Source organism: Coregonus clupeaformis, unplaced genomic scaffold, assembly GCF_020615455.1.
Source record: "Coregonus clupeaformis isolate EN_2021a unplaced genomic scaffold, ASM2061545v1 scaf0282, whole genome shotgun sequence".
NCBI classification, from domain to species: Eukaryota; Metazoa; Chordata; class Actinopteri; order Salmoniformes; family Salmonidae; genus Coregonus; species Coregonus clupeaformis.
Window position 1 is genome coordinate 105,767 of NW_025533737.1, and position 120,768 is coordinate 226,534.

The 120,768-nt window shown below is 42.8% G+C and overlaps 6 protein-coding genes across 10 annotated transcripts; 3 read left to right on the top strand and 3 right to left on the bottom strand.

The window, feature by feature from the left end:
- Nucleotides 1-2,790: 2,790 nt before the first annotated feature.
- Nucleotides 2,791-55,907, top strand: LOC123484358 (disintegrin and metalloproteinase domain-containing protein 11-like). 4 transcript variants are annotated; one of them, XM_045214597.1, is made up of 26 exons: nt 2,791-3,195; nt 3,675-3,871; nt 17,158-17,234; nt 17,820-17,886; nt 21,853-21,935; nt 22,068-22,131; nt 24,918-24,984; nt 25,568-25,704; nt 27,301-27,375; nt 29,198-29,269; nt 29,897-30,063; nt 30,522-30,606; nt 30,810-30,900; nt 31,138-31,289; nt 31,436-31,507; nt 32,065-32,157; nt 32,412-32,492; nt 32,821-32,871; nt 33,052-33,115; nt 41,126-41,231; nt 41,394-41,513; nt 46,160-46,331; nt 46,697-46,811; nt 50,185-50,275; nt 50,937-50,954; nt 51,831-55,907. In XM_045214597.1, exons 1-26 carry the CDS (start codon nt 3,138-3,140, stop codon nt 51,844-51,846), a joined length of 2,391 nt encoding a protein of 796 aa, XP_045070532.1. In that variant the 5' UTR covers nt 2,791-3,137; the 3' UTR covers nt 51,847-55,907. The 4 variants fall into 4 exon arrangements, with proteins under 4 accessions (XP_045070532.1, XP_045070533.1, XP_045070531.1 ...); XM_045214598.1 differs by lacking the exon at nt 50,185-50,275; XM_045214596.1 differs by lacking the exon at nt 51,831-55,907 and having other exon boundaries at nt 50,937-51,083.
- LOC123484362 (endoplasmic reticulum protein SC65-like) lies at nt 55,894-64,010 on the bottom strand. The gene is made up of 7 exons (XM_045214602.1): nt 63,399-64,010; nt 60,383-60,532; nt 59,969-60,146; nt 57,565-57,693; nt 57,270-57,415; nt 56,343-56,426; nt 55,894-56,086 (listed from the first exon to the last, which is right to left on the bottom strand). The coding sequence occupies exons 1-7, from the start codon at nt 63,870-63,872 to the stop codon at nt 55,952-55,954; spliced, it is 1,296 nt and encodes a 431-aa protein (XP_045070537.1). The 5' UTR covers nt 63,873-64,010; the 3' UTR covers nt 55,894-55,951.
- Nucleotides 64,011-66,183: 2,173 nt separating this feature from the next.
- Nucleotides 66,184-79,647, top strand: LOC123484361 (peptidyl-prolyl cis-trans isomerase FKBP10-like). Its single transcript, XM_045214601.1, has 10 exons — nt 66,184-66,637; nt 67,232-67,377; nt 67,867-68,056; nt 70,810-70,955; nt 73,657-73,846; nt 74,236-74,381; nt 74,967-75,156; nt 75,405-75,547; nt 78,270-78,433; nt 78,876-79,647. The coding sequence occupies exons 1-10, from the start codon at nt 66,447-66,449 to the stop codon at nt 79,059-79,061; spliced, it is 1,692 nt and encodes a 563-aa protein (XP_045070536.1). The 5' UTR covers nt 66,184-66,446; the 3' UTR covers nt 79,062-79,647.
- A 92-nt stretch (nt 79,648-79,739) lies between these two features.
- On the bottom strand, nt 79,740-98,409 carry LOC123484363 (7-methylguanosine phosphate-specific 5'-nucleotidase-like). 2 transcript variants are annotated; one of them, XM_045214604.1, is made up of 10 exons: nt 98,195-98,409; nt 96,875-96,949; nt 93,527-93,625; nt 86,616-86,685; nt 86,329-86,375; nt 86,093-86,178; nt 85,795-85,884; nt 82,678-82,840; nt 81,957-82,157; nt 79,740-81,287 (listed from the first exon to the last, which is right to left on the bottom strand). In XM_045214604.1, exons 1-10 carry the CDS (start codon nt 98,201-98,203, stop codon nt 81,240-81,242), a joined length of 888 nt encoding a protein of 295 aa, XP_045070539.1. In that variant the 5' UTR covers nt 98,204-98,409; the 3' UTR covers nt 79,740-81,239. The 2 variants fall into 2 exon arrangements, with proteins under 2 accessions (XP_045070539.1, XP_045070538.1); XM_045214603.1 differs by having other exon boundaries at nt 79,740-81,471.
- LOC123484360 (kelch-like protein 10) lies at nt 97,912-102,033 on the top strand. The gene is made up of 6 exons (XM_045214600.1): nt 97,912-97,999; nt 98,724-99,028; nt 99,396-99,885; nt 100,118-100,726; nt 100,907-101,056; nt 101,573-102,033. Exons 2-6 carry the CDS (start codon nt 98,748-98,750, stop codon nt 101,945-101,947), a joined length of 1,905 nt encoding a protein of 634 aa, XP_045070535.1. The 5' UTR covers nt 97,912-97,999; nt 98,724-98,747; the 3' UTR covers nt 101,948-102,033.
- Nucleotides 102,034-102,136: 103 nt separating this feature from the next.
- LOC123484359 (kelch-like protein 11) lies at nt 102,137-107,477 on the bottom strand. Its single transcript, XM_045214599.1, has 2 exons — nt 106,866-107,477; nt 102,137-106,329 (listed from the first exon to the last, which is right to left on the bottom strand). Exons 1-2 carry the CDS (start codon nt 107,414-107,416, stop codon nt 104,745-104,747), a joined length of 2,136 nt encoding a protein of 711 aa, XP_045070534.1. The 5' UTR covers nt 107,417-107,477; the 3' UTR covers nt 102,137-104,744.
- Nucleotides 107,478-120,768: the final 13,291 nt, after the last annotated feature.

Genomic DNA, 120,768 nt, shown 5'->3' on the forward strand with positions numbered 1-120,768 from the left:
TGTATCAACATATCATTAGAGACGGTATTGTGAAAATCCATATCGGTATACCTGGAAATACTATCACCCAGCCCCACTTTAGCTCAATGGGCTTACACAGTCTTGTGTGCAGGAGACAAGGATTCTAACCCAGTCACACACAATAAGTACACTTCATGATCGAGAGGGTTACAACATATCATGTGATTGACTGTGCTTCCTAAGCGCAATATTAATTGATAAAGTAGACTATATACAGTGGGGAGAACAAGTATTTGATACACTGCCGATTTTGCAGGTTTTCCTACTTACAAAGCATGTAGAGGTCTGTAATTTTTATCATAGGTACACTTCAACTGTGAGAGACGGAATCTAAAACAAAAATCCAGAAAATCACATTGTATGATTTTTAAGTAATTAATTTGCATTTTATTGCATGACATAAGTATTTGATCACCTACCAACCAGTAAGAATTCCGGCCCTCACAGACCTGTTCGTTTTTCTTTAAGAAGCCCTCCTGTTCTCCACTCATTACCTGTATTAACTGCACCTGTTTGAACTAGTTACCTGTATAAAAGACACCTTTCCACACACTCAATCAATCAGACTCCAACCTCTCCACAATGGCCAAGACCAGAGAGCTGTGTAAGGACATCAGGGATACAATTGTAGACCTGCACAAGGCTGGGATGGGCTACAGGACAATAGGCAAGCAGCTTGGTGAGAAGGCAACAACTGTTGGCGCAATTATTAGAAAATTGAAGAAGTTCAAGATGACGGTCAATCACCCTCGGTCTGGGGATCCATGCAAGATCTCACCTCGTGGGGCATCAATGATCATGAGGAAGGTGAGGGATCAGCCCAGAACTACACGGCAGGACCTGGTCAATGACCTGAAGAGAGCTGGGACCACAGTCTCAAAGGAAACCATTAGTAACACACTACATTGTCATGGATTAAAATCCTGCAGCGCACGCAAGGTCCCCCCTGCTCAAGCCAGCGCATGTCCAGGCCCCTCTGAAGTTTGCCAATGACCATCTGGATGATTCAGAGGAGGAATGGGAGAAGGTCATGTGGTCTGAGACAAAAATAGAGTTTTTTGGTCTAAACTCCACTCGCCGTGTTTGGAGGAAGAAGAAGGATGAGTACAACCCCAAGAACACCATCCCAACCGTGAAGCATGGAGGTGGAAACATCATTATTTGGGGATGCTTTTCTGCAAAGTGGACAGGACGACTGCACCGTATTGAGGGGAGGATGGATGGGGCCATGTATCACGAGATCTTGGCCAACAACCTCCTTCCCTCAGTAAGAGCATTGAAGATGGGTTGTGGCTGGGTCTTCCAGCATGACAACGACCCGAAACACACAGCCAGGGCAACTAAGGAGTGGCTCCATAAGAAGCATCTCAAGGTCCTGGAGTGGCCTAGCCAGTCTCCAGACCTGAACCCAATAGAAAATCTTTGGAGGGAGCTGAAAGTCCGTATTGCCCAGCGACAGCCCCGAAACCTGAAGGATCTGGAGAAGGTCTGTATGGAAGAGTGGGCTAAAATCCCTGCTGCAGTGTGTGCAAACCTGGTCAAGACCTACAGGAAACGTATGATCTCTGTAATTGCATACAAAGTTTTCTGTACCAAATATTAAGTTATGCTTTTCTGATGTATCAAATACTTATGTCATGCAATAAAATGCAAATTAATAACTTAAAAATCATACAATGTGATTTTCTGGATTTTTGTTTTAGATTCCGTCTCTCACAGTTGAAGGCTACTACCTATGATACAAATTACAGACCTCTACATGCTTTGTAAGTAGGAAAACCTGCAAAATCGGAAGTGTATCAAATACTTGTTCTCCCCACTGTAAATGAGTTTCTAGTATTGTGCTCTATCTATTGCAGGTATTTATGCTGACTGGGTTTGTAGGGCAAATGAGAAGGACTCTGGGGAGACGGATCTAAGTGCTGAGAGTAGACTCAGCTTGGTGAAGGGCAGCGATGGGTCGGTCGATGCATCCTTTTTAGCTCACCACTATGTCAACCCCTCATACAGTTGACGCAGACAAATCTGATACCTAACCTTCTTGTCTAATTCCATTATTAGGATGAAGAATGTTTAAATGTGTGTCGGGGTGAACACTTTACTGCATTGATGTGAATTTCCATTTATTTCGAAAATGAGTTAATCTTATCAGATTTTTATAGCTGGATTGTTTTGAGAGAGGTGGGGTTGGGGTAAGTATGCTAACTGCAAATAGGGTTGAGGCCATCGTTTTTTTTTGGTACACTATGATAGTATGTTGTAGGGATATGTGTATGTACCTCAGCCTCTCATCTGGCTATGCTGCCACTGTTACCATGTCTTGTCTGCCCACACAGGTATCCCTATATGCAATTTAGGGGTCTGTCCCATTTCAGCACCAGGCCGCTGTTCAATGCTACCCGGTCTCTATGGGGCTCGAAACATTTCCACACCACGCCTGCTGTCCATAAGTGCTGCCCAGTGTCTATGGAGCTCGGACCATTTCAGCACATGGCGCTGTCCGCCAATGCATAGATCGGGTGTCAAACTGCACTCACACCTATATGACTTTCCTTACTACTATGATACTTAAGGTGTGCTGGATACAGCTGCCTGACATTAATGTTGGCACTGAATCTACAGTTTGCGTTTTCCGAAAAAGAGACCGCTGCCACCTGACAGGAATGCGCAAATGTAGGCTAGATGAGGGAGGGAGCACTGAGTCCCACGTGTTCTAGTCAAAGCGGATTCGACGCCCCTCGCTTGCAATCGCTCCAGTTCAATGTTTCCAGCAACTCCGAGCCAAGGAAGACTGATCACATTTAACAGCGCAGCGTCACTCCCAATAGGTACCTGTATTAGCCTATAGTCTACCCCGGCTTTGCCAGTCGTGATACACATTTTATCCATAATTTATGACGTTTTTTCTAGCCTTTTATTGGAGGATGAATAACATTGTCAGAATATATTTTTCTAGATAGAGAACCCGTTCTTGGTCGAGATGTGGGTACATCGTTAAAGGGGTCCCCCGCGGCTCTCTGTAATTGTCACCTGCAGTTGATCCACCAATAGTTTTTTTTGTTTTTGTTTATTCAACGGTGTTGCTCCATGCAAATCCCGGGGACTATGTGAGCATCATGCTGGCGGTGCGATGCCTGGTGTTCGCTGCAGTGAGTGCGCGGTTTGCCGTGACAGGTAAGAGACTGGGGGGGGTTAAAGCCGCGCTTTCTTCCCGCAAATGTAACCCTTCCCGTTATACTTAGGCCTATAACTTTCCCTTCATTATTAACGGGTTATTTTGAGCTATTCCGAGCTATTTAAGTCCCATTTTGCAGCTTCTCCCTGTCATGAGAGCGACGCGGTTCGATTTGCTTCATCAACAATTACCCCGGTATCGCGCGCCTGCCGCCTTAGAGATGGAGTCCGAGCTGTGCTCCAAGGTTCTGTAGTGGCAGCCTACGCAGTAAATCACGTTCATGGGAGACTGCAGCAGGCATCCACAACACCACCATCACAATAGTCCATCCCGGCGATAACAGCGTGCCAATCGCTGGTTGTCGCCCGCTGTCCGTGCACTGACATTTCATCATTCACGATAACAAAAGCCCTATTGATTGATCACCCTGCCTCTCGTCCCCTTTCTCTGGCTGCCTGCCTTATCTGCCCGGTTGAAGGCTGGAGCAGCTCGGTGAGCGATAGAGAAGCAGGAGAGACGTGGGAATGGCAGCCCGCGGAGGAGCAGGGGGGCCGGGGACCTGCTGTGGAGGAAGTCACTCAGCCCAAGCGGCTCCTGCAACAGATCGACACGGAGGGAGAGCTGGTTCACCGCCATCTGGACACTCGAGTCAAGAACTACACCGAGGGAGCACAGGTGAGTCCCGTATTTTGCCTCCAGGTGACACAAGAGAACACAATTTCCCTGTTTTTTTTTTTCTCCAGTCATTATCAATATCTGCACAGACAGGTAGGCTACAGAACTAGCAATGGCAAGCTACTTCCAATCAGGCCTAATGGACATTACTGAAAGCTGGTCCCCTGTAGCTCAGTTGGTAGAGTATGGCGCTTGCAACGCCAGGGTTGTGGGTTCGTTTCCCACGGGGGGCCAGTATGAAAATGTATGCACTCACTAACTGTAAGTCGCTCTGGATAAGAGCGTCTGCTAAATGACTAAAATGTAATGTGGTCACTGTCAGATCCAGCTTGTTGGGTGCTTAAATGTCCCATTAATCTCCTGTGTCCCTGTTTTGACTACACATTAAGAAAAAATATATTGGACATATGAGATGTGAGTGTTCCTGCCCACTCTCCACCAAATCCCACTAATGTAGCTGAAGGTCAACTCTTCTTTAAATTCATAGAAAAAGCAATTATCTCTATAGCCTCACCACCTGTAAAATCCCAAATTAACCCCTTAGGTACAGCTTTATGGCCTAGCTTTACAACCTATTTATGACGCCATTTGGGATGAATAGGGATGGGTGATTCTCATAAAACCAGTTTTAACCATTGCAGTAGCAAATGGAGTTAGAAAATCATGATGCATCTGCAACAATGAACTATAATTCTGAAGACTAAGATGCCTAGTTTGTGGCACAATGTCTTATTTTAAATAATTTGTACATTTTCTCCAGAATGTTTTTCTTTTTCACCCCAAATGCTCATTATCGAAATGCGTCCAGATTGAATTCTCGGGTCATTTCATACAATTTTACTTTAGAAAAACCTAATTTATTTGAGTGAAACACAAAATATGTTAATGTTGTTTGTCCAGAAATCATAAAAATGGTATACTAGTTGCAGTTTACATTAACGTGATAATATTTATTACGTAAAGACAGTGTCTGTGGACATGTTTCTCATTATCGTAACACTTTTTCAAGTTGATGTAAAAACTCCCCCCAAAAATGTAATAAAGTTGTATTCCCCCATGATGCATCATCTAGAGGAGTAGTCCTTAGATGAGCTCAAGTTCATTTCATTTCTTCACTTATATGCCTTCAGAATGAGGATCTTATTCTCAAACACCCCCTTTACGACACTTGACCTTCTCCTTACCGAAATGACTAAAAAGCTCAAATTGGGAATAACTACGGGAACCATTACCTTACCAACATGGAGGCGTGAATGGGCTTTAGTGATGTGGTCAATTGTTTGCTGACTCATAATGGCTGTCTCCTATTACTTGCAGATTGAACTAAGGGCCTCTCATTACCGAAACACACATTTCTCATTACCGCATAATCTTTAGGTCCGTTTCAGTAATGGGAACCTTAATTTCGTTAATGGTAATAAGATAATTCTAATGTATAGTCAATGGGTGTGCTGTGCTGGTAACTAATTATTTACTAGGACCACTGCTTACACCTATTGTATAGATATTTTGTAAAACATCAGTAGGGGTTGTCAAGAAATATGTTTGTATAAACCCCATTTAATTTATTTAAAGCCACAATCTGGAGTTTGTGTTTCAGCAAAGAGCAACCCCGCCACGTAAAGGAGGATATCCCCCATTTTGACACGTGTACCTGTTTTAGCACTTACCTATACTGTTGTTTGACAGTTTTTGGTCCATATCCCACATATTTAGATACTTTATAGGCATATCATGTTATACCATTTGCCCATACGATCCCATTAAATGTAGAAATACATCTCAAATACCTTAGAATCACACATATCCACGTCCTAATGCACCAATATTGGTGGTAAAGACCTTGGAGAAATTACTTTTTCTAAAAAAGTTGCTTTTGACATTTCAAAATGCATGCATGTAATTACAGTACTTATGCAAAAAAAAAAAAGGGGGGGGTGTTTTAGTCAATTGCATTAAGATCAGTGATTTTAGTATTATGCAAGTCATTTGGGATTAACAAATGACACAATTTGATGTATTAGGTTACTGAATCTCTAATAGGCCTCAGTGCAAACTATGCAACATTCATTACAGAAACATGGATTCTCATCTCCGAAACCTGCTTATTACCATAATGCACCAATATTTAGGAAACATTTGGAAATATAAAATGTATACTTCAGTAATTTTGGCTTAATCTTTTGTTATTTTATCCAAGTATGTGTACATAAATAACATGTACAGTGCATTCGGAAAGTATTCAGATCCCTTCACTTTTCCACAATTTTTTATTTTTTTTAATCCTCAGCAATACTACACACTACCCCATAATGTCAAAGCAAAAACAGGTAGTAAAATATTTTTGCAAATGTATTTTTTAAAAAAACGGAAATACCTTATTTACATAAGTATTCAGACCCTTTGCTTTGAGACTCGAAATTGAGCTCAGGTGCATCCTGTTTCCATTGGTCATCCTTGAGATGTTTCTACAATTTGATTGGAGTCCACCTGTGGTAAATTCAATTGATAGGACATGATTTGGAAAGGCACACACCTGTCTATATAAGGTCCCACCGTTGACAGTGCATGTCAGAGCAAAAATCAAGCCATGAGGTCAAAGGAATTGTCCGTAGAGCTCCGAGACAGGATTGCGTCGAGGCACAGATCTGGGGAAGGGTGCCAAAAAATGTCTGCAGCATTGAAGGTCTCCAAGAACACAGTGACCTCCATCATTCTTAAATGGAAGACGTTTGGAACCACCAAGACTCCATCATCTCTGCAGCACTCCACCAATTAGGCCTTTATGGTAGAGTGGCCAGACGGAAGCCACTCTTCAGTAAAAGGCACATGACAGCCCGCTTGGAGTTTGCCAAAAGGCACCTAAAGTACTCTCAGACCATGAGAAACAAGATTCTCTGGTCTGATGAAACCAAGATTGAATCTTTGGCCTGAATGCCAAGCGTCACATCCGGAGGAAACCTGGCACCATCCCTAAGGTGAAGCATGGTGGTGGCAGAATCATGCTGTGGGGATGTTTTTCAGCAGCAGGGACTGGGAGACTAGTCAGGATCGAGGGAAAGATTTAACGGAGCAAAAGTACAGAGAGATCCTTGATGAAAACCTGCTCCAGAGCGCTCAGGACCTCCGACTGGGGCGAAGGTTCACCTTCCAACAAGACAACGACCCTAAGCACACAGCCAAGACAACGCAGGAGTGGCTTTGGGACAAGTCTCTGAATGTCCTTGAGTGGCCCAGCCAGAGCCTGGACTTGAACCCGATCTAACATCTCTGGAGAGACCTGAAAACAGCTGTGCAGCGACACTCCCCATCCAACCTAACAGAGCTTGAGAGGATCTGCAGAGAAAATGGGATAAACTCCCCAAATACAGGTGTGCCAAGCTTGTAGCGTCATACCCAAGAAGACTCGAGGCAGTAATCGCTGCCAAAGATGCTTCAACAAAGTACTGAGTAAAGGGTCTGAATACTTATGTAAATGTGATATTTCCGTTTTTTAGTTTTTATACATTTGCAAAAAATAAATAAACTGCTTTGTCATTATGGGGTATTGTGTGTAGATTGATGAGGGAAAAAATCTATTTCATCCATTTTAGAGTAAGGGTGTAACGTAACAATGTGGAAAAAGTCAAGGGGTTTGTATACTTTCTGAATGCACTGTACAGTTGAAGTCGGAAGTTTACACACACTTAGGTTGGAGTCATTAACTTGTTTTTCAACCACTCCACACATTTCTTGTTAACAAACTATGGTTTTGGCAAGTCAGTTAGTACATCTACTTTGTGCATGACACAAGTAATTTTTCCAACAATTGTTTACAGACCGATTATTTCACTTATAATTCACTGTATCACAATTCCAGTGGGTCAGAAGTTTACATACACTAAGTTGACTGTGCCTTTAAACTGCTTGGAAAATTCCAGAAAATGATGTCATGGCTTTAGAAGCTTCTGATAGGCTAATTGACATCATTTGAGTCAATTGGAGGTGTACCTGTGGATGTATTTCAAGGCCTACCTTCAAACTCAGTGCCTCTTTGCTTGACATCATGGGAAAATCAAAAGAAATCAGCCAAGACTTCAGAAAAAAAGTTGTAGACCTCCATAAGTGTGGTTCATCCTTGGGAGCAATTTCCAAACGCCTAAAAGTAGCACGTTCATCTGTACAAACAATAGTACGCAAGTATAAACACCATGGGACCACACAGCCGTCATACCGCTCAGGAAGGAGACGCCTTCTATCTCCTGGAGATGAACGTACTTTGGTGCGAAAAGTGCAAATCAAACCCAGAACAACAGCAAAGGACCTTGTGAAGATGCTGGAGGAAACGGGTACAAAAGTATCTATATCCACAGTAAAACAAGTCCTATATCGACATAACCTGAAAGGCCGTTCAGCAAGGAACAAGCCACTGCTCCAAAACCGCCATTAAAAAAGCCACACTACGGTTTGCAACTGCACATGGGGACAAAGATTTTACTTTTTGGAGAAATGTCCTCCGGTCTGATGAAACAAAAATAGAACTGTTTGGCCATAATGACCATCGTTATGTTTGGAGGAAAAAGGGGAAGGCTTGCAAGCCGAAGAACACCATCCCAACCGTGAAGCACGAGGGTGGCAGCATCATGCTGTGGGGGTGCTTTGCTGCAGGAGGGATTGGTGCACTTAACAAAATAGATGGCATCATGAGGAAGGAAAATTATGTGGATATATTGAAGCAACATCTCAAGACATCAGTCAGGAAGTTAAAGCTTGGTCGCAAATGGGTCTTCCAAATGGACAATGATCCCAAGCATACTTCCAAAGTTGTGGCAAAAGGGCTTAAGGACAACAAAGTCAAGGTATTGGAGTCGCCATCACAAAGCCCTGACCTCAATCCTATAGAAAATGTGTGGGCAGAACTGAAAAGGCGTGTGCGAGCAAGGAGGCCTAGAAACCTAACTCAGTTACACCAGCTCTGTCAGGAGGAATGGGACAAAATTCACCCAACTTATTGTGGGAAGCTTGTGGAAGGCTACCCAAAACATTTGACCCAAGTTAAACAATTTTAAAGACAATGCTACCAAATACTAATTAAGTGTATGTAAACTTCTGACCCACTGGGAATGTGAAGAAATAAATAAAAGCTGAAATAAATAATTCTCTCTATTATTATTCTGACATTTCACATTCTTAAAATAAAGTGGTGATCCTAACTGACCTAAGACAGGGAATTTTTACTAGGATTAAATGTCAGGAATTATGAAAAACTGAGTTTAAATGTATTTGGCTAAGGTGTATGTAAACCTCTGACTTCAACTGTATAAATTACCAAATTTAATTTTAAATATTTGTTTTCAGTGTTATGTTTAACTCAGGCCTTTTCATTAGGTGAGCAATGTACATTTTTTTTTATTAGAAATTGATTTGTTTATCATTTTTTGGGACTTCGAAAACTGTTGCGGTATTGAGAATTTTTGCATTGGTAGTTGTAGAAATTGTGGTAAAATGCATAATATCTGATCAATAAACATAACAATAATTATGAAATAGATAATTGCATATCCTAGTCTTAGTGGTCCAAGAAGAATTATGGTGGGAAATGTTTTTTTGTGTGGTTTTGTTCTTGTTCCTTTTTTTGTCAAGTGTCAGTTTCTTTAGAATCACCCCCGGGAACTAGGTGCCATTTGGGATGCAGAACATATGCGGCGCTGCAGTGGAGATAAAGCCTCTTAATAGTTCAATATTTTCAGCAGTAGAATGCAGGCATTGTTCTGCTGACTTCCAGTGTGTGCTGAAATGTCATATAGGGTAGGTTATCTACAGTTATGGAGAGAATAAATGTTGCTTTAAAGAAGGGAGCAATGTTTTTGACAATGTGGCTTCCTCTTAAATGCAAAATTGAGAAAATATGATATATAATAAATGAAAGATGTTTCAGAGAACAATTGTTTTCTTCTTCTCTAAATGAAATGAAATGAGATGAAATAATCACATTTCTATGCTAACTTGGTCTTGGACCTCCTTCATTAGTCAATGCCAGGCAGAATAATTCTCTCATCAATGATTAAAATCCCATTTGGTGTAGAAGAGGGAGATGAAATGGACAGATTATCTTATAGGAGGAAAGATGGTAGTATAATAGTGTGTCACAGGGCTGGACCACGACTGATGAGACTCGTATTAATAGTTTAACCTGGCCCCAGATCTGCTTGTGCTGTGTAGTTGGCAAGATGGCACAAACAGATCTGGGACCAGGCTATTCGGCTACTATATAGAATAGCTAGTAAAGAAGCCACTCTAGGTGGAGACTTGTGTCTTGTGTGACATAATGCTAGTCAGGCTAGCCTTTAATGCCACTTGAGGTGTATAATAATAATAAGCCAATTCAAGGTCAATGGCTTGATATGGTATTGTCAGGTGTTCCCATCTTTATGTCTTGGATGGGTACAAAGTACAATATGCTTTTAACGTTACTCTGTGCTTTGGTTGGTAGATCTGGGTCTGTTGCCATTTGAAAGCTTGATTTGATGTTTCTCACCCCTGGTTTAAACCGAGGGAGGTGGCATAGTACCCCTTTCGATGCCCCAAAAAGTGATTTTTTCAGAAGTTCTGACCATGAGTCGTCACTGGCCAGGCCTTCATTGTAAATAATAATTTGTTCTTAATTGACTCATATGGTTAAATAAAGCTTAAAATGTATATATAATTGCCCATAATTGTGCCCCGACTGAATTTCAACACTGACTAGAACTGAGCTGACATTGACCCTAACTGCCCCAGCCTGCTTGGTCAAAAGGTCATAGCTGTAGTCATGACCTCTCATGAAAGGAAATTAGATTACCTTTTGGGTAATTTCAGTGTCAATCATTCGAATTCTAGTCAGTTTTGGACATCGAAAGCTAGTACCCCTGTCCACACACTCTTTCCATGGTGCTGATTCATCAGACCCCCGATACCCCATGGCAGCCACCCGTGGAGCTCCCTCCCTCTCCTGCCTGTCCGCCTGCGCCCCTATCACCTTTCTACACCTCCACCTGGTCTCTCCCATTACCCGCGCTATCAATACCATCTGCCAATCACTCAGCGAGGCCGGGCGATTGACCGTTTGAGGCAACCTTGAGTGCCCTCCGCCACCGGCTGTGTAACCCAGACGACCTTCCTGAAACTCTGCCTTTCGAGTGTTTCTGTGTGAGGCCCGCTTTTACCTCAGTCAAATTGCTGATCTACAATCCCTTCCCCCCCCCTTTCCATTTAATCATTTTCAATATTATCTTGTAGGCAAAACTGATCCTAGATCAGCACTCCCTACTAAAACTATTTTATAATTCTGCTCACCAAGGCCTTTAAGAGCAGGGCTGGATAAAGTATGCACACCCTGTAGCTGGTACAGTATTTGGAATAACTTATGCCCATTCCCTAGAAGTTAATGTAAAATAGGAATGATAATTGGGTAACATGCTAAATGTCTTTTTAAATCTCCTCCTACCGTTTCATTCCTTACCCAGATAAAAAGCAACTGTATTTTTAAAATTGTACAGAGTGGAGTAGGGGCCTGAGGGCACACACTTATTCGTGTGTTGTGAAATCTGTTATGAATGTATTGTAATGTTTTTAATAATAAATACAAATACAGAGAAGACTGTTAAGGTCAGATATAGTACAACCAAACGACTCGCTGGAGTTGTTAGACAGAAAGTCTTTGTCAGCACCTCTACAGCCGTTAAGATTCAGGTTGCAAGGCTCTCGAATCAGTGGACTGTCACACACTGGTTTGAGATACAGCCTGTCTTAATAAGGCTGTCTAGGTTTGGCAGTGCTCCACCGCCGCTGTAAATCAAACGTATTTCTAATGCCTCGTATTTCTAACGCCTTCCACCAGGCAGGCACACACACACTCAAACACACTCACTAGCAGCAGCCTCCCGCACAGTAGGTCCTTAGCCCCGGCCACCGTGGTGGAGAAAGGGGCTAACTGCTAGACCAAGGCTCGCCAACAGGTCGGTCGATTTATGACAGTTTGTGGTGGAACACTTAAATTGCATGTACTTTCAGAATTGCCAAACAATTCTGAAAGTACATGCAATTTTCAAGTGTTCCACCACAAACTGTCATAAATTGCACAAGTATCAGACACTGCAAGCTCCCAAGCTACTACCTGATCAACGCAACATTGACAGTATCCCACCCCTAGTAAGCCACTATTTGCTTAAAAACACAATATCTGCCAGTTCATTTCCAGCAATATTGCCCCTGTCTGTCTGTGTTTTGTGCGCGTTTGTCTATCACTCCGTGTGTAGCCAGCCAGTTGATGTGATAACGGTCTTGTGGGTTGACAGAAATACTTTCCCCAAAACCTTGTCAATTAAATGTTAACTGCAAAGTAGGCTTGCCTGTCAGAAGTACATCATGAGTATCATTTGAATCTATTATGAGTTATTTGCAAACTTTGCCATGAAATGAGCAGTAGCAGTACAGAACCATCTCTAGACCCGCACATAAGATTGCACATTCCTCACTCGCTAGATGCGCGATTAAAGGGCCAGATGCGCAATTGAAGGGGAATTACACTCAAAAATGTGTTATTGTTTTTGTTTTGGAAGAAAACTAAGGTCTTCTGATGTAATTTAAACAATGACATGGACTCAGAACATTCAATGTCGTTGTTTCTCTATCAACAATTGTAATTTTGAGAGTGAAAAAATAATACTTCTAAAACCAGGAAAATAACTAAGGAAACATAATTGGGGAAAATATAAAACATAATTTGGGAGAAAAAAATCACAGATTTTATATGGCACCACTTAGTTGTTTATTAACCATTATTTTACCAGGTATATTGACAGAAAACAGTGCACTACTTTCTCTTGTACACTAATGACCCAGGAAAGGGTTGCAGGGGAGATGAGAAGAATGTGCCTATTTGAGTAGCTCGCGACATGTTTCATTTTATAAAGTAGCTCTCATGCTAGAAAAGGTTGGAGACCCCTGTGCTAGACAGTGGTAATGGGGATTGATAGGTAAAGCCTTCCGCACCTCTCTGATTCAGAGGGGTTGGGTTAAATGCGGAAGACACATTTCAGTTGATTGCGTTCAGTTGTACAACTGACTAGGTATCCCCCTTTCCCTTTACCTGGAACGGGGTTGGGAGTTGGGACATCGATCTTTATCTGACGGTGTTATTGTGGCTTTGATGGTACTCTCATTCATTTATTCCTTTTTATTTTTTGCTATCCGTCTGTCTTTCTCACTGTTTTGCTCTCTTTCTTTCTCTTTCTTTCTTTCGTGCTCTCTCGCTCTCTCTCAACCCTCCACAGAGGTAAATTTTTGCGAAAAAAAAACGATAAGGTATTGAATAATTTATTTAAGACAATTAATGACTTGTTGCATGACAGATTCTGCATCTTGTCATGTAATGGAATGTGAATGAGTGATGATTATTGAGAAACTATTCACACCCCTTGACCTTTTCTACATTTTGTTGTTACAGACGGAATTTAAAATGGATAAAATTGTTATTTCTTGTCACTGGCCTACACATAATGTGAAAGTGGAATTATGTTTTTCGAAATGTTTACAAATTAATTAAAAATGAAAAGATGAAATGTCTTGAGTCAATAAGTATTCAACACCTTGTTATGGCAAGCCTAAATAAAAAAAATCTGCTTAAGTCGCATAATAAGTTGCATGGACGACTCTGTGTGCAATAATAGAGTTTAACATGATTTTTGAATGATTACCTCATCTCGGTACCCCACACATACAATTATCTGTAAGGTCCCTCAGTCGAGCAGTGAATTTCAAACACAGATTCATCCACAAAGACCAGGGATGTTTTCCAATGCCTCGCAAATAAGGGTAAAAATAAGAAAAGCAGACATTGAATATCTCTTTGAGCATGTTGAAGTTATTAACTACACTTTGGATGGTGTATCAATACACCCAGTCACTACAAAGATACAGGCGTCCTTCCTAACTCAGTTGCCGGAGAGGAAGGAAACCGCTCAGGGATTTCACCATGAGGCCAATGGTGACTTTAAAACAGTTACAGAGTTTAATGGCTGTCATAGGAGGAAACTGAGGATGGATCAACATTGTAGTTACTCCACAATACTAACCTAATTGACAGAGTGAAAAGAAGGAAGCCTGTATAGAATACAAATATTCCAAAACATGCATTCTGTTTGCAATAAGGCACTAAAGTAATACTGCAAAAAAATGTGGCGAAGCAGTTCACTTTTTGTCCTGAATACAAAGTGTTATGTTTGAAGCAAATCCAATACAGCACATTGCTGAGTACCACTCTCCATATATTCAAGCATAGTGGTGGCTGCATCATGTTGTGGGAATGCTTGTAATCGTTAAAGACTGGGGAGTTTTTCAGGTAAAAAAAAACAACTGAATGGAGTTGAGCACAGGCAAAATCCTAGAGGAAAACCTGGTTCAGTCTGCTTTCCACCAGACACTGGGAGATGAATTCCCCGTTCAGCAGTACAATAACCTTAAACACAAGGCCAAATCTACACTGGAGTTGCTGACCAAGAAGACAGTGAATGTTCCTGAGTGGCTGAGTTACAGTTTTGACTCAAATCTGGTTGAAAATCTATGGCAAGACCTGAAAAATGGTTGTCTAGCAATGAAAAACAACCAATTTGACAGAGCTTGAAGAGTGTTTTTAAGAGAAATGGGAAAATTTTGCACAATCCAGGTGTGGAAAGCTTTTAGACTTACCCTGATAGACTCACAGCTGTAATCGCTGCCAAAGGTGATTCTAACATGCATTGACTCAGGAAGTTGAATATTTATGTAATCAAGATATATTAGTGTTATTTTTCCATGTATTTTTTTAAAACACATTTTTGCATTACAGTATTTTGTGTAGATTGTTGACAAAAAAATTAACCCCACTTTGTAACACAGCAAAATGTGGAAAAAGTCAAGGGGTGTGAATACTTTCTGAAGGCACTGTACCTTTTTAATAACCTTGGCCAGCCTTGCCTCAGTCCTGTCCTTACACCCTAAGTGTACCTGTATTTTCTCCAGTGGTGTAAAGTACTTAAGTAAAAATACTTTAAAGTACTACTTAAGTAGTTGTTTTGTGTATCTGTACTTTACTTTACTATGTACAGTGGGGGAAAAAAGTATTTAGTCAGCCACCAATTGTGCAAGTTCTCCCACTTAAAAAGATGAGAGAGGCCTGTAATTTTCATCATAGGTACACGTCAACTATGACAGACAAATTGAGAAAAAAAATCCAGAAAATCACATTGTAGGATTTTTTATGAATTTATTTGCAAATGATGGTGGAAAATAAGTATTTGGTCACCTACAAACAAGCAAGATTTCTGGCTCTCACAGACCTGTAAATTCTTCTTTAAGAGGCTACTCTGTCCTCCACTCGTTCCCTGTATCAATAGCACCTGTTTGAACTTGTTATCAGTATAAAAGACACCTGTCCACAATCTCAAACAGTCACACTCCAAACTCCACTATGGCCAAGACCAAAGAGCTGTCAAAGGACACCAGAAACAAAATTGTAGACCTGCACCAGGCTGGGAAGACTGAATCTGCAATAGGTAAGCAGCTTGGTTTGAAGAAATCAACTGTGGGAGCAATTATTAGGAAATGGAAGACATACAAGACCACTGATAATCTCCCTCGATCTGGGGCTCCACGCAAGATCTCACCCCGTGGGGTCAAAATGATCACAAGAACGGTGAGCAAAAATCCCAGAACCACACGGGGGGCACCTAGTGAATGACCTGCAGAGAGCTGGGACCAAAGTAACAAAGCCTACCATCAGTAACACACTACGCCGCCAGGGACTCAAATCCTGCAGTGCCAGACGTGTCCCCCTGCTTAAGCCAGTACATGTCCAGGCCCGTCTGAAGTTTGCTAGAGTGCATTTGGATGATCCAGAAGAGGATTGGGAGAATGTCATATGGTCAGATGAAACCAAAATATAACTTTTTGGTAAAAACTCAACTCGTCGTGTTTGGAGGACAAAGAATGCTGAGTTGCATCCAAAGAACACCATACCTACTGTGAAGCATGGGGTTGGAAACATCATGCTTTGGGGCTGTTTTTTCTGCAAAGGGACCAGGACGACTGATCCGTGTAAAGGAAAGAATGAATGGGGCCATGTATCGTGAGATTTTGAGTGAAAACCTCCTTCCATCAGCAAGGGCATTGAAGATGAAACGTGGCTGGGTCTTTCAGCATGACAATGATCCCAAACACACCGCCGGGGCAACGAAGGAGTGGCTTCGTAAGAAGCATTTCAAGGTCCTGGAGTGGCCTAGCCAGTCTCCAGATCTCAACCCCATAGAAAATCTTTGGAGGGAGTTGAAAGTCTGTGTTGCCCAGCGACAGCCCCAAAACATCACTGCTCTAGAGGAGATCTGCATGGAGGAATGGGCCAAAATACCAGCAACAGTGTGTGAAAACCTTGTGAAGACTTACAGAAAACGTTTGACCTGTGTCATTGCCAATAAAGGGTATATAACAAAGTATTGAGAAACTTTTGTTATTGACCAAATACTTATTTTCCACCATAATTTGCAAATAAATTCATTAAAAATCCTACAATGTGATAATCTGGAGAAAAAAAAATCTCATTTTGTCTGTCATAGTTGACGTGTACCTATGATGAAAATTACAGGCCTCTCTCATCTTTTTAAGTGGGAGAACTTGCACAATTGGTGGCTGACTAAATACTTTTTTTCCCCACTGTATGTGTTTGCCAACTTTTACTTTTACTTCAGTACATTCCTAAAGAAAATAATGTACTTTTTACTCCATACATTTTCCCTGACACCCAAAAGTACTCATTACATTTTGACTAGAAAATGGTCCAATTGACGCACTTATCAAGAGAACATCCCTGGTAATCTCTACTGTCTCTGATCTGGCGGAATCACTAAACACAAATGCTTCGCTTGTAAATTATGTCTGAGTTGGAGTGTGCCCCTGGCTATCCGTAATAAAAATAACTAAAAATAATGGTGCCGTCTGGTTTGTATATTTGAGCAATTCCATTTACTTTTGATACTTAAGTATATTTAAAACCAAATACTTTTAGACTTTTACTCAAGTAGTATTTTACTGGGTGACTTTCACTTTTACTTGAGTCATTTTCTATTAAGATATATTTTACTGAAGTATGACAATTGAGTACTTTTTCCACCACTGATTTTCTCTCTCTTGTGCTCTCATTTTCTCTCTCTCTCTCTCACTCACCCACACACACTCACACACACACAGTCTCTATCTCCCTCTCTAACTTTTCTCCCTCCCTCTCTCTCTCTCAGCCTGTCCATCTAGCCCAGAGCAGTTTCCTGGTGGAGGCCTTTGGCAAATCTTTCATCCTGGACTTGGAGCTGAACCAGTGAGTTGACACACTGCTCTGCCCATCACCAGCATTCTATACAATACAGGGTTGTGTTCAATTGAGCTTTCTATTCAGGACATTTTTATTCAATTCATGAATAAAAAATGGCCCAATGTTGCCTATGTGGATTCTGTTGAATTTTAATTTACTTCCGAAATTGGCTGAATTAAAAAACGGAATTTACCCCAACCCTGATACAATTCATCAAGGGTTTCTTCACTAGAATGGAATGTCTAAAACATTGTAGATGATGGTAACAATTTGATGCTCGTAGACTAAAGTTAAATCACAACATATACTTGCATTCTCCTCCTCCTCCTCACCAACACATTGGACACATTATTCTAATGGGTTTTGTTTATGTAGCACTCTTCGCTAGCTCTCAAAGCATTTTACATGGCATAGAGGTAGCTGGCCCCATCCATCCACCACCACTTTTCTACTCAATGCCTCCATCAATCCAATTTGGATTTGTATGGTGCTTTTCACAAATGTGTTTTGTATGCGATTGTCTCTTGTAATGATTATGCCTGAATGGGAAATGTCATTGCTCGCTCTCGCCCTCTCTCTCTTTTTCCCCAGCAATCTCCTGTCTTCGGATTATGTGGAGCGGCACTTTGACGACAAAGGGAGACCGTCTCAGAATATGGTGAACTTGTTTTCATCCATCCGTCAATCCATTCACTAGGGTATAGATATGAAGGTTGGCTCATGAGTGTCTAGTATGATCATCAAACGCAACACCTAAAGCATTCAAAGATGACTTTATAGTGGCTTTTAAAGTATGCTGTAACACACCATAACAAAGATGAAGATGCAGTAATATTGATGTGCTGCTCATTGGCAAGCACTTTAGACATTCTTCACACTGATGGTCATTATAATGCTGTATGATCCTTGAGTAAAAAGTGACCAGAAATGATGAAGCACTATGACGCTGTACATTATAAGTGATTATGATGATACTTATAATGCATTAGGAGTATTGGTATATGGAATGATGAGCCTATACGAGTCTTTATGTGCGTCTATAACTATGCTTATACTGTGTCATTACTCCAGTATGTGTGTGTCAGAGGACTTCTTCTTTGGAGGACTGAGAGGTGTCTTGTTCCTGCAGGCATGAATAGCCAGTACTGCGGTGCGGAAGTTTAATGAAATTGGAGAGATGCAATTACGCCGGTCGTTTTGCAAGGTCAACGTCTAACCCCTTTTTAAGGTGCCCTAGACGGACTTAACCGAAAACTATTCACGGCTAGATAGTGCAAGGTCATGTACTTGTTTAGTTCTTATTTGATCTAATCTTAATTTAGTCTCTCTATTTGTCTTGTCGTTTTGTCCTTGAGTGTGATGGTAAATAAAAACAGTTTGAGAAACACTTGAGTAGCTTTCTGCCATCTTGGAATTGGCACTTTCCTCTCCTATTTTGGCCACCTCTCTCCCTTAGCTGAGACCTGGTAGCAGTACTTGATAGGGCTGTAACAAAACAGGGCTGTTTTACTCTAGTTTGTCAGTACCAATTAGCATCCTTCATTCTCATTGGCTGTGTCCTTGGATAAGTGGGGCATCTCATTCAACTCCCTCCTTAATGGGGTGTCTTCTCCTCTCATCTGTTCATTAGCAAATAAGTGGTTCTGCAAAATCAGCAGTGCTGCTGAGTTGCCCATTCAGATATTAGCTACATTTCCACACTTTTTGATCGCGCAATGGCAAGCGCAGCCCAGGCGCTAGAACAAGAGGAGTGCCAGGGGTCACTTTTAAAATCTGCTGGGTGTAAATGAGTGAGTGTGTTTCTATTGAGTGTGTCCTCCGCAGTGTCCCTCTCCCCCCAGGGTGCCAGACTGCGACTATTTGACTTGGCTGTGAGAGTAAACATTTGAATTGGTCGTATTGGTGTGAGCTGCACCTTCTACATGGTCACCTCACTCAAACCATCCATTTTTGGGGCTGCTAAAACCATGATTGGTCAAACAGTAAAGTGCATTATCCTCATGATTCCTGTATTGTAAGTGTCTGCCCTGCCGCTGTGCCTGTTTCGGTGGGCCTGCTGATGTGATTAGCGAGCCACTCTCCTCTCCGGGAGAAAGAAATGCGATCTGATTGGATAACATTTCAAAATGCAATTGCATTTTACCTACAAACAATACCATGTTTGTAGGTATAATATTTATTTCTCAATATTGAGCTCAGTAGCAACTATTTTACAAACAAGATATATGATATGGCTTTGAGATACATTTACATTTTTGATTAGGACATTACATTTACTGTTAGATTTATACATGGATACTAGCAGCGATCTGGCTAATGTGTTTTGAGTTTCCACTTCCTCAAGTGGTGAATTAGTCCCAAATGAATTAGCCTATGATAATAGTGTACAAGAAAATATAAATAACAATCTGAAGACCTATTCCGACAGTAAAATATATCAATGGCCTATTTGTCAACCCAAAATTCATGACAATCACTGGATTAGGTTGCACATCAAAATATTAAATCATATTGAAATATGCATTCCTGCATGTTAGATGAAACCACTTATTTCTTGACTAGCATCTCAGTAGTCTATTATACTTGAATGACCCCCCCTCCATCCTGCCTCTCCTCTGAAAGTGTGTGTGTGTGTGTGTGTGTGTGTGTGTGGATGTGTCTGGCCTCTCCTCCTCTGAAAGGACACTCAATCCACCTCCTTCGCTAATGGCCACAGCAGTGTGAGAGCCAATCTGATTTCCTCCACTTACCCTTGTAATCCTGCCCTTTATTTATTTATCTATTTATTTATCTATTTATTTATCTCAGTCCCGTGCTAAGTGCTCTGACTGGGCTTCCTCCCTAATTGGTGTGAATGGCCCCATTGTCTCACCCACTAAAGACACAGGAGAAATTAAGCTAACGCCAAGCTAGAGTTTATTATGGCAACTCATTCTAAACCACTACAGTTGACTAATGAAGAGAGCCAAGTTTCATTATGGTTAGCTCATGCTAAACCGCTACAGGAGAGGAATGAAGCTAAGCTAACATTCATTATGGCTAGCTCATGGTAAACCGCTACCAAATATACTTTTAACTAAGCCAAGATGGGACAAATGGGCTTTTTACAATGGAAACCACAGAAGGACAGTTCTCAGGACAAGGAAGGACATGGGCAGAGCCAAGCAAGAGCTTACGCGACCCAATTGGCGCATTTTATCATGTATTTGCTCCTTTCTGTTAGTGAACGCCTACTCTCTGAAGTGCACATGTGCAAGCCAAGAACTCTAACTGCCATTGCACTCCTTCTAAACAAAGCCTCTTTTTTTTTTTTTTTTTTTTACTTTGGCAATGGGTAAAGTCTACAAAACTTAGTGCACTCTGTTCGTAACAGATTTTAGTTTTGGGAACAGAAAACTATATTGAAATTGAATGTTTTATCTATGATAAAATTAGCAGAATGTCGGCCCAGTTTAATCTTGCTCCATCTTCGCCCTCTGCCTACTCACACTGAACTTAATCTCATCACCATATTTGGTGGTGAGTGGAAGCCCCCACTGGATGCTTCAGGTTTTTACTCCATGTGACATTTGCATTTTAGTCATTTAGCAGACGCTCTTATCCAGAGCAACTTACAGTAGTGAGTTCATAAATTGTCATACTTTTTTCATTACCTGTCTGTGTTTCCCCTTTTATCTTTGCCGCTACAGTCGAGAAATGAAGCTAAGGTTCATTATGGCTAGCTCGCATGCTAAACCGCTACAGTAGAGAAATGAAGCTAAGGTTCATTATGGCTAGCTCGCATGCTAAACCGTTACAGGAGAGGAATGAAGCTACGGTTCATTATGGCTAGCTCGCATGCTAAACCGCTACAGGAGAGAAATGAAGCTAAGCTACACTAAGGGTCATTATGGCTAGCTCATACAAAATCTTGCCTTCATTCTGGAAAAAGAACTGGACGGGTGAAAGCATGTTGCTGGAAAGGAATCGGTCATGTTGCTTTAGTCTGGCTTGGGTTTTCAGACCAGTGCAGATAAAGGAAAGCGCAGAGGAGAGGGGGCCACTGTAGTCTATTGATATTCAGCCTTGGTCTGTCTGGTTGGTTGGATACAGGTTGGAGTAAGGTTTGACCAAGCGGGAAAAAAACACTAGCCCCAGGTTGTTGCTTGAACGGTGTAAACAGTTATAGTCTGCTCCACTTGAACGCAGCTTTTCTTCTGTTGTTTAGCGTGCGAGACGACAGTGGGCTCAGATGACAGTGGTGCATAACTTATTGGTGTTCATTACACTGACTGACTGAGTGACACACAGACACTGATGTTTTCCTATTCTAATACACACACACATCTGATTCTCACCCACACCTGTCTGGTGATGAAATATAGTCTCTGCTGTCTATTCTTCACGCATCAGTACCCACTGTAGGTGTGGGTTCTCTCCTCTGATTTATAGTAGTTACTGATATAGCTTTGTTGACCAAGCAGCTCATTTAGACCCACTCCTGGGGGGTGTTGCTTCACACTTAATCAGTGGTGTTGATTGCATTTTCGTCTTTGGTTAGCTGACTCTATTTCATCGACTCGTGCCTTCCTTTGTTTAACTTGGGAGGGCAAAGTAGATTTTAATGCTGTGTGTGTGTTTACAGGGAGGGGAACACTGTTACTACCATGGGTGGCTGAGGGGGGTACCAGGCTCGTGGGTAGCTCTCTCTACCTGCCATGGATTACGGTGAGTCAAGGCTATGCCCACCCTCTGCCCATTCCATGCCCACTGTTTTTCTCTATCTGCAAACCCTACCAGTGTTCCCATTTGCTACTACTAACTCTACTAGCCTCACTCTTGTTTTCTATCTCTCTCTAGTGGGATGTTTTCCGATGGGAACTTTTCCTATGGGATTGAGCCTGTTCTCAATACCAGTGATGAGGTGAGTATGAATAAGGGAAGAGGATGGAGGGGTGGATACCCTTAGAAGAAAAATGGGGAGTTGCTGGTGGATTTTGTCTCTAAAGTGGCTCCAACATACTGCTCAGTAGAGACCGTCTGTTCCTCCTCTCTTTCCCTCTTTATCTCTCCCTCTCTCACTCACTGGCAGTACAGACAGTGTTACTCCATCTGTGTGTTGCAGTATGAAAAGTATTGAGTTGAAACACAGTCCCATGGTGTAGAGTGTGGAGTGTTAGTGTGAGAGACAGAACTAACTACCAATTCTAAGGCTGGAATTCAAGAAAACGCACCATAGCAATGTTTGTGCAGTGTCTTCCTTTACAAACTACAGCCTGCACGCACTTCTTATTGTGAAATCTGGAAGCATATAGTTAGTCTGGAAGTGCTAGTAGGCTTTTAAACTACCCAAAAAACATTCTGATTTTGTTTGACCATGGAAAAATGAGCTACTGTGTAAAAGTGAATAACGGAATGTGGGCTTGATGGAAATGACAGCTGAATCTATTCTTCCTCTTTTTCTGATTTTTCTTTCTTCCCATATATCTCCAAGACCATTCAGTGCTAAATCGTTGGAAGTCTTTGAAGCTATCACTTTAACCTTTGTCCCATCTGTCTCCTCCTCCTGTCCAGGGTGAACTATAACCCCCTGTTTGCCATCCAAGCCAAAGCCATTTTATATTTACATGTAAAGTTTCTGGTCCCAGCCATACATTAGAAAGCCCACAGAGGACGCAATCCTTGATGTCTGTAGACAAATAAGTAATACACTTGGCTCTAACATGATTATGCACTCTGTGTATAGTTCATCCCAGAGCCATATATTTAGATCAAACGTGAGTAGTGGGGAAAATACGTTCTCTCCCAGCCTTGGATGTTAGGGGAAGCAGCACCAGTATAGGATGCAGGATATAGGATGATATAATATGTAAACCAAAGTGATATTATGCATATTATGGCTATGTCCCATACTCCGCTACTTTGTGGACCTCTCCTTTTGAGAGATCAGTTTGGGCTGCAAAACAGAAAAGAGTTTGGAAGAAAAGGAGAGGAAAAGTGAGGGGTAGGATAGAAGAGGCGGAAGGCTATTCCATTAGGACGACGGGTAATTGAGGTACAGTACACAGCTCCATTACATGGACTGGAACGATAGATCGATGTGACCTCTCCCCCACCCTCTGGTTCTCCCTCCTGAATATCGGATGGCCTCCCTTCCCCTCCCCTTTTCCCCAGATGGGTCATTTTCATAAAGTATTTAGCTCCTCTGCTCAAGTTAGACTCTCCATGCAGCCCTCAAATGCTCGATGATGCCATCCTGAAAGCAATGGATCAATTATGCATTATGGCGCTTTGCTCTTTTTATTACTCATACACTACATGACCAAAAGTATGCTGCTCGTCGAACATCTCATTCCAAAATCATGGGCATTAATATGGAGTTGGTCCCCCCTCTGCTGCTCTATCAGCCTCCACTCTTTTCTGGAAGGCTTTCCACTTGATGTTGGAACATTGCTGCGGGGACTTGCTTCCCTACAGCCACGAGCATTAGTGAGGTCGGGCACTGATGTTAGGCAATTAGGCCTGGCTCGCAGTCGGCGTTCCAAGTCATCCCAAAGGTGTTCAATGGGGTTGAGGTCAGGGCTCTGTGCAGGCCAGTCAAGTTCTTCCACACCGATCTCGACAAACCATTTCTGTATGGACCTCACTTTGTGCACGGGGGCGTTGTCATGCTGAAACAAGGAAGGGCCTTCCCTAAACTGTTGCCACCAAGTCGGAAGTACAGAATGGTCTAGAATGTCATTTTATGCTGTAGTGTTAAGATTTCCCTTCACTGGAACTAAGGGGCCCGAACCATGAAAATCAGCCCCAGAACATTATTCCTCCTCCACCAGACTTTACAGTTGGCACTATGCATTGGGGCAGGTAGTGTTCTCCTGGTATCCGCCAAACCCAGATTTGTCTGTCGTACTGCCAGATGGTGAAGCGTGAGAGAATGCGTTTTCACTGCTCCAGAGTCTAATGGCGGCGAGCTTTACACCAATCCAACTGACACTTGGCATTGCGCATGGTGATCTTAAGCTTGTGTCTGGCTGCTCGGCCATGGGAAACCCATTTCATGAAGCTCCCGATGAACAGTTCTTGTTCTGAAGTTGCTTCCAGATGCAGTTTGGAACTCGGTAGTGAGTGTTGTAACCAAGGATAGACGATTTTTACTCTTCAGCACTCGGTGGTCCCGTTCTGTGAGCTTGTGAGCTTGTGTGGCCTGTTTTTGCTCCTAGATGTTTCCACTTCACAATAACAGCACTTACAGTTGACCAGGGCAGCTCTAGCAGGGCAGAAAATTGACGAACTGACTTGTTGGAAAGGTGGCATCCTATGACGGTGCCACGTTGAAAGACACTGAGCTCTACAGTACGGGCCATTCTACTGCCAACGTTTGTCTATGGAGATTGCATGGCTGTGTGCTCGATTTTATACACCTGTCAGCAACGGGTGTGGCTGAAATAGCCGAATCCACTCATTTGAAGGGGTGTCCATATATTTTTGTGTATATTAGAGAACATATTGCCGTCTTGCACAGGGGGAAAAAGATGATCAGTCAATAACAGTGATAGCACTTAATCATTGCCAACCAATATATCATAAGAATGGAGGGTACTAACTTTTTCTGTATTTACAACTGTCTTAACCAACATCCACCAATCCCACAATATAAATATTGCATTGTCATTGGTTCTAACGCTGTTGTGGCTCTGTGTACTGCTGTAGGAGCAGAACGATCACGTGGTGTATCGAATGCCTGACCTGGACCTGCTACTGTCACTGCAATGTCCAGGTAAAGCCTTTAACTAACCCATCTCTCCTCTGTGTCTGTCATCCCCTACCTTTGGCTATGTCTTTTTGGGGTGCATCTCAATAGTCTAAATTGGAGTCTTGTCCTCGCCTCCTCCTTTCCTCTTGTCTCCAGTCCTACAGCCTTAAAATACTCTGTTTTTTCCATCTGTGTTCATTTTTGCTCTTCCATAAGCACCGCTGCTTCAGTCACCTTTCCTCTCGACAGGGACATAGTACATGCCCATCCTTTCACTCTCTCTCTCTCTCTCGCTCTCTCTCTCCTTCTCTCTCTCTCCCTGTCTCCTGCTTTCTGGCTGCCCTCCTTGTCCTCTCCTTGGTTTTCATATGGCCTCCCCCCACCACACCACCCCTCCACACTGTCTGCAGGATATTGATTTCCTCTGTGGATCATTTGACAAAAATGGACATGGCTTCATTGACAGAAGGGACTGATGAGTGTGCACTGCTCATATCACCTCTTCGCTCTCCTACCCTGTTCTCTCTCCTCTCATCCTCTTCACTCTCCCCTTCCGCACTCCTACCCATTTGCCCCCTCCCTTCCTCCTTTTCCCCCTCCTTCACAGGTTGCTCATTGAACAGCAGTGACACTGAAGGGAACTCTGAAAATGACACTGACCCTGCTGGTGATGATGATGGTATCTTGTCAGAGCCGGAGGAGCCAATCTTCACAGAGGAAGGGTTGAGACGTACAAAGAGACAGGTGAGGACCTGATGTCCTGATAAGCTGGCACACACACATTAATGCAGGCATACACACTCATGCACCTGCGAACACATATACACATACACCTGTAAACACCCACTGTTGCCGCACACATAGCTACAGTTGCAGCACACTGTTGCCAAATGCACACTGCTTGCAGAGACGCTAACAAAAACTGAGAACAAACCAATAATGTAACACGATACAATGACACAACACAATCAATGTTTTACAATGTAACACATTTAATCTCACACGTAACACAATCAATTTATAATCGTGATGTGCTCACAAATATCCCTTACATATTGGCTGTTGTGTAGTAAGAGTAGAATGCCCAAGTAACCAGAGCCAGCCACCGTTATATCACTTTCAGACACATAGCGATTTAATAGCAGATGAATCGAGGCTGAAATCAAAGTTTTGGTGCCCTTCTCAAGGACAAGAACCTGGGCTATAGAGTTTCATCTGCAGTAGCTGCGGTAGATTCCAATATGGTTAGTAGGTATGTGTCCTCAATGGGGGTGAATAAGGCTGCATGTGAAATGGCACCTTATTCCCTATATAGTGCACTACTTTTGACCAGGGCCCGGTTTCCGAAAAGCATCTTAAGGCTAAGTTCATCTTTTGAACCTTCGTAGGCGCATCGTTAAATCTCCGAGCTATTTCCCAAGACCATCGTTGTTAACGTTGAACTTGAAAACACTAAGTGCGTCGTTAGATGCTGTTTTGCCATCGTGTCACTTTACACACAGAAGATCTCCGCTAAACATAGTATCACATGGATAATCAGTCTCTCTGTAACCGTCGACAACGTGGTCCTCTGTAGCTCAACTGGTAGAGCACGGCGCTTGAAACGCCAAGGTAGTGGGTTCGAGCCCCGGGACCACCCATACACAAAAATGTATGCATGCATGACTGTAAGTCGCTTTGAATAAAAGCGTCTGCTAAATGGCAAATTATTATTATTATTATTATTATTAACTTCAGAACAAAGTTGACTACAAATACAGAGTTGCCAATATCTTTGCAGTTGATACAAATAAGTGACATAAAAATATGCTTCAAATGAAAACCGAGATGACTGCATTAAAATATAAATTTGTTAGGCTATCGGCCTATATCAATCAAATTAAAATACATTTTATGTTCAATAAATTGAGTTCTATTTAGCTACGTGTAGGCTACTGTCTGTAATGTGTCTCAATATAGTTCATGATGTGTAGTCTAACATGTGCGCAATGATTTTCCAAATTGTTGGTAATATCTCTCTAGAAACTGATCCGTCGTCAGTGTTGTGAAATAATTATAATGTTAAGGTAAATTTTGAATGGAGAAAGCTGATCCAAGAGCAGTGCTCCCTTTCTTTCGATCCTATCAGTATCGACAAATGCTCCAACGACGCACTTAGAGACCGTTTTGGGAAATGCATGTTACATCTTCTGCGTTTGTAGGAAAACTGCATCGTTAAAACACTCATGCCTAAATTCCATCGCTATTGGGAAACCGGGCCTCAGGGCCCATAGGGTGAATAGGGTGCCATTGCAGATGTACCAGGCTGAAGTGAAGCAGCGCTCTCTCGCCCCCCAACAGGTCAGACGCGGACAACGCACGGTCCAGACCGAGACCAAGTACATCGAGCTGATGGTGGTGAACGATCACGACCTGGTACGTTCAAGTCGATATAGTGCCTTCAGAAAGTATTCACACCTCTTGACTTTTTCCACATTTTGTTGTATTACAGCCTGAATTTAAAATTGATTAAATTGGGATTGTGTTTCACTGACCTACAAATAATACAGATAATAATAAGATCAGGAGTAGAAATGTGCTAATCAAGTCACAAAACTTGCATAGACTCACTTGTGTGAAATAATAGTGTTTAACAGTGAATGACTACCTCATCTCTGTACCCCACACATACAATTATCTGTAAGGTCCCTCAGTCGAGCAGTGAATTTCAAACACAGATTCAACCACAAAGACAAGGGAGGTTTTCCAGTGCCTCGCAAAGAAGGGCACCTATTGATAGATGGGTAAAAACAAAAGCTGACATTAAATATAATTTTGAGCATGGTGAAGTTATTAATTACACTTTGGATGGTGTATCAATACACCCAGTCACTACAAAGATACAGGTGTCCTTTCTAACTCAGTTGCCGGAGAGGAAGGAAACCGCTCAGGGATTTCACCATGAGGCCAATGGTGATTTTAAAACAGTTAGAGTTTAATGGCTGTGATGGGAGAAAACTGAGGATGGATCAACATTGTAGTTACTCCACAATACTAGCCTAAATGACATAGTGAAAAGAAGGAAGCCTGTACAAAATAAGGCACAAAAGTAATACCGCAAAGAAAATTACAAAGCAATTCACTTTTTGGCCTGAATAAAAAGTGTTATGGTTTAGGCAAATCCAATAAAACGCATTACTGAGTACCACTCTCCATATTTTTAAGCATAGTGGGGGCTGCATCATGTTATGGGATGCTTGTAATTGTTAAGGACTGGGGCGTTTTTCAGGATAAAAAAATTAACGGAATGGAGCTAAGCACAGGCAAAATCCTAGAGGAAAACCTGGTTCAGTCTGCTTTTCACCAGACACTGGGGAGATTAATTCACATTTCAGCAGGACAACAAAACTAAAACACAAGGCCAAATCTACACTGGAGTTGCTTACAAAGAAGACATTGAACGTTTCTGAGTGGCTGAGTTACAGTTTTGACTAAAATCTGCTTGAAAATCTATGGCAAGACCTGAAAATGCTTGTCTAGCAATGATCAACAACCAATTTGACAGAGCTTGAAGAATTTTGAAAATAATAATGAGCAAACGTTGCACAATCCAGGTGTGGAAAGCTCTTAGAGACTGACCCTGAAAGACTCACAGCTGTAATTGCTGCCAAGGGTGATTCTAACATGTATTCACCCGGGGTGTTTTATTTTCCATACATTTATACAAATGTTAGAATATTTCTTCCACTTTGACATTAGAGTATTGTGTGTGTATATCGTTGACAAAAAAATGACAATTAAATCAATTTTAATCCCACTTTGTAACACAACAAAATGTGGAAAAGGTCAAGGGGGATGTGAATACTTTCTGAAGGCACTGTACATCATTCTATTTGATTGCAAATGGAAAACCAAATCGAATGGCCACAACTTACTTGATTCATGTTGTCAGAGAGTGCATTGACATGCCCTACATCAGTGATCCTCAAACCTGCTCCTGGAGAGCAGCAGTACTGCAGGTTTTTGGTTTTGGTCATCACACGTGATTCAACTAATGATGAGCTGAATCGGGTGTTTCAACGTTGAGCAAGAACCTGTAACAGCTATCCATGAGCAGGAATAAGGATCACTGTCCTACGTAACCTAATATTATGGTTTCGGTTGTTTATTTATTGTAATTGGTCAATATGGCTATCTCTGTTTCTCTCCTCCCCTCCCACCCTCTGCTCTTGGTCCTTTCCTCTGCTGTGTGCTGTAGTTTGTGCAGCTGCGTCGGTCGTCGTCGCAGACGAGGAACTTTGCCAAAGCGGTCGTCAATATGGCAGACGCGGTGAGAGCCATCTACCTCTACAGACACACGCAGACATACGCACTAGAGGTTGACATTACCTTAGGCTCGTGCGGATCCTGCGGGACTCCCTCAGTAACGGGAATGAAATCCTAATGTCAAGTTCGTGGCAGGATCAACAGTCCTCACAGGAACGGGCAGTACAGGAATAATTTTAAACATACTTTTCAGGGTTATAGAATTGTTGCGGGATCGTGACAGTACAGGGAAAAAAATGTCACTCCCGTGTCAACCGCTAACACACATACATTCCATATCCACTTTGGATTTTTTATGTTTACTCTGAGATGTTACTGTCAGTATTGATAATCAGGTTTATATCAGTTGTGCTTATCATCTAGCTATTATACATCAAAATCAGTTAAAATTGTGTACTTGAGAAATTTCTTTCAAATGAACTACAGTTCATTACATCATAGTGTTAGGGAAATATATCCTGTATAGTAATCTCTGGTGGCAGCCTTAACATTTAAATGTTGACCAAAACCGAGTAGCTGATTTAGTTCTGGGTGACAAGATGACATGTATAGTTGTTCCAGCAATGGTTTACTTAGTTGCTCATTGTCATCGACTTAGTTGCTCATTGTCATCGTGACTCTTTGACCTCAGATCTACAAGGAGCAGCTCAACACGCGGATAGTGCTGGTTGCCATGGAGACGTGGTCATCCCAGAACATGGTGTCCGTGGGCGATGACCCTTTGCTGACCCTGAGGGACTTTATGAAGTACAGGAAGGAGAGCATCAAGGAGCACAGCGATGCCACACACCTCTTCTCGTGGGTTCTCCCCTCATAACACTTGAAACCATACAGACACAATATAATACACACAATAGTCATATTGCCGGAATGCCTATGTCTATTCTGTACTTCTATTTTATTCGGTGCTTGATACTGCCTGACGTAAGTGGACAGGGGGAAAGTCAATAGGGACTGTTATAAGCATGTTATTACACCTGTGTTAGTACACGTGGCATGTACACCTATACAGTATCCCTGCACATTGTAAATATGGTATTGGAACTGACCCTGTATATAGCTTCTTACTTTCTCGTGTTCTTCTTATTTTTATTTATTGTGTGTTTTTGTTCTACCTTATGTTATTTTTAGTACTACATTGCTATTGATTACTGCATTGTTGGGTTTAGAGCTGGCAAGAAAGGCATTTCACTGTACTTGTGCACGCTACATTAAAACTTGATGATAGCTCCTGTTATCCCCTGTGTGTCCTGTAGGGGGAGGACCTTCCAGAGCAGCCGCAGTGGCACAGCCTACATCGGGGGTATCTGTTCCCTAACGCGGGGAGGAGGTGTCAACGAGGTAATGCCTTTTGTTTTGACAGTCATTTTACAGTCATTGACTCTCCCAACTCCACAAAAGAACGAAGGTGGGGTGCCTATAGGGTAGGGGTATTCCAATTCGGAGTACAAGACTTCTGAGGCGTAGCCAAGTGAAAACCTGTTTGGAAGTACCTAAATACAATGCGTGTGTGTGTTTTTTCACTTGTCTTGTGTGTGTTTTAGTACGGAAACGTGGGTCCCATGGCCATCACCTTGTGTCAGAGCCTGGGGCAGAACATTGGCATGATGTGGAACAAGGAGCACCCCACGGCTGGTAAGACCTACGTCCATCCACCTCAACAACTTCTGTACACACTGTCACAGAAAATAGGACGCAAGCTCAACCTGCCGCAATGTAAACAGCGTAGCAGCTTCTTTTCAAATTCAATCAAATGTTATTTATAAAGCCCTTTTTACATCAACAGTTGTCACAAAGTGTTTTACAGTAAGTAAGACGACCCTGGTCTTGTCCCCCGTCATGTGACATGTCCTTGACTCTGTGGCCCTATAGGGGACTGCAGGTGTCCCGACCCATGGCTGGGCTGCATCATGGAGGACACCGGCTACTATCTTCCTAGGAAGTTCTCTCGCTGCAGTGTGGATGAGTACCTTCGCTTTCTCCAGCAGGGTGGGGGCAGCTGCCTCTTCAATAAGCCCAGCAATGTGAGCTCTGGCTGGGGTTGGTGGAAATGGTGCAGGGAAGGTGGTGATGGAGGAAGTTACATTCTGAGAATGCCAGAAAACATTAAAACAAGACATTGTTTTTGGTTCCTGTGTTGACTCCTGTCCCCCTGTTGTGTTCCCTATAGCTGCTGGACTCTCCAGAGTGTGGCAATGGCTTTGTGGAGGTGGGGGAGGAGTGTGACTGTGGATCCCATGTGGTGAGTCCTACAGTAAAACCCTGAAGGGCTTCTGCATGCTTCGGTTCAGCTGGTGCCTAGCCCGAAACAAACGAGTGTGCTCGCATACTCCCTTAAAAGACCTTCGCTTGAAAAATTTGAAAAAAGCGGCAATAGTACTGTTTGTCCATTTTGAGACGCCGTAGCCAGTATACACTTCCTCAATATAGAATTAATCTAAGATAACTCGAGAAATCTGTCATTCATTTTGTTGTTCATCTAACTAAGATGTTTGGTGCAGTATATCTCAAGTGAAAAAATTTGCATGAGAACAAGTCGTCTATCGTAGAATGACAACAAACACTTCATTAAAGAATCCTTACTGTTCCTTACTGAATTTCTGCTACCGAAATTCGTCTTGACTCGAGAAAAAAATGTGTGCACAAACAGCCGGAAAACAAAAAACGAACAAAAACGTCACAAAATGTCATCATAATATATGCACAAACTTTTCCGAACTGTTTCGGATGGGAAGCATGAAGACGCCTCTGCATTTAGTATTCTGTGTGTGGTTACAAGAATGTGTCACATGGTTGCAGGAGTGTGCACGGAGTGGAGGAGCCTGCTGTAAGAAGTGCACCCTGACCCACAATGCCATGTGCAGCAATGGCCTCTGCTGTGGAGATTGCAGGGTGAGTACCACTTCATCTCAAATACACTAACACTACACTGTTACATGGGTACACCACTAGGATGACTGTCTTATTAACTTCTTGCAACTAGACATTTTCCATTATTTAACTTTAACTGATATCAGCCACAGATTGATTGGCATTTCTGACTGAAGTTTTACATTATTATATACAATTGTAGTTTTCATGTATAATTACAGTTACCTATAGAATAAAATTGGTGCTGTGAAAATTGTGATTACTGTGTGTGACAGTACGAGCTCAGGGGGGTGACGTGTCGCGAAGTGACCAACGACTGTGACGTCCCGGAGACGTGTCCCGGAGACTCCAGCCAGGTGAGACGGCTAATTCGCTAAGTCGGTGTTCATGGTATCCTCATTTTGTACACTACTATTTTACTCGCAGTGCAATGCCAACGTGAATATACTGTATAACTCCTACACACTGCTTGGTTGCAAAGTTTCACTTTTAGTTTTTGCAAAACCCCTAAAAAGTAACCCCTCTTAGTGTGCAAACTTTGGTTCTTACTAGATGTGCAAATATATCCTTTTCAAACTCTCTGCTGGGATGTAGCCTACCATACTTTGACTATGTATGTGTGCATTGTACAATTGAATATGTCAACTATGCTAATTTATACACTCTGTTGTTCCCCTTCTGCAGTGTCCTCATAATGTCCACAAACTGGATGGCTACATGTGTGATGCTGGCCAGGTAACTGAATCCAACATAATGGCTTTTATGACCTAATTTTTGTCTGGATCTGTCTCTCTGTTTTGTAGATATACAAATAATACTGTACCTCTAATACATATAATACTGTCTTGCACTATCTCTTTCCTTCTCTCTCTCTATCTCTCCTCTCTTGTCTATCTCTCTCTCGCTCTCTCCCAGGGTCGTTGTTTCGGAGGTCGTTGTAAGACCAGAGATGGACAGTGCAGGAGTCTCTGGGGCCACAGTGAGTAATAACAAAGATTATCTATATACTGACAATATACTGGACTGACTGCTCTAACAATGGCAATGACCTGAATATGATCGGAGAGGTTGAGGGTAGAGGAAGTTCAGGAGTAAAAACAAACAAAATATAATTATTGTAAAATTGACTGTGTCCATAAAATGTATATAGTTTGTATAAGCTGGAAGTAGAGGCCTAAGCGTTGTTGTTCACTAGTTTACTCCAATTAGGGAAGGGGTGGTGGGGTTGGAAGATAATAAATGGGAAAACATTTTTAAAAAGTGTATGTGTGTGTGTGTGTGTGTGTGTGTGTGTGTGTGTATGTGTGTGTGTGTGTGTGTGTGTGTGTGTGTGTGTGTGTGTGTGTATATATACAGTGGGGAGAATAAGTATTTGATAACCTGCCGATTTTGCAGGTTTTCCTACTTACAAAGCATGTAGAGGTCTGTAATTTTTATCCTAGGTACACTTCAACTGTGAGAGACGGAATCTAAAACAAAAATCCAGAAAATCACATTGTATGATTTTTAAGTAATTAATTTGCATTTTATTGCATGACATAAGTATTTGATCACCTACCAACCAGTAAGAATTCCGGCTCTCACAGACCTGTTAGTTTTTCTTTAAGAAGCCCTCCTGTTCTCCACTCATTACCTGTATTAACTGCACCTGTTTGAACTCGTTACCTGTATAAAAGACACCTGTCCACACACTCAATCAAACAGACTCCAACCTCTCCACAATGGCCAAGACCAGAGAGCTGTGTAAGGACATCAGGGATAAAATTGTAGACCTGCACAAGGCTGGGATGGGCTACAGGACAATAGGCAAGCAGCTTGGTGAGAAGGCAACAACTGTTGGCGCAATTATTAGAAAATGGAAGAAGTTCAAGATGACGGTTAATCACCCTCGGTCTGGGGCTCCATGCAAGATCTCACCTCGTGGGGCATCAATGATCATGAGGAAGGTGAGGGATCAGCCCAGAACTACACGACAGGACCTGGTCAATGACCTGAAGAGAGCTGGGACCACAGTCTCAAAGAAAACCATTAGTAACACACTACGCCGTCATGGATTAAAATCCTGCAGCGCACGCAAGGTCCCCCTGCTCAAGCCAGCGCATGTCCAGGCCTGTCTGAAGTTTGCCAATGACCATCTGGATGATCCAGAGGAGGAATGGGAGAAGGTAATGTGGTCTGATGAGACAAAAATAGAGCTTTTTAGTCTAAACTCCACTCGCCGTGTTTGGAGGAAGAAGAAGGATGAGTACAACCCCAAGAACACCATCCCAACCGTGAAGCATGGACGTGGAAACATCATTCTTTGGGGATGCTTTTCTGCAAAGGGGACAGGACGACTGTACCGTATTGAGGGGAGGATGGATGGGGCCATGTATCGCGAGATCTTGGCCAACAACCTCCTTCCCTCAGTAAGAGCATTGAAGATGGGTCGTGGCTGGGTCTTTCAGCATGACAACGACCCGAAACACACAGCCAGGGCAACTAAGGAGTGGCTCCGTAAGAAGCATCTCAAGGTCCTGGAGTGGCCTAGCCAGTCTCCAGACCTGAACCCAATAGAACATCTTTGGAGGGAGCTGAAAGTCCGGATTGCCCAGCGACAGCCCCAAAACCTGAAGGATCTGGAGAAGGTCTGTATGGAGGAGTGGGCCAAAATCCCTGCTGCAGTGTGTGCAAACCTGGTCAAGACCTACAGGAAACGTATGATCTCTGTAATTGCAAACAAAGGTTTCTGTACCAAATATTAAGTTCTGCTTTTCTGATGTATCAAATACTTATGTCATGCAATAAAATGCAAATTAATAACTTAAAAATCATACAATGTGATTTTCTGGATTTTTGTTTTAGATTCCGTCTCTCACAGTTGAAGTGTACCTATGATAAAAATTACAGACCTCTACATGCTTTGTAAGTAGGAAAACCTGCAAAATCGGCAGTGTATCAAATACTTGTTCTCCCCACTATATGTATATGTGTATATATATTTGCGAGGAAAAAAAAACATATGGGGGATTGGAAGTGATGCAGACAATTACATTGTCTCCGTGCTGCTGTGCTGTTTGTTGCTACTTGGCTACCTGCCAAACTATTCACGTTTTACTTTTAATAAACGTTTAATCAATCTCTGTGTTCAACAAATTTACCAACTTTTTAGTTTTGTCCTCACTCATCTTTTTTCGTTAAACTTTTTCACCCCGGACGTTTTATCCCGAGACAGAAGAGTCATTTTCCTGTGCGTTTTAGCTGCCAATTTTACTTTATTTTCCTTTTTTCCATCGCAACTTTTTTCCCTTATTCAACTTTTTCACTCCGGACGCTTTATCTGGACATGGTTCGTCAACATCTTCAACAGCCGAAGCTAAGTAGTAACATTAACATGATGTCTTCTAATTGCAGTCGCTGTACTCATAATATACAGGAGAACGATCGCCTTACGGCGAGAATAGCTGTGCTACAAGCCCAGCTTCAGACGCAATCGTTAGGCAAGGGTAATTTCAGTGTAGGAAAGGAAGAAACAGCGTCTGTGCCACCAGTAAGTACAGACAGTAACGTTAGTATAAATCCCCCGCACAGTCCCCGCAGCCGGACAACTTTCTCATGGCTTCTGGAGGAAATACTGTTGGAATGCTCAACCGGTGTCGCTCATTCAGCCGACAGAAACCTTCAACCGGTTTTCCCCATTATGTAGCGAGTCGGAGTCTGAGTCTGAGTCTTCTCTTGTCTCTACTCCTCCCGTTACGGGGTCTGAGACGCCGAAGGCTCCCACCATTAGCTCTGACAAATTGAAAACCCTAGTCATTGGCGACTCCATTACCCGCAGTATTAGACTTAAAACGAATCACCCAGCGATCATACACTGTTTACCAGGGGGCAGGGCTACCGACGTTAAGGCTAATCTAAAGATGGTGCTGGCTAAAGCTAAAACTGGCGAGTGTAGAGAGTATAGAGATATTGTTATCCACGTCGGCACCAACGATGTTAGGATGAAACAGTCAGAGGTCACCAAGTGCAACATAGCTTCAGCGTGTAAATCAGCTAGAAAGATGTGTCGGCATCGAGTAATTGTCTCTGGCCCCCTCCCAGTTAGGGGAAGTGACGAGCTCTACAGCAGAGTCTCAGCACTCAATCGCTGGTTGAAAACTGTTTTCTGCCCCTCCCAAAAGATAACATTTGTGGATAATTGGCCCTCTTTCTGGGACTCACCCACAAACAGGACCAAGCCTGACCTGCTGAGGAGTGACGGACTCCATCCTAGCTGGAGGGGTGCTCTCCTCTTATCTACCAACATAGATAGGGCTCTAACTCCTCTAGCCCCACAGTGAAATAGGGTGCAGGCCAGGCAGCAGGCTGTTAGCCAACCTGCCAGCTTAGTGGAGTCTGCCAATAGCATAGTCAGTGTAGTCAGCTCAGCCATACCCATTGAGACTGTGTCTGTGCCTCGACCTAGGTTGGGCAAAACTAAACATGGCGGTGTTCACCCTAGCAATCTTATTAGGATAAAGACCTCCTCCATTCCTGCCATTATTGAAAGAGATCGTGATACCTCACATCTCAAAATAGGGTTACTTAATGTTAGATCCCTCACTTCAAAGGCAGTCATAGTCAATGAACTAATCACTGATCATAATCTTGATGTGATTGGCCTGACTGAAACATGGCTTAAGCCTGATGAATTTGCTGTGTTAAATGAGGCCTCACCTCCTGGTTACACTAGTGACCATATTCCCGTGCATCCCGCAAAGGCGGAGGTGTTGCTAACATTTACGATAGCAAATTTCAATTTACAAAAAAAAATGGCGTTTTCATCTTTTGAGCTTCTAGTCATGAAATCTATGCAGCCTACTCAATCACTTTTTATAGCTACTGTTTACAGGCCTCCTGGGCCATATACAGCGTTCCTCTCTGAGTTTCCTGAATTCCTATCAGACCTTGTAGTCATAGCAGATCATATTCTAATTTTTGGTGATTTTAATATTCACATGGAGAAGTCCACAGACCCACTCCAAAAGTCTTTCGGAGCCATCATCGACTCAGTGGGTTTTGTCCAACATGTCTCTGGACCTACTCACTGCCACAGTCATACTCTGGACCTAGTTTTGTCCCATGGAATAAATGTTGTAGATCTTAATGTTTTTCCACAAAATCCTGGACTATCGGACCACCATTTTATTACGTTTGCAATCGCAACAAATAATCTGCTCAGACCCCAACCAAGGAGCATCAAAAGTCGTGCTATAAATTCTCAGACAACACAAAAATTCCTTGATGCCCTTCCAGACTCCTTCTGCCTACCCAAGGACGTCAGAGGACAAAAATCAGTTAACCACTTAACTGAGGAACTCAATTTAACCTTGCGCAATACCCTAGATGCAGTTGCACCCTAAAAACGAAAAACATTTGTCATAAGAAACTAGCTCCCTGGTATACAGAAAATACCCGAGCTTTGAAGCAAGCTTCCAGGAAATTGGAACGGAAATGGCGCCACACCAAACTGGAAGTCTTCCGACTAGCTTGGAAAGACAGTACCGTGCAGTACCGAAGAGCCCTCACTGCTGCTCGATCATCCTACTTTTCCAACTTAATCGAGGAAAATAAGAATAATCCAAAATTTCTTTTTGATACTGTTGCAAAGCTAACTAAAAAGCAGCATTCCCCAAGAGAGGATGGCTTTCACTTCAGCAGTAATAAATTCATGAACTTCTTTGAGGAAAAGATCATGACCATTAGAAAGCAAATTACGGACTCCTCTTTGAATCTGCGTATTCCTCCAGGGCTTAGCTGTCCTGGATCTGCACAGCTCTGCGAGGGCCTGGGATCGGGAGAGACACTTAAGTGTTTTAGTACTATATCTCTTGACACAATGATGAAAATAATCATGGCCTCTAAACCTTCAAGCTGCATACTGGATCCTATTCCTACTAAACTGCTGAAGGAGCTGCTTCCTGTGCTTGGCCCTCCTATGTTGAACATAATAAACAGCTCTCTATCCACCGGATGTGTACCAAACTCACTAAAAGTGGCAGTGATAAAGCCTCTCTTGAAAAAGCCAAACCTTGACCCGGAAAATATAAAAAACTATCGGCCTATATCGAATCTTCCATTCCTCTCAAAAATTTTAGAAAAAGCTGTTGCGCAGCAACTCACTGCCTTTCTGAAGACAAACAATGTGTACGAAATGCTTCAGTCTGGTTTTAGACCCCATCATAGCACTGAGACTGCACTTGTGAAGGTGGTAAATGACCTTTTAATGGCGTCAGACCGAGGCTCTGCATCTGTCCTCGTGCTACTAGACCTTAGTGCTGCCTTTGACACCATCGATCACCACATTCTTTTGGAGAGACTGGAAACCCAAATTGGTCTACACGGACAAGTTCTGGCCTGGTTTAGATCTTACCTGTCGGAAAGATATCAGTTTGTCTCTGTGAATGGTCTGTCCTCCGACAAATCAACTGTACATTTCGGTGTTCCTCAAGGTTCCGTTTTAGGACCACTATTGTTTTCACTATATATTTTACCTCTTGGGGATGTTATTCGAAAACATAATGTTAACTTTCACTGCTATGCGGATGACACACAGCTGTACATTTCAATGAAACATGGTGAAGCCCCAAAATTGCCCTCGCTAGAAGCCTGTGTTTCAGACATAAGGAAGTGGATGGCTGAAAACTTTTTACTTTTAAACTCGGACAAAACAGAGATGCTTGTTCTAGGTCCCAAGAAACAAAGAGATCTTCTGTTAAATCTGACAATTCATCTTGATGGTTGTAAAGTCGTCTCAAATAAAACTGTGAAGTACCTCGGCGTTACTCTTGACCCTGATCTCTCTTTTGACGAACATATCAAGACTGTTTCAAGGACAGCTTTTTTCCATCTACGTAACATTGCAAAAATCAGAAATTTTCTGTCCAAAAATGATGCAGAAAAATTTATCCATGCATTTGTTACTTCTAGGTTAGACTACTGCAATGCTCTATTTTCCGGCTACCCGGATAAAGCACTAAATAAACTTCAGTTAGTGCTAAATACGGCTGCTAGAATCCTGACTAGAACCAAGAAATTTGATCATATTACTCCAGTGCTAGCTTCCCTACACTGGCTTCCTGTTAAGGCAAGGGCTGATTTCAAGGTTTTACTGTTAACCTATAAAGCGTTACATGGGCTTGCTCCTACCTATCTTTCCGAGTTGGTCCTGCCGTACATACCAATACGTACGCTACGGTCACAAGACGCAGGCCTCCTAATTGTCCCTAGAATTTCTAAGCAAACAGCGGGAGGCAGGGCTTTCTCCTATAGATCTCCATTTTTATGGAACAGTCTGCCTACCCATGTGAGAGACGCAGACTCGGTCTCAACCTTTAAGTCTTTACTGAAGACTTATCTCTTCAGTAGGTCATATGATTGAGTGTAGTCTGGCCCAGGAGTGTGAAGGTGAACGGAAAGGCTCTGGAGCAACGAACAGCCCTTGCTGTCTCTGCCGGGCCGGTTCCCCTCTCCACTGGGGTTCTCTGCCTCTAACCCTGTTGCAGGGGCTGAGTCACTGGCTTGCTGGTGCTCTTTCATGCCGTCCCTGGGAGGGGTGCGTCACTTGAGTGGGTTGAGTTACTGACGTGATCTTCCTGTCTGGGTTGGCGCCCCCCTTGGTTTGTGCTGTGGTGGAGACCTCTGTGGGCTATACTCGGCCTTGTCTCAGGATTGTAAGTTGGTGGTTGAGGATATCCCTCTAGTGGTGCGGGGGCTGTGCTTTGGCAGAGTGGGTGGGGTTATATCCTTCCTGTTTGGCCCTGTCCGGGGGTTTCTTCGGATGGGGCCACAGTGTCTCCGGACCGCTCCTGTCTCAGCCTCCAGTATTTATGCTGCAGTAGTTTATGTGTCGGGGGGCTGGGGTTAGTTGGTTATACCTGGAGTACTTCTCCTGTCTTATCCAGTGTCCTGTGTGAATTTAAGTATGCTCTCTCTAATTCTCTCGTTCTCTCTTTCTCTCTGAGAACCTGAGCCCCTAGGACCATACGTCAGGACTACCGGGCATGATGACACCTTGCTGTCCCCAGTCCGCCTGGCCTTGCTGCTATTCCAGTTTCAACTGTTCTGCCTGCGGTTACGAAACCCCTACCTGTCCCAGACCTGCTGTTTTCAACTCTTAATGATCGGCTATGAAAAGCCAACTGAGAGACCTGAGCCCTAGGACCATACGTCGGGACTACCGGCCGTGGTGACTCCTTGCTGTCCCCAGTCCGCCTGGCCTTGCTGCTATTCCAGTTTCAACTGTTCTGCCTGCGGTTATGGAACCCCTACCTGTCCCAGACCTGCTGTTTTCAACTCTTAATGATCGGCTATGAAAAGCCAACTGAGATTTATTCCTGATTATTATTTGACCATGCTTGTCACTTATGAACATTTTTGAACATCTTGGCATGGTTCTGTTATAATCTTCACCCGGCACAGCCAGAAGAGGACTGGCCACCCCTCATAGCCTGGTTCCTCTCTAGGTTTCTTCCTAGGTTTTCGCCTTTCTAGGGAGTTCTTCCTAGCCACCGTGCTTCTACACCTGCATTACTAGCTGTTTGGGGTTTTAGGCTGGGTTTCTGTACAGCACTTTGAGATATTAGCTGATGTAAGAAGGGCTATATAAAATAAAATTGATTGATTGATTGATGGAAGTTACAATCTATTTGCAATATTAAAGATGATCTACCCCCTAAAAAAAAACTAAAAACAAAAACAATGGCAATGACCTCCATACAGAAAATCTCCACTTGGTCTGCTTTTCTACTTTTAATGGATATGTCAGGAATTGCATGGCAGTGCAATTTATACTGTAATTTATACTGTAGGTCCTGAAATACCAGCAGTTGTCATATTATAATTCACACCACACATTTATGATGATGATGCCATGACATTGCTATCAGTTAAGTACTGCAATAAAGTATAGTGAAGTGAAATAACATGGTGCTGCAAAATGTGTGTGTGTGTGCTTTTGCATGTGTTTCAGACTCAGCCGACCGTTTCTGCTATGAGAAGCTGAACGCCGAGGGCACAGAGAAGGGCAACTGTGGCCGTGACACCAGTGGCCAGGGCTGGGTGCAGTGCAACAAGCAGTGAGTGACCACAAACCTCCTTTAAACCTCACACTTTCTTATGTACACAGTGTACCTCACTCTCAAGCACACGCCATGTTTGACACATTGTCCTGGGCAGAAACGTCTCTCTCCCCTCTCTTTCTCTCCCTCCCCCTCTATCTTCTTTTCTCCCCCTCTCAGGGATGTGCTCTGTGGGTTCCTGCTGTGTACTAACATGTCTGCTAAGCCGAGGTTTGGAGATTTGCAGGGGGACCTCACCAGCCTAACCATCTACCACCAGAACAGATACCTGGACTGCCGGTGAGACAGAAAAAGAGAGAGAAAGAAAAAGAGAGCGAGTGAAAGTGAGAATGGAGGAGAGCGAGAACGAGTGTGAGTGACAGAGGAATGAGGATGAGGTGAACGTGAGAAGGAGAGAAGAGGAAGTTTGAAAGAGCAATAAAGGAGAGGAAAAGAGTGAGGTCAACTGATCCTGTAATGAAGGACAGGCTGAGGGTTAAACAGACACCTCGCTATCTGCCACAGTGATCAAATAGGTTTGATGGACTGTTGTTTGAGTAACCTTACCGTGTGTGTGCGCATGTGTGCTTAAACATTTTACAGTCCTGCAACAGTAATGAGTTCTTGCAGTTGTGTTAAATACAAAACTTAATTCACATGATTGCTTGCAAAGTCATTTTTATAATTTCAAAATGCCCTAGTTTTAATGTTTTTGAAGTATAATTATATGATATATTAATATTCTTAAAGAATAATATGATGCCAGTACTTGATTTGGGCCGGAGCTGTCCGGAGCGCCGTACCAGCACGTCTAATTTTGGGGGAATTATGCACCAGCTCCTCTATAAAACAAAGTAGCCTATTGTCGGCCCAGATTCAAAAAAGGTTGATCAAAGCGGAATGAAGGCGGGATCTGCATTGAATAGCAATGGTGTGTGTGTGTGCATTCATTTCCTGATTCCTGATTCGCCGCTCGTCTGTCAATCTGTGCGTGACAGTGGACTGTTTGAGATGCGCAGATTGAAAATGCCCCAGCCTGAATGCACATGGAGGGTTTCTAAGGTCATGAAAAGTCATGGAAATTAGTTTAATAATTTTTGTTAATGTAATTCATGAATGCACACTTTTTACAATATTTGTAAACACTTAAAAGTCTACATAGCAGTCATCATTGGAATGACTTTTCAGTGCCTGTGTGTGCCAGTGCGAGTGGGCCGTTGCTGGAAGAGAGGGAGCGCGACATTTCAGCAGCAGGTATAAAATAATGACAGACAATAGACTAACAGTTATATAGCTAACTAACTAACTAACCATTAATGTGGTTGTCGCCTTTCCACCGGCACTGTAGTAGGTAGCCTAAATAAATCTGCACCGTTGGGAAGGTGGGATTCCCCTCTATTTGTATTTATTATGGATCCCCATGAGCTACTCTTCCTGGGGTCCAGCAAAATTAAGGCAGTTATACATTTAAAAAACGTTACAATACATTCATAACTGATTTCACAACATATTAAGTGTGTGTCCTCAGGCCTCTACTCTACTACCACATATCTATAACACAAACTCCATGTGTGTATAGTGCGTATGTTATCTTGTCTTTGTATGCATGTGTCTATGTTTGTGTTGCTTCACAGTCCCCGCTGTTCCATAAGGTGGATTTTTATGTTTTTTAAATCTAATTTTACTGCTGGCATGAGTTACTTAATGTGGAATAGTTCCATGTAGTCATGGCTCTATGTCTGTTCTTGACTTGGGGACTGTAAAGAGACCTCTGGTGGCATGTCTTGTGGGGTATGCATGGGTGTCCGAGCTGTGTGCCAGTAGTTTAAACAGACAGCTCGGTGCATTCAACATGTCAATACCTCTCACAAATACAAGTAGTGATGAAGTCAATCTCTTCTCCACTTTGAGCCAGGAGAGATTGAGATGCATATTATTGTTAGCCCTCTGTGTACATCCAAGGGCCAGCCGTGCTGCCCTGTTCTGAGCCAATTGCAATTTTCCTAAGTCCCTCTTTGTGGCACCTGACCACACGTCTGAACAGTAGTCCAGGTGCGACATAACTAGGGCCTGTAGGACCTGCCTTGTTGATAGTGCTGTTAAGAATGCAGAGCAGTGCTTTATTATAGACAGACTTCTCCCCATCCTAGCTACTGTTGTATCAATATGTTTTGACCATGACAGTTTACAATCCAGGGTTACTCCAATAAATTTAGTCTCCTCAACTTGCTCAATTTCCACATTATTCATTACAAGATTTAGTTGAGGTTTAGGGTTTAGTAAATTATTTGTCCCAAATACAATGCTTTTCGTTTTTGAAATATTTAGGACTAACTTATTCCTTTCCACCCATTCTGAAACTAAGTGCAGCTCTTTGTTAAGTGTTGCTGTCATTTCAGTTGCTGTGGTAGCTGATGTGTATAGTGTTGAGTTATCCGCATACATAGACACACTGGCTTTACTCAAAGCCAGTGGCATGTCGTTAGTAAAGATTTAAAAAAGTAAGGGGCCTAGACAGCTGCCCTGGGGAATTCCTGATTCTACCTGGATTTTGTTGGCAAGGCTTCCATTAAAGAACACCCTCTGTGTTCTGTTAGACAGGTAACTCTTTATCCACAATATAGCAGGGGGTGGGTGTAAAGCCATAACACATACGTTTTCCAGCAACAGGCTATGATCGATGATGTCAAAAGCTGCACTGAAGTCTAACAAAACAGCCCCCACAATATTTTTATCATCAATTTCACTCAGCCAATCATCAGTCAGTAGTGTCAGTGCTGTGCTTGTTGAATGTCCTTCCCTGTAAGCGTGCTGAAGGTCTGTTGTCAATTTGTTTACTGTAAAATAGCATTTCATCTGGTCAAACTCAATTTTTACTAAGGGTTGGTAACAGGCTGATTGGTTGGCTATTTGAGCCAGTTAATGGGGCTTTACTATTCTTAGGTAGGGGAATAACTTTTGCTTCCCTCCAGGCCTAAGGGCACACACTTTCTAGTATCCTTAAATTGAAGATATGGCAAATAGGCGTGGCAATATCGTCCGCTATTATCCTCAGTAATTTTCCATCCAAGTTGTCAGACCCCGGTGGCTTGTCATTGTTGATCAACAATAATACTTTTTCACCTCTTCCACACTTACTTTACGGAATTCAAAATTACAATGTTTGTCTTTCGTCATTTGGTCAGATATACTTGGATGTGTAGTGTCAGCGTTTGTTGCTGGCATGTCATGCATAAGTTTGCTAATATTGCCAATGAAAAAATCATTAAAGTAGTTGGCAATATCAGTGGGTTTTGTGATGAATGAGCCATCAGATTCAATGAATGATAGAGCGCAGTTTGCCTTTTTGCCCAACATTTCATTTAAGGTGCTCCAAAGCTTTTTACTATAAATCTTTGTCATTTATCTTTGTTTCATAGTGTAGTTTCTTCTTCTTTTATTCAGTTTAGTCACATGATTTCTCAATTTGCAGTACGTTTGCCAATCGGTTGTACAGCCAGACCTATTTGCCATCTCTTTTGCCTCATCCCTCTCAACCATACAATTGTTCAATTCTTCATCAATCTCTGGGATTTAACAGTTTTTACAGAACATTTTCTTAATGGGTGCATGCTTATTAGTAACTGGGATAAGCAATTTCATGTGTCAAGTGCAGCGTCTGGTTTCTCGTCATTACACACCACAGACCAACAAAAATTATTCATATCAACAACATAGGAATCACTACAAAACTTATTGTATGACCTATTATGCACAATATTAGGGCCAGCCTTTGGAATGTTGGTTTTCGTAGATATGGCTACTTTATTGTGATCGCTACATCCGATGGATTTGGATACTGCTTTCAAACAAATTTCTGCAGCATTAGTAAAGATATGATCAATATATTTGATGATTTCATTCCTGTACTGTTTGTAACTACCCTGGTAGGTTGATTGATAACCTGAACCAGGTTGCAGGCACTAGTTACAGTTTTTGAAGCTTTCTCTTGAGTGGGCAGCCTGATGAAAGCCAGTCAATATTTAAATCACCCAGAAAGTATACCTCTATTGATATCACATATATTATCAAGCATTTCACACGTTATCCAGATACTGACTGTTCGCAGTAGGCATCAATGTAATTGCGACAACGTTACAAATATTCTAAGAATAGCCTAATTGACAAATAACTTGCTGTGCATGGATCTCCCCTGAAACATGAATATTTGAGCCTTATATATAAACATATCTAGTTAAATAGCCTATCTTGCTTTGAAGTAGCCTACCTTAGCCATTTGATTTCCGGATTCATTAAATGAGGGAATAATTTTATAAAGACAGAAGGATTTGGTTGTAATGTTGCAATATTTTATATCAAGGGTGGCAACCATCCTCCATGATAGCTACTGGCTTTTGTTCAAGCCCTGGTCTAACCACATTGTAGCCTTAACATCGCTGCTCAACAGGACCTTGGTAAGCGGACTTGGGTGTTTCAGGGCTGGATCAAAAGCCAAGCCTGCACACCCAGGAGCTCTCCAGATGGAGGGTTGACCACATGTTGACAACATGTGACTAACAGTGCAGTTCTACTTTTTGGGGGTTTATGTGCCTTGATCACTGGCACAACGGCAGGAGATGGTAGGCCTACATGGGATCAGCCACGCAGCCTGCCTGTATCAATAATGCTTACCTTTTCATGTAGACTATAATAATAGTCATGAAAATTTGGTTAAAAGTCATGGAGAACTCATGGAAAAGGTGTATTAACCCTTAACAGTGAATAATCAGAGGTCTCTATAGCATAATGTCATTTGTGAATTTCGGTGACATAGTCTAATGGACCGACTTGGAAAAAGACAGCCCCTACACTTCTTTTATCCCAAGTCAAGCACTGGACATACCAATATGATGAGCGTTGTTCAGTTAGTGGCCCATTTCTAACCACCTGGTCCTGTGTTGGTTCAGTGGTGGCCACGCGGTGCTGGAGGATGGCTCAGACCTGGGCTATGTGGAAGACGGGACGCCCTGCGGTCCCAACATGATGTGCCTGGACCGCCGCTGCCTACCCGTCCCCACTTTCAACCTCAGCACCTGCCCCGGATCCAGCCCTGGATCACGCATCTGCTCCCACCATGGGGTGAGATGGCCCGCCATGTTGTGGCATCGCTTGGGGAGGTTTGGATTAACAATGTGTTGATCTGGGTCGTATTCAGCAGGCACCAAACAAAATAAAATAAAATAGAAGGACTGTCTGTACTTTAAACATTTTGCTATGGTGTGCCTTACTGAACACACAAACCTGAATTCAGAGTATTTTTTTATATTTTTTTACTAATATAGGCTCTTGTTCATGATATGTATTCCTTAACTGTTATGATAATGCTATACATGTTAATTCACACAATTTAATGAATTGATTGTTGATGAATTCATGTTCTTGTGGTTTTGAATGCTATTAGTTTGTGTTGTTCATTTTTATCGACCCCCCCCCCATCTTCCCAGACCTGCAGTAACGAGGTGAGGTGTATTTGTGACCCGGACTACACTGGGAAAGACTGCAGCGTCTATGACCCCATCCCTGACCCCACCCCTCCAGAGGGCCCTGAGAAATATAAGGGTTCGTACCTTGCCGCTCCCCACCTTATTACACTATCTCTAGTACAATGTCTCAAAACATCCCTGGGAGTGTCTCAATGTCCATGAGAAGGTGGAGATTATTATTATGTTTTATTTTATTATCAATGTATTGCTTTAATAGATCTGAAAAATCAGCACCTGTTGCTTTCATGATTACTGAAGAATACACACGCACAAACATTTAATATTTTGAAGGAATGATGTTTAATAATAACAGCTTACCAATGCAAATGAATAGCGACTGTTCTATTATTCTACTGCAGGCCTCTGTGAAAGTTTTCAATTTGGATAACATGGAGAACTACCTTGAGAAGTGCTGGAAAATGAGCACAAACACTGGCAAACTCATGCAGAAGTCACTTTATGAAACACACAAGCAAAATTGGTGCAGTACAGTGGGAAGGACAGTAGATACAATTTTGGAATGAACATGTTTTGTTTATTGGCCAATTCTAGAAGCTTTTGGGATCAAGACATTGTTTCCTTCTCTAACTGAGGCAATTGAAAAAAATAGCACATCATTTGAAAAGAGAGGAGCAATTAAATAAAGAAATCAAATGACATTGAGAGTGGATTTTTTTTAGCAAGACTGGAACTTTTCAATTCCACTTTCAACAAATGAAACAAGAAGCATGATAGACGAGGCAGTAAAATCAGAACTGAACATTTACTATGGGCCAATCCTTTTCGACAAACTTGTCAAACAATGTCTTCCATACATACCCATTTGATCAGACATTTTGATGTATAATTTAGATAGAAAAACAATCATGTGCAATTAAAAAATATATGTAATGTTGTTAAAAAATATATAGAGAGAGAGTAGATAAATTTATAGTTGGACTCAAGTACCTATACATTGGACACAAAATAGATATTTGTGACAAACATTTTATAAAAATTGCTGAGAGGAAAATCTAATGTAATGAACCACGAGGAATGGAATATAAAGCAAAACAATCCTCTGCAATCTGAAACAAACATTTCAAAAGTCCCCTTTGCTGGGTGGAGATTATTTATGCAGAAATTAAGTAATACGGGATTACGTGCCACACTTACCACTGCCTCAATGATACATAGGTTTTTATTTGTATTAGAGTGCTTTAGCTGATGAAGACAGCTATCGTGTAGTCTCAACCCAGTGCTCATATGTAAGGTCACTAGTCTGTATATGATCATGATATAAATATTGATTTAAAACTCCTGAAATGGACAGGATGCTTACCAAACCTGCTATCCAGCTGGCCAGTTAGCTCATATCCTTCAGCACACGGAAAATAAAACAAAAATCATCCGAATTGCAAACTAACTTTAACTGGTTTTAAAAGTCAATCTATACACAAATATTGATATACAGTGTCTTCAGAAAGTATTCATACCCCTTGACCTATTTCACATTTTGTTGTATTACAGCCTGAATTCAAAAGTAATTAAATTGTTTTGTTTTTCTCACCTATCAACACACAGTACCCCATAATGACAAAGTGAAAACATGATAGAAATGTTAGCAAATGTATTGAAAATTTAATTCAGAAATATCTCATTTACATACAGTAAGTATTCACACCCCTGAGTCAATACTTTGTAGAAGCACCTTTGGCAGCCATTACAGCTATGAGTCTTTCTGGGTAAGTCTCTAAGAGCTTTCCACACCTGGATTGTGCAACATTTGCCCATTTTATTATTTTCAAAATTCTTCAAGCTCTGCCAAATTGGTTATTGATCATTGCTAGACAACCGTTTTCAGGTCTTGCCATAGATTTTCAAGTAGATTTAAGTCAAAACTGTAACTCAGACACTCAGGAACATTCACTGTCTTCTTGGTAAACAACTCCAGTGTAGATTTGGCCTTGTGTTTTAGGTTATTGTCCTGCTGAAAGGTGAATTCATTTCCCAGTGTCTGGTGTAAAACAGACTGAACCAGGTTTTCCTCTAGGATTTTGCCTCTGCTAAACTCCATTCAGTTTATTTTTCATCCTGAAAAACTCCCCAGTCCTTAACAATTACAAGCATACCAATAACATGATGCAGCCACCACTATACTTGAAAATATGGAGAGTGGTACTCAGTAATGTGTTGTATAGGATTTGCCCTAAACATAACACTTTGTATTCAGGACAAAAATAGAATTGCTTTGCTACATTTGTTGCAGTATTACTTTAGTGCCTTGTTGCAAACAGGATGCATGTTTTGGAATATTTTTATTCTGTACAGGCTTCCTTCTTTTCACTGTCATTTAGAATAGTATTGCGGAGTAACTACAATGTTGTTGATTCATCCTCAGTTTTTTCCTATCACAGCCATTAAACCTTAACTGTTTTAAAGTTACTATTGGCCTCATTGTGAAATCCCTGAGCGGTTTCCTTCCTCTCCGGCTTCCGGCAACTGAGTTAGGAAGCACGCCTGTATCTTGGTTATGACTGGGTGTATTGATAGACCATCCAAAGTGTAATGAATAACTTCACCATGCTCAAAGGGATATTCAATGTCTGTTCTTTTTGTGTTGTTTTGCCCATCTACCAATAGGTGCCCTTTGTGAGGCATTGGAAAACATCCCTGGTCTTTGTGGTTGAATCTGTTTGAAATTCACTGCTCGGCTGAGGGACATTACAGATAATTGTATGTTTGGGGTACAAAGATGAGGTAGTCATTATAAATCATGTTAAACACTATTATTGCACACAGTGAGTCCATACAACCTATTATGTGACTTGTTAAGCACATTTCTACTCCTGAACATATTCAGGCTTGGCATAACAAAGGGGTTGAATACTTATTGACTCAAGACATTTCAGCTTTTCATTTTTTATTAATTTGTAAAAAAAATTAAAAACATAATTCCACTTTCACGTTATGGGGTATTGTGTGTAGATCAGTGGCACAGAATCTCAATTTAATCCATTTTAAATGTAGGCTGTAACACAACAAAATGTGGAAAAAGTCAAGGGGTGTGAATACTTTGAAGGCACTGTAAAACTGCTAAATACTCCTGTGTTTATAATGGATAAAAAGCATCACCGTTCAATTTGTGTGTTTGCAGAGATAAATTCCTCAACTCGAAACAGTATCTCGAAACAGTATCAGTTATTTCCTTGTAGTCTGATCCTGAGACATGTAACCCCAATTAACCCTTCTAAGCACGAAAGACAGAATGGGTTTAACAGGCAGAAGTGTCATGTTCTCTTGTCCTTCTCTTTCTCCCGTCATCTAACATCTCCTCACCCTTCTCTCCAACTGTTCAAAAGGTGTACAGTGTTTCTTCTGGTTCTCTGACGTCTGTTGGGTGGTCTTGTTTTTTGCTCTCCCCTCTTTTAACCCACCCTTCACCCCCATTTCCCCCTACCTCTACACAGGTCCCAGTGGCACCAATATCATCATAGGCTCCATCGCAGGGGCAATTCTGTTGGCAGCTATAGTCCTAGGGGGAACAGGATGGGGATTTAAGTAAGAGTTCTATCTGGAATTCCTCTGAGTGTTTATATTCCTGTGTGCTTCTAACAGCGAACACGCATTCCCGCAAGGGCCTATCGAATGCTGATTTTAACCCAACATGCTCACGCATGCTACTGTATAGGTGCCTGCTATTACACCTACATTATATACCCATAGAAATGAATGTACATCAAAGGTCTCAATGCATATGCTTCACTCACTTCTCAATTCCTGCACACACTGTAGGTGGACACTGGATGCTTACTTTACCCTGACCTCTGACCCACATGGCATCCAAGACCCACATGGCTGTCTTGGATGCTTTCTTATTGCTTTCTCAATTTATGTGTGTGCTATGCTTATGCAATTGTATGCTATACAGTGACATGCTTTTAAGCTATGCTAGCATACTATGCTATGCAAGTGATTTCCCAAATGGTAGGTTGTGGCAGTCCATACTGTTGTCATAGAATCCTGATTCTATGCCTGTCTGTCCTTGCGCTAAGTTTCTAGCACAGCAGGCACTGCATGTGTCCATATCACTATAATATAACCCATACCCAAAAGGTACATTTTTTGACTCCAATTCTCTCTCTCTCCCTCTCCCTCTCCCTCTCTCTCTCTCTCTCTCTCTCTCCCTCCTCACACTTTTGCTACATTGCCATGGATACAGGAACATCCGAAGAGGAAGGTATGACCCCGCCCAACAGGCTATGGTCTGATGGGAACTCATCCCAAATTAACCCCCATGTTTCATTCACCCTAGTCCCCAATCCTATAGTCCCTCATCCATATAGGCACCTATCCTGCTATCTCTATCCTAACCCACTTCAATTAGGCTAGTCCCAGTGTTTCTAGTCTCTTCTCCAAGTACCCAAATCCTGGGTGCTCATTTGTAAAGTTTGCTTAATTTTTATATTACACTTCAATATAAAATGTACTTTCTATGTCCTAGTACCTATCCACGCCAGTTAAATCCCATTTCACATCCCATGTATACCCTAATTTCTTACATATGTATGCTATATAATACCACTATCTCACTGTGCTCCTCCCAATGGACTTCACTGCCATTCATATGGACAGATTCCCAGATACAGATTAAGCCTAGTCCTGGACTAAAATGCACTTTCAATGGTGGTTTTTTAAATCTAGGACTAGGCTTAATCTGGGTCTGGCAAACCGGTCTATAGTGTTTAGCTGCTATCTGTTTAGGTGGTTTCCATTTTGCGTCCCACAGCCACATTTCACACTGTAGTGTCAGCCCACACTGGCTCTGTAAGGTTGACTTTGATTGGCTGTCCTGGATACCCAATCAGATGAGGCAAATAAAAGCTGAATAAGTATTTTGAAGTGAGAGTGTCGGCTGTCAATAGTACATCGCATAAATATTTAAAAACATTAAGCCAATGGATAGCCTGGTAGTAACCCTTTGGGCAGTGGGCTCTCTGTCTTTGACACAGTGTATAGGCCTACTTACACTGTGATGTATTCTGTTTCTTTTAACTTCTCACTCTTCTTCTTTCCTTCTCCCTCGCTTTCTCTTCCTCTCCTCTTTTCTTTCTAGATCTGGAGGGGGATGAAACATCTGTCCATTTGCTGTCCTGTCTTCCTTGCACGGTGTCCTATCCACTTTGAGGAGAAATATCAAAGATGTCTTCCATTCTCTTAAACTACAACTCTCACAATTCTCCCTGTCACGGTTCCTTTCCTTTTCATTTTCTGTATTTCCTGTCAATCTTCCATCCACAGACGTCTCACCTTTTGCCTTTGGTAGGTTTAACCTGAAATACATTCCCTGAAACCCTGTCAGACAATGACCACCCATTGTCACATAGAACATACATTTGTGTTTTGTCACTATGTTGTGTGTGGCATATCTTCAATGTAACAGTTACTATTTCATAATCGGCCTTCCGATACCATCCTAAGTTTGTCCCCATTGACTTGCCATAGCTTTGTTTTTCTATAATAACGTTTGAGGATGTTAGAAACTTGACCAAGCTGACCAGGACATGTATACTCTCCATACAAGTGCTTTTCCTGAAGTTATATCAGTTTGACTTACTCTTTCCTGCCATTTAGTCTTTTCTACTGGACGATGACATCTTTAAAAAAGATTGTCTGTGACGAGGGAAGAAGGATGAATCTGATACTGATATCTATGTAGGGTTGCTAGTGAGCTTCTATCACTAGTTGCAATGTACTAGTGGGGTAGTTCCAAAATCTGACAATAAATACCATACATCCTACAACAACCATGTAGTAGGCTGTATGGTAAAAAATTAAATAAAAAAACATAACATATATGGGACCCAGCGGGCAAAGCTGGTTGAACTTATGGCATTACAACCTGAACAGACATGTTGACAGTTTTTCCCGCTGTGTTGGTCATACAATACGTCTGGTCTCCAAAGACAGTTATCGTAGCTCTTTGGGTAGTGATAGTGAACTGCAAGCAGCAAATGGAAAAAAATGTTTTTTTTCTCCATTAGAAATTAGGGCATGGTTGGTTAATTGTGTACTCCGCTTAGCTAGGCATTTATATTAACATTCCATAATAACATAGAAGAAGAAGAAGAATTTATATTAATCTATTGTGCTGCTCTTCAGTATCGATCAGTAATCTAGCGTTAATCAATTATCCAACATAATATGCATAAACAAATGAATGTATAGCTCAACCTTGTGAGTGGGTGAATGCTTGTCGCATCTCCGTGTCGACATCAAGAGTACATTTGTGCGGAGATGGCTACCTAGCTAGATAAAATAGACTATTGCACAGACACATTCAGATGTCAAATGTGTATTGTACTGTATATTATGTAATCCATATAGAGATTGAGTGTGAATACAGTTATGCTGAATATGGGTGCTTTAGTACATAATATATATTCTAGGCGCTCACATGTTTTCGACAGCTGGGACATAGTTGTAGCTGCTCAAATGAAAGCACAAGTTTGTGAGTGTGGACTCAAACCTTTCCTCTTTTTCTGTATCCTGCATCCATGGGAGATTCTGTATAAGCAAGAAGTTTAGACATTTGAACTTCATTACTATGGTATTTGTATTTACATTGACAGACTGTAAGTATTTAATTGAATAGAAATTGAACGAGAAAGTCAAATCAAGGAGCCCTTTGATTAAAGGGATAGTGCACTCAATTTGAGTGAAATTTGCCTTTACCTAGAATCTGTTGACTACTTTCAAGGGGAGATGAGCTTGAATAAGAAAAACTGTGGTAGCTTGTGTGTGCCGCTGTCTCACTCCTTCCTCTCAGTACCTATGAAAGAGGATTGTTGTAGGTTCAGAGTGTATTCTTCGTGTCACGGAACACAGACCTGCCACTCCATTAAAGGGACAGATAATTTTTTAAGTTACACTGCCAGCCTAAAGTAGAATCAAGTAAACTTGAACTCTATTTAATCTGTATTTCTGTGTATTCAAAAATGTTAGTCAAGAATGGACATTTCAGGAAGCTTACCACCACAGTCTACATACTCTTGTTGTTCACCTCCTCAAAGGATATCGCAAACAATTGTAAGCTTTTAGACTTAGAATGTAAATATTTCTGGTGTATAAAACAATTCGTATGACCTTAACATTTTTGAATACCATGGCCTGTTGGTATTCTTGTGGAGGTGTCTCTGTCGTATTGTTATTGTATAGTTGCCATTGACTAATGTTGGGGAGTTCGCTGAATGAAAATGAAGCCTGAGCCTGTTCTCAGGATCTTCCTCTTGCCTTTAGTTATTTTATATGTTTAATGTAGGCTGTTTGTTCAAACTCTGGGTTGCTTAATAGGCTACCGTGTCTTTTGGCCACTATACCTGGCCAATTTGGGATTTTTTAATGTAGATATTTTACATTCCAAGGGTAAGATGACAAAATAGCCTTTAAAAGTTGAACCTGGACAACTTACCATGCCACTGTCGATGAAAACACCTACCGGGAACAGACTACATCTTAATATCTATCATCCTGTCTGAAAGAGTAACTGTAGACATGACTGGTTCTGTCATCATTTGTTGCTGGCCTTTAGTGTGCTTTGTACATCCTGACACAGCTTCCCTAAGATCTGCCTTGGAGGCCAGTGAACCTTTTCTCAGTCCAACAGGATACTCAGAGTGCTCTTTACAGGGTTTAATGCTCTTTTTGTAGAAATAAGAGAATGCCGGTTGATATTAAAGTTATCCCTATGTAAGATTCCTAATAGTTACACCAAGCCTCCAGGTTAAGTCTGGCTTTACAGTTAAAATGATACAGTATGTGGTCGAGCCAATGGGTAATTGGGAAATTGTGATATAATGACGTATGTCATTAAATAGGCTTGCCAGTTCAAATATACTGCCACATATTTTGCCCTGTTCCTATTCAGGGAACTTGTTCACACTAGTGTTTCTTGGTAACCGTACATCCCTAAAAGTGTGTTATGTGTAAACAGGATAGGGATATAGAAAATAAATTATGAATGCTGGAATTTTTTTGATTTTATTTCTGTTTTCCCTTTACACTGACACAAAATTACCCTTTTTCTCAGGCTACTATCCGTTATGCTGTTAGATAGAGTAGCTATGTAGATTTAGCAGAGCTTTGTCTAAACTATATTATGGAAGTGATCAAATATGATGATTTGTTTGTTGTTTTGGGACCATTAATACACTGAGCACTGTGTTATCGGAAATTCTTGAATTTAGTAGACCGTTTAGGAGTAGACCCCACCAAAAAATTGGGAGTTGACCAAAAGACTGCTTTGGGTTTGACCAAAAGACTGCTTTGGGGTTAATTCAAAGGTAGTTTCGGGGTTGACCAAAAACCTGTTTCAGGGTTGACCAGAAATGTGTGAACAATATCCTTGTTAGCACAACATTTTAAGCGAAAATACTTGCTGTCCTTCTAGTGGAGACAGATTAATACAGGCGATTGGTTGACATTAATGAAGAGATAATAGCCAAATGGCCCTCTGTCATCCAAATGTTTGATCTCTTTAGTCTAATTTCTGGTTTTGAATTTGACCCCCACACAGTCTTGGCAGTCTTACCAACCCTCCTGAGTAGAGCACTTAACAGCCTTTGTATGAGTGGAATAGCATCGACTGTACATATAAACATAATCTATGTGTATGTACAAATCCATTTGTATTTGTACATAGGCATTAATTTGACTTGTATAATATATGCAGAGGTATACATAAAACCATTTATATTGGACTGACCTATCAAATACCAGTGTACTTTGATAACCTGCAGTATCTTTAAATAGCAGACTTGAAACCCAACAGTGCAAATTTGTACATTTTGTGTATAATCAGCTTAACTGTGCATTGCTTCCTGACCTAGTGTTTCCAGGTTACGTATTGCATGTAAATTATATAGAATAATGTCGCTTTGAGGTTATTTACTTTTGGTTTACTGTTTAGGACTTGAGTTCGACTTATCCTTTTTTTCATGTGTGTTGTGTGCAAATTCTGGAGCTTTTATTTTTTTTAAACCTCCCTGCAACTGTATATTTGAATCATAGTTCTGGAACAGATATCGATTATTGACTTCATATATTTTTAAAGACCTAATAGGAGCAGGTGATAACATTTAACTTATTCAATGATGAGAAAATGGGGAAGAGAAATAAAATTGAAGTGTGAAAACATTGTCTTTCTTTTTTATTCAACATTTAGTCAAGAACAAATCCTTAGGAGTCACCAACGTCCCCTTTAGCTTTGGGCTGTGACCATCTAGCCAGGATTGACTCCTGATAGTCTCCAAGCCCTTCAAACTCAACATCAGGGGAGTCCTCCATGGCAACTTCCTCTAGACCCAAAAAGTCCTGTAAAACAAGGTCCACACACAACCGATACTGTGAGTTAAGGTATGTGTCTATGTTTGTGTTATCAATCGTAAGGTTATATACAACCTTTTTAAAGGGGAATTCAAATGCCCTGTTGTGCCTGCAACCCTACGACTCAGTGCAAGACATTTAAAGAAGAGATAATCTTATTATGTTATAGCGTTATAGGCACAATATGAAATTATGATTTCCCATTGAAGTTCCCCTTTAATTACCTTAAACTGCATTATCCTACCTCATCATCAGACTGCAAGTAGTTCTCTGCAAATGCCAGCATCTGTTTTAGCAAGGTGGTATGGTTGTAGTACCTCAATGCTTCCTGTTGAAATGGAGCCAAATCATTCTTTCATGTTCACTTTGGACACAATCTGCAAGCCGAGTTTTACCTTTCCATAAAGCTTGTTAGCCTCAATTTCTTGCATTTTTCAATGAATCACTGCCCCCCCAAAAAACTCAAGCATAACAATTACGAATTTGAAGTATCTACAGACTGAATTACTTCACATCTTTGTGATTTGGTATTTTCCACATAATGCCTGAGTCGAGGCAAACAGTGTTTATGATCTTATGTACAGAGTGGAGGCCTGCGCTAAGCATTTGCATTCCTAGTTCACCATGGTGATTTCGGACAGAGCAGGGGATTGTCCAAGTCTGGGATTCCCATTACAGGGCTGTGCTAGGTCGGAGACAGAAGCGGAAGGCCTAATTCCAAATAAATCCCTAGCTGCCTATGTATTTCCTTCCTGTCTCTGAAGTTACTAGTCCAATTCCATTTCTCCCCAAAGTGTGCACTCATTTACTCCCACGTTTGGTTTTGGGGAAGCCTAGGAGCGCTACAGGTTGTAACAAAACAAGCGCAAAATCCTACCAAATCCCATAGTTGAGAAGGCTGGATTAGTGAAAGCAGTTTAATAGAAAGCACCTTGCTTTCACTTATCCAAATATATACGGATCAGTAACTACCTCAATGAAGGCTAGCAGGAAGGATGCATTGGCTATCTATTTCAATTGGTCTTTCTGTGATTCCTCGCAATCTATCTCCTCGCCTCCCATTCAGCCATATTGGAGTAGGTCCTTCGTCCCTCCCTTCAGACTTTAAAGAAAGCGGTGAGTTGAGAGGATGTGAGGAATATCGAAAAGATGAATAGAGCCATTCTCTCACCACTCTGGGTGTGAAGCTGTGGTCATCCAGGCCCCACTGCTCTCTGTAAGACTGGTAGTATAACATGTTCTGCCTCATGACCTTGTCCTCAGGGTCAAAGAGCACGTAGCTGGACGCACAGGGGACCGCACTGCGGGCATCATTTACTGTATTGAGAGGAGAAGAACAACTTGTCCTTTATTTGGCCATATTTGGACTCCCTTCGTTTAGTCCTGATACATAGGATTGACATTATTGTTAATCAAAGTAAGATAGTGGATAATATATACATTATGTGACTATGGTTGGTACTTACACTTATAATAAGCAAATTGCAGGTAGTGGTACATAGTGGCCACGAATTTCTCCACAAAGTAGCCACCAACATTTGGCATTAGGTTTTCCTCACACTTCACCTCGCATCTCAGTGCATCAACATAGGCATCTGTGAAAGAAAGAAGCAAAATTAGTTCGATTTAGTCCTAATAGTCATTCAAAATCATGGTACATAACTAATTCAACCAGAATTGAGCCTACTCCTGGGTTTATATAATCTGGGTCTGTTTAGCCAGCCCTGAGTGCCAAATATAAGCAACCTTTGACTGTGACTGACCCTGGCCTCCCTGAGGGACCACCATCTCTGGCACCTTAATTTAAAACCACTCTCACATTCATAGACAGAGCTATGGATGCAAGGACTGACCATCCATGATATAAAAAGTATAGTTTTAACCATGGTTTGAGGCTATACAGTGTTTGTTTGCAATTACATTGTATACAAACAATGGAGCATTACAGGCTTATATGTTGGATTATGATGTGGTACGACAATAACCTCATGAGACATTTAGAAGATATACTCTTCAAGAATCAATAGGTATATATCATTAATTTAAAAGTCTAAAAATCAATGTAGCAATTGCAGATTGCCCCTTTTTAAAGAGCTTTTCTTCCATTTCCAGATTCTAAGATTGGAACTTTGTTTGGCCCAGACTTTGTTTTGGAAATACAGTGAGGGACAAAAGTATTTGATCCCTTGCTGATTTTGTACGTTTGCCCACTGACAAAGACATAATCAGTCTATAATTTTAATGGTACGTTTATTTGAACAGTGAGAGACAGAATAACAACAACAAAATCCAGAAGAATGCATGTCAAAAATGTTATAAATTGATTTGCATTTTAATGAGGGAAATAAGTATTTGACCCCTCTGCAAAACATGACTTAATACTTGGTTGCAAAACCCTTGTTGGCAATCACAGAGGTCAGACGTTTCTTGTAGTTGGCCACCAGGTTTGCACACATCTCAGGAGGGATTTTGTTCCACTCCTCTTTGCAGATCTTCTCCAAGTCATTAAGGTTTCGAGCCTGACGTTTGGCAACTCGAACCTTCAACTCCCTCCACAGATTTTCTATGGGATTAAGGTCTGGAGACTGGCTAGGCCACTCCAGGACCTTAATGTGCTTCTTCTTGAGCCACTCCTTTGTTGCCTTTGCCGTGTGTTTTGGGTCATTGTCATGCTGGAATACCCACCCACGACCCATTTTCAATGCCCTGGCTGAGGGAAGGAGGTTCTCACCCAAGATTTGACGGTACATGGCCCCGTCCATCGTCCCTTTGATGCGGTGAAGTTGTCCTGTCCCCTTAGCAGAAAAACACATGTTTCCACCTCCATGTTTGACGGTGGGGATGGTGTTGTTGGGGTCATAGGCAGCATTCCTCCTCCTCCAAACACGGCGAGTTGAGTTGATGCCAAAGAGCTCAATTATGGTCTCATCTGACCACAACACTTTCACCCAGTTCTCCTCTGAATCATTCAGATGTTTATTGGCAAACTTCAGAAGGGCCTGTATATGTGCTTTCTTGAGCAGGGGGACCTTGTGGGCGCTGCAGGATTTCAGTCCTTCACGGCATAGTGTGTTACCAATTGTTTTCTTGGTGACTATGGTCCCAGCTGCCTTGAGATCATTGACAAGATCCTCCCGTGTAGTTCTGGGCTGATTCCTCATGATCATTGCAACTCCACGAGGTGAGATCTTGAATGGAGCCCCAGGCCAAGGGAGATTGACAGTTATTTTGTGTTTCTTCCATTTGCGAATAATCGCACCAACTGTTGTCACCTTCTCACCAAGCTGCTTGGCGATGGTCTTGTAGCCCATTCCAGCCTTGTGTAGGTCTACAATCTTGTCCCTGACATCCTTGGAGAGCTCTTTGGTCTTGGCCATGATGGAGAGTTTGGAATCTGATTGATTGCTTCTGTGGACAGGTGTCTTTTATACAGGTAACAAACTGAGATTAGGAGCACTCCCTTTAAGAGTGTGCTCCTAATCTCAGCTTGTTACCTGTATAAAAGACACCTGGGAGCTAGAAATCTTTCTGATTGAGAGGGGGTCAAATACTTATTTCCCTCATTAAAATGCAAATCAATTTATAACATTTTTTACATGCGTTTTTCTGGATTTTTTTGTTGTTATTCTGTCTCTCACTGTTCAAATAAACCTACCATTAAAATTATGGACTGATCATTTCTTTGTCAGTGGGCAAACGTACAAAATCAGCAGGGGATCAAATACTTTTTACCCTCACTGTAGAACACTCAGCCTGTCTTTTTTTTACAAATCAAACATGAATATTGCACATTCTTCTTCTAAGGAACCCTGGTTTTACCTGGGTCTGCCTTCAGTGTATTTGGGTCTTAGTGAGGCAGAAGTAGCCTACCTGCCAGTGTGGGGTACAGGTCTTTAGTTTGGGGGAGGTCGGCGTCGCAGGCCCCCTGGCACATGGCCTGACACAGGCTGTAGTGCTGGAGGTACTGGCTGAGGGTCTGCTCCATGTGACTGATACTGCTGCTGAAGTCTCCCGAGTTGAACAAGGTGACCGCTTTCAGGAAGCTAACCTGGGGGTGACAGGGTAGTGTGGATGTCAGGGTTGGGGGTCAGTTTCATTTCATTTTAGTTAATTCAGGAAGTAAACTGAAATGTGGAATTACATGAATTGATACCAACCCCTGATGACAGAGTACTGTGAATATTAGTTAACCTGTGGTGACAGGGTATTGTGGATTGATATTAGGTTGGAGTCAGATTGTAGTGAATTTTTGTAGTACGTTTTCCACCTATCCTTTATGCTCACCTCATAGGGACGTTCCTCGTGGTCAATGAGATGGCCCTCCAAGTCAAACTCTATTTTGTGTTGGTTCATGTGCTGTGTCATGACAGGGTCCTCTGGGTTTCTCTGTAGATAGGTGTGGGCCGACGCCAGTGCTTTCTGCAGGTCATCCATCTGGGAGAAACACAACACAGGCTAAGCAGTGAGGCAGGTGGTAAGGCCCTGTTGGAATACTCTTAAAATGCATCCTTCCTTCAAGTTATCACTGATCTGACATAAGACAATTGGTGATAGCAATGCTGTAGATTAGAAAGCTTGCTAACATCAATCCAGTCATGTCAGATCAATGATTACTTCAAGGGAGGGAGGAAAAATACATTTTTAAGAGTATTCCAACAGCAGAGGGACAGATACTGCATGTAGACAGGGGAATCTCAATTGTCCAAAGCGGTTTCCTCTCTTTGTATCTTTTCCATGATTGGAACTGATGTGATGTGTGGCAGGACTTTGGGCTACTTTGAGCTGTCTAGTACTTTCAAGATCTGTGATGGGTTTGCTTTAGACCAGTGGTCACCAACCTTTTCTGAGTCGAGATCACTTTTGCAGTCAAAAAGCAAGCCGAGATCTACCGCTCAGATTTGTTTTTAAACATGACTTAAAAAATTTACATTAACCTAATAAAAACAGTTCTGTAGGAATGAGGTTTGTGCAGTAGAGTTTCCGAGTTGGATGATTGTTCAAAGCGATTTTCCCCAGTCGGATCTCGTTTTTTCCCCAAGTTCCCAGTTGTCTTGAACGCTTGGAAGTCGAAGTCTGAGATTGCCAAGTTCCCAGTTGTTTTGAACATGTCATTAGTCTCAGCTGAGAGAGGGAGAGAGCATCAGAGGGTCTGCCTCTCACGGTCCCTGCTCTCTCCTTCCTTTTCTCTGGTGAGACTGACCAGAGAGAGGGAAACTCGGGTCGCACCGCATATGCCCCGGGCACAAATTAATGTTGTTCCTATGACCAGAGAAAGTTAAATACACCTCGATATAAAATAGACATGACAAGCTGCTAATAATAATCCAAACACAGGGCTATTGATACACATGGCTACTCATTCAATGCAGCTGCAGCGAGAGTGGAAGTAGAGAGAAGCGCGTTTCATGTCTTGTAATAGTGTTGAATAAAAAGAGTTGACAGTGCTGAATAAAACTTGGACATGAACTCACTCATAAAACCAGCAGCTCTTTGCTGTTTTCTTTGACAGATCTCTGGTCAGGGTTTTAAAAGTTATGAAATCTCATGTAGGCTAGTAGGCTATCAAACTTTGCTGGGGCCGTGGAAGCTGTAAATAGCGCACCGTGATTTGAGCTATCCGATTCGCCAGCACAGTAGGCACACTGGATTTAGCAACATATCTCGTGGTCTCCGGGTAGGCGGAGTTTGAACCATTTCATTTGTCTGAAGATACAAAATGGAAACGCATTGCTTACCCGGTGCGCAAGGCTTCTGAATCAAGTGCACCTACCGTCAACAGCACAACACAAAAAAGGGAGCGCAAGCATTTATGCCTTTATCGTTGGCTTTTCTACAGAAATGTTTGGTGATTGACTAAGAATGACTCGAAGGCCCGGTTGGCGACCACTGCTTTAGACTTTTGATATGGCACCAGGGATGGTTTATCTCTGAAATATCACAACTTTGAGGGCAAACTGATAATATTCCTTATTTATTCATATATCTTTCCTGCAATTATTGGTGGTTAACAGAACGGGCCCTATTTTCTGCTTGCGGTAAGCAGGCGCAAGTGTCAAACGCACGTTAGTTTGCAATTTCGCCATGTAAAGTCCCCTGTAGCTCAGTTGGTAGAGCATGGCGCTTGCAACGCCAGGTTTGTGGGTTCGTTTCCCACGGGGGGGCAGTATGAAAATGTATGCACTCACTAACTGTAAGTCGCTCTGGATAAGAGCGTCTGCTAAATGACTAAAATGTAAATGTGAAAACTGGCGCATTGGCATTTTCCACCCTTTATGCCAGGTTCGGCAATTTTACCTGCCTAGCATCAGCTCGCTTGCGCTGAGGTGGGGGTGGAAATATTTTAGGTGTGAAGTTAAAAACGTGCGCCAATATGCGAATTTCAGTCAGCCAACAAGGGATATTTAAGACCGACCAAAAACTGGTCTTAGCGGTAAATCAATTTGTTATGGCATTTATTTTGTCAACAAATGCATCTTCCACTTTCCTCTGTTGGACCTAACTGTCAAATTGCGGGAATTCCGATTGCTGTCTGTGGTGCTATATCCACTTGTAGCCTATGTTTGTTTGTTTACCTCTCATGTGGCAAAGTCACTACTGACCATATCAACACTGATGGTAGGCTATAGCTATATACTGGATGCCAACCGCGGTTAAACCTCATCGAAGAGGAAAATAGCTATATACTGTATATTTGGGAGGAGTAACTGTGAGTGGACATTCCCCCCTTCTCTTTATATTCGATATTTTTCCAGCTCCTGTGAAAAGTTTGGATGTGCTTAAAACCATAGTAGTCTACGTTGTCTAAGGCCTAATATAATATGCCCACGGGGAGTAATTATGGTGCCTGTAACTGTATGTAGAAATAGCCTATTTAAAACGAGTTGTTTCGTTTTATTAGAATTTATTTGAGTTATTCACTGTGTTATCAATAGTGAATTTTATCTTGCTTATTAACAACTTTTGGCATTTCCTTGGCTCAGACACAATTCATTTTACAGTAGGCCTTGATCAGTATTAATGCTATGTTAACAATATATTTCCAGATTAAAGCCATGCAATTACTGTTCAAAAACATATTCAGCAAATATGGGATAGGCCTACATTTTTATGTTGTTTCTGTACACTATTTAACAAATAAGGCTATAATGGACTAGTAGGAGTTGATGACAATGCAACACATAAAATACCATATATACAAGCGAACAAATTTTTTGCCATGGGGCACATTCTGATTGGCCAGTGAGGGGTCAAGCCTCAACACACCTTCACCCTGTATTTCTGAGCCCAAAATGTGACTTACCTGGACATGAGCAAAGTACATGTAACGGTAGGGCGACCTATTCTCGAAATCATCCATAACCTCTTTTCTGGGGTAAGGGAGCGAGAGCGCGGGGAAGTGCGTCCTGCACTTTTTCAGGCATGATGCTCGCATCAACACCCGCCAGAAGATCTGCATATCCCCGGTGCCGCTGGCCATGACAGGCTCCGGTAACTGTACATGACTGTCATTACAGTTTAGTATGCAGTATGTCACGCTGTCTTTCAGAAGCCGATGCAGGCGTAAACTTAATTCAATGAATTTGATACAGTCCGTCCAATTTTCTGCAGCATAACTGTCCAAGGCTTGTCCATACGCAGACTCGATTGGCATGAGCTCCTCTTGTGGGAAATTTCTAAAGTTGTAGTTGTCATACTGCGCGACCACTACAGTGGCAATAAAACACAAAGAGATTGAAAACAGAGTTCCTATTACGCGTTGGAGATTGGCGACCATGATAAGTGCATTTATCCAAATTGCGCAATTGTCTCCTCTCTGTCCAATAAAACGGGATTGTGTTTTTCCATTTACTTTCAGGGAGAGGTGGGCTGGCAAACCGCTTAGGGGTCTTGGTGAATTCACGAGTTGGACAGTTGTAGCCCGCGGTATCGGATTTCTAGCGTCATAACGCCCAGCTGTCATATCGGAACATGTTTAGTTGTTAATTTAAAACTCTTTCCACGTGCTTAAAAATCCATGTAGCCTAGTTTACAATTCCATTGGCTGAATGTGAACAAGGGTCTCTTCAGGCTACTGGGCCACTGGAGGTCATTTAGGCTGAGATCAGCTTGTTGGGTGACAGCAGATGGATTAAATAGGACGTATGCCTATCTGTTTAGGATATTTATCAATGTAATTCAACTCAGTCTATCCCTAAGCATAACATTGACTCTACCAAGAGGTCTGGATTTTCATGGTACAGGAGGTAGTGCACTTGCCCTGAATCACTGCAATGGTGGCAGCAGTGGGATAACCCTATAGGAAAAGTCTATATGGACACTCCTGACCTGAAAAACTATACAGTACCAGTCAAAAGTTTGGACACACCTACTCATTCAAGGGGTTTTCTTTATTTTTTACAATTTCTACATTGTAGAATAATACTGAAGACATCAAAACTATGAAATAACACATATGGAATCATGTAGTAACCAAAAAAGTGTTAAATAAATCAAAATATATTTTAGATTCTTCAAAGTAGCCACCCTTTGCCTTGATGACAGCTTTGCACACACGTGGCATTCTCTCAACCAGCTTCATGAGGAATGCTTTTCCAACAGCCTTGAAGGAGTTCCCACATATGCTGAGCACTTGTTGGCTGCTTTTCCTTCACTCTGCGGTCCAACTCATCCCAAACCATCTCAATTGGGTTGAGGTCGGGTGATTGTGGAGGCCAGGTCATCTGATGCAGCACTCCATCACTCTCCTTCTTGGTCAAATAGCCCTTACACAGCCTGGAGGTGTGTTTTGGGTCATTGTCCTGTTGAAAAACAAATGATAGTCCCACTAAGCGCAAACCAGATGGAATGGCGTATCGCTGCAGAATGCTGTGGTAGCCATGCTTGATAAGTGTGCCTTGAATTCTGAATAAGTCATAGACAATGTCACCAGCAAAGCACCCCACACCATCACACCTCCTCCTCCATGCTTCACGTTGGTACCACACATGTGGAGATCATCCGTTCACCTACTCTGCATCTCACAAAGACACAGCGGTTGGAACAAAAAATCTCCAATTCGGACTCATCCAAAGGACAGATTTCCACCGGTCTAATGTCCATTTCTCGTGTTTCTTGGCCCAAGCAAGTGTCTTCTTCTTATTGTTGTCCTTTAGTAATGGTTTCTTTGCAGCAATCGACCATGAAGGCCTGATTCACGCAGTCTCCTCTGAACAGTTGATGTTGATGTGTCTGTTACTTGAACTCTGTGAAGCATTTATTTGGGCTGCAATCTGAGGTGCAGTTAACTCTAATTAACTTTCTGCAGCAGAGGTAACTCTGGGTTTTCCTTTCCTGTGGCGGTCCTCATGAGAGCCAGTTTCATCATAGCACTTGATGGTTTTTGCGACTGCACTTGAAGAAACTTTCAAAGTTCTTGAAATGTTCAGGATTGACTGACCTTCATGTCTTAAAGTAATGTACTGTCATTTCTCTTTGCTTATTTAAGCTGTTCTTGCCATAATATGGACTTGGTCTTTTACCAAATAGGGCTATCTTCTGTATTCCACCCCACAAATTAACAAGGCACACCTGTTAATTGAAATGCATTCCAGGTGACTACCTCATGAAGCTGGTTGAGCGAATGCCAAGAGTGTGCAAAGTTGTCATCAAGGCAAAGGGTGGCTACTTTGAAGAATCTCAAATATAACATATATTTTGATTTGTTTAACACTTTTTTGGTTACTACATGATTCCATATGTGTTATTTCATAGTTTTTATGTTTTCGATATTATTCTACAATGTAGAAAATAGTAATAATAAAGAAAAACCCTTGAATGAGTAGGTGTCCAAACTTTTGACTGGTACTGTATATAATTTCAGAATTGGTTAAAATTAGGTAGAACATTTGATTTTGGTTATTCGTTTTACTAGTCAGGAGTGTCGTTACAGCCTCTCCCTAGCCAATAACTTTAAAACGACACTATGCCTCGAGCCACATGCTCTGACAATGCTCATTGCACATTAGTTTGGCGTTGATTGTTTGAATAGGAGGGACCTAGGGCCACTCACAGTGAAGCCAGTCATAGAACGGCCGCTGCTCCTCTACGCGCTGAGGCTGGGCAAACCCACTGCAAACTGGAGACTGTCCACGTTTACAACATTCCTTGCCAAGAGGGAGAGAAGCCCCCCGCCCGCCTCTTCTTCGGGAAAAGTGCCGTGCAACTCCGTACACAGGGTTTAGTGTAGTGTAGAAACAAGTGAATGAGTGAGTGTTTCAAGACTGATAAAGGCCTATACATTACTTATAGAAATAGTTGAATACTTCATCAAGTTAAAATCCGTTTTTTTCAGGATTCATTCTTATTTATAATGTTTGCAAGCTGTCTTTTACTTTTACTGCTGAAGACGTGGTCGTACGTTGGATGCAATCCCACGATTGGAGATGTAGTCGTGGACAGATATTCGATACCAAAACTTTGTCCCAGAGAAGTTAAAAGTGGGGATTATGTTCGTTATCACTACAATGTGACATTCCAAGATGGAAAAACATTTGATTCGAGGTAAGATACAAATAATAATAATCTTTGTCAAGATTTTGAAGCACTCTGAATAAAATGTGTTGAGGTCCGTTATTTCGTGTCTTTGTCTCTTTTTGTTGATGTAGCCTTTCTTTTGCAAAAATTAGTAACATACCGTGGGCTATTATAATCATCTGTACGCTAGTATATTCTGCAGTCCTGACAAAAGTTCCAGAAGTGCGTTCGTTACATTGTAGCCATCTATCCTAAAATAAAGACAATTATGTTATCATGTATCTGGCTATTATGTATCGGACATATTATTTATATAATAAAGCAAAGGAATTATATGCAAAACATGGAAATTATTTGACTGCAGCTTGTCTATCGTATAGCATAGTTAGCCTACAGGTTTTGCAGAATGGAATGCAATCACGGCCATCTTTTGAAATTGTTACAAACTATAAGCAGTTTAATAAACTAAGGTATTCATTCGCGAAAGGAATAACAATTATTTGAATGCATGAACTTCTATACAAATGAATGCCAAGGAAAATCCTATTGCCCTATTCTTTCTGCATAGGCCTACTATTTTCTGTCTAACTCTGTCATCCTTTCATGTCCTGGCCTGCTCAGCTATGAGAGAGGAGCTGCGTCGGTAGGACAGACAGGCCAGGGCCGGCTCATCGCTGGCATCGACAAAGGGATCCTGGGCATGTGCGTCAACGAGAAGAGAAAAGTCACCGTGCCCCCACACCTTGCCTATGGCAGCCTTGGAGCAGGTAGTCTACACCGAGTCATATCGTTTACTTTACCGTGTAATGTCTTTAAATCAACATAATGAGAGCTAAAATGGCCACCACAGTGGAATTAGGTGATTTCTATTTTACAAAGTTGGTATAATGCATTATGATGCAGTCATAATGCATTGAAATACTTGCCATAAGTGTTTATGAACTGCTTATAATGCCTTAGTATTGTCTTATAATGAACTTGAGTTATTAGCCACTGTATTGCCATATAGGAAAATGAATATGTTGATTTAACATTATAGGGCCTTATAAATGGTTATAACAAGAACAAGTAATGTTACAATATATTCACTGGTAGGCAACTACAGCACCCTCAGATTGAGGCATCATCAAAAAAATAAAAAAAATAAGTCAATAGACATACAAAACATATGTATACATCCAAAAGGCGTAGAAACGTTTTAATCTAATTGTCTATTTGAATGTACTACTGTACATTTACTACTTATCCACTGTCAGGTGATGTGGTCCCTCCTGACAGCACTCTGGTGTTTGACCTGATGCTATTGGACATGTGGAACAAGGCTGACCTGGTCGTGACTGAAACCGTCAGCAGTCCCCAGGACTGCAAACGCTCTGTGAAGCGCACAGACTTTGTGCGATACCATTTCAATGGTACCCTTCTGGACGGGACCCCCTTCGACTCCAGGTGAGTCCACTCCTGGACAGGGAGTGAAAGAGTGAGGGTCAGGGTGGACAGAAATGGTAAGGGTCCCAGTATTAGTGTGGGCTGAATTTCGACCCATAGGATTTATTTTATGAATAAATACATTGTGAAATCAGGGTGACATCTTATTTAAAGGGTACAGACATAAAGACATCATAACTCATCCATAAGCCATACATAACACATGTCAACAACCACAAGTTGACATAGGATGTCTTATGTAGACCGACATAATTGCAATGTACAGTGCCTTCAGAAAGTATTCACACCCCTTGACTTGTTACAACCTGAATTTAAAATGGATTAAATTTAGATTTGTTTGTCACTGGCCTACACACAATACCCCATAATGTCAGTGGAATTATGTTTTTCATTATTTTTTTAAACAAATTAATAAAACATGAAGTGCGAAATGTCTTGAGTCAATAAGTATTCAACCCTTTTGTTATGGCAAGCCTAAATAAGTTCAGGAGTGAACATTTGCTTAACGAGTCACATAATAAGTTGCATGGACTCACTCTGTGTGCAATAATAGTGTTTAACATGATTTTTGAATGACTACCTTATCTCTGTACCACACACATACAATTATCTGTAAGGTCCCTCAGTCGAGCAGTGAATTTCAAACACAGATTCAACCACAAATACCAGGGATGTTTTCCAATGCCTCGCAAAGAAGGGCACCTATTGGTAGATGGGTAGAAAAAAAATCTGACATTGAATATCCCATTGAGCATGGTGAAGTTATTAATTCACATTTGGATGGTGTATCAATACACCCAGTCACTACAAAGATACAGGCGTCCTTCCTAACTCAGTTGCCGGAGAGGAAGGAAACCGCTCAGGGGTTTCACCATAAAGGCCAATGGTGACTTTAAAACAGTTAGAGTTTAGTGGCTGTGATAGGAGAAAACTGAGGATGGATCAACAACATTGTAGTTACTCCACAATACTAACCTAATTGACAGAGTGAAAAGAAGGAAGCCTGTAGGAAAAAATAATATTACAAACCTTGGAAAAATCCTAGAGAAAAAAATCTTTAGGTTATAGTATTGTGGTGGCAGCATCATGTTATGGGTATGCTTGTCATCAGCAGGTACTAGGGAGTTAGTCAGGATCAAAATAAATATGAGAGCAAAGTCCAGGAAAAAAAGTTAGAGGAAAATCCTCCTCAGTCTTCTGGAAACCTAACCCTGGGATAGAGTTTTCTTTTCATCAAGACAATTACACACATTTTTATGCCAAAGACACACCAGATTGGCTTTCCAAGAGATGTTGAGTGTTCCTTAGTGGTCTAGTCTCAGTCCTGACTTAAATTTGCTTGAAAATCAGAGACAAGGTTTGAATATTGCTGTCCATCAATGATTCCCAACCAAATTGAATGAGCTTGATCAATTTTGACAAAATCAATTGATACATGTTGCCCCTAAGAGTTGTGCAAAGTTGGTAGAATCCTATTCCAAATAATTCACAGCTGTAATGGCAGCCAAAGGTGCTTCCACCAAGTATTAACTATGGGGCGTGGAGACTTATCCAATTATGATATTTAAGTTTTATCATTTTTTTCTTAATTTTGAAAATGTTCTATAACTGTCTCACTTTGAAAATGTGGAGTAGGTTGTGTAGATCTGTATTGGGAAAAAATAATGTAATCCTTTTTTTAGATGTAATTATAAGGCAGCAAAATGTGGAAAAAAGTTCAAGGGGGTGTAGACTTTCTATGTTGGCATAAACATCCTATGTCAACTTGAAGTTGTTGACGTTTGATACTGTGACATAATGAAAACACCAACTTGTGGTTGTTATGTCCTTATGTCGATACCTACATTTGGCCACTGTTGTAGCCTACTGAAACTCATAAAACTAAATCGCTATGCTGAAACTAACCAGTGTGGCATCATCTGACAACAAACGACTAAATTACTAACAATGATTTGCTGCTACTTGTAGCTGTGATTTATTTCACGTCATGACGTTGCCTGGAAACCCGATATTAAATTGCATGGAATTCTTCGTCGGGCAGAAATGAGCGTTTGAATCTGGAAGGTTTCCTCTCACAACCTCTACAAGCCAGAATGTTGAATAAAATGATATTTGAACGTACTTTACCGGTTGTCCGTGCGGTTGGTCCTTTTAGCGGTAGGAATGTGAGACAATATATCCACAGGAAAGTATAATTACATAAACTTTTCAAAGCGGTGGTGGTGCGTTCAGATTTTTACCACCTGAAGCATGCGCATAAAATAAAAATACATGCACGAGACACATGCATACTTGCGGAGCTCATGCACATGTTTACATGGTTCTGCGCATGCTTAAAGTGAAATAAATCTGAACTCACTACCAGCGCTTTGACAAGTTTATGTAATTATACTTTCCTGTGGATATATTGTCTCAGATTACTAGCACCAAAATAACCAACCGCGCGGACAACCGGTAAAGTACTTTATTAAACATTCTTGCTTGTAGAGGTCGTGAGAGAAAACGTTCCTGATTCAAACACTCATTTCTGGCAATTTAGAATTATATGCAATTCAACGTCAGGTTTCCAGGCTAATAATGAAGATTAATGTTTCCGAATATCACACACACACACAACCCTGAAGTCAACTGAACTCCCGTCCAAATAACAGTCCTCTCTGTGTGTGTGTGTGTTTGTACCGTGTTATCCAGGTGTGTGTTAAGAGGGGGAGGATGTGTGTATTTGACTTTGCGCTTGTATGAGCCCCACGTAGCTACAACAAGGGGCAGACTCACGACAGCCTGGTGGGGGAGGGCTGGCTGATCAAAGGCATGGACGAGGGCCTACTGGGCATGTGCGTGGGGGAGACCAGAAACATAATTATTCCACCCTTCCTGGCCTATGGAGAGAAAGGATCTGGTGAGTACAAGAATAGAAGGAGGGGATACAGTTATACTAGAGAGGTGGGAGTGGGGTGGGATTATTCATGTTTTCTTTTTACCCGGGTCGTATTCATTAGGCAACTAACTGAAGAAAGAGGGAGGGTCTGAAACAGGGAGGGACTACCTGGACTTGTCCAATAAGAAATGCTCGTTTTAGTTTGCCGTTGCAAACCGTTTTACTACGGTGTGTCTGATGAATATAAAGTAAGTAGTCTTGCAGTAGCCTTGGCTTGTGCGAGCCGGAACACCTCATAGGAGCAGGAGCCTATTTCTTGTTTCTGCAGGGTGAGGCAGCTTGATGTATAGTACACCCCCTGGACAGGACGCTAGTCTATCACAGGTCCAATTTTCACAGTCTTTCGTATGACTCGGCCGATTGAACGCCAACCTTCCAATCTCAGGGCGGACACTAACCACAAGGCCACAAATGAATATGACCCTGGTTAAATTTACCACCTGTTTTTCTAAACTGGTAAGAAATAATTAAAAAAATGGATTGTGTTGAAGGGTTTAATTGATTCCTCTATCTGTTTTAATCAGCATTGACATCTCTCTACCTATAGGTCCACATAAATAGTCTGAAAAACAGTCTGTAAACAGCAGTCAGACTCAGTGATCCCTCCATGTGTGTACTGTATGTCGTATTTGACACCTGTTTGATTGATCTGGTTGGTTTATTGAATAACACCCAGTCTATATGTATCAAAGTCCAGACAGACTGCTTCTATGTAAGCAATGTTGGAATGCATTTATGCCGCATTTCCACTGAAGATTTACCCCAGTGTTTTACCCAGGGCCTTGCCTTAGCTTGGAGCCAAGGCAAGGCCCTGGGTACTTTTCAGCTGTCATTTACATAACAATGGCTAACTGTGAACTTTAACACCTTCTCACAAAGCAACAGACTTGAATGATACAGAGGTTGTTGATTATGCTCACCACAAATCTTGAAAAATGTTTTAAAAAAGGATAATCTTTGTAAATTATATCATACATAGTCTTTAATGTCACACTCCTTTTTAAAATACTATACCTTTTTTTCCTTTTCTTTCTTTATATTCCAAAAACCAAAAACAAACTTATATATACAGTACGAACGACAACTTACAGACACATACAATGCCTACATCTCATCAGCCCAGGCACGCCGGCTCACACCCCAATCCCTAATGCCTGCATTGTTTGCCACTTGGTCTTAAATTGTACCAATTTGTTTTTCTCAGTCGCCCATTCTATTTCAATAATTAAATAATTAATCATTAGATTTTTCCATTGTGCCAATGATGTAATATTGATTGACTTCCAAGTTTTTAGTATCATTTTTTTCCCAAATGAGTGATGAGAAAAGAATAATCCAGCCCATTGGGTATCTCACTACACCCCCATATGTCATGTCTTGAAAAATGTAGACAGATGGATTAAAAGTATGTTTATATTGTAATACTATTGACAGCCAACTTTCTAGCTCCACCCACAACTTCCGAATGTTATAACATTCCCCAAAAAGCATGGATTATTGAGTCATTATTAGTTTTACATTTGAGACATGACTCTGCTGTTGTGCTGTAGAATTTGTGAATTTTGTCTCTTGTATAATACATTCTATACATTAGTTTATACTGGATTAAGCGTACATTTTCGTTAACTGTAATTTTGTTAGTTATACTCCAACTTTCCCTCCATCTTATGCCAACATCAGTTCTTTTTAAATCTTGGTTCCAATAGTTTATATTTGTTTCTAAAAGATTGTCAGTTGGATATGCTCTCTGTAGGTTTGTTTCCTATCATATGAACAAGGTTACTCTGATGTCCAAAAGATTTCAAATCGAAATTTCATGATATATAACTTTTAAGTTGCATGTATTTGAAACTATCTACATCGGTCAGTCCAAAATTACTTTTTAATTCTGTCATGGAAATAAATGTATTTCCTGTTACCAAGTCATTACGGTTTCCATGCCTTTAGTTTTCCATGTGGGCCAATTTATCGATGAATTCTGAAGAGCTAACCAAGGATTATTCCATAAGGCTTCTAGGGAGTGATATTGGTTTTTGTAAAATATGTTTCATTTTCTTCCATATCGTTATAGTGTTCTTAACTATACATTTGTTAATGTTAGTGTCACACTCCTGATGGAAACACAAAAACACTAGAGCTCACATTAACATAAAACACTGGTGACACCCTGGTGTGGGGGTAAGTCTAATTGGAAAAGTACCATTACCATATTTATTTATTTTATTTATTTTATTTCACCTTTATTTAACCAGGTAAACCAGTTGAGAACAAGTTCTCATTTACAACTGCGACCTGGCCAAGATAAAGCAAAGCAGTGCGATAAAAAACAACAACACAGAGTTACATATGGGGTAAAACAAAACAAAGTCAAAAATACAACAGAAATACATATAATATACAGTGTGCAAATTTAGCAAGTTATGGAGGTAAGGCAATAAAATAGGCTATAGTGCAAAATAATTACAATTAGTATTAACACTGGAATGATAGATGTGCAAGAGATGATGTGCAAATATGCGCATGTTCAGTGCTGTTTCATTGTTTGGTGTTTACAGCCTTCAATCAGCATTGATTCCTCTGCCCACGGATTGATTTAGACGATCAGACAGACATACTGTTACTCTGTACAGCCTTTTTGACTGACTGCTTCTATCTCTTTCAGGTAAAGAGATCCCGTCCCAGGCCACCCTGGTGTTTAATGTCCTCCTGGCTGACCTACACAACCCCAAGGATGACATCACCGTGGAGAACCAGGTGATGCCCGAGTCATGCGTGCGCAAGTCTGTAGCCGGGGACTACATGCGTTACCACTACAACGGAACCTTCCTCAATGGGGTCACCTTTGACACCAGGTGAGCAATTTAATTTTACCTTTATTTAACTAGGCAAGTCAGTTAAGAACAAATTCTAATTTACAATGACGGCCTACACCGGCCAAACCCAGACGACGCTGGGCCAATTGTGCGCCGCCCTATGGGACTCCCAATCACGGCCGGTTGTGATACAGCCTGGAATCGAACCAGGGGGTCTGTAGTGACGCCTCAAGCACTGAGATGCAGTGCCTTAGACCGCTGCGCCACTCGGGAGCCCAGCATGTCCAGTTGTCATGCGCTGCGTCTCAGTAGTCTAAAATGGCATAATGTAAGACTGAAAATACTTATTTAATGATGACTGTTCTTTTAAGCATATGTTGACAACGTCTGTCATTGCTTGTCATATTGAATCCCTCCTCTCCCTACAGCTACCGGCGGAACAACACATACAACACCTACATTGGGATGGGCTACGTGATCTCTGGCATGGACAAGGGCCTGCAGGGGGTGTGCATCGGGGAGAGAAGGAGGGTCACCCTGCCCCCCCACATGGCCTATGGAGAGCAGGGAGCAGGTGTGGCTTAGTCCAGGGCAGTTTGAGGGGCATCTTTTATTGGTAGTTACAGTAGATTAGTTAGGTAGTTAGCTTTTATGGTAGTTAGTGGTCAGGGTTGTAAGCATCTCAAATATGATAATTGTTATTTCCTGGTTGAAAATACAATCTACACAGGACCTTCTAATCACCAGGTTTGCATGGGCGGGAGTTTCGGCTTGCCTGATGACATCATTGCTTGAGAAATAGTTTATTGCTAAAAAGCAGTTTCTGTCCATTTTAATGGAAACTATTACCGTAAGGTACTTCATTGTAACCCAGAAATTATTTGATATTGATATAGAAATGGCTACATTGGGCCTTTAAATCCAATTTGTGTGGGAAGACACCTTAAATGTAGGATTTATTATGTATAATTATGAAGTCCATACCTGTGTGAAATATGTATAAATATGATTAATTTGGTCTAAAATGTAACAGATAGCCCAATAGCTAGCTATAATTTAGGCACAACATTATATATAAAATTATACAATACATTATTCTACAGTGTGGTTTGTATTACTGACTGAGGCCCAGTTTGACCTCTCCGTCTTGCCGTAACAGGGAAGGATATCCCAGGCTCGGCCGTGCTGGTCTTCGACATCCATGTCATCGACTTCCACAACCCCAAGGACACTGTGGAGGTCCATGTGACCCACAAGCCTGAGGTGTGTAACTTGACGAGCGATGTGGACGATCTAATCCACTACCACTACAACTGCTCTCTGCTGGACGGCACCCGACTCTTCTCCTCGTGAGTACATTGACCAGGGTCGTGTTCATTAGGCACCAATAGGAAGAAAACAGATTTGAAACCCTCATGTGGATCCTTTTGTATTGACGGTCTAATTAATTTGTGGTGTACTTCATTTTGATTATATCTTATCTCTAAAACGGCCGTCGTTGAAAAGGAAATACAGATTGAAGACAATGCAGTTGACAGACATGCTCCATATGTCGTTTTGACGCTCCCTTACCTGTTCGTATGTCCCTTGTGCTCAGGAGTGACTACGACAACCTGCAGGACACGGTGCTGGGGGCGGACAAAGTGATTGACGGTCTGGACGAGAGTCTGAGGGGCATGTGTGTGGGTGAGAGGAGGACTGTCATCATCCCCCCCCACCTGGGCCACGGAGAGAAAGGGGGTGAGAAAGACATTCACCATCAGGGGAGGACAGGGCCACAATACAATACAAACAATACGCTTCCCTCAACTAAGAATGCACCAGTGGGAGTATAATAGTGCAATCACATACCGATCATCCCCATATTATATAGTACATGCAATATTATGTAAATTCATACAAGAAAATCACAGTGGTGTAGACCTGGGCCAAATATATTCAAATACTTGGGCCGCTCTTGATTTGGTTTGCCTGGTATAATGGAACCAATTTAATTGTCCCAAAAAGTGCAAACGCCAAGCTAAATCAAGTGCATGATTTGGCATGGGCCCTCAGATCCTCAAAAAGTTCTACAGCTGCACCATTGAGAGCATCTTGACTGGCTGCATCACCGCTTGGTATGGCAATGGATTGGCATCCGACAGCAAAGGCGCTACAGAGCGTAGTGAGTACGGCCCAGTACTTCACTGGGGCCGAGCTCCCTGCCATCCAGGACCTCTATACCAGGCGGTGTTCAGAGGAAGGACATAAAAATGGTCAAAGACTCCAGCTCCCAAGTCATAGACTGATCTCTCTGCTGCCGCACTGCAATCGGTACCGATGCACCAAGTCTGGAACCAACAGGATCCTTAACAGCTTCTACCCCCAAGCCATAAGACTGCTAAATAGTTAACCAAATAGCTACCCGCTTAGTCACTTTACCCCTACCTATACCTACATACAGTGGGGAAAAAAGTATTTAGTCAGCCACCAATTGTGCAAGTTCTCCCACTTAAAAAGATGAGAGGCCTGTAATTTTCATCATAGGTACACGTCAACTATGGATTTTTAACTAAGGATTTTTAACGAATTTATTTGCAAATTATGGTGGAAAATAAGTATTTGGTCAATAACAAAAGTTTCTCAATACTTTGTTATATACCCTTTGTTGGCAATGACACAGGTCAAACGTTTTCTGTAAGTCTTCACAAGGTTTTCACACACTGTTGCTGGTATTTTGGCCCATTCCTCCATGCAGATCTCCTCTAGAGCAGTGATGTTTTGGGGCTGTCGCTGGGCAACACGGACTTTCAACTCCCCTCCAAATATTTTCTATGGGGTTGAGATCTGGAGACTGGCTAGGCCACTCCAGGACCTTGAAATGCTTCTTACGAAGCCACTCCTTCGTTGCCCGGGCGGTGTGTTTGGGATCATTGTCATGCTGAAAGACCCAGCCACATTTCATCTTCAATGCCCTTGCTGATGGAAGGAGGTTTTCACTCAAAATCTCACGATACATGGCCCCATTCATTCTTTCCTTTACATGGATCAGTCGTCCTGGTCCCTTTGCAGAAAAACAGCCCCAAAGCATGATGTTTCCACCCCCATGCTTCATAGTAGGTGTGGTGTTCTTTGGATGCAACTCAGCATTCTTTGTCCTCCAAACACGACGAGTTGAGTTTTTACCAAAAAGTTCTATTTTGGTTTCATCTGACCATATGACATTCTCCCAATCCTCTTCTGGATCATCCAAATGCACTCTAGCAAACTTCAGACGGGCCTGGACATGTACTGGCTTAAGCAGGGGGACACGTCTGGCACTGCAGGATTTGAGTCCCTGGCGGCGTAGTGTGTTACTGATGGTAGGCTTTGTTACTTTGGTCCCAGCTCTCTGCAGGTCATTCACTAGGTCCCCCCGTGTGGTTCTGGGATTTGTGATCATTTTGACCCCACGGGGTGAGATCTTGCGTGGAGCCCCAGATCGAGGGAGATTATCAGTGGTCTTGTATGTCTTCCATTTCCTAATAATTGCTCCCACAGTTGATTTCTTCAAACCAAGCTGCTTACCTATTGCAGATTCAGTCTTCCCAGCCTGGGGAAGGTCTACAATTTGGTTTCTGGTGTCCTTTGACAGCTCTTTGGTCTTGGCCATAGTGGAGTTTGGAGTGTGACTGTTTGAGGTTGTGGACAGGTGTCTTTTATACTGATAACAAGTTCAAACAGGTGCCATTAATACAGGTAACGAGTGGAGGACAGAGGAGCCTCTTAAAGAAGAAGTTACAGGTCTGTGAGAGCCAGAAATCTTGCTTGTTTGTAGGTGACCAAATACTTATTTTCCACCATCATTTGCAAATAAATTCATAAAAAATCCTACAATGTGATTTTCTGGATTTTTTCCCCTCAATTTGTCTGTCATAGTTGACGTGTACCTATGATGAAAATTACAGGCCTCTCTCATCTTTTTAAGTGGGAGAACTTGCACAATTGGTGGCTGACTAAATACTTTTTTCCTCCACTGTATCTACCTCAATTACCTCCTACCCCAGCACATCAACTTGGTACTGGTACCCTGTGTATACAGCCAAGTTATAGTTACTCATTGTGTTATTTTTTCTCTCTCTGCATTGTTGGGAAGGGCACGTAAGCATTTCACTATTAGTCTACACCTGGGTTCCATGTGTTTGATACCGTTCCATTTCAATTATTTTAAAGTGACACCAGTCTGCACTAGTGAGACTCATGCATAAAGGCGTTTCAGGTTCAGGTCATACTTTACTGTAGTCCCACTTATGCATGTATTCATAAAGACTTTATAACAGCTGCATTGACGTTAGAACTGAAAGATGTTATGTTTTATGTAGCTGTTATAAAGACTAAGAATGCATACTTAAGAGGGGGCTACAGTAAAGTATTACCCAGGGACACATACCGTACCAGTGTTGCTCTTTCACACTCACTCAATGTCTCTCTTCCTCTCCTCCAGCCACTGGTGTGCCAGGCAGTGCAGTGCTTCACTTTGAACTGGAGCTGATGGACCTGCAGAAAGGAGTGCCGGAGGGCTACCTGTTTGTGTGGGTGGAGGACGCCCCGCTGGAGCTCTTCCAGGCCCTGGACATAAACCAGAACGGAGAGGTGCCCATAGAGGAGGTATGCTCTCTACCGCACAGCTGGAATAGACTAGTAGAAAATAGATGGATCAAACCAGTTTGGCTAATATTGATGGGAGTTATAAAGTACCGTCTACTCCATTGAAGTGCAATAGAGTTTTCCAGTCCCAGTTCAATGACATTCGTTTTATAGCTCTTGATAACGGCATACGCTGGTTTAGTGCACGCCTGCACGGTGTCACACTTGTCCCAAGTAGTTGCATTAATTAGGAGTTGACTGTACACGAACACCCATCCTTTTGAAGATTACAATGTTTGATTGGGATCTCATATGCTATTTAGCGACCTATTTAGTCAAACAAACTGCTTCTGCAAACATGTTCGTATAAAACAACGGTCAAACTGTCATTTGTCACGATTCACACTAAACATGGCTGTAACTCCTCTTCACACCTCTCTCTTTTCTCTCTATATTCATCCAGTTTGGAGAGTTCATCATGCTGCAGGTGGCGGAGGGTAAAGGTCGTATGAAGCCAGGGATGGACCCTGACGAGATCATTGCTGACATGTTCAGGAACCAGGACCGCAACAAGGATGGGGTCATCGTCGCTGAGGAGCTCAAATTGAAGGTGGAGGAGGACAAAGAGAGAATGCACGAGGAGTTGTGATGAGGAGTGCACACACATTGGTTGTGTTCGAGAATATACATTTTGTGCAGTAATTGGTCACTGACTGAGCAAACTGACTGATCTACAAATAATCATGAGTAGTTATTTAGGACAAAGTCATTTGTAGATCAGTCCCCTCGCACACACACTAGTTCCAATCATCCGCCGTCGCCCCGAAGTGTGCACTTGTTCACTTGTCCTCGTGGATTTATAATATAAAGCATTGGATTGGAGTGAACAAGTGCACATTTCGGTGACAAGGGTAGATCTACTCGAATATTCTCGAGAATCGGACCACAGCCTCTCTCTCTCAGGGACGGACCACACACACCTAAACATATTCCAAGAGAGACCTTTTTTTATACAGTGAAATGTTGTTTTATTCAGTGATACCTTAACAGGTGCCATACATTTTAGATGGTGGGTAAATAAGTCTTACAAGAGTAATAGTTCTGTGTTGCATGATTTGGTCATGTTTGATAAAGTGCTAAAAAAATTATTGCGTTGACAAATCGACCTACCAAACCAGCACCTTATGTTCCTGATCTGATGTTTACACCAATAAAACATTTTTTTGAAAAAGAAACATTTTTTTTTTTTTTGCAGGATGTGATAATGACCGTTTGTCAGAGACTAATCAAATGTTAAACTGCATGCAGGGATACCTTTGAAAATGTCCGCTAGGTGGCAGTATTGGAAAGTATTTAAAATGTGGATTCAAAAAGACAGGAAATCACAAAATAACACATTACAAATACTTGTTTTGTTCACAACTGTCTTCACCTGTCATTGGGTCTTGATTTGAGATAGTACGTTGTTAATGCAAAAGACAAGTGTTCTCAATTACTTACCTGGCAAAACATTTATACAATTGAAATGTGAATAACAGTTCAAAAGCACTATTCTTCAATATTGTTTTAGGATGCCGGGATTAAATAGACATCCAGTTTAAAAGTATCTACCTAGACAGGAAACCAATTCCTCTGTAAAAAAAGATGTGCAAAATAGTAGTTAAAGGGACATTTCACCCAAATGTCATAATTTGTTCATCTCAAGTTAACATTTGCATGCACATTACATTTGGGTGAACTATCCCTTTAATTGTCAAGGAAAGCTTTTTATAGCAGCATAAGCATTTGCCACTGAAAATGTTCTACTGAACTCCGTATGAACTCCCACAGGGTGACTCGGTGAGGTAACCATTTCTTCTGTTACAGTACTTGTTCAACCAAATAAATATATAGCAGCATAAGCATTTGCCACTGAAAATGTTCTACTGAACTCCGTATGAACTCCCACAGGGTGACTCGGTGAGGTAACCATTTCTTCTGTTACAGTACTTGTTCAACCAAATAAATACATTAAATACTACATTTGGTCAAATGTGCATAGGGCAGCATCCACACTTAACACGCACAAAATAATTGCCCCTCACAAATTGGAGGATGGATATCGATACACACAAATCAATACATTTAGATTAAGACTAGTTTCATACACACACTATCACTGACCAACTCTCTCACACGTAAAAATACTTATTGGGCGATACAGCAGCTTAGACGGTGGATGATCATTACACAGCCCTGCGCCTTTGAAAATAAAATGACTAACTTCATAACATTCTCAGATAACCGCACTTAGTCTGTTATGCACCTTTTTAAAGGCAATCTTTGCGGAGACCGCATTCACCGTAAATGCTGCATATGTCGGCTCAATCGGAAATTACCTTTAAAAGGCGCATAGCCGACAAAGCGCGATCAGAATACTGGCCTTTAACTTAAAGTTACAAAATCAACCATTCTCCAAATGGAAGGAGCTGGATTCTCTTACGTACTAAACCCAACAGCGTGTTTCTCACTCTCCATGATGAACAACAGCGGGGTGAGCTTCCCGCCATTGCAGACACTGCTTGTCCTTAGAGAGTAGAGACACTATAGAAACATACAGTAAATAGGTACAAACATTAGGTTAACAGAATCAAGGGGCTTCAGTGGATGGGATTTGCAGCACCAACCCCACACATGAAACAAGGTGGTTTAATTTAAAATACTATCCCTTTGAGGTGTTGAATTGGTTCGGAGGTGCCTGAGGATTATTGTGGTGCTATAATAATTGTGGTGCATGCAGCTCTGTCAAGGTCAACAAAGGGTCAACTTCCTCCCTTTGTGATGGCGGTCACCAGTCGGCCATCATGGCGGTTGATTGGCTGGTGATTCCTGATGCCTGTGTAAACAAGAAGTGACCTAGGTTAAAACTTTTGGCCCGTGATTCGTTGCGTCCTCGCGGCAGTTCACTTAGCCGGCGCAGTGGTGATGTAGTTGAGGATGGCGTTGGGGACGTCCATGCTTTCGTCCTTGACCAGGACGATGTCGTATGAGTTGACGTAAGACTCTTTCCTCTCCTCCACCTGACCAAACGGAACAGCAGCCAGGCCCAGTCAGTACATTTTTACATTATAGTCTTATCCAGAGCGACTTACAGGAGCAATTAGGGTTAAGTGCCTTGCTCAAGGGCACATCGACAGATTTTTCATCTAGTCGGTTTAGGAATTCAAACCAGCGACCTTTCGTTTACTGGCCCAATGCTCTTAACCGCTAGGCTACCTGCCGCCCTAATATCCAGCTAAAACAGTGTTTCAACACCTTACATACACGGTTAGGAATACTGGTGAGCAGCACTAACAGATTGAAGGAATATTTCATGAAGTTTAGTGCAAGTAAGTGTACTTCTGGCTTTTAAGTGGGTGTGAGGGTAATGTACAATTATCGGAAGTCAACTGTATGTCCTTTCAAAGTTCCTATACAAAACGGACTCCCTTTCCTTTAAATCTTCACCACTTCCAGGTTTGCAAAAGGCAATATAAAGACAAATACAGCACCCCTCAACACCCACCTGGTCATTGAGGAAGCCTATGGTGAGGGTGTGCTGAGTGTGGACCACCCCGTCGGCCATGGTGAGGTCTCCAAGAGAGTCCCCTAGCAGCAGCACGTTGGGCCGCTCCTGGAGCTCCCTGAAGTGGGCCGCGTGGAGCAGAGCGCCCTCTCGCTTGTTGAACGTGTGGATCAACTGGCCTTTGAATGCCCGCAGTACACCCTGCAGGAAGTGATCAGGTGAAAGTGGTCAGGTAAACAAAACCAAAGTGTGGATTGCTGTATGTCCCTGTCCATAGACTGCTATCAGGACACCAATATGTAATTTTATAATGTGAGGGAACTATCACTTTCGCAGTTCCATAGGCATTAGGCCAGTGTTTCCCAAAATCGGTCCTGGGGACCCCAAGGGTTGCACATTTTGACATTTCAAACCAGTCTAATTATGTGTAGTATGATGTGTGCCTAATGCAGCGTTTCCCAAACTTGGTCCTGGGGACCCCAAGGGGGGGAACGTTTTGGATGTTGCCCTAGCACTACACAGCTGATTCAAATAATCAAAGCTTGACAAGTTCATTATTTGAATCAGCTGTGTAGTACTAGGGCAACATCCAAAACGTTCCCCCCCTTGGGGTCCCCAGGACCAAGTTTGGGAAACGCTGCATTAGGCACACATCATACTACACATAATTAGACTGGTTTGAAATGTCAAAATTAACCAAACAGTAAAGGAAGAAACGTACGCTCTGGTCAAAGTCCATGTAGTTGGAGATGACGTGGATGTTGGGGTGGAAGACGTGGTTCTGTCTGATCACTTCCTCCAGGATGTCCCCCAAGCCGGCCGAGAAGATCAACAGAGGAACCTGCTGCTCCTGCAGCCTATCAAAGAACACCTTGTAGCCCTCCCTACAGAGACAGGGAGGGGGAAATATCATCAACATTGCTAATTCTCCTCTTCATCAGTATCCCTCTTTCTATTCTTATCGTCCTGTAACCAATAAAGATAATCCGTTTCCACTAGCATTTCTAGTAGCACTACAAATGCTAACATAGAGATGTTGGATCCAGCTAAATAACCAGCTAATTGACTTAAATCAATCAACACCACATTTTAGTCATTTAGCAGACGCTCTTTTCCAGAGCGACTTACAGTTAGTGAGTGCATACATTTTCATACTGGTCCCCCGTGGGAATCGAACCCACAACCCTGGCGTTGCAAGCGCCATGCTCTACCAACTGAGCTACACGGGACTACACCACCCTAGGCGAATGGAATATAAGGTTAAAGAGCCACTGAACACACTGATTTGCACGTGTGTTTTTCTGTTGCTCATTAGAAAAACTAGATTTCAGTCTTGTAAAGTGGCTTGCGAAAGTACAGTGGCATGCGAAAGTATTGCCATTTTTCCTATTTTGTTGCCTTACAACCTGGAATTCAAATGGATTTTTTGGGGGGTTTGTATCATTTGATTTTACACAACATGCCTACCACTTTGAAGACAAAAAAAACGAAAACTTGAGCGTGCATATCTATTCACCCCCCTCATCTGACCAGAGTACCTTCTTCCATATGTTTGGGGAGTCTCCCACATGCCTTTTGGTGAACACCAAACGTGTTTGCTTATTTTGTTCTTTAAGCAAAGGCTTTTTTATGGCCACTCTTCCATAAAGTCAGCTCTGTGGAGTGTACGGCTTAAAGTGGTCTAATGGACAGATACTCCAATCTCCGCTGTGGAGCTTTGCAGCTCCTTCAGGGTTATCTTTGGTCTCTTTGTTGCCTCTCTGATTAATGCCCTCCTTGCCTGGTCCGTGAGTTTTGGTGGGCGGCCCTCTCTTGGCAGGTTTGTTGTGGTGCCATATTCTTTCCATTTTTTTATAATGGATTTAATGGTGCTCCGTGGGATGTTCAAACTTTCTGATATTTTTTTATAACCCAACCCTGATCTGTACTTCTCCCCAACTTTGTCCCTGACCTGTTTGGAGAGCTCCTTGGTCTTCATGGTGCCGCTTGCTTGGTGGTGCCCCTTGCTTAGTGGTGTTGCAGACTCTGGGGCCTTTCAGATCAGGTGTATATATACTGAGATCATGTGTCACTTAGATTGCACACAGGTGGACTTCTGAAGGTAATAGGTTGCACCAGATCTTATTTAGGGGCTTCATAGCAAAGGGGGTGAATACATATGCACGCACCACTTTTCCGTTATTTATTTTAGAGAATTTTTTGAAACAAGTTATTTTTTCATTTCACTATTTTGTGTATGTCCATTACATGAAATCCAAATAAAAATCCATTTAAATTACAGGTTGTAATGCAACAAAATAGGAAAAACGCCAAGGGGGATGAATACTTTTGCAAGGCACTGTAGGTGTCTTTCCTGACCGATTCCGTGTTTGGTTAATGATGTTTGTCCCCCATGAGACACTGTTGACGGGGCAGCATATTTCACTTCCTCAAAATCCCCAGAATGAATCTAAGATGACTCAAGAAATCTGTAATTAGTTTTGAAATTTTTCATGCAGATGTTTAAGTTTTTTTTTGTTGCACTATTTTACAACTAAATAACGTGTTTGGTGCAGTATTTCTCAAGTAAAAATTCAGTGCAGCTTTTGACATTATCGATCATAGTCTGCTGCTGGAAAAACGTATGTGTTGTGGATCAAGAGTTACCTGTCTAACAGAACACAGAGGGTGTTCTTTAATGGAAGCCTCTCCAACATGAGTCAGGCATTCCCCAGGGCAGCTGTCTAGGCCCCTTACTTTTTTTCAATCTTTACTAATGACCTGCCACTGGCTCTGAGTCAGCTACCACAGCAAGTGAAATCAATGCAACACTTAAGAGCTACAGTGAGTTTCAGAATGGGCGGCAGGAAATAAGTTAGTCCTAAATATTTCAAAAACTAAAAGCATTGTATTTGGGACAAATCATTCACTAAACCCTAAACCTCAACTAAATCTTGTAACGAATAATGTTGAAATTGAGCAAGTTCAGGAGACTAAACTGCTTGGAGTAACCCTGGATTGTAAAGTGTCATGGTCAAAACACATTGATGCAACAGTAGCTAAGATGGAGTGAGGTCTGTCGATAATGAAGCGCTGCTCTGCCTTCTTAACAACGCTATCAACAAGGCAGCTCCTACAAGGCCCTAGTTTTGTCGCACCTGGACTACTGTCCAGTCGTGTGGTCTGGTGCCACAAAGAGGGATTCAGGAAAATTTCTAAGATTTTGGTGAGTTACAGTTCATATAAGGAAATCAGTCAATTGAAATAAATAAATTAGGTCCTAATCTATAGATTTCACGACTGGGCAGGGGCGCAGCCATGGGTGGGCCTGGGAGGGCATAGGCCCACCCACTTTGGAGCCAGGCCCACCCACTGGGAGCCAGGCCCAGCCAATCAGAATGAGTTTTTCCTCACTAAAGGGCTTTATTACAGACAGAAATACTCCTCAGCAATCCCCCCTTAAATGTACACAGAGAACTAACATTAATAATATGCATGTCAATCTCTCCTGGCTCAAAGTAGAGGAGAGATTGACTTCATCACTACTTGTATTTGTGAGCGGCATACCCCACAAGACATGCCACCTGTGGTCTCGTCACAGTCCCAAAGTCCAGAACAGACTATGGGAGGCGCACAGTACTACATGGAACTCTATTCCACATCAAGTAACTTATGCAAGCAGTAAAATTAGATTTAAAAAACAGATAAAAATACACTTTATGGAACAGCGGGGACTGTGAAGAGACACACGCAGGCACACGCATACACACATCATAACATACGCACTATACACACATGTACACATGGATTTTGTGTTGTAGATATGTGGTAGTAGAGTAGAGTCCTACAGTGATCTGACCTGAGCATGGCACTGGACTGCTTCACTGCCTGAGCCAGCAGGTCCCTCCTGATCTTCTGTTGGATCAGTAGCTCATGGACACTGGTCCACCTGCAATGAAAAGCCCAGGACACTGCGTTAGTGTGCCACTTAAACGACCACTTAGCGAACTAACATACACATAAAAAATGGAAATTAGATTCAACTGTACTGTAGACATCTCTCTGTTATTAAAAATGAACACTTTTTAGCATGAAAGCAGAAAAAGAGGCTGAATATGTTTAGGTGTAGTGCGAGGTGGATTCTGTCAGCCACTCACCACTCCACCATGTGAGGAAGCTTCTCCTCGACGGTGCGAGTTGCATCGATCTCAATGGGGTAGTAGGTATTCAACAACTCCCTAATCTACATAGAAGGGAATAAACGTGTGAGAGACACAACATACACACAACATAATATCTCAATAGAGAATGTACTTAATGCTTTTTCCTACTGTCTCATCAGAGGAACACAGAACTTTCTCTAGTCCTCTCCTGGTTGTGTGATTGTACTCACCATTTTCTTAGAGGCGTCATTGATGAGCAAGTCGTTATCCAGGATATCTTAAACGGCGGAAAGAAAATGATGAGGGACAATATCTCTTGCACTTCAAAATAACTACTTTCGCAATCGCTTGTTATAATGATCCAGGGTAGTGTTCATTACGTCACACAACAGAAAACGTTTTTTAAGGAAAAATGAAAATGAGTTTCTTATTAGACAAATCCAGGGCTGTCTGTTTTCTTCCCTTGGTGCCTAATGAACACGACCCAAGTCTTGGTGATGGGGACCTGTGTACTCACTGTGAGTGGTGGGGCACCTCTTCCCGTTGTGGGCAAATCTGCTGAGGGTCATGTCAAAGTCCGAGATCACCTGTAGAGACCAGGCATTGCTAAGAAGAGAGCTCTTTCCACTCATACACATCACATTAACTGAATTATTATTATTATAGATCAGCTTTAATATTGCAGATAGATTGTGGGTTCTATCAATTGAATTGTTTGCTAAATGTATAATCCCCCTTATTTTATTCATACCCCCCACCCTACCATCCCTCCCCTGATTGGAGTAAACTAACGGACAACAATACTTCTACTGCTACTTACAGCTATTTTCACATGTGCTGGATTTTCTCCCACAGCAGCCAATCCACTATTCATTAACCCATATTTCCCAGTATAATGCCATTTTGCTATTTCCTTTTGCAATACATCCCTCAATTTTACTATGATGTCTTACGAGGGTCCTGAACCTCACTATTTGTAACATTTCTACTGATGTTGCCCTAAAAAAATATACTTTACCCAAGAGTATAATGATATTTCCCATTGACTGATCGTGGTTTTTCAGATCCCCTATCAATACAGTTTCCAGGTCCATCTGAACTCTGATATTATGACATAACCATTCCTGGACCTGATTCCTTAAGCGAACGACCGAAGGACAATACCAGAAAATATGCTCTATTGATTCCTTTTCCTTGTGGCAGAGTCTGCACTAGGCTGACTGTTAAATGCCCCATATATTGAGCATTCTTTGTGTAGCAAGAATTGTATATAATAGCTTAAATTGAAACTAATTGATTGATGTGTCAATTGTTGTTTTATATATCAGTTGCCATGGTATTGGGACATCAAAGACCTGTTCCCAACTGACTTGAATGTTATACAGTATTGCTGTCAAACCTTTTGACTTTAAGTGGAATTGATAATTTTTTTTATTTAGACTAATCATTTTAAGCCATTTATGATTTTTAATGGGTGGCAAACAGACTAATTATTTAGTTTCTTCTTTAAGTAATTGTCTCTTCCAATTTTGTGTCAGAGCCGCTATGAGTTGGTTATAATTTTGTATTGAGCATACACCTCCATACACTGTTGTTAGTTGCTTGTGTGACATAACTTTACCGTCCTTGTTTACAATATCCTTCATAAATATTATATCCTTCTTGGAATTTTGTGCCTTTTTTTTCTCTTTCTGTCAGTGCATTGGAGTTTAGCCATTTACAGTGCCTTCGGAAAGTATTTAGACCCCTTGACCTTTTCCACATTTTGTTACGTTACAGCCTTATTCTAAAATTGATTAAATCAAAACATTTTCTCAGCAATCTACACAATACCCCATAATGACAAAGCGAAAACAGGTTTTTGCAAATGTATTAAAAATAAAAAAACAGATACCTTATTTACATAAGTATTCAGACCCTTTGCTATGAGACTCTAAATTGAGCTCAGGTGCATCCTGTTTCCATTGATCATCCTTGAGATGTTTCTACAACTTGATTGGAGTCCACCTGTGGTAAATTCAATTGATTGGACATGATTTGGAAAGGCACACACCTGTCTATATAAGGTCCCACATTTGACAGTGCATGTCAGAGCAAAAACCAAGCCATGAGGTCGAAGGAATTGTCCGTAGAGACCCCGAGACAGGATTGTGTCGACGCACAAAGGGTACCAAAAAATTGCTTCAGCATTGAAGGTCCCCCAAGAACACAATGGCCTCCATCATTCTTAAATGGAAGAAGATTGTAACCACCAAGACTCTTCCTAGAGCTGGCCGCCCGGCCAAACTGAGCAGTCGGGGGAGAAGGGCCTTGGTCAGGGAGGTGACCAAGAACCCGATGGTCACTCTGACAGAGCTCGGAGAACCTTCCAGAAGGACAACCATCTCTGCAGCACTCCACCAATCAGGCCTTTATGGTAGAGTGGCCAGACGGAAGCCACTCCTCAGTAAAAGGCACATGACAGCCCGCTTGGAGTTTGCCGAAAGGCACCTGGACTCTCAGACCATGAGAAACAAGATTATCTGGTCTGATTAAATCAAGATTGAACTCTTTGGCCTGAATGCCAAGCATCACGTCTGGAGGAAACCTGGCACCATCCCTACGGTGAAGAATGGTGGTGGCAGCATCATGCTGTGGGGATGTTTGTCAGCGCCTGGACTGGGAGACTAGTCAGGATCGAGGGAAAGATGAACAGAGCAAAGTACAGAGAGATCCTTGATGAAAACCTGCTCCAGAGTGCTCAGGACCTCAGACTGGGGCGAAGGTTCACCTTCTAACTGGACAACGACCCTAAGCACACAGCCAAGACAACGCAGGAGTGGCTTCAGGACAAGTCTCTGAATGTCCTTGAGTGGCCCAGCCAGATGCCGGACTTGAACTGGATCAAACATCTCTGGAGAGACCTGAAAAAAGCTGTGCAGCGACGCTCCCCATCCAACCTGACAGAGCTTGAGAGGATCTGCAGAGAATGGGAGAAACTCCCCAAATACAGGTGTGCCAAGCTTGTAGCGTCATACCAAAGAAGATTGTAATCGCTGTCAAAGGCGCTTCAACAAAGTACTGAGTAAAGGGTCATTTACTTATGTAATTGTGATATTTCCGTTTTCTTTTTTCATAAATTAGCAAAAATGTATAAAAACCTGTTTTTGCTTTGTCATTATGGGGTATTGTGTGTAGTCTGATGAGGGATAAAAAACTAAACAATTTAATCAGTTTTAGAATAACGCTGTAACCTAACAAAATTTGGAAAAAGTCAAGGGGTCTGAATATTTCCTAAGGCCCTGTAATATGCTGTAAAATTAGATCTGCCTTTTCCATTGTCAATCCACCGAATCCACCTTTTTAATCTGCAAAAAGGCAGACACCACTCTTAAACATAGGATGGGCCCCAGTTTGGATTTAGATAACATTTCAGTACAATGAACGCTTTAAGAGAGAGGTTTAATGCCTTAATATTTAATAGTTTTAACCCTCCAAACTCGTGTTTGTTATATAAATATGCTTGTTTAACTGGTTTGCCATTCCAAAAAAATTCCCGCATGATTTGAAAAACGATTCTCCTGGAGTCGGTAGAGACATGAATAAATATGTAAACTGCGATTTCACTAGAGAATTAATCAGGGTAATGTTCCCGTAAATGGATAGGCGTTTCCCTCTCCATAGCTTCAAGATTCTATCTATTTTGCTAAGTTTTCTATCAAAGTTAAGTTGCAAGATCGCTCAACTTTTCTGGGATATGTACATCAAGCACATCGACTTCACCATCCGCCCATGGCAATTCTATCTTTTAGAGACGCAATCCATTAATAGTACACTATCATAGTTGGGTTTTAGTCTAGAGAAACTGGAGAAATTATCCAGGTCCTCAATGAGGCCCTTTCAATGTTGAAGATTGAGGACTCAAGAATTTGAATCATCGGGCGTACATTGATACTTTTGTCTCTAATCCATACATTTTTACCACTTAATGTTATCATTAGATATGATTTTTAAAGATAACCGTTCAATGGCCATAAAAAATTGGTATGGCGACAGAGGGCAACCTTATTTTACACCTCTTGACAATTCAAAGTTCTCAGAGAAGTAACCGTTATTTCTTATTTTACATAAAGGATCGTTGTACTTGACTTTTACCCATCTTATGAGAGATTCTCCAAAGTTGATCAAATCCAGGCACTTATAAACAGATTCTAGACGTAGTGTATAAAATGCTTTCTCAAAATCTGCTATAAATATTATACCTGCATTCTAATAGTTTTCCATTATTTCTAGTAGGTATCAAATGTTGTCTCCCATATATCTTCCTTTTAAGAATCCCGTCTGATCGTGATGAATAATGTCCTGTAGGACCTTTCTTATTCTATGAGCAATTTAAATGGTGAGGAGGCCTCCATTTTTTTTTTTTTAAGAGACTGGGTCTTTGTATTGCCCCCCTGGCTCCTGCTTCAGCAGTCGAGAGATCAGTCTCTCTTTTTGTGTGTCCGACAGTTTGTCATTTATAGTGGGGAGAACAAGTATTTGATACACTGCCGATTTTGCAGGTTTTCCTATTTACAAAGCATGTAGAGGTCTGTAATTTTTATTACAGACCTCTACATGAATTTCTACATAACACCTTTTGAATTCTTTAGCCCGTGACAGAAATAGATTTGACCATCTCACTCTTTTTCCCAGGCCACTTCGTCAGAATATATTGAATGAGTTTCCTGTAATCAATACATCTGGTCATCATTTTCCTTTAACTATGTAAAAACTGCTCTTATTTTCCTATTATCAGCTAAACCATTGGAATTATAGCTAGCTATCCTCAATTCACCAATTACCATGATGGGTTATATTTTAGATACTTACCACTATCCTAGCCACCATTTTGAGGTACTTATCCATACCTACCAGTAGCACCAGAATCCACGAAGCTGTACCATGATAGATGCCCTGCTAAACATACTGTAGTTACAACTGGCTCTAAGGAGACCTCCAGTTGTCCTCCAATTTCCCTCCCGCAAAAAAACGCCCCCCTTCCCAGGTAGGGTTCTCGTCCCTGTGACTGGCAGACCACCCCCGTACACATGGATCCTAGGGCCCTTGAGAGATGGGACCAATGTTCCCTCTAATTTTGGGGCACTGAGCAAATTTGAGGTCTTGTGAGCGGAAACTTGAACGTTGTGAGAATTTTGTGCAACTTCCGGCGCGCCTTTACAGTGAACACTGAGGCTGTACCCTTACAGTTTTAGACAGTAGCCAATAGACTATTGTGGCTATTTGAGCATAATGTAGGCCTACCAACAAAACCAATGGAGCAAATCCCATAACATTTTCACATGGAAATAGCTTTTGATTTCTATGATATATCCTACAGTAGCCTATATGTGGTGTTCAATGCAGGCCTGCATTACATGAGACTTTTAAAGACGTTTTTACAATAGGAAGGGCTTGAAATTAATTAATGACTTTTTAGTTGGTCTGTAACACCATGGGCCAAATAGGTGACTGTTCATGTAGGAAGCAATAACTCCCCATTGCTGGCCTATAAGTGGGCTAATAACTCGCTAACTAGCAATGAATATCAACAAATGTGTGCACCCATGGCTCTGCACCCTGAACTGATCTGAAAAGCGCATTCACTCATGGGTGATTGATTATCCGCCTACATTAATTCCTTCCCACAATTGATGATTAATATGCGTAATATTGTAGGCACTTCCTATGAAGGATTGTTATCTTTAACAAGGACTGGCAGGAAAAAAAAAATCAACATTTAGGCACGCAGATATTATTTATTTTATATTACAGCTTGTGATTCCATCCTACATGTATATGGTCCCTAACATCATTACGCTATAGCAACGGCTATAGCACACGCCCCACCCACCTTTCCCCTTCCCACACACACACACACACACACACACACACACACACACACACACACACACACACACACACACACACACACACACACACACAGTTGTTCAGGAGAGCTTCAAGTTCCTCGGTGTCCACATCACTAAGGAACTATCATGGTCCACACACATCAACACAGTCGCAAAGAGGGCACGACAATGCCTCTTCCCCCTCAGGAGGCTGAAAAGATTTGTCATGGGCCCTCAGATCCTCAAAAAGTTCTACAGCTGCACCATTGAGAGCATCTTGACTGGCTGCATCACCACTTAGTATGGCAACTGTTTGGCATTCCACCACAAGTCGCTACAGAGGGTAGTACGTATGACCCAGTACATCACTGGGGCCGAGCTCCCTGCCATCCAGGACCTCTATACCAGGCGGTGTCAGAGGAAGGCCCTAAAAATTGTTAAAGACTCCAGCCACACAAGTCATAAACTGTTCTCTCTGCTACGGCACGGCAAGCGGTACCGATGCACCAAGTCTGGAACCAACAGGACCCTGAACAGCTTCTAACCCCCAAGCTATAAGACTGCTAAATAGTTAGTTAAATAGTTATTGAATAGCTACCTGGAATATCTGCATTGACCCTTTTTGCAACTCTTTTTAAATAAAATAAATAAATATGCCATTTAGCAGACGCTTTTATCCAAAGCGACTTACAGTCATGCGTGCATACATTTTTGTGTATGGGTGGTCCCGGGGATCGAACCCACTACCTTGGCGTTACAAGCGCCGTGCTCTACCAGCTGAGCTACAGAGTAGCTACAGAGCTACTTTTGACTCATCACATACGCTGCTGTTACTGTTTATTATCTATCCCGTTTCTTGGTCACTTTATCCCTACCTATATGTACATATCTACCTCAATTACCTCCTACCCCAGCACATCAACTTGGTACTGGTACCCTGTGTATATAGCCAAGTTATCATTACTCATGTGTACTTATTCCTTGTTATTATTTGTCTATTTTTTTTACTCTCTTTTTTTCTCTCTGCATTGTTGGGAGGGCTCGTAAGTAAGCATTTCACATTTAATCTACACCTGTTGTTTACGAAGCATGTGACCATTTTTTTTATTTGAACAGCTGTTCCATCCCCGAGCCCAGCTCAAAGAGTAGACTTGCAATGTAAATGTGTATATTGTTGTAGAGGTTAGACAAAATTGAGCGGGGATGGAAAGGCTTGATAAGCCAATGTCTAGTCCTGGCTGATGGAGCTTGGATAGCCCCCTTTCTCACAACACACACACACGCTGGTCCACCGTGGACACCCTTCTTCCCCGGCACCTCTGTGCAGTCAGACCATTATGATTATGCTGTGCCATCAGCGCCACAGTATTCTGCCCCCTCTGTTATTGTGTGAGTACGACCCCTCCACCATCATCACGGATGGTACTCAGAAGTGTTTGCTAAATTTCTACTCATAAACATAAACAAACACTCTTGTGGGGAGCTATTGTAGTGTGCTTTTTTGGCTCGGTCTAGGTGACCTTTGACCCTGTAAACAGTACTTCTGGCCAGTGGTTACCTGGAGGGCATCTGGCCCGGCTCGTTGCATGGCCTGGATGGTCTCATCCACTCTGCTGCGGTCCCTTATCAGCACAGAGGCCTTAGCCAGCTCTGGGATCTGAGGAACAAGGAGAAGACAGGCGTTAGTGATGGATACCTGTACCAGTGGGGACCGTTCCAGGTGGGGGGTGAGGAAGGAAGGGGGCAGGGGACGGGGGGGATGGGGGGACGGGGGGGGACAGTTAGTAGATTATACTGCAAGGCTCTACACCGCTAATTAATCAAGTAATGCATTTACTACAGTACCAAAACATTCCTATGATGAAGCTTAAAACAAACTGGCCGGAAGTAAATCAATCACTGGCCGGAAGTAAATCAACAGGGCAAATCAACACTATTCAATTGGAATGAATGAATGGATTAGTGAAATATGTTCAGTATGGACAATAAGATTAATGTGGTTCTATAAAATCGCAAACAAATTGTACGAGGCCATTTCTGAATTCTAAGCTCATATTTCAGCCTCCCGAAATCTCACACATACAGTGGGGAGAACAAGTATTTGATACACTGCCGATTTTGCAGGTTTTCCTACTTACAAAGCATGTAGAGGTCTGTAATTTTTATCATAGGTACACTTCAACTGTGAGAGACGGAATCTAAAACAAAAATCCAGAAAATCACATTGTATGATTTTTAAGTAATTCATTTGCATTCTATTGCATGACATAAGTATTTGATCACCTACCAACCAGTAAGAATTCCGTCTCACACAGACCTGTTAGTTTTTCTTTAAGAAGCCCTCCTGTTCTCCACTCATTACCTGTATTAACTGCACCTGTTTGAACTCGTTACCTGTATAAAAGACACCTGTCCACACACTCAATCAAACAGACTCCAACCTCTCCACAATGGCCAAGACCAGAGAGCTGTGTAAGGACATCAGGGATAAAATTGTAGACCTACACAAGGCTGGGATGGGCTACAGGACAATAGGCAAGCAGCTTGGTGAGAAGGCAACAACTGTTGGCGCAATTATTAGAAAATGGAAGAAGTTCAAGATGATGGTCAATCACCCTCGGTCTGGGGCTCCATGCAAGATCTCACCTCGTGGGGCATCAATGATCATGAGGAAGGTGAGGGATCAGCCCAGAACTACACGGCAGGACCTGGTCAATGACCTGAAGAGAGCTGGGACCACAGTCTCAAAGAAAACCATTAGTAACACACTACGCCGTCATGGATTAAAATCCTGCAGCGCACGCAAGGTCCCCCTGCTCAAGCCAGCGCATGTCCAGGCCTGTCTGAAGTTTGCCAATGACCATCTGGATGATCCAGAGGAGGAATGGGAGAAGGTCATGTGGTCTGATGAGACAAAAATAGAGCTTTTTGGTCTAAACTCCACTCGCCGTGTTTGGAGGAAGAAGAAGGATGAGTACAACCCCAAGAACACCATCCCAACCGTGAAGCATGGAGGTGGAAACATAATTCTTTGGGGATGCTTTTCTGCAAAGGGGACAGGACGACTGCACCGTATTGAGGGGAGGATGGATGGGGCCATGTTTCGCGAGATCTTGGCCAACAACCTCCTTCCCTCAGTAAGAGCATTGAAGATGGGTCATGGCTGGGTCTTCCAGCATGACAACGACCCGAAACACACAGCCAGGGCAACTAAGGAGTGGCTCCGTAAGAAGCATCTCAAGGTCCTGGAGTGGCCTAGCCAGTCTCCAGACCTGAACCCAATAGAAAATCTTTGGAGGGAGCTGAAAGTCTGTATTGCCCAGCGACAACCCTGAAACCTGAAGGATCTGGAGAAGGTCTGTATGGAGGAGTGGGCCAAAATCCCTGCTGCAGTGTGTGCAAACCTGGTCAAGACCTACAGGAAACGTATGATCTCTGTAATTGCAAACAAAGGTTTCTGTACCAAATATTAAGTTCTGCTTTTCTGATGTATCAAATACTTATGTCATGCAATAAAATGCAAATTAATTACTTAAAAATCATACAATGTGATTTTCTGGATTTTGAAGTGTACCTATGATAAAAATTACAGACCTCTACATGCTTTGTAAGTAGGAAAACCTGCAAAATCTTTAGTCTGAATCCAAAATAATAATACAAATCCCACACGTGCTATTGTTGCTATCAAACTGTAGGGGGCGCAAAGGGACAAATGTAGAAAATAGGGGACAACGCTAATCCACATAGGCCTGCTTGAAAACACTGTGGTTAGTTATGTTTTGAGATCCTACTCCCGCCACCACGTTAAGACCATATTTATCATGCATGCTGAGTTAATTGATTTAATGTATTAGTCAACTACAGAGCCAGCATTTCTCAAAATGTAGCCTATTTCTTCCAAGTTAGTATTAGTAGACTTCACACGAATACCTCTTTTTACCATTACAAAGCTACTACACAGCCTAGGATGACTTGAAGAGCAAAATAGGAGAGGATAGGATACAATTCTTCCAAATCCACACAGTTTGCAGTTATTAGGCTAATTTATTATAGACCCGTCCAAGGCCCGGTTTCCCAAAAGCATCTTAAGGCTAAATTCATTTTTAGAACCTTCGTAGGAGCATTGTTAAATCTCCAAGCCATTTCCCAAAACCATCGTTATTAACGTTGCACTTGAAAACACTTGTAATCTAAAGCCTGCCTCAGACCACTCGTCGAATAGCTAAATGCGTCGCCCTCCCACTTCATACACAGAAGATCTCCACTAAACTTCAGAACAAAGTTGACTACAAATACGAAGTTGCCCATGTCTTTGCAATTGATACAAACAAGCGACGTATTAAAACATGCTTCAAATGAAAACCTAGATGACTGCAATACAATAAATATGGTAGGCTATAGGCGTATTTCAATCATAATACATTTCATGTTCAATAAATTGAGTTATATTTAGCTACTTGTAGGCTACTGTCTGTAATCTCAATATATGTAATGATGTGTAGCCTAACATGTGCGCAATGATGTGCCAAATCGGTGATTAAGTGCATTTTTATAGGGTAAGCATCGCTAAGATTGTTCTCTCTGCGTGGTGTTTTGGGAAACGCATGTTACATCTTCGGTAGGAAGGATGCATCGTTAAAACAATTTAAAGCCTAAATTCCATCGCTATCGGGAAACCAGGCACCGGGACTAATACCCAAATCACCAAATACAGTGCATTCTAATAGACTACAAATAGTGTGGGAATTCGGACAGTTTTGATGCATATTGTAAATCAAAATGAGAAACTGTCAGACAAAATACATGCAGTTACTGCTTAGCAGAGATGGATTTTGATGAATTAACTGTACTAGGCATTGGTAAAGAGGAGAGCAGGCGACGACAGTGGAACAGAGAGCTGTCTGACCTCAGACTTTGTCAGCTGGTGCCAGATTGCTAGGGCAGTCCGCACCGGCAAATATATCCAGGGGATGTGGTATATCTGGGCAAAGAAACAGGGAGAGAGGTATTAGCTAATTCATGGGATTCATGGAACAGGAGACATCTACAGCACCCAGTCACTGATGTCTCATGGCAAAGGGGAAAAACACTATGCTTAGTTTATCCAATTTATATTAAAAAGGCAATTCCGGCACTTTTCAACCTCATTCATCAGCTCCAGCACCAAACCAGTGTCTACATATGTGAAACAGTGCGTTTCTATGATCTGTGGTTAAAATGATAAGAAGAAAGGTCCTAAAAAAATGCTTCTCTGTGATATCAAAGGGTAGGATTAAATGTAAGAAACGGTGCTTTTTAAAACTGCAACGGGTTCCTATCCCAAGGGAGGGTATTTTTTGCTCCCGACTTCTCCGCGAATCTCATAGTTTTGTCTTGTTTTAACTTTTCAAATCAATCAAATTGTATTTTTTACATGCTTCGTAAACAACAGTTGTAGACTAACAGTGAAATGCTTACTTTTTGAAGATGTAAAAAACATCTGAACTTTATATATCTTTCAACAAAACGTAGAAATGCGCCGTTTTCACAAATGTTGACACTGATATTGTGCTGGAGATAATGAAAATGAGGTTGAAACGTGGTGGAGTTACCCTTTAAGTCATTATACTCAAGATACCCTGAGTAGAATGACTGTACTCTGTGCCCCAATACAAAACAAACATTTGCCAATATGCATTGAGATACAATGTCAATGACTTTGTCTTGTGTTAAGTAATAACATGATTACAAGCATGGACATAGCTAGCTACATAGTAGCTAGCTATATGTATTAACTAGCTATGTGTGTGTGTTGTTCTCTGTAGTTTGAGAACTTTTATAATTTAAATTTGTTTGCAAGAAATTATATTTCCCTCACTTTTTAAAATCCTTCCTTGGTAAATATGGCATTATTACGTTGTGGTCATCATTCCAATTCAAAACAATATGGTAAACAACCGTAGCTAACCCTTATCATAGCAAATTGTGTGGTTGGTTAGCTTGCCCTGCTACGCTATCCAAAATAACACAAACCAACGAGGTATTTCTCTGGGTAAGCCATTAGAACTCTAGTCTCTATAGTGTCCCATGTTTTTTTGTTACCTAGCTAGCTATTATATATATATATAACAATGTATCATGTCATTCGTGCAATCTTGCCAGCTGTGCATATGAATAACCAATGGCAATGGTAGCTAAATAGCTATCTAGTTAGCTATTTAACGTTAACAAGCCAAGAAACACTTACCATTTTCATACGTTAGCTAGATAGCTAACTAGACAAACTGATGTGCAGTGAGCAATAAGAATACGTATTTGCAATACATTCAATGAAAGGTTGCTTGTTGGTTTAAGTACATTTAGCTAATTTGCTAACGTTACACTAATCAGAAAAATAATACTGTTAGCTAGCTAGCTTGCCAGCTAGATTTGTTTACATGTCAAAATCTTGTTGCACCTGCAGTCCTCCCTCTGCAACAGACAAACGTAAACAGTGGTTCCCATACGTTCATAAAAAGTAGCTAGATACTGGTAATTGATAAAGGATGTCACCTGAAAACTACAGCAAATTCCAGAATAATTCAGATTATTCCCAAAAATAAAATCTGTATTGACATACTTTATTTTTAAATATAGCATGTCAGTTTTAAGTTCACAATAATTACCATTTAAAACATTTTTATTGTAAATGTTTTATTTTGGGGCGCTTAACTTTTTTTGATTATTTCATAATTGGATCATGTTACCATGGTAAATTGATTGCTTTCTATCAACAGAGAATTGGAAGTAATGCCATTGTGATGTATCAATGTATGGATGTTCTAGAAGTCAACAAGAATGAAAAGCAAAGTTCTCTCTCGATCACATCAAACATTTCACAAACAAAAAAGTCTGCTAAAGACATGGAAGAGTCTAGAACCTTAACCAAATTTCAAACGGAGAAGACTACTGGTGCCATGGCCTGCAACATTTTCAATGAGCTACGCCTGGAAGGGAAACTCTGCGATGTGGTCATCAAAGTCAAGGGAGTTGAGTTCAGTGCCCACAAGACTATCCTGTGTGGATGCAGCTCGTATTTCCGGTGAGAGGCTTGTCTGTTGTGTGATTGTACCATAAACATGCGAACAAAAATCACTTTAACATTCTAAATATCAATTGACATAGATGAAGAATGGAGACTTCAGTCTCAATCTATGCCCAGGAGAGAGTACCAACACTAGGCCAGTTTCACAACACAATTGATTAATCACAATTTGTCTTCATAGACACATCTTCAATTATTTCTGGCCTATGGTTAATGTTTAATCAAAAGAGTTTCATAGAACAGAGACATGTATCCAACTCTGGACAGTTACATTTTTTGAGAATTGTTTTTCCTTATTCTGGGTCTGTGATGTGTGAAACTGTCCCTCAGTGAGTTGTCAATGTTTTGCCTATTTCCCCCGCAGGGCTCTGTTCACCAGTGGCTGGAACCCCTGCGAGAAACGTGTGTACACCATCCCAGGTGTATCTCCTGAGATGATGAGGATGCTCATCGAGTACGCCTACACCCGGACCGTCCCAGTCACGGCGGACAACGTGGAGCTGCTCCTAGAGGCGGCCGACCAGTTCTCCATCCTGGGCATCGTGCAGGCCTGCTGCCACTTCCTGGAGACCCAGCTGTGTCTGGAAAATTGCATCGGCATCTGCAAGTTCGCCGACTTCTACTCCTGCCCGGAGCTGCAGCGCCGAGCCTTCGTCTTCATCCTGCACCACTTTGAGGAAATCGTCTGCTACTCCCAGGAGTTCCTGGAGCTGTCTCTGGCCCAGCTCTGCGACCTCATTGAGAAGGACGACCTGAACGTTAGGCAGGAGAACGCTGTGTTTGAGGCCATCCTGCGCTGGATCGCCCACGCTCCTGCCAGCCGAAGGCACTGGATCTCTGTGCTACTACCAAAGGTGACGGTCCACTTATAAAACAGTCACTGATCAAAGCTACTTTTTTGTTATCATAGAGCTACTGGGCAACTATGGTGCTAATGACAACCAAGCGAAATTGGTTTCATAATATTTGAGAAAGCATTATGTTAGACAAGAAGCGTGTTTGCTTAGTCTTCCCTACCTCGATCTGGTTTGCTTTGAGTGTTTTTCAACTGTATGAAATCCCTTACATTTAATTATGTCCATCTAGGTGCGAATGGCTTTGATGAATGCTGACTACTTCATAAACCATGTGAGGAACAACTCCCTGGTGAAAGACAGCGATGAATGCAAACCCATCATCCTCAACGCCTTGAAGGCCTTGTACGAACTCAACATGCACGGCCCCTCCATTTCCAGCAACCCGCTGAGGCGACCTCGTCTGCCCTACGCCATCCTACTGGCTATCGGCGGCTGGAGTGGAGGCAACCCAACCAATTTAATCGAAGCATATGACACGAGGGCCGACTGTTGGGTGACCGTAGCGCAGGAAGAGAGCCCACGGGCATACCACGGTGCTGTGTACCTCAACGGCTTCGTCTACTGCTTAGGCGGCTTTGACAGCGTGGACTACTTCAACAGTGTCCGCAAGTTCAACCCCGTCACGCGCATCTGGCACCAGGTGGCACCCATGCACTCGCGGCGCTGCTACGTCAGTGTGACAGTACTGGACGGCTGCATTTACGCCATAGGCGGCTTCGATGGCTACGGGCGTCTTACAAGTGTGGAGCGCTACGAGCCTGAGACAAACCAGTGGACCCTGGTAGCGCCGATGCATGAGAAAAGGAGCGATGCCAGTGCCACCACACTGCATGGCAAGGTAGGCAGAAGTTGAAGGGGACTAGATAAGTGAAGCCTGCCAACACTCATGTTGCAGTTCAAACGAGTAATTGGTATGAAAACTAAAACAGTAAAAGAAAACTAGACTACTAGACTGCACCTTACAAGTAAAAAAGAACAGTTGTGATGTGTCAATCCTGTGGGGTTCTCTGGCGTTCAGGTGTACGTCTGTGGAGGCTTCAATGGGACTGAGTGCTTGTTCAATGCAGAGAGTTACTGTCCCAAGACCAACCAATGGACCCTGATTGCCCCTATGAGGAGTCGCCGCAGTGGGGTCGGCGTCATTGCATACAAGGAGCAGCTCTATGCAGTAAGTTATACATTCAACGAGTCAGAGCAGAACTTCTAGTCAGAACAAACTAAGTAGTCATATCTGGTGGACTAACACTTTTGTCATGTGATTTGGTCTGTACAATCAAAACACAAGTCCAGGGGTGTGCAGGTGCTTTACTCGTGGTACAATTAAAATGGAAGACATTCAGAATTGAGGATAAAACAAATTGCAGTAACTACCTGGAGCACTGAGACGGCCTTTGGAGACGATGGTGCTCAGCTCCTCAGTGAGATTGATTGCTGTGTAAAACTACCAGTCTGGAATAGATGGAGACATCAATAGTCTCAGGCTGTAAAGCAAGTTACATTTTGACAGTACAGCTTGAATATAAGCAGCTGTTCTTTCATGAAGCTTTTCTTTACATTTAATGTAACGTTTATAATTAATGTATATGTGGTTAATTAAACATACAGATTGTCTCTAGCTTCTATTTCTTTCTCACAACATTTGAAATCCAATTAGCCTCAGACTCACAAGAATGTGCTACCCTAGGTTGGAGGCTTTGACGGTGCCAACCGTCTGAAGACCGCAGCGGTCTACAACCCACTGGACAACACCTGGCGCGCCTTGCCCACCATGTTCAACCCGCGCAGCAACTTTGGCATCGCGGTGGTGGATGACCTGCTCTTCGTGGTGGGCGGCTTCAATGGTTTCAACACCACCTACAACGTGGAGTGCTACGACGAAAAGACGGACGAGTGGTATGAGGCCCACGACATGCCCACTTTCCGCAGTGCCCTCGGTTGCTGCGTCGTGCCCGGCCTGCCCAACGTGGCACAGTATGCTGCCCCCCGCGACTCCCCAATGTTGCTCGCTGAGGAATGGAACACACCTTCCTCCAAGACCAGGCTGGCCTCAAACCTATAGACAAGTACATCCTTCCCATTCCCCACTCTAAGACTAGAAGAAAATAGAGAATATTTTGCTAAGGAAATAAATATATTATGATGAAACTGTTTGGAGTAAAACATTTCAGTTGATTGTTTGCATTATACATCTGACATACCAAAATAAAACATTCAGCATCTTCACAGACAACAAATATATGCTGCCTAATTATATGAAATATATTTTTTATTGGAAATGACTGTATACTCAGAGCTCGTTGTGCATTTTAAGCGAGAACACACAAAGCTAAATATGTCCTTTACAATTTCAAACTACTGTACAAGAATGAGACCAGAAGGAATATGGCTTCTGGACACTTACAATACACACAAACTCAGATTCCCTCTGCATTGATGGAACAGGAATAACTACTGATGGGGGATTCACTGCTTTGGACTTGGCAACCCATTCACCACGATAAAGGACTTTCAGTATTAAATCAAAAACATCTCAACTAGGGACATTTACAATCAACACCGACATACTATACTATTCTGAATCTAACTATCCATGGTGTGCATTCATGAATTTACATGGTAGAACATAATGATTATGAGGATCTGAATCAACAGAACACTGGCTTGTTTTACATGAAACATGATTGTGAGGTACTGTAAATAAAATGGTGTTAAGGAATGTAAGTCACTACATAAAATACTGTGCCTCGAGCCACAATGAGTTAAAGGTTACGTTTTTGACAATATTAATACACAGCAGGAAATACACACAATTACCTGAAAATATTCACAATGCACCGACTGAGTAAATACATAATTACAGCTTTTCCAGACAAGTTTCCAGATAAAAGTTATTAAACCACCAGATTACAACATCACGTCTTGAAGAACATTTCACAGGTCAGTATTGTAAACACAATGGAATGCTAATAAAAAGTGTCCGACCCTGGTGTCAGGTTAATGAACGAGCCAAATAATTACTGACAGACATTTCATTGAAGACTATTTGAGTGTGTCATTAAACTTTCCTGTGCAAGTGGGGTAGGTATGTTACCCCAGCAGCTATAATCTGCCTTCCTGTGAGGTAGTGGAGTGGGGCTTGTTATTTCTAGATAGAATGACTTGCGGGTTACGCTTTGGCATTGGGGGAATTATAAAGTGAAATGTAGCCTAAGGTCTTCAGTTGACCACTTTTATAAGCGGGCAAAGCAGATAGGCCTACTCAAGTGCAATTAACTGTGCTTTAGGAATGTCACAATTGAATGGAATGGAGAAATGAGTGCTCTCATCGACTCCTGAGAAAATATTCATGTTAAGTTACTGTAGATATAATTTGGGCCAAGTTACAGAGGACACTTGTGCCCTTGAAAATAATGATCGTGCTCCACCTTCTATATTTTATAGCTATCTTTTGACAACGAAAACAAAAAACTAAACCGGATCCAATGGGAGGTAAAAAATAGATTGAGACGTTCCAAAATGAAGTGATTTTTGCTCCTCTCCTATGAGTCCCTATCCAACATTCAAATGGTACATAACATATTGAACTATCATAACACATATGTAGTGCAAAACAAAGCCATGGAGGAAACAGGCCGAAGATTGTAATGAAGCAAGCAAAAGGAGTAACCTAAAACTGAAAGGAGTAGCCTGTCTATACAATGCAACCAATAAATGTACATTAAAGCAAATCTTTGAAAACCTTATGCTTTGTGTGGGCTGTAGCATCTCACTAAAGCCAGTACATAAAGGTGGTCATGGGAACCATCACAGTGTCAAATGGAATGTCAGTCTAAGGTCGAGTTCCTGCCCGACTAGAAGCGAAAGTGTTGCATTGCATCACCCAATAGTTCCGCGCCACGTCATCGACTGTGCAGTCGGGCATCAGATTGCTATAACATATGATGTGGTTAGCAGATAAGTTAAATACCTATTCAGTAGTTGTAAGATCTGGCATGCGTCTGTAATTTAGTTGGACAGGAACTCTCATTTACAAGCTAGAATGGAGCATTGCTAGCCTGGTCCCAGATCCATTTGTGCTCTTGCCAACTCCATTGCTGTCATTGCATTGACAATGAGTGACAGGGAGTTGGCATGATAGCACAAACAGGCTGACACTAGAGCATTGCTGCGTCTAGACTCTAAAGCAGTGTTTGCCAAACTCGGTCCTGCACATTTTGTTTTTTGCCCTAGCACTACACCACAGGAGGTTGGTGGCATCTTAATTGGGGAGGACGGGCTCGTGGTAATGGCTGGAGCGGTATTAGTGGAATGGTGTCAAATAACTCAAACACAAGGTTTCCATGTGTTTGATGCCATTCAATTTTCTCCGTTCCATCCATTATTATGACCATCTCAGCAGCCTCCACTGCACAACTGATTCAAATAATCAACTCGTCATCAAGCTTTGATTATTTGAATCAGCTGTGTAGTGCTAGGGCAAAAACCAAAATGTGCACCCTTGGGTTCCTCAGGACCAAGTTTGGGAAACACTTCTCTAAAGCATTTATTAAGAGAGGATTAAGAGAAGGCATATTTAAGTAAGGCCAAAAGCATACATAAATAATATATTTTTTACATGGCGTACCGTTCCATTGTCTGGTCCTTTTATTCTATGCACATTGTCACATACAACTGTCACAGACTCTCTCTTTCTCCAAACCTGAGCCAGTACATCCCCTTACCAACAAAAAAGTATAAACAACCAACAAAGTGTGGCAATATGAACAAACTGCATATTAGACGGGAGGGCCAGTACTGAACGGAGAATGTGAAATGGACACTGAAATGCTGCCCCTTGTGGGAGGATGGAATGGAGTTCAGCACTCGATCTGCGACTGCAGCTGCCTGCGCAGGGTGAGCGTGCGGCGGTGGAGCTGCTGCATCTGCTGCATGCGGTCCCGCTGCCGCGCCAGGTTCTGGGGCATAGGGTAGCGCTGGCAGCCGTACAGGAAGCGGTAGGGGATGCGTACGTGGCAAGCGGTGGCGCGGCAGCGCGGCTGGGGCATGGGCGGCAGCAGCATCCAGCGTTTCCGCTCAGCGCAGTAGCGGTAGGCCTCCTTGCGGTACTGCTTGTCCACGTCGTCGCTGTTCTTCCAGCCGCCGATCACGAACACGTCCTCGCCCAGGTAGCAGATGGCGGTGCCCTCGATGCTGGTGACCTCAGGCGGCAGGCTCTCCAGGATGTCGTCTGAGATGCGAGCACTGATCTTCTGCTTTGCGGTCTCGTCCTGCACGGCATAGCTCTTGGGGCAGCAGGAGGCTGTGTGGTAGAAGTTGGTGGGCGCCACCGCCATCTGGAACGCACAGTAGTTGTCAATGAGCGGCAGGGAATCCACCTCCTGCCACTGGTGGCTCTCTGTGTCGTAGCGCGTGGTCACAGTCTTCAGCCCGTCCTCGTTGTCCGTGTCCACGGGCGTGCGCGCCGTCACGTACACGTAGCGGTCCTCCACGCTCACCGCCTTCACGTCGCGCAGGATCTTGGGCGCTGACTCCAGGTTGTGCCACTTGTCCTGCTCGGGCTCGTACACACTCACGTCCTTGAAGCCCGGGCTGAAGTTGCCGTGGCCGCCGATGCTATACAGGATGTTCTTGATGCAGGTGAGGCCGAAGGAGTGCTTACGTGTGGTCAGGTTACTCACCTGTTCCCAGGTGTTGCGATTGGGGTTGTAACGCTCCACGGTCTTGGCGAAGCCCGGTTCCATGGAGCCCGCTACGTAGACGTGGGAGTCCGTGGTGGCGATGGCGTGGCCGTCCAGGTGGTTGTGGATGTGGGGCAAGTTGACCCAGCGGTCCTCGTACACAAAGTAGCCCACGCACTCGCTCAGGTAGTCGCCGCCCTCAGACACCCCGCCCACCACCATGATCACGTCCATGTTCTGTCCGAAGCGCGGCTGGAAGGCCACCATGTACGACGCCCAGAACTCTAGGTCGACTGACTTGAGGTTCTCAAAGCGAATGGCGTGGCCCTCCACGGCCTCGGACACCAGCTGCAGGCAGGTGGCGTTGTTGGCCACCAGGGGCTCCTTCTTGACCACCTGGGTCAAGTAGGTGGGCATGATCTGGGGAAGCCGTAGGAGACGGAACAGCTCCTCAAAGTACTTCTCTCGCTCCTCTGCGTTGCGCTGTACCCATTTGACGATAGCGTCGAAGAGCACCTCCTCCGAGTCCACGGTGATCTCGGCGTCGGACAGCCAGTCTCGCACCAGGTGGAAGGGGAGCGTGTAGAATTCTTCATCCTGGATGACCTTGTGGAAGTTGCGTCTGATCATGTCAGCAGCACGCAGGGCCAGCTGGTCCAGGGTGTACATGTGAGCCAGGCTGTGCACCGCTACGCAGTTAGCCAGGCTCAGCTTCTTCTTCAGGAACTCACCACAAAAGTCCTTCAGCTGCACCAGCAGGAACCTGAAATGAAGCATCACATTTATTCAACCTTTATCAACATAGCACTCAGACTACCAGTAGTGGTTAGAGCCATATCAATGTACATCAATGTATATGGCACTGGTAGTGGTTATACATGTTTTATTTAAATAAAATCATAATAGCCTACATATAGACCTGTAATAGAACATTGCAATTGCCAAAGCTTAGAAACTAGAGTTTTCCCCAAACCAACGCATCCCACCACTTTTTCTGTTCTGCTTTTCTGTCCTGCACCTGCAACGTAGCCTACATTGCACCCAATACATATGAAAGGGGGTTGGGGAAAGTGTCTGTTCCGGGTTTGACAAAATATCTAGCTATGTTTGCTTGTTAGGGCACAAATTGAACAACGATTAAAGTACAGCTTTAGGCATTCACTGTAATAGGAAAACTGTCTGTTAACAGTAGACCACAAATTGCGGTTGCCTATTTTGGCAACTACTTTTAGCTATACAAACAGTAAGTTAGTGCTACCAAATAGATAGCTAACTAGTGCATACTGTGAGACGAATTACCTGTCAGCTAGTTCCAATACTTCGTGAACGTTGGCGGTGCTCACTCGTATTTCACCAGTGTACATGAACTGTATGACGCTTTCCACTGTCTCTGGGTCGGGCCCCGTTTCGGAGCTCCATTCTTTCATATCCACCCGCCCGGACAGCGACTCAGAAAATTGCCCCCCCAGTAGCGGGGTGAAATAGTCCGTAGAAGCAGCCAGAACCGAACGGTGGGCCGTGAATTCGCAACTTTGTACCCTTTCGCTGGCTGCCCCGCTACTGAAGGCCAACGTCACATCGCAGAACAACCCGGTCTTCCTCTGCTCATTCTGCCGACGAGACAGCTCTGAGCAGTGGGTTGAAGCTGTAAACTCTTCGGCCTCCTCTGAATCCCCATCCCCAGCGAGTGCAGTGGGTGGGCTACTTCTGTTCGAATCCTCCGGGTTCGGGGCTGTGGCTGCCATATCGGCAGAATTAGGTTTAAACCGTAAAACAATGTTATGCAAAAGCCTGGGAAAGCAGTCGCACACACATACAACACAAGTAAACAAACACTCCAATAAGGACATGCGTAGTTGATGGCAAGCGGTATAGTCCTTTCAAGACAACTGGGAACTCCGCAAAAAACGATGTCAGATCGTGACGTCAGTCATCTTCAGGTCGGAGCTCTAGTGGTGCATTCAAGACAACTGGGAACTCGAATAAAACGAGGTAAAATCTTTTCCGTGTTGGATGACTGTTCAAAAAAACAATCCTAGTCGGAGCTCGTTTTTTCCGAGTTCCCAGTTGTCGTAAATGCACTGAAGTAGCATGTCGGAGATTTCGGAGTTCCAGATTCTCAGTTGTTTTAACACCGCATACGACTTGAGATGAAGTTGCAGGTGTTGGGTCAACATGGGCGTGTTTGAGGGGATCAATTTCAGGCAGTCGATGATAATATACTGAACAGAAATATATTAACAAATATATAAACACAACAAATGTTGGTCCCATGTTTCATGAGCTGAAATAAAAGATCCCATACATTTTCCATACGCACAAAAAGCTTATTTCTCTCAAATGTTGTGCACAAATTTGTTTACATCGCTGTCAGTAAGCATTTCTCCTTTGCCAAGATAATCCATCCACCTGACAGGTGAGGCATATCAAGAAGCTGATTGAACAACATGATCATACGGCCTCCCGGTCTATGGCACTGCAACGCAGTGCTTGAGGTGTCACTACAGACCCGGGTTAGATCCCAGGCTGTGTCGTGACCGGGAGTCCCACAGGGCGGCGCACAATTGGCCCAGCGTCGTCCAGGTTAGTGGAGGGTTTGGCCGGGCGGGGGCTTTACTTGGCTCATAGCGTTCTAGCGACTCCTTGTGGTGGGCCGGGCGCCTGCAGGCTGACTTTGGTCGTCAGTTGAACAGTGTTTCCTCCGACAGCTGGCTTCCAGGTTAAGCTGTTGCCAGAGAATGTAATGTTCATTTCATAAGCCATAACCCGCCTCCAACGTCGTTTTAGAGAATTTGTCAGTATGTCCAACCGGCCTCACAATCGCAGACCACGTGTAACCACGCCAGCGCATCACCTCCACATCCGGCTTCTTAACCTGCGGGATCATCTGAAACTGTTGGTTTGCACAACCAAATAATTAATGCACAAACTGTCCGAAACCGCCTCAGGGATGCTCATCTGCGTGTCCGTTGTCCTCACCAGTATCTTGACCTGACTGCAGTTTGGCGTTGTAACTGACTTCCATGGGCAAATGCTCACCTTCAATTGCCACTGGCGCGCTGGAGAAGTGTGCTCTTCAGGGATGAATCAACTGTACCGGGCAGATGGCAGACAGCCTGTATGGCATCGTGTGGGTGAGCGGTTTGCTGATGTCAACGTTGTGAACAGAGTGCCTCATGGTGGCGGTGGGGTTATGGTATGGGCAGGCATAAGCTACGGACATTGAACACAACTGCATTTTATCGATGGCAATTTGAATGAATAGATATACCGTGACAAGATCCTGAGGCCCATTCTCGTGCCATTCATCCACCGCCATCACCTTATGTATCAGCATGATAATGCACAGCCCCATGGCGCAAGGATCTGTACACAATTCCTGGAAGCTGAAAATGTCCCTGTTTTTATTTATTTAACCTTTATTTAACTAGGCAAGTCAGTTAATAACTAATTTTGATTTAGTTCTTCCATGGCCTGCATACTCACCAGACATGTCACCCATTGAGCATGTTTGGAATGCTCTGGATCAACGTGTACGACAGCGTATTCCAGTTCCCGCCAATATCCAGTAACTTCGCACAGCCATTGAAGAGGAGTGGGACAACATTCCACAGGCCACAATAAACAGCCTGATCAACTCTATGCGAAGGAGATGTGTCCCATTGCATGAGGCAAATGGTGGTCACACTAGATACTGACTGGTTTTCTGATCTATGCCCCTACATTTTCTTAAAGGTATCTGTGACCAACAGATCCGTATCTGTATTCCCACTCATGTGAAATCCATAGATTAGGGCCTAATTTATTTATTTCAATTTACTGATTTCCTTATATGAACTGTAACTCAGTAAAAATCTTTGAAATTGTTGCATGTTGCGTTTATATTTTTGTTCAGTGTAGAATAGAATTCAGAATTTCAATACAATCAAGCATCAGTCGGCATTTTTGTAGGCAATTTTGACTTTGTGGCTGTGGAATCTGACATTGTCATTATGGAAGCTAATGCAAACCCAGCGGATGAGGTGCTTGTTACTAGCGCTAATGTTTCCATATACAACACCACAGCAAAAAAATATTAAAGTTGTTGGGAAAGTGAGAACACAGATACAGCATATCGAGATTAAATTATACTGTAGAAACACGTTTCTTTGTCAGTGCTATAAATTCTGCTCCACTAGAGTATAAACATTTCCCTCCGTGACCGTCAACGGTTAGTCCATGCAATTCTGAGCAGGCACACCGTAAGATAGCCCTTCTTCTTCTTCGTCTTCTTCTTCGATGGGGTTTCACAGCGGTTGGCAATGTTAATGCTGCATTACCGCCACCAGCTGGACGGGGTATTGAATAGGAAACAACAACAAAAAAACATTACGGGAAAGGGGGAAAACAACATCATACAAAATTAAACACGTCAACTAAGAAAAACCCATCCCACTTCTTCAATCAAAGTCCACTCCAAAATACATCCCTACACAAGCTCAGGGGTCTTCACCGACAGGATTTATTCCACAGCCTCAGCTGTGAAATCATGAAGACCCAAAAAACATTCAGTGGCATTCACAATGATTCCAATTTTCTTAGACTTCTTCTCCGCTTGTGCTGCACAGTTTATGACCATTACAATAAATAATACAAAGTCCACCTTTTTAACATGTAGCATTTCACTATCCCTCGGTTGATGGGAAACCTTCACTGGTCGTGGTGGCTCTACTACCATTGTTTCTTCCCCGCCACTCGTTCCTTCCAACCTTCTCACCACCTCCAGATAGGAGACATTCTGGACACTCCTTACCCTTGCAACCTCATTCTCCTTCACCCTAAAAGGGCTCTCCGGGAATTCTGGCGCATGTTCACCTCCACAGTTGCAGCATTTCACTTCATCTGGCATACGATACTCTAACCTTCTGCACACACTTGACACGTGACCAAATATTTTACATTTATGACACTGAAGGGGCTTGTGCACAAAAGCTCTTACAGGGTATCTCATGAATCCTAACTTTATCTGAGAAGGGAGAGACTCTTCATCAAAGAACAGTAGCATGGATGAAGATAATTTATTTTCTCCGTCCACCATACAGGTCAGTCGACGTGCACCAACCACTCCATCGATGTCTTCAGTTATATCCTCTGCCTTTATTTCTTGCGCCACCCCAGAAATAACCCCCTTGATATGCACCTTGCTATGAAAATCCATACAGGAAACATTCCACTCTAATATAGTTTTTAGTCTTAAAACACGCTTATCCTGCTCCGCAGACACACAAAAAATCTAAATAAGACCACTTCTTGTGACTCTCACTGACTCCACACTTTCCTCCAACACATTCCAGATTTTCCTCGAGATGTTAAACGGATTTCCTAAGTAGCATTGATCCAAAACCCTGACTCCGACTAAAAACGAGTCTAGTGGTTTCCTATTTTCCACTACAGCTTTACTTTTCTTATTTCCCTTTTTCTTCACCACTGTAACCCACTCATTCTCACTTTCTGTACTATTAGTTTCACCCGACTCACTAGCAGTTTCAAACAAAACCTCAGTTTCCGCCATCTTCCAATCACCTCATCAGACAGTCCTGTTAGTCTACCACGCTTCTAGAGTATGATGCACGAGATTAAAGGCGCACGCAAACTAGGTTCGGTTTTGAACGTCTGTGCCTGGCATACTCCTTTAAAAGACCTTCGCTTGAAAAACAGACAAAAAGCGCCAATATTACTGTTTGTCCCTCTTGAGACGCCTTAGCAACAACATAGCCAGTATACACTTCCTCAAAATAGTCAGAATTAATCTAAGAGAAATCAAGGAATCTGTAATTAATTGACGGTCTTAATCGCAAAATGTTACATCTAACTAATACCCTTTTCAGACATATGGAATGTGCCGCCTTGCACAAGCTAGGCATGCATCAGAGAGAGAGAGAGAAACCATCATGAGGTGAGCACGTGAAAGTATGTTAAGGTGATCACATGGCAAGTGAGTGCTGTTTTCAGGATGAAAAGTGCGGTAAACAAGGACATATAAAATGAGCATGTAGGGCTAAATCCCCTGCAGAAAGTTCAAAACAAAAAGGGAGAGGAAAGCAAAAGCAAGAAAAATGAGTAAAAAAGTATGGGACACATCACATCAGTGGGGAAGCTGAACAAAACAAAGAGGAAGAAGAGGATATGTTTACAATGCACAGCATCCCCAGTTATCATGTTAGGGACTGACAATGCACGTGTGCAAACTTTTATAGCTAACAGCTGGCTATCTAAGGATTCTTGAACATTTAATATTTTCTCCAATGTAGAATGGGAAATGACACACATTGGCCCGATGGACCGTAGACATACATAGGTGATGGACAGCATGCAGTTGTGATTGACTTCATTTATTTATTTTTATTTTTTATTTCACCTTTATTTAACCAGGTAAACCAGTTGAGAACAAGTTCTCATTTACAACTGCGACCTGGCCAAGATAAAGCAAAGCAGTGCGATAAAAACAACAACACAGAGTTACATATGGGGTAAAACAAAACAAAGTCAAAAATACAACAGAAATACATATATATACAGTGTGTGCAAATGTAGCAAGTTATGGAGGTAAGGCAATAAATAGGCTATAGTGCAAAATAATTACAATTAGTATTAACACTGGAATGATAGATGTGCAAGAGATGATGTGCAAATAGAGATACTGGGGTACAAATGAGCAAAATAAATAACAATATAGGGATGAGGTAGTTGGGCGGGCTAATTTCAGATGGGCTGTGTACAGGTGCAGTGATCGGTAAGGTGCTCTGACAACTGATGCTTAAAGTTAGTGAGGGAGATAAGTGTCTCCAGCTTCAGAGATTTTTGCAATTTGTTCCAGTCATTGGCAGCAGAGAACTGGAAGGAATGGCGGCCAAAGGAGGTGTTGGCTTTGGGGATGACCAGTGAGATATACCTGCTGGAGCGCAGACTACGGGTGGGTGTTGCTATGGTGACCAATGAGCTAAGATAAGGCGGGGATTTGCCTAGCAGTGATTTATAGATGGCCTGGAGCCAGTGGGTTTGGCGACGAATATGTAGTGAGGACCAGCCAACAAGAGCGTACAGGTCACAGTGGTGGGTAGTATATGGGGCTTTGGAGACAAAACGGATGGCACTGTGATAGACTACATCCAATTTGCTGAGTAGAGTGTTGGAGGCTATTTTGTAAATGACATCGCCGAAGTCAAGGATCGGTAGGATAGTCAGTTTTACGAGGGCATGTTTGGCAGCATGAGTGAAGGAGGCTTTGTTGCGAAATAGGAAACCGATTCTAGATTTAACTTTGGATTGGAGATTCTTAATGTGAGTCTGGAAGGAGAGTTTACAGTCTAACCAGACACCTAGATATTTGTAGTTGTCCACATACTCTAGGTCAGACCCGTCGAGAGTAGTGATTCTAGTCGGGTGGGCGGGTGCAAGCAGCGTTCGGTTGAAGAGCATGCATTTAGTTTTACTAGTGTTTAAGAGCAGTTGGAGGCTACTGAAGGAGTGTTGTATGGCATTGAAGCTCGTTTGGAGGTTTGTTAACACAGTGTCCAATGAAGGGCCAGATGTATACAAAATGGTGTCGTCTGCGTAGAGGTGGATCTGAGAGTCACCAGCAGCAAGAGCGACGTCATTGATATACACAGAGAAAAGAGTCGGCCCAAGAATTGAACCCTGTGGCACCCCCATAGAGACTGCCATAGGTCCAGACAACAGGCCCTCCGATTTGACACATTGAACTCTATCTGAGAAGTAGTTGGTGAACCAGGCGAGGCAGTCATTTGAGAAACCAAGGCTATTTAGTCTGCCAATAAGAATGCGGTGGTTGACAGAGTCGAAAGCCTTGGCCAGGTCAATGAAAACGGCAGACAGTGCCATATAGCGCCGGACAGTGCCATATAAAATGCCAGACAGTGCCATATAGCGCCGTACGACCAAAGATATTTATAACTAATTCCCTTCTGTCCGTGGTACTGTCGTGTATTGGGATTATGCTGTTGTTAAATGTTTTTAAGTGGAACTGAAAGAATGTTGATTTTAGTATCAAGAGGGAATGTTTCAGTGTAATGCCACATACAACAGACAGGAAGAGTGTTGTAGACAGGGGAGACTGGTGATTGGCCAGAAGAGGGAGCCACCTATCTTTTTGCATTGTTTATAAATAGGGGCTAGACACAGAAAGGGCAGAACGGCCATTCCAATCTGAGGCGCCGTTCTCCGGGTGTCATGTCACCTGTCACTTATGCTGAAGCTTGTGATCTGAATAAACCTTATGATCAACGTTCAGTATGAGCGGACTCCTTTGTTCATCAGCAATAATTGCCACCACTCACTCGATACGACAGTACTATTATGGCTGACCCTGTAAAACAACACATTTCATTGCAATTATCCAGTGTATGTGACAATAACACTTCAAAGTGTTATACTCCTGTCTAATCTGTGAAGGGAAGGTTTGTCAAATAACGGGAGTCAATAACAGATCTAATTCCATAAACGGCGAAAGAGGGAGGGTGCCTGTGGCACTACTTCATGTTGCCCTTGTCATGTTATATTACTGGCAGTTTAGATTACATTGATAACAAACAGGAGGCTATATCTGCTATATAACCCCGTGTAGCTCAGTTGGTAGAGCATGGCGTTTTCAACGCCATGGTTGTGGGTTCGTTTCCCACGGGGGGCCAGTATGAAAATGTATGCACTCACTAACTGTAAGTCGCTCTGGATAAGAGCGTCTGCTAAATGACTAAAATGTAAATGTAATGTCAGATAACATTCCAAAAGTGGCTCCTATCACATTGCAATTGAAAGTCAATGATTCAGATGTTAAGTTTGAAGTGGATACAGGGTGCAGTGCACCATAATCAACCGAGTTGTAGGACAGTGCAAAAGTTCCAGACCTAATGACTTGTTCTCGGCATCTCAAAACGTGCACAGGTGAGAGACTAGACCCAATAGGAACAGCTATTATAACTGTGCAGCACAGAGACACAGTAACTCAGCTACCTGTAGTAGTTGTATCAGGCACCGGACCAAACCTGCTAGGTCGGGGCTGGATAAAATAACTGAATTTAGACTGGGAAACAGTAAATCAGATTGATGAGGGTCAACAGTGGACATTGCAAGAGGTGTTGACAAAGCATGATAATGTGTTCAAAGAAGAACCTGGAACATTGAAAGGCTCCCCAGCTAAAAATCTATGTAGACAAGGAGGACACACCAAGGTCATACAAACCAAGACCTGTGCCTTATGCCATGAAGTCAAACGTAGAGGCAGAGAGTGACCGTCTCTTGAAAGAGGACATTATCGAACCAGTCAAATTCTCAGAATGGGCAGCTCCCATAGTGCCTGTTTTGAAACCTGACAATGCTGTGAGAATCTGTGGGGATTACAAACTGACTGTTAACAGAGTATCCAAGTTAGAGCAGTATCCTATTCCAAAAACAGAGGATCTATTTGTACATCTGGCTGGTGGACAGAAGTTCACAAAGTTAGATATGAGCCATGCATATCAACAGATCACTCTGGATAAGGAATGAAGATGTTGTCACGTTCGTTTACGGACGAGAAGGACCAAGGCGCAGCGTGATATGCATTCATGTTTATTTAACGAGTAAACACACAACCAAAACAACAAACGAAACGTGAAGTCCAAGGTAGACAAATAACATACCTCACACGGAACAAGATCCCACAACTAACTGGTGCCAACAAGCTGCCTAAGTATGGTCCCCAATCAGAGACAACGAGCGACAGCTGCCTCTGATTGGGAACCACACAGGCCAACATAGATCTAGACATACTAGAATCTAACATAGACAAACCCAACACAGAAAATACACACCCTGACTCAACAAATACAAGTCCCTTGAGTCAGGGCGTGACAGATGTATTGTACAGTAAACACACAAGGGGTTGTTTATGTATAAACATTTACCTTTTGGTGTATCCAGCAGTCCTGCTATTTTTCAGAGGACCATTGAGGGCGTACTTCAACAGATTCCACATGTTGCCATTTACTTGGATGACACCCTGGTGTCGGGGAGGAGTGACCAGGAGCATCTGAGCACGCTGACTGAGGTACTACAGAGATTGGAGAGTGCGGGTTTACATCTCAAGCGGAGTAAGTGTACCTTCATTAAATGTTTTACATTTAAGCGACTTACAAATTGGTGCATTCACCTTATAGCCAGTGGGATAACCACTTTACAATGTTTTTTTTTTTTTTTGGGCGGGGGGGTGGGGGGGGTAATGGGGGATAGAATGATTACTTTATCCTAGCCCAGGTATTCCTTAAAGAGGTGGGGTTTCAAGTGTCTCCAGAAGGTGGTGAGTGACTCCGCTGTCCTGGCGTCGTGAGGGAACTTGTTCCACCATTGGGGTGCCAGAGCAGCGAACAGTTTTGACTGGGCTGAGCGGGAACTGTGCTTCCGCAGAGGTAGGGGGGCCAGCAGGCCAGAGGTGGATGAACGCAATGCCCTCGTTTGGGTGTAGGGACTGATCAGAGCCTGAAGGTACGGAGGTGCCATTCCCCTCACAGCTCCATAGGCAAGCACCATGGTCTTGTAGCAGATGTGAGCTTCAACTGGAAGCCAGTGGAGTGTACGGAGGAGCGGGGTGACGTGAGAGAACTTGGGAAGGTTGAACACCAGACGGGCTGCGGCATTCTGGATGAGTTGTAGGGGTTTAATGGCACAGGCAGGGAGCCCAGCCAACAGCGAGTTGCAGTAATCCAGACGGGAGATGACAAGTGCCTGGATTAGGACCGGGAGGAAGAGCAGCTCCGTCTTGCCAAGGTTCCGCTTGAGGTGGTGATCCGTCATCCACACTGATATGTCTGCCAGACATGGAGAGATGCGATTCGCCACCTGGTTATCAGAAGGGGGAAAGGAGAAGATTAGTTGCGTGTCATCTGCGTAGCAATGACAGGAGAGGCCATGTGAGGATATGACAGAGCCAAGTGACTTGGTGTATAGCGAGAATAGGAGAGGGCCTAGAACTGAGCCCTGGGGGACACCAGTGGTGAGAGCACGTGGTGCGGAGACAGCTTCTCGCTACGCCACTTGGTAGGAGCGACCATTCAGGTAGGACGCAATCCAAGAGTGAGCCGCGCCGGAGATGCCCAGCTCGGAGAGGGTGGAGAGGAGGATCTGATGGTTCACAGTATCAAAGGCAGCAGACAGGTCTAGAAGGACAAGAGCAGAGGAGAGAGAGTTAGCTTTAGCAGTGCGGAGAGCCTCCGTGACACAGAGAATAGCAGTCTCAGTTGAATGACCAGTCTTGAAACCTGACTGGTTTGGATCAAGAAGGTCATTCTGAGAGAGATAGCAAGAGAGTTGGCTAAAGACGGCACGCTCAAGAGTTTTGGAGAGAAAAGAAAGAAGGGATACTGGTCTGTAGTTGTTGACATCAGAGGGATCGAGTGTTCGAGGCAGTGTTCCTAGGACACAGAGTGGACGCCACGGGTATCCATCCGCTCAATGACAAGGTACTGTCAGACTGCTGAATGTGGATGTGGTGCAGGAATCAGGCGCAGGACACAGAAGCTTCGTCCAACAGACTTTAGTAGACGACAAACGAAATACAAACGGGCCTCAAAAGAGCCCGGAGGCGAGCGATTACGCACACCGTGCGTAAACACCAAAATACAAAATAGCACGCACACAAGTGCGAAAACTCTCCAAACAATGGAGCAAAACAATCACAGCACCTGCTGACAGGCGGAACAATTACACACAACACACGACTAACAAAACGAGAACTTATAGGACACATAATTAACACTAAACGGAAACAGGTGAACAAATAAGACAAAACCAAACAAACATCGAAAACATACAACGGTGGCAGCTAGTACTCCGGGGACGACGACCGCCGAAGCCTGCCCCGAGCAAGGAGGAGGAGCAGCCTCGGCCGAAACCGTGACAGTACCCCCTTGACGCGCGGCTCCAGCCGTGCGCCGACCCCTGCCTCGGGGACGACCAGGAGGACGCGGAGCAGGGCGCGTGGAATGACCACGGTGGAACTCAGTCAGGAGAGACGGGTCTAAGATGTCCCTCCTCGGCACCCAGCACCGTTCCTCCGGGCCGTACCCCCTCCCACTCCACGAGATATTGGAGACCCCCCATCCGACGTCTCGAATCCAAGATGGACCGAACTGTGTACACCGGAGCCCCCTCGATGTCCAGTGGGGGCGGAGGAGTCTCTCCTATCTCACAGTCCTGAAGTGGACCAGCTACCACCGGCCTGAGAAGAGACACATGGAACGAGGGGTTAACGTGATAATCAATAGGCAGTTGTAACCTGTAACACACCTCGTTCAACCTCCTCAGGACTTTAAAAGGCCCCACAAACCTTCGACCCAGCTTCCGGCAGGGCAGGCGGAGGGGTAGGTTTCTGGTCGAGAGCCAGACTCGATCTCCAGGTGCGTACACCGGCCCCTCACTGCGGTGGAGATCGGCGCTCGCCTTTTGTCGACGGATGGCCCGCTGCAGATGGACGTGTGCAGCGTTCCACGTCTCCTCCGAGCGCCGCACCCACTCATCCACCGCAGGGGCCTCGATCTGGCTCTGATGCCATGGTGCCAGAACCGGCTGGTACCCTAACACACATTGGAAAGGGGTTAGGTTGGTAGAGGAGTGGCGGAGAGAGTTCTGTGCCATCTCTGCCCAGGGAATATACCTCGCCCACTCCTCCGGCCGGCCCTGGCAATAAGACCTCAGAAACCTACCCACATCCTGGTTCACTCGTTCTACCTGCCCATTGCTCTCCGGGTGGTACCCTGAGGTAAGGCTCACCGAGACCCCCAAGCGCTCTATGAACGCTCTCCAGACTCGGGAGGTGAACTGGGGACCTCGATCAGACACTATATCCTCGGGTACCCCGTAATGCCGGAAGACGTGGGTGAATAGTGCCTCAGCGGTCTGTAGGGCAGTAGGAAGACCCGGCATTGGGAGGAGACGACAGGCCTTAGAGAACCGATCCACAACGACCAGGATGGTGGTATTCCCCTGAGAGGGGGGAAGGTCTGTAACAAAGTCCACCGAGAGGTGAGACCAGGGTCGTTGTGGAACGGGCAGGGGTTGTAACTTCCCCCTGGGCAGGTGTCTGGGCGCCTTACACTGGGCGCACACCGAGCAGGAGGAGACATAAACCCTCACATCCCTGGCTAACGTTGGCCACCAGTACTTAGCGCTAAGGCAGTGCACCGTCCGGCCAATACCTGGATGTCCAGAGGAGGGTGACGTGTGAGCCCAATAAATAAGTCGATCCCGAACCTCGAGCGGAACGTACGTCCGACCCACAGGACACTGTGGAGGGCTAGGGTCGGTACGCAACGCTTTCAGCATCGACCTCCCACACTACCGGTGCCACCAGACAAGACTCCGGTAGTATGGGAGTGGGCTCAACGGACCTCTCCTCTGTGTCATACCGCCGGGACAGGGCGTCTGCCTTACCGTTCTGGGACCCAGGGATGTACGTGATTTCAAATACGAACCGGGCTAGAAACATGTTCCACCGAGCCTGGCGAGGGTTCAGTCTCCTAGCTGCCCGGATGTACTCCAGGTTACGGTGGTCAGTCAAAATGAGGAAAGGGTGTTGAGCCCCCTCAAGCCAATGCCTCCACACCTTTAGGGCCTGTACCACGGCTAACAGCTCCCTGTCCCCTACGTCATAATTTCGCTCCGCCGGGCTGAGCTTTTTGGAGTAAAAAGCACAGGGGCGGAGTTTAGGTGGCGTGCCGGACCGTTGCGATAGCACGGCCCCTATACCGGCCTCAGACGCGTCCACCTCTACCTGAAATGGTAAAGCGGGATCCGGATGCGCCAGCACCGGAGCCGAAGTAAACAGGCCCTTCAGTCTCCCAAAAGCCCTGTCCGCCTCAGCTGACCACTGCAAGCGCACCGGACCCCCCTTCAGAAGAGAGCGTTATGGGAGCTGCCACCTGTCCAAAACCCCCGGATAAACCTCCGGTAGTAATTCGCAAAAACCAAGAACTGCTGCACCTCTTTAACCGTGGTTGGGGTTTGCCAATTACGCACGGCTGACACACGGTCAACCTCCATCTTCACCCCTGACGCGGACAACTGATAACCCAAAAAGGAGATAGACTCCTGGAAAAACAGACATTTCTCTGCCTTGACATACAGGTCGTGCTCCAACAGCCTCCTCAACACTCGGCGCACCAGCGCTACATGCTCGGCTCGGGTAGACGAGTACACTAGAATATCGTCAATGTACACGACCACACCTTGCCCCTGCATGTCCCGGAAGATCTCATCCACAAAGGATTGGAAGACTGAAGGAGCATTCATCAACCCGTATGGCATGACGAGATACTCATAATGACCCGAGGTGGTACTAAATGCTGTCTTCCATTCATCGCCCTCCCTAATGCGCACCAAGTTGTAGGCGCTCCTGAGATCCAGTTTTGTGAAGAAACGCGCTCCGTGTAATGATTCCGTCATAGTCGCAATCAGAGGGAGTGGATAACTGTATTTCACAGTGATCTGATTGAGACTACGGTAATCAATACACGGGCGCAATCCTCCATCCTTTTTCTTCACAAAAAAGAAGCTTGAGGACGCAAGGGAAGTGGAGGGCCATATGTATCCTTGTCTCAGAGACTTGGCTATGTATGTCTCCATAGCCCCCTTCTCCTCTTGAGACAGAGGTCTATCGCACAATCCCCCTGTCTATGAGGTCGCAATCGCGTCGAGCAAGGAGGAGGAGCAGCCTCGGCCGAAACCGTGACAGGTACAAGCAATCCAGAACGCACTTGCTCCTACAAATGTGACTGAGTTAAAAGCTTACCTGGGACTGCTAAACTATTATAACAGGTTCTTGCCAAACTTGTCAAGTGTTAGCACCTCTTCTTACACTACTGCGTAAAGATACAAAGTGGCAGTGGGGGAAAGAGCAGGGGGACTTTGTTTGTAGAATCAAAGAAACTGATGCAGTCATTGGTTGTGTTGGTTCACTATGATTATCTCATGTGATGCATCACCCTATGGGGTAAGTGCAGTTCTGTCACACCGTATGCAGGATGGAACTGAGAGACCAATAGGGCTTATGTCGAGATCTCTTAACCCAGCAGAAAATAGCTATTCCCAATTAGACAAAGAGGGGTTAGCAGTAATGTTTGGGGTTCAGAGGTTCCACAAATACATACAGTGGGGAGAACAAGTATTTGATACA

Coding starts and splice junctions, on each gene's coding strand:
- LOC123484358 (XM_045214595.1), top strand. CDS start 3,138: ATGCTGGCGGTGCGATGCCTGGTGTTCGCTGCAGTGAGTGCGCGGTTT. Junction 17,887..21,852: donor GGAGACCGTCTCAGAATATG/GTGAACTTGTTT, acceptor GTGTGTTTACAG/GGAGGGGAACACTGTTACTA. Junction 46,812..50,936: donor GGGCCCTGAGAAATATAAGG/GTTCGTACCTTG, acceptor CCATGGATACAG/GAACATCCGAAGAGGAAGGT.
- LOC123484362 (XM_045214602.1), bottom strand. CDS start 63,872: ATGGTCGCCAATCTCCAACGCGTAATAGGAACTCTGTTTTCAATCTCT. Junction 60,533..63,398: donor TGTACTTTGCTCATGTCCAG/GTAAGTCACATT, acceptor TGTTTCTCCCAG/ATGGATGACCTGCAGAAAGC. Junction 56,087..56,342: donor ACTTGCAGTCTGATGATGAG/GTAGGATAATGC, acceptor CTTGTTTTACAG/GACTTTTTGGGTCTAGAGGA.
- LOC123484361 (XM_045214601.1), top strand. CDS start 66,447: ATGTTTGCAAGCTGTCTTTTACTTTTACTGCTGAAGACGTGGTCGTAC. Junction 66,638..67,231: donor GGAAAAACATTTGATTCGAG/GTAAGATACAAA, acceptor TGGCCTGCTCAG/CTATGAGAGAGGAGCTGCGT. Junction 75,157..75,404: donor GGCACCCGACTCTTCTCCTC/GTGAGTACATTG, acceptor CCTTGTGCTCAG/GAGTGACTACGACAACCTGC.
- LOC123484363 (XM_045214603.1), bottom strand. Junction 86,376..86,615: donor GAGGTGCCCCACCACTCACA/GTGAGTACACAG, acceptor CCGCCGTTTAAG/ATATCCTGGATAACGACTTG. Junction 82,158..82,677: donor ACATGGACTTTGACCAGAGC/GTACGTTTCTTC, acceptor CACTTCCTGCAG/GGTGTACTGCGGGCATTCAA.
- LOC123484360 (XM_045214600.1), top strand. CDS start 98,748: ATGTATCAATGTATGGATGTTCTAGAAGTCAACAAGAATGAAAAGCAA. Junction 100,727..100,906: donor CCACCACACTGCATGGCAAG/GTAGGCAGAAGT, acceptor TCTGGCGTTCAG/GTGTACGTCTGTGGAGGCTT. Junction 101,057..101,572: donor ACAAGGAGCAGCTCTATGCA/GTAAGTTATACA, acceptor GTGCTACCCTAG/GTTGGAGGCTTTGACGGTGC.
- LOC123484359 (XM_045214599.1), bottom strand. CDS start 107,416: ATGTCCTTATTGGAGTGTTTGTTTACTTGTGTTGTATGTGTGTGCGAC. Junction 106,330..106,865: donor GTATTGGAACTAGCTGACAG/GTAATTCGTCTC, acceptor GCTTCATTTCAG/GTTCCTGCTGGTGCAGCTGA.